Genomic DNA, 108,851 nt, shown 5'->3' with positions numbered 1-108,851 from the left:
GATAAAATGATAAATTGATTTACAAAATACATGATCTCGAAAAAAAATAATTTTGATAACAACTTAATATACAAAAAAATACAGACTTATTATTTAACATACTTTTTAGTTGAGTTTTATAAGTATCTAAAAATGATTCTGAAAACATCTCGGGAAAAAATATTTTTATATATTAGGTGTTGGAATTAATTCGTAGCGTTTTACAAGTGATGGGAAGTACTTTCATTAATGTATTTTTTAATGCTCATGTGAAATAAATAACATTCTTTCATTAAAAAACGCTACGAATTAATTCCAACACCTAATAATTAAATAAAATATGTATAAAATTATATATAATTATATATATTTATATACAATTATATTAGGTGTTGGAATTAATTCGTAGCGTTTTACAAGTGATGGGAAGTACTTTCATTAATGTATTTTTTAATGCTCATGAAATAAATAACATTCTTTCATTAAAAAACGCTACGAATTAATTCCAACACCTAATATAAAATTATATATAATTTTATATATAATTACATACAAAATATTTTTTCTCAAGATTAGTAATAAGAAAAAAATTAATAAAATTTTAACTATTAAGCATAAACAATGATTATAGAAATAAATATTTAAACGATCGTGATGATCTTTTGCTGAAATATTAATTTGAAAAGTTATTATAATACATGCAATGTTATATATTTCTTTTTTTATGTGAATAATTGCAATTGAGAACTACATGAAGCTAAGTCGAGCCATTTGACGATAAGTATGTATTCGAATATAAGTGCGGTTTTTTTGCATATGTCTTCATGCACAATAGATTTATTAGAACTATATTCACTTTCAGTAGAAATATAGATATTAACTGCGTTTAGAAGAAGTAACTTTGCAAGTGTTGTAAAATTCTTCAAGATGATTCGTTCTTGCCATTGTTTTTTATAGATCTAAATATATAAATAAATTATATTGAAAAATCTTATCTTATAAAAATTTTATAGCAGTTGCAAAGCTGTTTTCTCTGCTGAATGTAGCTATTAAGGATCCTCTTTTTGACTTTAGCAAACTGACATTATTTTAATTTGTCGTTATGTTGATGTTAAATAACAACAAATAACATTAGCTTGTTACGTGAGGATTCTTTCTTTTTTTTACTTTTAATACAACAAACTATCCAAAAAATTATAAAGTATGTTATAATCAAATTACTTTTATACATTTTTCAGATAATGTGGCAAATACAATTTAACTTGTAGAGGCCCTCCACCATCCCGATTATAATCGACGGTCCTTTTTTTTTACTTTAATAAATTCACGTTATTTCTCCTAATTTTGATATCAAAATAATATTGAAAACATCATTTAACGTCAAATGACGACAAATAACGTTAGCTTGCTACTTCTTTCATTTTCTTTTTTTCTTTAACTTTCAAACCAATATATTATACAAAAAAGTTATAAAATATGTTACACTCGAATGTCGAACTACGCATATAATATACTTTTTCATATAAGTTTTAAAAACAAATTAATTTATAGAGGCCCTCCACCACATCCCCTGCCATCCGATCGGCAGTCCTCTTTCCTTTACAATACCATAAAATGGGATAATTTTTGTTTAAAATCAGAATAAATTTAGCCCAAATTTTGACAATATAGCACGCAAAATTTGGACATATGACATTTTAAAAACGTAATTTTATAAAAATTGATCGAACTATTGTTTTAAAAAAATTTTAAGAGTCTTATGTCGTGATTTTGGACATATGCATTGCATATGTATTTTTATAATTTATGTTAAAGTTTCTGGGACGAAGGCTTTTATTCTGTAACTCTTAATGACAATATCGATTGTCGTTGCGTAGTTTTTTTCATGTATGAAATCTGACAATATATAATCAATGACAATATATAACGATATTTACAGTTACTGTTGTTAATTCTAAGAATTACAAAATAGCTAAAATTATCGCATTTTATGGTATATTTCTTTACATTTTTATTATTTACATTATTTTTTATACAATTTACTTTACATTATACATAACATATTACAAAAAAATTACATTATAAAACTGAAAATATTATATAATGTACAATATGTATACGCGCAATATTTCTTTTTATATGAAATTACAGAGAAAACATTCGGTATGCATATAATAACACAAAATTCTCACAGTCGCGTAAAATATGTAGCTATACGTCCAATCGACAAATGATTATTACTAGCATTTATTATTAATTATCAAATACAATTGCAAAATTTGTTTTGCTTTTTTTTAATTTATGCGAGCAATCGTGAGCAACCAAAAATTGTTAACAAAGATTGTTAATAAATTTATTATATATATATCTTTCAATAAAAAAGAATGTCAATTATTAACTATATATATATATATATATATATATATATATATATATAACTTTTACATTTTACAAAATACAAAAAAAATGTGCAACATGCAAAAAAGTACGCAAAACTTCGATATAAGACATATGACGAATGAAATGATCTAATCAATTCCAATACATATAATTTTTAATTCTGCAACTTATGTCTTCTTATAATTATTATTTTTTTATATGATAATAAAAATGTTATTTAATAACTATTATATATATATAAATAAATATATATATAATATATATATAAATGTGTGTTGCAATATCGCATCTATGATTCAAATAATATAATGAAATGAATCAAACAATTTAATCGCACGTAATAAATTCTATTTCTCACTTTACTTTCAACAGAGAGATAACTTTATGAATTTCTAAAAAATCGCGAGGAAACACTGCGTTATCACTGCGTTAAATAGAAAATAATTAGTTCAACAATGAGACCAGGTCTTTCCGAGAAAGACGTTGAATGGTATCCGATAGAAAAAAGAACGATCTCCATCGAGAGCAAGCTGTGTTCTGCTTCTCATCAAGTTTTACGTCATCAACGCGAAAGAAAGTTAAGTGATTTGTTAGACATTAAGAACTCCGTTGCAGGAGGAAACCAATCCCAAATTTTTTGAACTATTCTTATAATTGCGCCCATGGCTCTTGGCAACGAATTAACAATTGTTACCCTTTTCCAAATTTATACAAATAATGCAAATATTATGCAATTATCGAATATTTTAACGATAACTAATCGATATTAATCACAATTTTATAATACACAAGATCAAGATTTGCACGCAAAAATATATTTTTTATATTATTACGAAATACAGTATCTTAAAAATAAAAAAACATGGATAGAATAATGTCTTATCGAAAGATAGTTACAAATGATTATATTTCAAAGTAATAAAATACATACGTCATTATAATTTATTTATATGTGAGTACAAAAATTCTCAGGTACCAACTGTTCAAGACGAATCGAACAGATAACAATGAGATTTAAATTTTATTCGTTTTTTCATCTTATTTTGATTTTATAATTGAATATTATTAATATAAAATTTATATAAATCTTTTCTTTTTTCTGCAGCAGTTACTCAAATGTAATCAAGTAATTAAATAGGATTATCTAAATAATTAATATAATATTTAGATAACTAGAACTTTCAAAATCTTATTGATATTGGGGTACCAATCGATTCGTCTTGAATTTTTAAGTACGCACATTTTTAATTACATTTATTATATTATTATAATAAATTATTTAAATAAACATAAATTTTTTTGATAAAATTTTATCAGATAAAAGAATTTCTTGAATAATATATAGACTGCGTATGTATTTTATTATAAAAATTAATCTAAAAAATTTTTTAGTTAATGTTTTAGAATAAAGGGATGTCCAGTGCCTGAAAACAGTTTCTTAAAAGAAACTAAAGATTAAAATAAAAAAATATATTCATCTGTAACATTTTTTCTTAAAGAAATTGCAAAACCGACTACTAATAAAACTTGTAATTTTAGTTTATTTAATGTAATTCACTTATCTATAAACAATTGCTATCCATGTTCAATCCATTAAATCTTATTATTGTTAAAACAGTATTAATGTTAATTGAAAGAATATTTAATAAGAAAAATAAATTTTTGTCACAAAACATACTATATTTAATTAATTTCATGATTAGACTTAAAAAAATTATATTGCCGTAGTCGCTAACTTATTGCCAAAATCACTGCTTTTAGAGAATATAAAAAACACCCTTAATTAAGTAATCGATTAACTTTAGCCCTGCAACGGCCGAAAATCTCCAAATTCAATGAAGCATCGAAATAGGCATCTCGGATAGATGCTACGCAAACTGACGAGAAATAACTTTCCACGTTAAAAATCATTACTCTCCATCGATACGAATTACATTTATATGTTTACTACTTGAGGCTAGGAACAGCCACGATCGAGCCCCAATTATCGTACTTATGAACATGAAAATAACGCAGTATTTGCATTAACTTTTAATGACTTAAGATATTTAATACGAAATATAATCTAAGAATTCGGAAAGAATTAATATATATTTAATATTATATACTTCACGAGTACGTTTCATTGTAAAAGTGAGATAAAATAAGGCATTTTGCAAATTCTATAACAAGTTCTATTATAAAATTTGGGACTTCGCAAAAATATATTAAATTTACTTGTGACATCGTAATATCTAAGACATGAATGTTAATTTCATAAACAAAAACTGTATACACATACCGTCATTGTCTTCAATTAATTATTATAATACATGCCACATAAATTATAACTTTTAAGACGGAATTTTAAATGAAGTTTTTTCTCGAATTTTTATTAACAATCTTTTGGTAATAAAAAAATTTTTAAATCCAAAACGAATGTTTATTAAATGCACATCGATTTTTGTCTTATTAATTGCATCCGATTACATAATAAACATTATTTACAATTATTATTACATAAATCACAAATACAATACATAGTATTTTCAATTATATTATATAAATAACACAATAATATAAACGTACGATTATTACATGAATTACAAAACATTTAAGTTGTTATTATTATTAAAAATATAACAATTGCAATTATATATTATTATTATTATATTTTATATAATAATAAATAATTTAATATTTAATGTAATAATAATAAATATATCGACGTACTTATAATTATTATATATAAGTTATTATTATTTTGTCTATAATAGAATCTTTTCAACTCTATTTTTCAACTCAAATTATTAACACTCCTACCTGACTGAATCCCTACCTATCTGTATTCCAGTCTATATTCCTTACTCATTTTTTCGTGTCAATTTCCTCACCTATCTACCGCATATTTCAAGTTAATAAAAAAAATATTTAATTAAAATTGCGACGTGATATGCGAATTACTAAGGAAACCTATTTTTTGGTTAATCCAGCAAAACTTGAAATCTACTCGAGCGATAAATCTAAGAATCAGAGTTTCAAATGTACGCGCGCGATTAGAATGTAATCTTTTCAATCTCGTATATATATATATATATATGAGAAAATAGAAGAAAATATAGAAAATCAAACAAATAAATAAATAACAATTTTGTATTAGGTGTTGGAATTAATTCGTAGCGTTTTACAAGTGATGGGAAGTACTTTCATTAATGTATTTTTTAATGCTCATGTGAAATAAATAACATTCTTTCATTAAAAAACGCTACGAATTAATTCCAACACCTAATACATTACCTTATATGGTACTCCACCATCAAAATTGGCCACTTACCATCCTTCCGTCATATTCCTCCATCTTTCTTCAGATCAGATTGGACTTACCTTTCGTCACATCTAACCATAAACTGATCGCAATTCAACTAAAAATCAATAAGAGATATCCCCTTGCTGTCGGATTATTATCGCCGACAGACAATATTACGATTTATACGACAGACAATTTTCGATTCGTGTGTAGTATATACGCGAGAAGATCCCAAAAAAATTTAAATTAGTGAAAATTTATTTAAAGAGAATATTGATAATAACCGTAAAAATTGTACACTACTGAAGATATGCTCACAAATTTCATTACTTGTATGAGAATTTTGATCGAATATTTCTCTACGACACGCGTTGTTTAAACTTCGAATCTTATTTAACTCTAAAAAGACTTTACTTGTCATATGTATATTGATGCTGTCCTAAACAAAAAAACTTTTTTATTTTACGAAAAATTTATAATGTTAGTAATATTCTAATGATCAAAAAACCGTATATAATGAAGTAATAGAAAATATATAATGATGCACATAACAGTGAAGATATAATGCATGTTTATATGATAAGTATCTTCAAAGCAAAGTAAAATACATAAAACAAAATAAATGACATGAGATCCGAAAAAACTAAAGATACAGTATCTAATAATACAATATTATAATTAATTATTGTGCTGCTACGAATAACGTACATAAATAATTATAAGATTACTGATATAGATATGTTTTATTTTTTCATTTCATATTCAGATTAGTTTTAAAATAACATTTGATATAAATTGTAAAATAAGTTACATATAAAATCATAATTATGAATAAGAGAGAACTGTTGAACCGGTGAATCAAGATGTCATTCATATTTTCAGCCTTAAAATATATATATATATATATTTTTTTTTCTAGGATATAATAGCTTGAAGTTATACAGGGTGGGCCATCTATTGGTACGTTTTTAAAAATGCGATCAAATGAGCATACATTGATATTTTTTATTAATTTTTTTTTGTTGTGAAGCTAAAAGTATCCGCGTCAAGAATGAAAAACGATTTCGTTCATGTGGCTCCCTCTACTGGCCTTACAGTATGCCATTCGGTCACCCCAATTATTAATGACATTTTGGACTATTGTTTTTCAAAGCTGGAATTGTCTCACACTTTGGGCCACAGCCTCAATATTCTCGGGTGTGCGCACTGTCCGAGCTCTGGGACCACTTCTGTCATCCACTAACATCCCTTTCTCAAGAACTTTCCTCACCAATTTGCGTATAGCTCCTTCGGTGCTCCATATTTCTTTTCAAAATTCGTACAGTTTCGGCGACAGAGCACTGACTTTGAAAATAAGTTTTTAAAATTTCAAAACGCTCTTCAAGAGAAAACATGTTGTTTCGTGCCGCGGACGGTATGACTAATAAACTGTCAAAATTTCGGGTCTGTAGCTCGTTCGGTGTTGCCATACGACGAAATTCAAAAACGTACCAATAGATGGCCCACCCTATACATAAGATAAAGAAAAATGAGTCACAATTAAGTGTACAATTATACATATTATATTAATGACCAATATTCAAACAAACATACTATTATTTATTGTATGTAGTCTGCAGTTACATATAACATACTAAATTTTAAATAAATGAACAAATCATGAACAAAAGACATTCATAAAATCATTGATAGAAAAATGGAAACTTAGACAAAGTAATTTGATCATCAAATTGCTTTTTGAATCTCTTTAAAAGTAATTATCAATGCATGAAAAAAATAAAAAACACCAATATGAATAAACGAACGAATTACCACTTCCGATTCATAACAGTGACCAAGGCGAATATTAATCAAGGTGAATATTAACAATATTCGTGACATAAGACTCTAATTTAGATAACTCTGGATCTTTGAAAACAGCTAAATGCAACAATAATATTTATTATTTTTTTATTCCAGCGTTATTTATTTTTCCTTTTTCCCAATGCGTCAGGACGACTCCTTTTACAATCTCTCTCTTTGATTTTCCTTCTACAATAAATTCCATCCACCGCATATCCCAATTTCTCTTCACAGAAATCTTCTAAATGTTTCGAGGATCATTTTATGTCTCGGTTGCTGCATCTCCATGGCACATGCAAAAAGAGGTGCGGATTGCGCGAAGTGGCGAGTTGTTACGTTCGACGCGGCGGATGCGGGACCGACAGTGAGATCATTGCGAATACGACCGGCTTCTCGTATCACTTTTAACGCGCGTCTAACGTCGACGAGGTCTTCATAACCACAATACTTTGCGAACCACAGTAGTCTGTGTCACAACAAGTGTGCAAACGCCTGGCTGATAGACGTGACGTGAAGCAATCCACTTTCTGGGGCGATATTGCCCACATCTCTCGTGCGTTAATCGTGGTTAATTCGGCTTATCGACTTCCTAGACGCTAGTCTTACGAGACAAGCTCGACAGACCGATAAATGTGGCAAGAATTGGGCACGTATTGCAACGATCTTACTACCCGGACCCGATATCCCGAATTTATACAAGTTTCGAGTAAAACCCGGATACAGCTCTGAAGAAGCGCACCGTTTATTGCATGTGCCATGAGGAAGCTGTAACAGAAATGTTAAATAATAAGCGAAAAATTAATGAAAATTTACGAAAAGAATAAGATATTGGGAGAGCCGAGACGGAGGAACTATTACACAACGGAGATTAATAAAGGAACGTGTGGCAGGAAAAGAGAAGAGAATAATTCTTGAAAAATTAATGTATTGGCGTTTTACGATGTATATATTAGAATTGCTTTTTGTAATTTTTATATTTAATTTCGTTTAATATGTATTATCGTTTTCAATTTCATCTTAAACGCATGTTAAACGACATTAAAACCTATTGATTTTAAATTAAATGTAATAAATTTAATAAATTTTTATAGGAATTAATATACCTTGCTATTTTTTTGTATTTTCATCTTCATGTAATGCTATATGCAAACGCTGTTGTGACTTTGCAATCGAAGTATTTCTATATAATATTTAGGGATGTGGATAATAACGTCCCAAAAAACGTCTTTTTTATATACAAATTTTAATGGAAACGTTAATATAATTTGAAAAGTTTTTGTGTTTCGCGACGTAACTTATGGGATTTTATGTCAGTTATTTTGCTTTACTTGTTATAAATTTATTTTATCATTCGATCAAATGAATAAGTTACAAACTATTATGCTAAAATTGATGCTGTGTATGTTCAAAAATTAATTATTTATAGTCATATAATAGTATATCATTTTATATGCATATGTATATATGTAAAATAAGATTAGTCAATCGTTGTATAACATTATTATACTTTTGTTGTAAAGAAGAACAATTTTTTTATTTGTACGCATTTAAAAAATATTTCTAAAAATGAAAATATTTTTTCTTTGCTCCAATTTATATCATATTTAATCTTGGAATGGGATTAAAGAAGATAAATGTGTAACTTGTTTAATTATAGGTTTTGCTGTATCAAAATATATAATTCTTTATTTTTATGTCTTAAATATAATTCTTTATTTTTATGTCATATTGAATATATATATTGTATATGAATATCCTATACTATATTTTTTTAAAAAGAAAATCTGTGAAATCTCTGTGGAATCTTTATATTTTAAAATTCATAATATTTTGTTTACGAAAATTTATTTTTTGTTACTTCATTATTTATTTTATCAATTTTAATTTAAAAATTATTTCAATTATTTCAATTATTTCAATAATTTTTTTTATATTTATCCAACTTATTTTTATTAAAATGCAGTTTTGTGTATAAATTTTTTTTTATTTATATTGCCAGTAATGAAAGGAATTTCTGTTGGATATTTTTTTGAATTAAAAAATTTAATCATTTCTAATATATTATTATATGAATCATATAATAATTCAATAAAATTAATTCATGTTCTCTCTCTCTCTCTTACTTTAATTTTATTAATATTATATTTATAACACTAACTCATCATTGGATTCTATTTCGTTTTCTCTTTTTATGTGTATACTTGTGTGAATACCCGGGAAATGTTTATATATATATATATATATACACAGACATATTTTTATATAATTATAATTGTATTATATTTATATAATTATGTGTAACTTTATATAATACTATACAATATAAAATTGTATATAAAATATGTTAATTTTTTATATAATTTTATATAATTATATATAAAACATTTTTTTCCGGGTATAAACATAATAATCTCAAGCACAAATGCTGACCAAATGCAGACACCAAGATGCTGATCAAATTGACAAATAACGATATATAAATCCAAGATTAAATATGTATCATAATTGTTTATAGCTAATCCATTTTAAAGTAACGGATTTATAAAGCATTATATTTATTGCTAATATAATAATTGATCTGCTACATTTTTCACAGATTCGTTACCTGATAAAATCTTTGTCACTCACTGACTGATGCGCAGCAGTGGAGTTATCAGCTACGTGACTACATCTGTAACATACAAACGCAGATCCAAATTAAAATAACGTTCAAAATAATTAATAATTCAAAAAATAATGTTTATATACATTGAATTTTTCAATTATATATCCGTTAAAAAATAATTATACATTTTCTCAAAATTGTATTCATGAAAATAAATTTTCATAACATTTTAGATTAATTCTTTTTCTTCGATTATTATTTTTAGTCATTGAAATAAAATAATCTAATGGAAGAAATGACTAATTTTTTATGCAAATAATCAATAAGTTTGCTTACCGCAAAGTTGCTCCATCAAAACCCATTGCTTTTCTAAGCCTCCTCCTCCTCCTCCTCCTCCTTTTCTTCACAGAATTGTCAAGCCTGCTTCTTGTCTCTCTCTTCTCTTCCTATTGTTTACTTTGTGATAGACAGTACCTAATTGAAACAAATCATTTGTTAAAATCAAGTTCAGTTGCAAATAATTACTAAAGATGCGCTCTGTTTTTTACTTGCAATACTTGTAAGCATCATTTGTTTCACGTGTCGAAGTGATTTTCATCTCTCACATTATCAATTTCACACGCCAAGAGCGACACGGCGGCGTGCGCGTCCTTCTTATAACTTATAAGAGAGAGAATAATGAATCTGTAATTGCGCAAACATTAAGTGTTGCAATAAACGACAAATACAGATTTAATAATATAAGTTTCAATTATCATTTGATCGATGCCAATCCCGTCTCTTAATTATATTTGCGCTTCATTTACAGATGTGTAAATGAATCGCAGTTATAATTAGGATGACGAGACAGCTTCGTTTTTGCGCGGTTAACTTCGCGTATCAAAATCGACGCGAACGTAATACACTTTTCATTCTTGGCGTCGCATTCAAGAATTTTCCGTATTTTAAGATATATCTGATGCTCGAAATATAGAAATAACAATCATAAAGGACAAGTGTATATCATAATATACGCTCGTCTTTTATAATTATTATTTTCGTATTGCAGATTGATATTCGAAAATCAACAAGTTTTGCGAAATACACGTTTGAACGGATTATTAACATGCGATTACTGAATCTATAGTCGGTAGTTAAATCACGTATAAATATACATTCAGATATTATACAGGTTTTAATTACCATATTTGATCGTGCATTTCCACTCGTCTGAGAGTCAGTCCATTCCGCCGTGTCATTCCCGTCGCATTTCGCGAATGAAATGTGAATGCGATCGAAATGGGAAAGCGGCGTCGTTTTCCGTATGCGGCCAACTTCACGCGAGACGCGAGACGCAACGACACGACATGACGTCGCGTCTTGATTTTCGATCGAACGAGTATGCGAGAAATATACTTTCGACTAATTCCGAATAATCAGTATGCTATACTAGAATTTGCAATACGCGATATTTATATGTTATGCGGTATATGTTACGGGATATGTTACGGGAAGTAAGGGCAAAGTTAATTATTGATTACCTTAGTAAAGAAATCCAACGATGAACGATTCTTCGTGCCGTTGTTCGTCGTTTTATATTCTAAGAGATTCTGTCGTTTTATAATTAGCAGAGATTAAAATATGGAATAAAACTCACAATCGATTCGAAGACAGGGTTGCGAATAGTGCGAACTTTTTCAACGTTAAAATAACAGAATACACTCTCGTCCCCTGCTCGAGTCGCAAAAGCGAGAGCCTGAGAATTACGCGATATTTATACGAGTCGTCAAACGGCGAACCCCACCACTCGCATGCCAGCCAATGAGCGCGATGCCTCGCTGATTGGATGGCGCTAGCTTCCTAATGTGGTATATAAATGCTACGCGCGAACAATCTCAGTCTTTTTCAGAATTTAGAGCAGTGTGTTTTATGAGGTTAAAGAAGCTTGTATGCATTCTGCAAGCGTTTTTACGATTTTAGCATATTTTTAATACATAGTTCGCGTAACGTATACTGTAGAATTTCAAACATAAATGAATGTTTTGAATACGGACTAAAAATTAAAAACCAATTAGAATAAATAAATGAAGGTTATTAAAAAAATTATATGAAAGAAAAATCGAACTTATAAAATAATAAGCAATTATAAATCGTGAATCATTTAAACACCACGCAAGTATAAAAATATATATACTTATTACTTAAAGTTCTATAATAAAATTTTAAATCAAAATATTAATATAGCAATACTACTCTACTGAGTTTTATTTTATTGTTAGGTATTAAATATATAATATTATGATAATAATTATTATGCTCCCTTGTGTATGACATTAGGTTTTTTTGTATAATATGTGCGGCATTGGAAAATAAACTTAACAAAATTATATCGATGGCAGAGAGAAACCTGAGAGAGAACATATTGTTGTGTTAAGTTAACATTCATTTCTCAGAGGCGGTAGTACGCGGCAGCATTTTATAGTTACAGATTTTAGGCCGTCATGTTCTCTCAGGTTTCTCTCTGGTGATACAAATGATTTTAGGATTCTTTTAAATGACACGTTTCCGGTACGTCTGTGGTTTTATGGAAAGCAGCCATAATATCGTATGTGAGGCACATCTCCATTCATTTTTGAGGTTATATGAGATTACAACTCTGTTCCATGTGACATTTGATGATTTTGGGTTTATAACAGAATCAAGACTTTAAAAGTAAGATTATACAATTTTTAAAAATATATTCACAGCATATCATAAGAGTATTGATTAAAAAAAAATTTTAAAATATTTAAGACACATAATATTTATATAGATTTAATAAAATATGTTAAATTGGTACAATATACATATGATTTATGTTTGTGGCGATTGTGGACAGAGAATTACGTGGCTGCTCTCTGTGCCTAGAGCTGGGCATGTATTTGAAAGACTTTTATTTGAAAAACAGTATTGCAAGACAATTATATTTTGTTTTTCATCAGTGCACATATATATTTTGTATTTCGTATTTCATGGGAGTACATAATAGTATTTTGTATTTTAAAACTTTCATTTGTTTGATTTTAAATACAAAATATACATATAATACTTTTATGTGCTTTGCTGAAATACAAAATACTAAAATATACTTGTATTGTAAAATAAATAAAAATGAAAGTATTTAAAATATATGTTCTGAGTTCTAATATCCAGTTCTGAGCCAAAGATCTGAGTTCATATCGATTTAGAACATACATATATAAATATATCAGATTTTATTTGATGGTCATCTCGCGCATGCACGGAGAGCAGTAATAAATCACAAAGAGTACCTGATTTTTGTCTTTTCACAAAACTTAAGAAATCAAATTTGAATATTATAATAGCACGTTGTTTAATACAATAACTGTTTATTATTCCATTTATCTTTGTCATATACATCTTCTAATATAAGCTGTTTGGAACTTGTATTAAAAAAAACTAGATCTTTTATATCAGTGGATAAATATAAAAGAGATCATTGTATCTCTGACAAACTTGAAAGAGATATTTTTATATAATATAGCATTTTATTCATTATATCAATAAAATTGTGTTTTGCAGTCTACAGCAAGATGAAGGACGATGATCTTATTGGATTTGCTGATCTGAATACAGTTAGTGACAATGATGAGGATAATGAAATCGCTAGTATTAAAAAGAAGATTTTCAAGAAATCTGGAGGGTTTCAATCCATGGCTCTTAGTTTTCCAATATTAAAAGGGATCCTCAAACGTGGATACAAAATACCTACACCTATACAAAGAAAGGTTATTAAAAAAAATATGTATATTTATAAGCAAATATAGTTTACATTTTGAGATTACAACTTTTTTAAATCTTGATTAACATTAATGTAAAATTTATTCGTAGACTATACCATTGGCTCTCGAGGGAAGAGATATAGTAGCAATGGCTAGAACAGGTAGTGGAAAGACTGCTTGCTTTTTAATTCCTCTGTTCGAAAAACTCAAGGTGAGGCAAGCAAAAACGGGTGCACGTGCATTGATACTATCGCCTACACGTGAGCTGGCACTACAGACATTAAAGTTCATAAAGGAGTTAGGAAGATTTACAGGATTAAAGTCAGCAGTGATATTGGGAGGTGACAGTATGGATAATCAGTTTAGTGCAATTCATGGAAATCCTGACATCATTGTAGCTACTCCAGGTAGATTTCTGCATATATGTGTGGAGATGGATCTGCAGTTGAAAAATATTGAATACATTGTTTTTGATGAAGCTGATAGGTAATAGTTTCTTCTTTCTCATGTTATGATTTTTAATATTTGCATTTGTATAAAGTGATAATTGTATTGTAGATTATTTGAAATGGGTTTTGGGGAACAGATACAAGAAATTGTAAATAGATTACCAGAATCACGTCAGACACTATTGTTTTCTGCTACTTTGCCTAAGATTCTAGTAGATTTTACAAAAGCTGGTTTAAGTGATCCAGTTTTACTTCGTTTGGATGTTGAGAGTAAGCTGCCTGAAGGATTGACATTATCTTTTATTACGTGTCGCCCTGAAGAAAAATTAGCTGTACTTCTAAGCTTACTAAAAAGAATTATTAAGCCCGACTCGCAAATAATTATATTTGCGGAAACTATGCATCATGTAGAATATATTCATCAGGTAATCATCACCATACATACATACTCCTTTAAATATATAAATTATAAATTCTATAAATACTTTGGCAATCGAATAATAGCTTATAAAATTTTTGTAGATATTAGATAAAGCAGATATATCTAACACTTTCATTTATTCAAATCTGGATCCTTCTGCGCGTAAAATAAACGCAGCTAAATTTCAAATCGGTAAAGTGAGAGTTCTCATAGTAACAGATGTTGCCGCTAGAGGAATAGATATACCACATCTAGATTGTGTAATTAATTTTAATTTTCCCGCAAAATCTAAACTCTTCGTACACAGAGTAGGTACGTTCTTTCGTAACTGTTTCTTAATTATTATTAAAACATGCAGGCACTTTTGACTAATTATAAACATTTACTTTGCAGGGCGATGTGCTCGAGCTGGACGTGTTGGAACGGCATATAATATTGTGAGCTCGGATGAATATCCTTATCTTTTAGATTTGCATCTTTTTCTTGGTCGACCTTTAACAATAGTGCCAACTACAGAAACTGATGAAAGTATGGAATATGCTGTAGGAAAATTGCCACAAGCCATGGTAGAGGAAGAATTAGCTGAATTAATAAATTGGCACAATATCTCTACTGATCTGGTAGCATACTGAACATATTTACATTGATAAATAAATTAGTATAATTCAATCTTTTTTGTTGCATTTAATGAATATGTGTGTCTTCAGATAAATATGCGAAAAGTATGCAACAACGCCTATCAGCAATACGTTAGGTCACGACCAAATGCTTCGGCAGAAAGTGTCAAAAGAATTAAGGAGCTTCGCATAAATGAAGCCGGCATTTTACCCCAGTATACTGATGCTTCTCATATTAATACAGCGGATATAATATCCAGGATGAAAAATTATAGACCGCAGGGAGTGAGTACATGACGCCTTATATACATAATAAAATGTTATGCTTCAATTTTAATATCTAAATTTTTTTAACAGACGATATTTGAAATTGGTACGAAGACAAATTCAACTGATTATCAAGTAATGAAAACGAAACGAATATTTCACAAGGAAAATATTCTTAATTTCCGTAAAAAGATGGAAGAACATAAAATCGATAAAATCAATATGGCATCAGGTAGATGTTAGATGATAGTAATATATACTTAAATACTGTATATATGACAATATTTACGTTAATCTTTTCAATTTTTGTAGAATTATCTCAAAAGGTCAATTTACCATCCAGCAACACGGAAGAAATTAATGCTGCATTCAGGACTGTCGTAGTTCCAAAGAAAAGAACTAGTGACGATTTATACAAACTTTCAAAGAAGAAGAAACGTTTAACGAAACGGGATGAAGAATATTATATACCTTATTCTGCACCAGATAAACATACAGAGGATGGGTAAGAATCGCGAAAAAAATATATTTCAGATTTCGTAACTTTTTTTTATTACAAAAAAATTAAAATTATTATAAATATATATTTTAATTCATTAAAAAATATATTAATAATTTTAATTCTTTTTAAATATATAATTTAAAAAATATTTTTAATTATTATTTATTATTTTTCTATTATTATTTATATTCTATGTTTATTTGGCTTGCAGTTTAGCAGTTAACACGTTTGCCACTGAAGCTGATAAGGCGCAGATGGATTTAACAGCAGATAATGAAGATGGTCAACATCTTCAAATGCAACTGAAAAAGTGGGATAGAAAAAAGAAGAAGATGGTCACCGTCGAGAGGGTATATACATTAGCTTATACATCGTCTCTATTTATCGTGAAACATGAATACATATATTCTACATTGTATCAACAGGACCCGAAGGCGAAAAAAATACGCACTGAATCGGGAGCATGGATACCTGCTACATATAAAACAAATCGTTATAATGTGTGGAAAGAGAAGAGTAAAATCGATGAAAACGATAGCGCAGATGATAGTGAAGAAGAACCTTCACAATCGAAAAATTGTGAGTTAACATGATCGCATTAATGTAAAAATATATTAAATTTAAATCTAATTAATCTAAACAACATACATGTATTTAATTGATGCATCTCAAAACATTTCTTTTATAAATTTTTCTTTCCGTGCACTTAATTTGTTCTAAATATCGCTCATTAAAATAATTGACATACTTTATTTACTTGTTTCAGTACGAACTACTGCAAATACGCATTGGGCGCGGCACAACCAGAAGCTTAAAGACAAGATTAAAATAAAGAACGAGCTGAAGCGACCCGAACAAATCTTGAAAGCACGCAAACTTCTAGAAAAAAAACGCCAAAAAAATGGCAGAAAAAGAAATAAAGGTCAAAAGAACCGTAGGAAACATTAAGACATTTTCAATGTTTAAAATATATTATCATTATAATACAGTCTATTTTATGCATTAGTTTCTCTCGGTTAATTACCACTTCTCCTCTTGCGCTATTCCCATTATTCATATTTGCTATGTAATCAACACGACACGCTAGAATGGAGAAACGAGTGAAAGCCAGAAGATATTACACGTAGTAGAAATAGCAACTATAATTAAAAGTATACTTTATATCAAAGTTATAATTTTAAACGATGATCTATCTTTACGGTTAAGAATATAATCGCAATATATAATTTGATAATTTGATGATTTGAGATGTAACAGTTTTTAGAGTGCGCGTGATATAAATTTTAATATATATAATAAAGCGTGACATAATACATATTATGCATGACACAAATACGACGCATCGGCTAAAAATAATCATAAACGGTTCGATAATATCTCTCGAGAGCACAGTGACCTTATAAGCAAGTGTTATGCGATTTAGGACGTTTGGCCTTGCATCATCATCGTCATAATAACATAGTGACTGGATTGTACAATTGTGGGGCCTCTCGTAAGGCAACGTATTACGAAGACTGCTAGACGTTTGCCTTCGCGCGAAGCCTTAAGAAATTTCCGCATCATCGAGGGAGTTCGCCCGCAACTTCCCACTCTATGAGGAAGGGGAAAAAAACCTGGATCGATGCGATCGTAAATTTTGTTGAGAGTTAAATTAACCATCGGAGAAAATTTACTTCTGAGCTTTACGAGAATCACGGGACGGCCATATGACGAGGCAGAAGATCTGCATGAGCAGCTTCTACGAGAGCGTTGGCTGCTCTCCATTTGAAAGAAAAATTTTCAATGTGTTAAATACCAAATTGTAAAGATATTCGTATCGCGTAAAATGTAGAACGGAGTAACAATGTACAGCAATGTAGTTATATCGTCATTGTACCGGTAATATATTAATAATAACAAGTTGTCGCGACGGATAATCGAAAGATTATATCTTCCCGATTATCTGAAATATTGCTTTATATACGTCAATTTTTCTATCGCATCCGTCAATGTTTTCTCGATAATTAAAGATATCGATAAACACAGAATACTTCCAGTATAAAAAGGCACGGCTATCTCTTCGTGGAGATTATATATAGTAAAAAGAAAAATAATTAAGATATCGATCTCTGACGGCTAGTCTCATTGACTATTATTAACAGTTTATTAGCGCGTATGGTTGATCGGCTTTCGTATCTGTGTCATAGGCCCTTCTCCCTTTGTGCGCGTATGCTCCGTTTGTGATCTAGAAAACAACATGATAAGTATACGACGCGCATCGTAATTAGTTGGATTGCAAGCTGGAGCGTAACCAGATCCGAAGGAGACTCGAGTTGCTTCGAATTCAAATTCTCTTAAGAGAGATCATCCAACAGCGATCTTTTTTTTTTCCCCTCTCGATGGCGGATAATATGTACATATATTTGTGTTCATACATATTTCGGCTGCGTTTCTATTCAGAGCACCTATCATGGAACAAGTCGGAATAGATTCCGATCGGAATTATTCAATTATTCCCTCGATTTCTATTGTGTTTTCTAAGGAAAACGGAATAATTTCGATCGGAATTCATTCCGACGTGTTCCATGATAGATACTCAGGTCGGAATTCATAATCGCAAATAATTTTTAATCTTTGATTGAGAACATAATTAGTTACGGATTCACATTTTGGATTTCACAGATTTCTGTTTTACAAATCTCTGTGTTTGAAAAATTTGTTACTATTAAACACAATTCATTCTCTAATCTTAATTATTAACTTAAATAATTATATATTAGCTTATAAAATCAAATAAGATTTTGATAATTAATGTGCGATTTTTTTGACATTTCATTTAACATTAGATATAATTATTTTAAAAATATTTATCCAAAATCTAATTACCTACTTAATAATTTATTATGGTTAATGATGTACGTAAATGATGTACATCAAATGATTAAAAATATATATAAAAGAAGAGGACATATTAAATGTTCGTAAAATGCTTCACGTATACAGAGCTTATCATCGAAATAAATGATTATTAAAATCTACGATGTTATCAATCTGAAATTATCGAAATAACAAGTATTTCCTAAATCGTTTCATGAATTAAAGAATATTTGAGGATTATTATGAATCCTTATAAAAATCGACGAATAGTATTAAAGATTTATGAAACTATGATTATTCATCAAATAATAATCGACTACGAATACAGGCCTTTAAAATCATTTTTCATCCTTATATTATCCTTATTGTTTATCAAATATTAAACAAAAACAAATGATGTTCGAGTATTATAAGCATAAACCGCAGTCTACTTTTCACCACCTAAATACCGTAAATTGTTACTTTAGGTATTATCAGAGAAAAGAATATCAGAGAAGAAGAACACGGCTCGGATGTGCTCGTTGATTTTTTCATTTAATGGCCAGTAATCATAATATACCAGGAACGTTTCTCTCTTTTCTCTCGCATCTTAATCATTCTCTCGCCTTGTTTTTTCCTCTTTTTTTTCCTCTCTTTCTACCCGCGATGTAACAATCCCATGGCTTTTAGACGTGTCTAGCTCTATTTGCCCATTCGTCTCATTCGAGCGCGGCATGTATTCGGAGCTCGACCTTCCCCTACTCGAAGGCTTTTTAGTTCGTAGAGAATGAGGGGAACATCTGCCGCAACAACGCGACCAGCAGCCGACCCTCCGGTCCAAAATAGCGATTATTATTATGATAGAGAGCATCTGTAACGCGCGCGGAAACGTGGAGAGGGCAGAGAGACGCGGATGACTCCCTTGGCGAAGTGTCGGAAGGAAGAGAAGAGAAAAAAGAGAATATCGTACATCGCGCGGCGGATTCAATTCGTTGGCCGAAGAAAGCCGTGTACGAATATATTTTTGGACGTGCGTGTCGCGACGTGCGTATGGCCGCGCACGCTCGAGTCTTTTCGATCTTTTTGCTGCGTGCGTGTAACGTAGAACACGCAGTCATCGATCATGTACCACGATTACGCTTCGTCCGAAATCTTCATGGAAATTGGTACAAAGTCTTTAACTGTTTCTTTGTTTTCTCTCTCTCTCTCTCTCTCTCTCTCTTTCTTTTTCTCGTTTTTATTTCTGTATTATCTTAGGAAACAACCACAGAGAGAACGATTCATTCGGCGGCTCTGCCTCTGCCTCAATTATATCTGCTCGGTGCATCATTTGCAAATTACGGGTATTATCGACAAATTGCAGCGAGATTTTATCACTCGGGATTTATGTAACATAAAGACTTTTTAAACGTTATGAACGAAAAAAAAAAATGAAAAAATATCTACAAATGTATGTAGATATACAAATTAACGCATATAATATGTGTACAAAATAAGATATAGAATAAGTAATAGATATGTAGTTTTTTTTTCTACAAATATCCGTAGTGACTTTTTCTTTCCCATAATGAATAACCGCACGGTCAAGCACGGATGTATATATATATATATATATATATATATATATATATATATATATATTTCAATCAATAATTAGATTTAAACAGTCTAAGATTCAACAGTATATATTTCTTCAACAGTATATATTCTATTATCAGGGTTGGGTAGTTTCAACTAGTTGAAACGTTAAAAGTTAAAAAAAAAGTTAAAAGTTAATAAATTTTAATTTAACTTAGTTAATTTTAAATGCATTAATTTTTAACTTACTTTAGTTACTTTTAAACTTTAATTTATTGACTTTTTTTAAAATTTTTTAAAATTTTTCTATCTTTCTTCTATCTTTCTAATATTTTTTTTTCTATAAAGTCTTAAACATTAGAGAATTGATTTAGAAAAAGATTTCAATGATTTTATGATGAGAGACTCTCTAATAAGAGTCATACTATTCGGTAGCCAGTTTTTATTGATCAGATTTTGTCAATTCCCACTTATATTTCATTAATTTTAGGTATCACAAACATTATATTTCAGCAACATAAATATGAAATGAGTTTTAGATGAAGAATTATTATAAAACAGAGTTGCACATTCACCCATTTTCTAAATGTTTACATATATTTTTTGTAACAAATATCTGATCGATGTAGTCGTAAACATGCATGAACAGTCGTTTCAGAAGTTAAAGAAAATTAGATAAAGGTTAAAGAAAGAGAAATAATGTATATACCCTAATAATAACATATATCCTTTTCTCTCGCAAGATTTTGACAAAAACTTTATGGTGTGACTCTTATTACATATAAGCAAACTTACATGTGGATATAAAATTAAATTTGGCTAATAATCTATATTTATAAGGATTATTCAAAATAATCTCATTAAAAAAAAATTAGGACATTCTGATCTTAAAAATAATTTTTTTCAAAATTAACTTTTTTTTTAATAAATACTTAACTTAATTTAATCTTAACTTAACTTTTATTAAGTTAATTCTTTATTCCTTCAACTTAATTTTATTAATTTTATAAACCATTTAACTTTACCTTAATTTAGTTTAAAAAAAAACATTAACTTACCCAACCCTGTCTATTCTTCAATTTCGTCTTTTATTCTCTCTATATTGTTATTGTTATATTTACGTTTAATGACTGAGCGAATCTAAGATTTCATTGAGGCAATCAACATCGTGACGAATAAGATCGAGCTATGATAACAAGTTTAAGTTCCGTCGACCGTAACTCCGATCCACTCCAATCCTCTCACGTTCGATTGGACGTAGATGACAGTGGAAAAATAAACATATTGCTTAACGACGATCACGTTACCACGTGTTAATATATTACGTACGTTGTCGGAGACTCACGTGTCACGGGCCACCCGTTATTCGCTCTCTCTCCCGACATCGGTATGCACGACATTAATTCATGCCTGCGCGAATGCATACACACGGACGTGTTCTTATTCTTACGGCATACTCAGTCGATGACGACGTCGTCGACGACGTCGTCGACGAAAACAATCGTCGGGGAAGTGAGAGAGAAGGATGTAGCGGTGTGACGAAGCAAGTGCATCTATTCTTCCACTGCAGGCCTCGCAACGAGGATTAAGATTTTAGAATTGTACTTTCTAAATTCTTTGGAGTGGGACTCTCACTCTATAAAAAGTGAAAATTGTGTCAATCTTGAAAAGAAGTAGCTCAATGTTAATCTTATTTTATTCTACATAGTGATGGGGTTCACACTAAAAATTTTAGAGAATACGCTGCATACTTAAGTACCATGTATTCTTCAATAGAATCTTAAATTCAGTCAATCTCGTTGAACTTAAAAATAATGAAGAGATTATAAGATGGTAACAATGAAGCCCCTTATGGCATACAGAAAAATGTAAGGCAGTAAGAAATCATAAGCAGTAAAGAAATCGGCTACATTACACACACATACAAAATCATAATAAAGACCATAAAGCAAAATGTAAACAATAATAATCCAAAATATTGATTTACTTACTGCTTACATTTTTTGTGTATTATATATAATCTCAAGGAGGATAAAATTGAAGATCCGGGTATTGCCAAGGAATTTAATATCGTTCGATTTTTACATTTTGTTATATTAAAGCTGAATCTTTCGGAGAATGTTTTTTCATATGTAATTTTTAATCTGATGAAATGCATGCTTTTCGACAAATTTCTTTCTTTTTTCAGAATATCAAACATCGTAGAATACGATTATAAAATCGACATTTTCAAATTTGTTTGATAAATCGTAAGATACAAAGATTTAGTAAAAATTTTCAAGAGCTGGTGATTTATTAGGTGTTGGAATTAATTCGTAGCGTTTTTAATGAAAGAATGTTATTTATTTCACATGAGCATTAAAAAATACATTAATGAAAGTACTTCCCATCACTTGTAAAACGCTACGAATTAATTCCAACACCTAATACTTAAAACATTTTTGAGAGTTTCTATGCGGAATTATGTCAGGATTTCTTGCTAATCTCGTTTTTCCGAATTCTTCTTCTATGAAATAATTAAATATTATTTAATAGAGTAATTTATAGTATCTCTTGGTATTGTCCGCGAAATTTTGTTTTCTCTCTGCTTTCCTTTAAAGTCTTTTGTCATTCCTTCTTTTTTTTCAGCTCTCCTCCTTTCTCTTTTATCTTTGCGTTTTCTCTCTGCTGAGGCCACTCGCTCTCGTTATTTCGCTCAAGGTCCCGCAGTTCGTTATTACGCCTCTGGGAGGTAATGTCCTCCGCAATTCACGAGCCAGCTTCACTAACGAGAACAGATTTCAATGAATTCAATCTAATTCCCGAGAGAGGGAGAAGGAAAGACGGAGGGAGAACGTCAGTCGCTGATTTCGTTCTATTTTAACATGTGTTACGCTTTTTGTATCCTTCCGCTTGAGTCAGAATAATGACGTATCGCGATAATAATAGACCCTTTGTACTCAGGAATGTGCCTAAAGTCCCTGAACACATCGCAAATCGATCGAAGAACTTCGTTAACGTCGTTTTCTAAGATATTTTTCGAACGCATCCAAGGATTGGTTTCCTATTTCGAGTTTTACTTACCTAATTGAAAAACAATTGCCAATTTTTTAAAAATAAATTTGAATTACTTTTTAGTACATTGTTATTGAAGCTTAAGCCTAAAAAATAAAGTGGTAAAATTGTGAAAAATTTCTGAGACAAACAAATTTCTAACACAAACAATGCATCTCAATTTCTTTAATATTTTATAAGATAACGTGAACTTCGATAGATATTTCTGGGACAAAAGAGATATATTATTCAAAGGCGGAGCACAAGATGGCTGACTATTTGTGGATCCGTCTGAACAATGTTGCTCGAAATCAATCCTTCTTCTGTAGGAGCCGTCTGTGTCCAAAAGACGAACAAAAATGTAAGTCAAAGACTTGCCGCACAAGACAGTTCACAGACCGCCCTTGTGCCGATCCATTACTTTGTCGTTGCACTTGGCGCAGGGTCAAGTCTGACTCTCGCACAATAATTGACGATTCGAAACATTGTGTTGCAATCGTATATATCAAATTCTCGAATGTATTTAATACCACGTGGCATTCTCTTTTAGAGAGATTTTAAATTAGTAACGAGATTATATTATAATATATATTCAACAGGAAGAATTCATCGAATTCGAAGAGAATTTAGAAGAAACACACAATGAGTGAGTATATAGAAAAAACAACTTTGCAACTGTTAGATTATTTATATATTGTAAGATTCTAATCTAATTAATCATGTTCAAGAATTTTACAACAGTTACAGAGCTGTTTCTTCTGCTGAACGTAGCCATTGTCTGAACACCGTGAGAAAAAGAGAGATTTTTGCTGGAAAATCGTACAATTGGACTAATTATTCAATGTGCTTTTTATTTTTTGTTTCTTGTTGTTTGTCTCTTGTCTTAATGACCAAAAAGGCAAGAGACAAACAGCAAAAAATAGGAAACAAAGAACACTTGTAGAATTAGCCTTGACATATGAATGTCTAAACGATGTCGCATTCCTTATACATGGACATATTGAATATGTCCCAAAAACATTCACTAGACATCTTTCATACAATCCTTGGGAAAATTTACTTTAGAAAATTAAAAAATAAATATTTAAAATTTACTGTTGAGAAAATCTAAGAAGGTAAATTTGAACACTAAACTTTTCTCAAAAGTAACTTTAAAACTTACTTAAGAACAACTGAAAGAAACTAATTAACGCGCTGTGCCGATTATATTAAAGTCATCTTCGAAAAACTTTAAACATTTTACTAGATTATTTCGGTTTAACCTTTTACACACTTAAATTATACTTTAAAATTTTTTAAGAACTCTTAATTACTTTTAAAAACTTTAACTTCGTTAAAAGTAAATTTTTCCAAAAAAATGTGCTGCCCAAAGACGTCTAATAGACGTTGTTAATACGTCTAATCCTCAATGGCACAGATAATTTAAATAGGATCTTATTCGGATCTGTTAAATTGAGCAAAGTGAGCAAAGTGTTAGCAAAATATGTTCGCCAGCAGATTCGAGCAGAATAACACGACAGATTGGCATCAACTGCGTCCCGTGCATTAAACTCGTGTTCCGCCAACAGAGTTTACCGACATTGTTTGACAGCAGAAACCGACCAGAATATATCATTTCGTAACCATTCAAATGGAATATATCATTTAAATAGTTGCGAAACGAGATTCTGCTGGCAATCTGCCATTACATTCTGTTGGTAAATTTTGTTCCATTTGGCGCTTGCAGACAAAACTTGCTGCAGACACTTCGCAAAACTTCTGCTTTCGACAGATTTGGTTATCTGGGTTAATAATCCGTCGCCACAAACACAGTCTGACCGAAACGCCGACGATGCCCCGTCATCGGCATTGGCACTTCTCGAAAGTTACTTGCATGAGTTAAAGGAAAAATAAAAGAAAACAAAGAAATACAGAGAATAAAAGAAAAAAAGAAAGAAAGAAATAAATAGAAAAGATGTAAAAAAAATTTCATCTTAGAAAGGGGACGGATGTCCGTGAAAAGGGGAGAAGCTCATTACGTTTACGTGCCGTGCCGGTCGATGACGTATCACTATGTTTGCCGAGATATTTAAGCTTGGAGGTAGAAAGCGTGGAACATTCCAGGAAGTCGCCGGCACTCGGCCGGTTCTCGCATCTCTCGGGATTCACGGCCGTTATGCTGCCAGGCGAAAACAGACTTGCACGTATCTCGTAAATATACGTATACACGGATGTATCGTTTCGAAAACTCGCCAATGACGACATCAGTGATATTGCTAGAATTCGGGATATATGATGCGGCCAAAGCTGTATACTATATTGTATAAGGAACACACAAAGTCAACAAAAAATCAAAATGACTTTATTTTGATTCTTAACGTTGATAAACGGTCAAATTGTGTAATAAAAAATCATTTTGACTTTCTCTTAATTTGATGTATCTCGGGAGGGGTCTTTAATAATCTATTACAGCGTTGTTGTAATAGAGGCATTTGTTTTTTTAAGACTAAAAATATACTCTTGGCGATCCGAAATAACTTTAAATTGAAAATTAATTCCCACAGATAAACCTCCAACTTGAGGATTAATATACTTAATTTAAGTGTCATTTCGAACCGCCAAGAATGTATTTTTTCGTAAGGGAAGTTTTCCAAAGATCGGAAAAAATGCGTAATTATTAAGCTATTAGACATCGTAATCGTGCAATTTATAATAAACGCAGATGTACGTTTCTTCTTTTCCCTTTAATTTCTTCTCTTTTCTCTATTTTGGAGATCTTAATATCATAAAACAAATATATGCGATACGATACTCGTTACAGAAAATACATTGCAGTCTCTGGATTTAATTTAATGACTCGTACTCGGTGGAAGATAAGTAACAGCCATGAATATGTACAACAGAATGCAAGAAACAATTGTGAATTTGCATATATAATTACGTGATGTGCGCTTGTGAAAGAAAGCAGTTAAGTAGGTAATAGAATAGTCGAAGTAATTGAGAGCAATGAATAGACGCAACAATGTAATAAACGCGTATTAATAATGGAATTAGTAGTCTTTCATTTTTTTCTTTCCTTTCAATTTTCTCACAAGCAAGACTACAAACAGTTATAGAACAAAACAATAATACCGTTAAAATTAGGTTCGTTTTTTATTGTTACACTGGATTTTCCTGCATTAGAACTTTCCATCTCGCTTTTGCCTAGTATGAAACATATATCTGTTTCACTTTAAGTGCAAAGACATCATTATCTTTGTTAAAAATGTACACTAATTCAGCTAAAAAATAAGTTTAATCGTTATTTCATCGATCGACAGGCGATGAATGGATTTACATAATCAAAATAATGCGATTGTTTTATAATTGCATTTGTTTACAATTTACATTTCGCATGAGATTTTACAGGATAGTTTATTTTATATAACTTTATATGCCATTAATTCTTATAGAAATTTAATTAATACTAGATAATATTATTTACTGCTTTTAATACTTAAAATAAGTAATTTAATTACTAACTTTCAGTATTAAATTGGCTAATATTATTATAAATTGGATTTCTGTAAGAAATGTATTCGAATATACGTATTTTAATTTATACATGTATGTAATTTAATAACTCAAATGACGTAATATACAGGTAGAATTCTATCCTAAATCCTAAATTACAGATTATCTAAAGCAAACCTTTACTCCTCGCTCGAATTTAATATATTAGGTGTTGGAATTAATTCGTAGCGTTTTACAAGTGATGGGAAGTACTTTCATTAATGTATTTTTTAATGCTCATGTGAAATAAATAACATTCTTTCATTAAAAACGCTACGAATTAATTCCAACACCTAATAAATAAATGTATCCGATGTAAGACATTATTTTGTTTATATATTTACTCGAGTATCCATTGATACATGGTGAAATAACAATTTGTAGCAAAGAATATAAAGCTTAAAGCTGTGATCAGACTAGAGATTGAGATTGAAATTGGATTGGAATTATACTAACCAAAAGAAAAAAAATCAATCTTAAGTTTAGTGAACTATACTTTGATTGATTAAATTTCGATATCTCAATCTCAATCTCTAATGAGATCACGGCTTAAGCCGTAATCACACTAGCGATTGTGATTGACGATTGCTAAATTACTTTTTAACCAATTAGAGCAAAGTAGTCGTAAATCACGATTGTGCAATCGCTAATGCAATTACGACTTTATGCCGCTCTCAATACATGATTTGTATATGTTATATACGGATTTTAGAGCAATTACAAGCAAATGAGTCAGCGTGAGCCATATTGCGAACCCTTACGATCGAAAATCCATTAATTTCGTATTCACAGCGTACGATGCCTTAGTTGAGCATGATATCGTACATGATAGTGTTTACGTCGCACAGGCATGCATGAATGTTCCAAACAAGTTCCGTCATAATCCAAGGTGGCGAAGACGCGTCATAGCTCGCCGAATCGTGGCGATTTAAATTTATCTATTCATGGGAAGGAAGGAGCAAAACCCGTTTCTCCTATTACGATCTGTGATCTTTCTGGAAATATTTAAGTCTTTTTACGTATGTATATGCTAAACTCGGCTATTTTTGTCGCTGCGTTAATATACGATATATATTATACATTCGTACATTCACATAAAGTGAAGTGATACAATTGTAAACGAAATAAAATTTGACTCCGATTTTCGAAGTTGAAGTTTGATTTTTTCCTGTTTGATATACATCCTCTTCACACAATGAAAAGTTTATACACAGAAAAATACTGTAAGTAATATAATTACTTGTTTCAAAAATAAAATTCTAAAAAAAAATTTATATCCGCAAATCTATCATAAGTTCCATCACAAGTATTAAATTTATTTGAAATATATTTTGAATCTTAGTTAGGTAAGTTTAATGCTTCAATCAAGTTAAAACAAATTCAATTACCTATTATATATAAAGTTTGTTTCTTCAATTATTTATATATATTGTAATATTCTTTAAAAGAAAATAATTCTTGTTTTGAATACATAATTAGTTTTTGTAAAATTTATAATATAAATATATTTTAAGATTATTATCAAGAAAATATTCTGTATTGTAGATTGCTTAAAAGAAAAAAAGTAAATTCGAATTTTAAAAATTGGATTTAAATTTGATTTCGTTTAAAATTGTATCACCTCTCTCTCACCCTAATCATGCAAATTTTTATGAGTCTATGTGACAATTTGCTTGAGCTAAATCTATTTTGGTAAACAAAACGTTTCGGTTTACTTTGATCTGTATAAAAAATGGAGGCAATCAAAGAAACTGGGATTAGTGTATATTTGCTGTCACTAATAAACATCCATTCCAAATAGAATAACAAGTCAAAATGATGTTAAAATGAATCGTAACTGATTGAAAAGTGACTTTTAGTAACCACTTTGGAGCTATTTTTATATCATTTTGATGTCATGATGATTCATGTATTTTTTTCTACTCGTAATATATTTTAAATCTGCTACATATATCATAGCTGTACCTTAAACTGCTGTCAAAAAAAAAAAAAACGCACCGGAAGGAAGTCGGCCAATTTCATCATGGTGTATTATAAATGTGTTTAATTACCCGTGAAATATATACGTCGTATTTTTTGTTGAGGGGAAACTGGTTTCACGTCGACCAAAAGATCGATTTTCGCGCTACAATAACGTACTAATAAAATGCAAGATACAATCTTTATATGTATAATATATCTTCTACATTTCACGCGCGCAACGCGTATGCATTCTTTTGTGAGTCATTGATAACTTAATAATAATTTGCGATACCCGCGAGACCTCATATCGCGTGGAGTATGAAAGCATCGTCGGTCTGCCTTCTATTATGAAACATTACGAGGCACCACGAATCGAGCAACGTCGTAGCCCCGGGCTGGTGAAAAGACGGTTGGGGATGGAAGGGGGAAGGGATTGGGCGAAGAAAGCAAAAAGCCATTGTTGTTCGGAAGAGGAAAGTAGCATGCGGATTTTGCAGCCACAACGTGGCTGGATTTGGAACTGATACCTCAGCCCTTAACGCTTCTATTTGCTTGACCTCCGGCCACCCTGCTTACATGTTAAACCGGGTGCAGCTGCACTTGTGACCGCGCAACCTTTCCTTTCTACTCCGGAGTAGTATCATTCATCCGGTGCTAACCCAAGAGCAAGATGCTTATTGCTTTACGGCAAGGCCCATGGCTCATTCAGACTCCAGCACTGCGAACCGTCGGAGAAGCTCCTGATAAAGAAAAAGGTCCATTCCTTGCACCATGCTGTGCTCTCTTAAAATGAAATGAATAAATGGAACGTAATTAAACGTTGGGAAGAAAAAGAAAGAAAATTGAAAGTTTACCTGCTCGAAACAAATTATTCATATTTCTATACAAATTTCATGGGGATATTCTACGAAAATTATTTATTTATTAAGAATGGACGGCAAATACAAGAAAAAATTCTTCGAAACAGGTAGTCGAACAATTTAAAAAAACTGAAAGAGCTTTGAATCTAAGTCTGAAGAAACTGTAAATAATTTAATGAATATTCATTTAAAGTAGAAATTCTTTTGAGAAATAAAAAGGGAAAGCTTTAAACCTTCTTTAATCTTTAACTATCTTAAAAGGCAAAGATCACTTTTAAAATCTTACAGTTTTTCTTTGAATAAATTTGTCATAATTCATTATTGTATTCCTTGATTCAAAATATAAAACTGTTTCAGTATCACTATATAGTAGTGGTTTTCCCGTACTGTAAAACTTAAATATGTGAAATTAAATTCGAGAGAGAATTTGAAAAGTTTTCAAATAAATTTTTTAAAAATTAAATGTATATACGTATCAAGACATTTACGTTGAGACATTCAGATTCTCGAACGCGTATATGACACAAGAAAAAATTTGTAAAATTTCGGCTTAATCTCGAATCGATACTTCATATCGTTTATCTTTGACAATGAGTGCGATAAGAATGATCTGGGTTATTAAATGTTTATGAGATAAGCTAATTTTGAGACAGATGATCATATTTAAAAGACAATGTTCATTATTAACGTTGTTGTTTACAAATCGATGTTTTGTTTCAGGAGGCGATGTGTTCACTCTGGTAAAAATTTTTCTCAAAATTTTTTATATAATTTTTCAGAATTTCTGTATAATTTTATAACTTTCTCACATTTTTTTATACGAATTGGAACATTTCTTAGAAAATCTACATCGCTTTTCTCAGAATTTTTCATATATGTTAATTATGAAATATTGTAAGATTTTTAAAATATTTTGTAAATATATAATTTCTGATGAAATGTTATAAAACCTAAACAATTTAAAGATACTTTTTAAAAATTATGAGATAAGAACTTTCAGAATTCACTTGTATGAAAAATTCTGAGAGATGTAAATTTTCCGAATATTTCTGAGTATTCTGAAAAATGTTCCAATTCATATAAAAATTATGAGAAAAATTTTCACCAGGGTATTATTAATAGATTTATAATTTATTGTTTATTCTCTAAAATTTTTTAAGTAAATGTCATTCTGAAGAGTAAAATCTCATTTTTAACGATTGAAAATTAAGCCATTCCTTTTCACTTTTAAGAGTAAAATTTCACTCTAGAGAATTTAGAGAGTGTAACCATTACAAATCAATGTTTATGTTCGCAAACATATTTTGTAAACATAAACGATTTTCGATTTGTATTTTTTTCGTCACAAAGGCCAACACCAATTAAGCCGGAGACTCTTTAAGACGTATGACTGTACGATGGCTCGACGATTTTCTTATCTTCGATGCTGTCATCCCGTTCGGTTGATAGCGACGGCTTATATTTCAGCACCGTCAACACGGACTCTTGACGCTGAACAATGCCGGAGTAGAGTGACAATGGGATGAAACGCTGTCAATACGCGACGATGAGTAAGTATTGCCAGCGCTATGATATAATGGCCGTCGCCGCAGAATTATGTACGCCTCTCGAGAAGGCGATAAAATCACTCGTTATTGCGTAACGTAAGAGAAGCTCATAGAATCGTTACGTCTTCCTCTTTTTCTCTATCTTTCCCTCTTTAGATATGGTCATTTAAATTTACGACGATTGGGGTCCGGGTCATGAATGCGAGTGATATAATTAATTAGAGTATGGAATTTTCACGCGGTCGAAAGGGACTCTCATTGACATTAACGGTGTCAAATGACGTATGTAGATGTTAACGTACGCGTATGAATCAAGTGGAGTGTTTTAAACGAAAGAAGAATATTCATATTTCGTTGTCAATAGTTTTTAAAACTAAAGCAAATGAGTCACTTTGAAATGGATGAATTTGAAAACATGAGTCAACTTTGAAACCTTCCTTGACGTCTACATATTTATATTTTGTTTGACAAATTTATTGTAAAGCAAATTAATAAAGTCAACGGCTAAAATGAGCTGTGAAGGGTGTTATAAATCAATTTATTTTTTAGAACATTAAATAGAATGACAAAAAAGTTACAACTTTACTGAGTCTTCATTAGTTTAAAGGTAAACTTTTCTAATTAATAAATATATACCTGTCAATAAATTAAATAAGCTTAGCTAATATAAATATGAAACGCAAAAAATATGTTTTAGTAATTAAAGATTCATATCCGTGAATGAAAATTTATTTGAAAACAGTCATATAGGAAATAGTCATACAAAACTTAATTTAATTCAAAAGTAATCGATAAGAAACAATTATCTGCCTTTATCGCCAGATAATTGCTAAAAATGATAATTGCTTATCATCTTTATCTCGACGAGGTAGGTTCATAATGTGCCCGTCATTTAGATCCGAAAGCGTTTCTTGACAAGAAATGCGTATCAACGGAAATGCCATTCAACGCATGGTTTTCTTCCATCGTGATTGAAACAGGGCGTTTCTCATAGGCCGTGTTCAGCAGAAAAGCAACTTTGCAACTATTATAAAATTCTTTAATATAATATAAGTCTTGCCGTTAATTTCCTGCAACTAAACCAATCATATAAAAGAATCTTACACAAATGAATCACAAATGATTGCAAGACTGTATTTTTCTGCTAAATCCAGGATTTCAAGACGTCGTCGTGGGGTTCGTAGTCCCGCTAGGCACATCCCTGAACAGCGCGGCGCAGCCGTGATTCAGGCCGGCCAGAGTTCACATCCGCCGCGCCGCAGTTGGCAGCAATGCGCCGCGCCGAGTCAGTGCTCAATGCATCGTGCGACGGATAACAACGTTGGGGTTTGGTGTAGATAAAAAGCGGTTTCGTTGTCTCGCAGTCATCGTCAGTCATCGTCTCGCAGCGTCGATTCGGTACGATCCGAGCGAGAACGCTCCTTCCTCTACGACACGGGATAATCACAAGGCACAAGCCAGCTTAGCCAGCCGCCGATATTCGAGCCTCGAGCCTCGAGCCATCGAGCAAGCGCCGTCGCCGTCGGGTGCATCGCCGCTGTTTCCTCCGATCCGCTTCTCCGCTTGCCGCGGTCGTCACTCGTCACACGTCCCCCGCGATGCATCGCGCGCATCGTGCCCGCGACGGAGCCGCGATCGACGCGCGTTGTTGGGCGTAGCCGGCGGCAGCGAGAAACGGCACGACGGCACGGGTCTGTCTATCTTCATGCGTGCGTAAACCGTCCCGGAACGTGTCGCTGCCATTACGAAGTGCGAGCGTCGGGTGTGTGTCGCTGTGCCTAGTGCCTCGTATCCTTGTATCGGTGAACGGTATACTCGTGCTCGCTGGTGTTCAACATTTCATACGAAAGGGAGATACAAGAGATAGACGACGGGACGATACACTTCTCTCCTCCTTCTTCTCCGTCCGTCTCTTTCGCTGTTCGCACTCCGTCCCGACTCCCGGTCGCGGCGAACACGTTCCTACGCGTCGTCGCTGTGAAACTCTGAAACTCGACTCGCCTAGACGGCCAAGATCGAACGACGGCAGGCTGTGGCATGTCGGTAGCATCGTAGCTCGGGATCCCGGATTCGAGCGCGAGGTGAGTGCCAATTGACGTCGACGCCGTCTTTGACGTTTACGTTACGTTTACGTCGCGTCGCGTCGCATCGCGTCGCTGTCGCTGTCGCGCCGTAGCGTGGCGTGGCGCGGCGCGGCACGGCGAGGCGAGGGTAATTGATTCCGTCACGAAGAACGGCGCGACAGCGACCGGCGACGGGGGTGTGGATTTTCCAATGTTCTGTCAACACGCACGAGATCGACAGGAAGCTCGTTCTCGCGAACATGGCACACCCATCTCGCTGCGCGGGCGAGCGCGGAGCGAGCGAGCTGGTAACGCGAAGCGAAGCGGAGCGGAGCGGAGCGGCGGTGATGGTGCCAGGAGACGCTCGCGCGGCGCGGCGAGACGGAGAGGCGGTACAGCGCTTAGATCGAAATCGCAAAAGATCACCACCGTCGTGGATTCTGCGTTGCGAGGAAACAGCATGCGATGATTATATTGTTAACAGTGATCAATCGAATATTTGCAAGCCGCGTGTTTTTAGATTTTGATGCGACAGCACGCGAAAATTGTCCTGTGTGCGTGCATGTTGTTGATCCGTTACATATTACCGTCTTTTAGACGTTGAAGAGAGATGTTTAAGATGTAATTGTTAGGTAGCTATTATTATTATTAATGCTACGTGCACGGAAAAGAATGATCTTGTCAAAGTGTCTAAAAATTTGACTAGATATAGATTTGAAGTAATTTTATTGGACTTAGAAAATAATTACGTAGGAATCGCAAGCATGCTGAGCAATGTTGCAAAACGTTTTGACATTCTTCAGTTTCAGCGTCTTATATAATTATTTTGATGGTCTGATCAAGTTATTTTTAGAGTTGTAGCTAATCTTTTAAATTCTTCAGCAAAATTGTTCTTCTTGCTTTCTACCAGAACTATCCTGATTATGCCTATATACATGTATTGAAAAAAAATGTTCTAATTCTGATTAAACTAACGCGCGAAAGGATCTAACAAGAGGATTGCCATACAACTAGAAATCAGAGAAATGTCACGGAAATTGAAAGCAGTCTGGAGAATCAGGGAAAAGTCACGGAATTTTGCAAAACTTTCTGGAAAATAAAAATTCTTGGCTTTAAAGAAGTTTAATATGCGTACATCACACCATTATGCTGTTTTGGAATATTATTAACTTAATAATTAAATGCAAGCAATGTCAGCAACATCAGTAATATTCTATCTATATTCTAATTAATATTTTAGCTATATTGAATTGTTCTCTCAATAAAATATTTAGTTTTCAAATCAGGAGGAAAATACGAAAAATTTCAAAATGTATATAAATGTATCAGAGAAAATCGTGAAATTTTGCTTGGAAGTCAAGAAAAAAATTATGGAATTTTAAAATTTGGTAATAATCCTAAAGAAGAGGCATTTTGATAAAAACTGAACAAATAACCAGAAATTTTGATCCCATTAAAATACCATTCTTGTTAGATCTTTTTGTTGATTTAATCAGAACATTTTTCTTAGTGTATATATTTGAAATAGTTCAGACGTGCATTATTATTATTATTGAATTATTTTAATTTTAATTTTTATTTGAGTAATCTGAATTTCATTGTTGAAAATAATGATCTTTATGTTGTTTACTTGTTGCGATAACTTTACAAACATTGGCGTAGCGTCGAAAATAGAAATTGCGAAGATTATTTTCAGATAATCGACGACGATTAGATTTACTTAATACTGATTTAACACTGTTCTGTTTGTTATTATAATTATATTCAAAAGATTGGTCATACTTACTCAATGAGAACAGCAGTTAAATTATAGAATGGTCTTTAAGATAGTACGTTTTGGATATGATAAATAGTATCACGTGCGTGATGAATGGTAGTGGTAGCGATAATTTATACAGTTATACCCAACACATCAGATACTATATTTTAATATTCGTCAAAAATAAATTCTATGAATTTTAACCGCTAATATATATATATATATATATTAAAGATGACAAAAAATTTCTTCGCATGTGAGGTTTCGCGACGTTGACGTTTAAGTTTCACGGATGCCGTCAGAAATGTCACGAGGTCAGACAGACAGACTTGTCGAGATACGTATCGCGAAATTCTAACTATTGTTGAAAAGTTATTTTTAAATTCTTTGAAATGGAATCTTACTTTAAAGAGTGAAAATTAAGTCAATCTTGAAAAAGAATGCAGACTCCATTTTCAATCTTTAAGAGTGAAATTTCACTCTTCGGAATAAGATTTGCTCTAAAAGTTTTAGAGAGTTAGAACTAGCTAGAATGGCCATCGATGAGGCATTGCAAGATGTCTAATCAATGATTTCTCATGCATTTCATTTTGCGAAGAAGATATGTGTGCATTAAGCAAATGGAACTTGATCTGCTTGAATATCAAACATCTGCGAATGTTATCTCTGTCGGTTCGAAGATTTCAATTTATAAATCTCAGTTTGATGTCTAAAATGATTTGACGTGTATAAATGAGGAAGATTTCAAGTTTTTTTTTTATAGACAGGTTTGGATCAGAGGCTTTCAATCCTTTCCCTGGTTACCACCTTACCTGTGTGAGATCTTTCATTCGTTCGGAACTATCTGATTTTGCATCGTTTCACGTTCTGCTTTACGTAAATCGCACGTAGAACGTTGGTTGCGTTCAGCAGAAAAAGCAACTTTGCAAATGTTTTAAGATTCTTTAAAGCGGTTACACTGTTAGATATTATAAAGAAGCAGTGATAATCCAATCCTTTGAGTTAAATTACATTTTGTTATTTTTAACTTCCATGTGTGTCGAGAGATGTAAATTAATCCATTTCTGTGATTATTTTCAAAATAAACATTATCTATGTTATGTGTATTTAGTAGATAATAAACTAAATTTAATACATTTTCTTGAGTTAAATTGTTCAACTCCACTGTTTTAATCAAATTAGCGATATTGGTAAGAGCAGTGACGACTTATAGAAATGGACTTTAAGAATAACTCAAATTGGATATAATTTGACATTTTATGAATTTAACAATTTACAATGAGATTTTAAGACATAAAATGGAAGCTTAAGCTTCAAGCTGAAAGAAATTTACCAATTATAGTCGATTATTCTCAGATTCTGGTCAATTTCTTACAATCTTCTTAAGGTTACATCAGCTTCAGTTTTATGCCTTAAAATTTCATTGTATACGTTGTTTGAGATCTAGTTCAGAACTTTGCTCTAAGGTTGTAAGTCGTAAAGCCGTAAGAAATTGACCAATACTCATAATCGATTTTTCTTCTCACATTCGACTGTGATTGGTCAATTTCTTACGCCTTGAGCTCTTAAAGCTTTTAGACTCGATTGCACCAACGTTAGTTTGACTTTAAGCGAAACTTAACATTCTTTCTTTCTTTTTTTAAAGCCGATAGAGAGAAAGGGAGCGAGTTTTAAGTCTCGCTTAAAATTAAAATAACGTTAGTGCAATCGGGCTTCAAAACTTAAGTTTATGCCTTAAAATTACAAACATTGCTTAATACATTACAAACGTTGCTTAAGGTCTAGTCCAAAACTTTGCTTTAAGAGGCCATAAGCCGTGAAGCTGTAAGAAATTGACCAATACTCATAATCCATTATTCTCCTCACATTCGACTGTGATTGACCAATTTCTTACGGTTTATGGCCACTTAGAGCAAGGTTCCAGACTAGACCTAATATAATAGACCTGATCGATTTTTATCCTTAGTTCCTTACTAGACCTAAATGTATGAATACATAAATCAGTCATAATAAAGAATCTTACTACGTTGCAAAGTTATTTTTTTCTGAACGCAACCATTGTCTCGTTTCGCGACGATAATATAATCATCCGCGAGCTTCTTCCGCGAACGTGTTGTGTCCTTCTATAAAAGTCTTTTATAAAAGGAAATCTTCGAATCACCACCTTGCAGTTTCGCGCGACTTTCTAGCGCAAGTTTCACACCTACGTGTGTGAAAACGCCCGCGTGTTAATTCACGCTTCCAAAAGTCGTTAAAGCCACTCGGTCACCGACGCCAATTATTAGATCATCGAAGTGATTAGATCATCGTAATTCGCTTATAGCTAGTTGCGTTCATGCCCGCCTCTGCGTTCGTTGTGCCGGGATAGCCATTAAAGAAAAAAAGGCTACCTCCCTTTTTTTCTGAGTATTATACTGTTGATGTAGCACGATAATCATAAAAAGATCGAGTAATTATTGCGATAATTATTGCACCGTGATTTAGGAAATGAATCTTTCAACTGCGAGACATTAATTTCTCTTTTGACACTGCCAAGAGACAAATGATAAAGTGCTCTGTAATTACGACATATCATTTAAATTATTTCCATACGATTGACGTAGAAATAATAAAAAAAAAATTTTAATTAATCCTTTATTTATAATAATCGATCGTATAATTAGACATGATGGTTATAAAACTTAATATAATAATTACAGATACTGAAAGTCCATTAAGATATAAACTATTCGCTTCGATATATGTCGACATCCGGTATCAACAAGTGAGATTGAACGGACCAGTTCAAGTATCAACCGGAATTATATATATAAACAGAAGATACGTGTGTGTCCATTTAATGCTGAACTGGACATTTTTATTATTATTTTATTACATTGACCTTTAAAGCTGTTTACACTTTTGATATTTTTATAAGATTCGATTGGGATTGTTCCGCGATATAAATAAACGCAGGAAGACAGCCTACCTGTTAGTTGGAATCGTATATCGTCTACATCGCAATTTTGGAACTCGGGAGAAGCGAGTACATTCGTACCGTCGAGTACACCGGCACCGAAGCAGATCGGTGAAAGCACATAGTCCACGCATGTCGCGAGTTTCAAGTCGGCAGATTTTGCAATGCGCAACCGATCCGTATGTCGAGATAGAAATCACAGTTCCGCATCGAGAATCGTGCCGCAATCTTTCAAATACCACGTACAATATTTTTGTCACGTGAAGAGGTAATTCGTCGTTTTGACGTTTTTTTTTCGAAGTTTTGAAAAAGTAACATGTATAAAAAGATAGTGGGATTTACTTCCTCGGCAGTTAATGTCACTAGATGAAGAAATATCGGAATTAATAGATCAGTTAGCTTCGTTAACGGCACGTTTGCGCAATTAAGAAGGATTATTTTAAAGCTTGTCAGAATTTAGTATTTCAATGACTTTTGACTCTATTGTTTGGGCTTCTCAGGGCCTTGAGCGTCTTTTCGTTCTATATAGATTGCGAAACTCACTGGGTGAGTGTCAGCTCGTTTGGCGAGTTTTCACAAGTTTCAGGAACATACATTCACTTGAGAAATAAAGGATCGTTGAATATTAAATTATTAAAATATTTGGGATCGCGCGAGAGTTAGTTTGTGAAAAGTCATTAGAGCGTTTTAACGTAGCTTCGAGTATGCGGTATATTCACGTTCGCAGAAAAGTTCAGAGAATGAGTTTATTTTCTCATTGAAGCGCTTGTTCTCCATGTAACTACGTAACTAACCGGGAATATTGCATCGTCTTTTGTACTCGCGTTTATTTACCCGCGGGATAATTGTGCGTAGAATGGAGCGCGCCATATTGCGCCAGGAAGATCCTAGAAAGTGCTCGAATTGATAAAAAAGCCGTACTTTCTACATGTCTGTGTTACACGTCATCATCATGACTTTTTCAACTCGTTACCGTTACAACGCGGACAATTCAACAAAAATCCTTCGACTTTTCGTTGACCTTTTATTCTATTGTTGCTCGCGTATATTTAAATGCATATATACATGGAAAGTACGACGGTTTTGTTGAAATATCTCAAACTTTAAGTAGATACAAATTTGAATATAATTTTATTGGATCAAAATAATTATGTAGAAAATTCAAGCATGATAAGCACTGCTGCAAAAAGTTTTAACGTTTTAACAATCTGCTTGAGTTATGAAATTATTTTGATAGCCTAACAAAATAGCTAAGTTTTTAAATGTTTCAACAAAACTGTCCTTTTTGTGCATATATTTTTACAATTAATGATCATGTTTCGATAATCTTTACGATTAATGATCATGTTTCAATTTACTATTTATTGAAAACAATGATCTTGCAGTTATAGCAAAAATTATCTACGAAAAATTATACGGAGGAAGAACGATTTTACTAAAGAAAAATTTAGTTATAAACAGATCTGAAGATAATTTTGTCGGATTATTAAAATTATTATGTGAGATGTTTAAACTGAGAGAGACTGCTAGAATGTTAAAATCTTTTGCAGTATTGTTTATCATGCTTTAAATTATTCCTCCAAAATTATTTTGATGGTTTAACAAAGTTATTTTCAGATTTAGCTAAATTTTTAGATTCTTCAGCAGAATTGCTTCTTCCGTGTAACTAAAAAAAAAATTAATGATTAGAAAGTACTACGGTATGGGATATGTTTTATATCTAATCAATATAGATGACAAAGACAGAATTTATGTCTGAATCACTTGTCAAATTTATCAAGAAAGTCTCTTTGTAACGTTCAATCGGATGATAAAATATAAAAGTGACTGTGGTTCTTATTTAGCAATGATTGATGTTTGATTATGAGATCTAAATTTTTTTGAATCGTTAGAATATTGTGCTATAAATTCTGTGCACATGATATATAATTTTCTGCCAGATACAAAAAATAGCGATAATTCTAGCTGATACAGCAAAATATTTTTTTGTATAGTTAATGATTGCTTGACTTCTACAAAGAGATTTATTTTCCAGCTACTTTATATCCATATTCAAAGAAACGTCAGGACGCATCGTAAAGCTTTTCAAGATTGCAGATTCTTCATTTTCTCTTTTCAAACCTCTGATTTCAGAACGGTTTAAAATTTCGTCTGCATTATAAGTATCGTTTGAAGCGATTTGTACAAATGGAATTCACTTCGGCATGAATTCTTATTTCTCAAAAGGAAGTTTCAATTTCGCGTCTTATCTAGACATTAAAACGGCGCGATTGGCCTTCTAGACAGACGCGATTTCCGGTAGTTCAGTTTTGCAGCTGCTCTCGTGATTCTTTTTTTGTGATAGCGAAACGTTATATAACCAAAATATCGCGGCAAAACGGCGTTCTCTTTCTTGTATATATTAATTAAAAGATACATGCGCTTTCTCCGATTCGAGATACCGATTTCCTTATCGCAGTATTTGACAAACGCGACTGATAACGGAATTGGACGCGTGTTATCCGAGCGTGTTCTCCTTCGTGCTGAATAATCATCGTTGACATTACGATTCGTTATGCGTGGTATTCGTGTCACCTTAAAAAATGATATCATTCGTTATCAGCTTACGCTTAAAAAGAATGAGAATACCGGAAATAGTATGTCATCTCTCCGAGTTTTTCACGCGAGCAATGACAACAGTCGCGCCGAGTCGTTTTAATTTTCTTTGCACTTTTTTCATGTACTATTGGAAGTATAATACTTAACATTTAGTACACACGATTGAGTCATTCCTGCAAATTTTTTTGAAAAACTAGGAGCATTAAATAATTAATAATGTAACGAATTATTTAATGCTATTATAACATTTATATATTATATTGTTTTAAATACGCAACCTCACAGAAAAATATCATTCTATTGTTAAGAAAAGTGATTACTCAATTTATTTTCTTTCGTTTAAACAATGGTTATCTTTAACAAAGCGTATTTTCTGATTGAGAATAATAAAATATATTTATTATAAATTTTAGAAAAACTTATTATTGTGTACTCAAAAAGAATTTATTTTCTTTTGAAGAATATTATAAAATCGATCGAAGAAGCGACTTCATATAATAAGCAAATCTAATTTGTTTTAATTTAATCATTTTAATTGAAGTATTAAACTTACTAGGATTCAGAAAATATATTTTGAATAAATTTGATGCTTGTGACGAACTTATGATAGATTGCGGAACTTTTGAAACGAAACTTTTGGAACAAGTAAATATTACGTATGTAGGTATAAGTAATAAGTATTTTTCTGTGTATAAATACTTTCTAAATATGTAAAAGTATATATAAGAGTCACTGGAACACGAATAACTTATCATAATAAAGAATCGAAAAATTATCGTATTAAAGTTATAACATTAATTAGCACATTTATTATAATATCCATGCCGTGATTCTTCATCGTGTATAATTATCGAAAAATCACTTGAGAATCATAAAGAATGAGTGCGTAATAGTTCCATATAGCATAGATTATTCCAACAATATTACAATGCTTTCGTAATGTTACAGCAATATTGCTATAAGTTCTGTACTATATGAGATATATTATTAGGTGTTGGAATTAATTCGTAGCGTTTTACAAGTGATGGGAAGTACTTTCATTAATGTATTTTTTAATGCTCATGTGAAATAAATAACATTCTTTCATTAAAAAACGCTACGAATTAATTCCAACACCTAATATATTATTTTATTACACGATGCTTATATCACACACAGAAGCATCACTGCTGCAATGTTGCAATGTTGCTGTAATATTGCTGGGAAGTTGCAGTATTGCTAAAATGATCTGTGCTGTATGGAATAAAGTAATCTGGATATATATAATAAAATTATTTTTCCCATATCTTTATAGCTAATATATCAAATCTAAGAATCTTGTTTATCATATGCTGTTGACGCATACTTTCGAGAAATGTCACTGATTCAGTTTCTTATGTTTTGTAGGTGAAGCCTCAGCATGGCCAGCAGATGACTGTTAGCCGAGCCGATGCTCGTACTCGACTCTAATATGAGCGAAGTGGTGGCAGTGACGCCGACTGGTGGACCTACGCGCCAGGAAAGCGTGACACACATCAAACGGCACAAACTGGCCAGCTGTAATGTTCCTCTCGTGCACGGTCGGCCGAATTCGTCGATCAGTCCACGCAGCAGACTGACCACGCATCAACGAAATCACAGTTTGGACTTCAGGTATCTGTTTCGATCCCGTGAATACTCGACGAGGTCGTTCCGCGACACACGCGCGAGCTATTTGTGACGCGTCTGGCGCGCGCCTCCGACATTTCCTGGCACTTGTTGAATAAAAGCGATCGTAAATTTGCCTCATGTATGCGATCGACGCCACGGCGTCCACGACGTCGGAATTGACGATACGAGTGGAAGTTACGTCGCATATAAAACGGAGAAATACAAGCCGAGATGTTTAAATTGGCAGCGGCGGCGACAGCGTCATCAATATTAATAATCACCGCAACCCTGAATAATCGCAATCACACGCGACCCTGTTGTATCTATTTTCCTCATTGGTACAACCAATGCACTTTCGTAGTCGCCAACTGGAAACTGGAACTAGCCATTGTTTTGCGCAATTCTTTTTAGTTCGGAAAAATAATCCTACCGAAGAATAAATATCTCGTAATCTGTATCTGTATAAGAAAAGTTTAAATGTTACTTATAAAAAAAGTGATTTAATATTCTAATTATAGATTGATAGATCTATGGATGATAAAATATAAGCTCTTTTGTAACATAAAAAAGAAGAAAAATTATTTAAATGATAAAAAAGAAGATAAATTATTTTAAATTACAATGTTAATGTGAGTGATAGTAATATTACAATATTAAGGATATATAATAGGCTATAAGAAGAATATATATTCTTTGTGGTAGACACAAGATAGAGAAGTTAAATAAATATGTATATATTAATTATATAGGTCATCATATATATATATATAGAGAACATATTTCTCTAAAAATTTAAAACATCTGGTATTTTTATCTTCTTTTTTATTTGTATTAAAAAATCAAAAATACATTTGCAAAATTCAAAGTAATCTATACACTACTATACAGCATATTCGAGGAAATGACAATACATAGACTATTAATCATAAAGTTATACATCTTATTATTCTTAGATCAATGGGTATCCTATTACCGCCGGTGCCTCAGGCGACCGCAACAACGCTGACACACCATCATAGAAATCGGAGTTTGGACTCCGCTTTGCAACGGATCCCAGAAGTGGACGTTACTCCGAGTCCGGAATGCGAGAATCCTGCGCCTTCGTCGGTCTCTAAGACGACAACGGTATCATCGTCCTCGGGATCATGCGGAAAGAGCGCGCGCACTGCGCGGGAACGCGAAGATCTGGCCAGTCTCGGTTCCGACGACTCCGGTATTCTCTGTGGCTCTGACAGCGGTTCGAGCGACGCCACGAACGCGCCCGCTACCCGCGAATCCAGTGTGGATCATCTGCACAGCCGTGAGAGCCTCGACTCATCTGTGTCGCAGCCGGGTGACGTATATTCGGTCGATGCGGTGGACGGTATGGAGAACAGTGCCGGTGTAGTGTCAGTGTCGATGTCAGTGCCGGTGTCACCTGTAGAACTGTCCACGCGTCTCAGTGACAGTCCAGCGTCTCCTGTATCCCCCGAAAATGAGAACAACGGTGATCGTTCTCGATGCGAGGACGCGAACGATGATAAATATTGCTCGAAGGAACCGCGATCAAACGTGAGTGTGCGAGAACGTGATAGTGGCGATCAACATAACTATCAGGAATGCGTCGATATTTATCAAGGCGCTATGCAAGTGTCGTCATCGCCGTCCGTGGCCGATACGAGCCAGAACGAATTAGCCGGAGCGGCCATGACCCTCTGTTGCGGCACGACTGCAACGCAGCAGCAAGAAGTTGAGACGGTGAAAAAGCAATCGGACATCGTCCGTCGACAAAAACAAGAGACGAAGCAACCGAAACCCTCCGAAGGCTGTCTGCTGCGACTCTTTGAGAGTCAGATATTTGACATGTCCATGGCTATATCTTATCTATTCAATTCCAAAGAACCCGGCGTTCAGAGTTATCTAGGTATAGTAAACATCAGGAAAAAAATGTTTCACGTATTATATTTGAATGTTATTTTTATCACATATAACTTTTCAAATATCATTTTTGTGAAATAAAATATTTTTAATGCATCGTGTTGACGGTAAATATGACATGTGATATATTATAGGTAACAAGATGTTCAGCTTTCCGGATAACGATGTGGACTTTTATTTACCACAGTTAGTTGTAATGTACATACAACTTCACGATGTAACAGAAGTCCTTTATCCATATCTTGTCCATAGGTAAATAGGATTCTTATTAGAAGATCGTTACTTATTTTATGAATCGTGGCGTTATGATTCGGATGGGTTGAAATTAAATGAATTGCTTTGCAGATGTAGACAGTCGGCAGATTTCTCATTAAAATGTGCTTGGCTGCTAGACGCTTACAGTTCTGATGCTCATTTGCCGTCAAAGAAGAAGTCTCATGGGACCAAGTTGAAAAATCTCATCCTGTCAGATGAACTCAGGTAGGATTGATAAACAGAAAACAATGGAAAATTTTTGTATTTTGAAAATGTTGGTAGATTAATGATTCAGGAATAATTGTATATGAATTTGAAGGAAACAAATTTATTTCTATGTGTAATGTTTTAGGCCAAAGGGAAATGAGGGTCGAAAGCAGCGTGTTGCTGGATTGCAAGTTCCTGCGCCATCACCATTGCCCTCGACGCAAACTCTTACGTCGCCGAATAAGAAAACCCACCAAAGATCTCAGTCCGATGCTACTGGATTGTTCCAGACTATACGCCGTAGTCATTCCGGTAATCATTTAAATTAAGACGACTTGCATTTTAAACCAATAACTTACGTGAATTATTTTCATAATGTGTGATCATTCAATATTCTTCAAAAGGTATAATAAATAAAGTAAGTCTTGGGGACCTGAGCTCTGGTCGAGCGTTTGACAACGGCTGTACCTGCTTCTATTCCTGCCAAGGTGTGGTGAACGATTTGCGAGGCCAAAAAACTGATTGTTTTTGCAATGTGAGTTATTATCTTGTACCAAAGTATCAAGCGTTGTACTTGAAGCTTTAACGTGAATCTTGTATGTCCTACAGGCACCCCGACTCGCGCCAGAACTCGAATTTATTCAAGCTCTAATATCAATTGGTAAATTGCTCGGGACTATCCCAACAAAGGAAAGTAAAACCGTTCAATTAGTGGCAGAGCTCAATACGCTTAATTTGAATCTCCCTGCGAGGGTGTGGCTTCCTCTGCACAGTACGATACCACATCATATCGTGCGAGTTCCGCCACAATACGCCGCCGTTCTTAATAGCAAAGATAAGGTGCAGACATTTCGTTTCACTTTCTCAGCACTACTGCAAAATTTGAATATCGATTTCTATATTGATATTATTCTAGGCGCCTTATATAATATATGTGGAAGTATTAGAGGTGGAGGATTTATATACATCGCCCGTGCCGACGAAAATAATGGGCAGCTCGTTAAGGCATACTAAGTCTGAGGAGAACTTAACAGGCGGCGAACAGTCTAACATATCCACTTCAGATAGTCAACAGAACTCGGCGGTACGACAAACCCCTGTAAAAAATGTCTCGCCTTATTCTGTTAGAAATACAGATGTGGCATTTAATTTCCCCGATGACGATCCTAATGATTGTTGGAGTCAGGAAGACGATGAGATCACACAGCAGGTATATATCTTATTCGAGTGACCTTATATATCTCTTTAATTCTAATTTATATTTTAATTTTTCCATTTGTTCAGTATTTACAGCTTCGTAAACCAAAAGATCGGGATACCATATCGCAACTGAGTCAAGAATCATCCGATAGCAGGGAACCAATCTTTGTACCGGGCGACATCAAAAGAAGATTAAGCGAAATGGCAGCTACGCCGAGCGCAACTTTCAGTCATGATCCCGAAGATCCATCGGCAGCAGTTCTCAAGGAGCCATGGGAGCAGAAGCAACGACGCATAAGAGCTTCCAGCCCATACGGGCATTTGGCATCTTGGAGATTACTCGCGGTTATCGTAAAATGCGGTGATGATCTCAGACAAGAACTTCTCGCCTCACAGTTGCTCTCAATGTTGCAAAAGATTTGGCAAGACGAACAAGTGCCCCTTTGGGTACGACCATACAAGTAAGCGCGAGTTACTATTGAAAATTTTCGTTTTGTAAAAAAAGTTAATTATTCTTCTCTCTTATTAAAGAAATAATTATTAACTGACATATAATTTGCTAATATATTGAATTTGTTATATAATATTCGATGATTCTGCTCTTGAATGACAATTTGATTTTTTGTCACAGAATACTATGTCTGTCGAACGACAGTGGTCTGATTGAACCTATCCTGAACACCGTCTCACTCCACCAAGTAAAGAAGCAGTGCCAATTAACACTTTTCCAATATTTCGAACGAGAGTTCGGCCCTTTTACCTCAGAGACGTTCCGTATGGCGCAGAGAAATTTTATTCAGAGCTGTGCGGCTTATTGCCTCGTCAGCTATCTTATTCAAGTAAAAGACCGTCATAATGGCAATATTTTGCTGCACAGCGATGGTCATCTAATCCACATAGATTTCGGATTCATTTTGTCAACTTCGCCGCGAAATCTCGGCTTTGAAACTAGCCCATTTAAACTGACGCCGGAATTTGTCGAGGTGATGGGTGGCAATCAGTCCAAGCTCTTCGAGGAATTTAAAAGCCTCATTCTTCAAGGCTTAATTGCGGCGCGGAAGCACATGGAGAAGATAGTTAACCTTGTTGAGATTATGTTGTCGGGTAAGTAATAGAAACCGTTCGTACTGATCGTTCACATATTTGTTCGCGTGCACTTTCAACCCGCATATTTCAATGGGTTTTATTGATTTTTTCTTGCAGGCTCTCAGCTTCCGTGTTTCCGCAGTGGTGGAGCGGCAACTGTTCAAGGTCTCAAGAATAGATTCCACCTCACGTTAACGGAGGATCAATTGCGTCGACATGTTGAAGATTTAGTCGAAGGCAGCATTCATTCGTGGTCCACTAAACTTTATGATCGATATCAATATTTCGCAAACGGTACTCTTTAATATCAAGATTAACCAATCTTTTTATTTTTCGTGTTTCGGTTAAAACTCTTTCGTGAGATAAAAAGAAAGGACATCAATATGTGTTGTGGTACTTCTTCCACAATTTTTACATCTATTTAATAACTCTGTTGACCAATCGATAGTTGCGTGCCGGCTAGGAAGCATATAGTCAATCTATCGTGTCGGGTAATTTGTTCCGTATATTCACAAATTATGATAAAAATACGGTAATGTAAAAAAGACTTGGTTTAATTGTGTATTGCTATTTATTGTAATTGGCGTTAAGAGATATTTTCTCAATTTTTCAGTAAACGTATTTGCTTAAATTATGCTATATTTTGAGAAGCTTCTATTAGTTTCATTATGTAAATTAAGACTTGTAATTTTGCGTATATAATAATTGCACGATAGCGGGGGAAAAGGCAGAAAGCTTTTTCTAGTCACGTGAGCTGAAATTTCGGTTGGACAACGCTGTTTTCTAGCATTCCACAAGCACAAATGACGTTTTAGAGTGGAAAAACCGCTTTCCTCTTGAACATATAGATAGCCTCGATTAGGCTAAACGTATAGAATTCGAATGGATTGCTATTCTTTGAGTTCGACGTTATTCCTTGCTTTCGTGGTGGGCAAGAACGATACGAAATATTTTTAGCAGAATTCAAAGCGATCTCGATGTTTGATAAATTAAGAAACTTCGCTAGATGAATGGAATATATGAATATCTTAAAAGAACATGAACTTAGTTGAAGGGTGTGAGCGCGCTTCGTTGAAAGTTAAAAATATTTATCGTCGTTTGAGAAATTAAGTGATGAAAGAAGGAAATGATCTATCAGAATTTTGGTATCCAGTTGATTACATATATCCACTATATATAACGTTTTTTGTTCGATACATTAAGACTGCTGTTATTTACGTATGCCTCGATTGACAAATTGCGAATTAGCTATCGCTGCAGTGCAGACGTGATTGACTGAGGGCGTTGGACTGCTAAATCGAGTATAGCTTATATAAAGCGTAATTTGTTAAAGGTGCCTTATTTGTGTAGAGGAACGTGGAGACGATCAAATCTAGACACAGTGAAGTGACGTGTTAACGTGGCAATCTTAGCGTGGAGCTGATTGAGCGTGAAGCGGACAATCTATAATTTGTATATATAGTAAAGAAAAAAAAATGGAGAGAAACATTGCGTGGACTTTCGTAGATAATTCGCGGCAATAAAAAGAGCCTACTAAACGGTAGGATAAAATCAGCGAATTTCCATCCCCGGGAATTCTAATGTAATTTTTAGCAAGTGCGCGAGAAGGCTACGTACAAAATATAGGCTCGGACATTAGCGGGAGGCGAATACTCAAAATATTTCCTATTTCGTAGATTAGTAATTCTTCGATAAATACTTCTAATTGTACGCGGTATGAAATTAAGGACTAAGCATTATACTACAGCGAATCTTAAGGATCACATTTGAAAGTTTTTACATGTTCTTATATTACGTAAACATTCATTCCCCCTTCCCTCTCCCTTCCTTTCCCATAGCTGTGAATGCGAGAAGCGCAGTAGCTGTGTATGGAGGATAATTATTTAATCGTAATTCCTCGCGTGACGTTTTACGTACATATGTCCGTTTAAGTAAATTATATAGATATATATAGATAAAGTATAAAGAGATATTGTACATATATATGAAATGACAAATTTTATCTCACCTTATTATACTATATCAGTTAAGAATTTAATCGAGAATGAATGTTTTCGAAACAAAATCAAAGTTGCGGCTGGAGCCAGCCCGGAGTACCAGAGAGACCTGGGCCCTCTGACTTCCAAGTGTCTTATATCTTTCTCTCTCGCTCCCGCTGTCTCTTCTTCTCTATCATAACCGTCTCACAATAGACAGGCAGACCAGAAATCGGATACGATTATAGGATGATTGAGAGAATGCGAAACTAATCCGTCGGTACTTGTGACACGTTAGTGGTCTTTTATTTTTGCTTTCGGCGGGCTCTCGTAAAAATTGTATATTATACGTGTAATTACGTGAAGGATATTAACATTCTCGTTGTTATATGCTGTGTAAGAATGATTGCGGAGGGATACGCGAAAGGATTATTAATCCTTCCATCCTTGGTCGATTGAATGTGGCCGAACTTACTTCCTGTTCTATCGACACGTGAAATATCAAGATCTCTGATTTGCCTTGATCTTTCACCTCATTACAAGCTATTGGTAATATCCATCATTGAATAAATATGAATGCGATAAAACAAAGACAATTTATTTAGCACCTAACTGCCATTTCGCATAAATTTGTATAACCGCATATCAGTACTAGTGATGTAATGATTGATCGATGATACATCTTTCCTCATATTTTATATAATAATATATTATATAATATATATATATCTACGCATATATTATACAATATATCGATATTATACATAGTCTATATAATTATTTCGTATTTTATACATACATATATATTACTAATTTATATATATATTATATATACGCGTAACGAAAACGTTACTGCCTAAAATTCTTATTACTGTTATACTCATTGTCCGTTGTTTCGAGTTCAGATTCGAACTTAACGGTACATAAACATATAATCATCGTTACAAGATATCAGTACGGTATCAGTCACGACAAAAATTGTAAATTGGAACTTTTACACATTTACGTACCTCATAAAGACGCCTACAGTAGAAATAAAGCAATAAGTATGTCGCAAGTATCACAATAAGTCCTTACATTAATGGAGATCATATAGAAATACAGCCTTATATTCTAGAGAGCTGCTGCAATAAGTTAGAGGGCAAGATAGCTAGTTTGTCAAGAAGATAATAAAACGGATGGGAGAACCAGGCAAGCATCGAACGAGCGACTACGCCCATGGTGTCTGGATATTGATGAGTCAACAGAGCCAACAGTGCAGTGAACGAGCACAGACCGGCAGTAAAAAGAATGAAGAAGGGCAGTTCCTTCTTCGGGTAGACACTGACATCGTGGAACGATGGCAAGAGTTCCCGATCGGCGCATTCAGTACACGTTGGATATGGATAAAACAGATGCCCACGTTCAAGTGGATAAGGTAACATCCTGAACGTGCCCTCCCAAGTACAGTGGAGTAAATTTAGGGCACCCTCTATCTGCTTCCAATGTGCCAGATGGAAGAACGCATACGCAATCGCTTCGGAGTCACCACGTTTCAGCACATGCTCGGGAGGCAAGATGAGCGGCTTCATTTCCAGGAGATACTTGGGTACATGAGGATTGAATTCTACGGCCCGATGGATCGCCTCCACCGCCGACATCTCGGCGGTGGTCAGACCGCGTTTGCTAGCAATATCGGGTGAAAACTTGTCCGCCACCAGGCGGGCCTTCAGCAACGCCGCTGTGTAGCAAATGGTTGCCGATTTGGGCAGGCTGATGTCGTCATACTTGGCTAGAACAGCTTGCACGTCCGCATATGCCTGCATCTCCAATAGAGTCTCGATCAAATTCTCGTGGATATTCAATACATTCATGATGGGTGGTACCTCCTTTGTGAGATCACGAAACATCTTCACCGCTTCCTTAAGTTTTCCTAACTTCCTCGCGCACATTGCTAATCTTCTTTTGATGTAGATTAATACATTCGTATCCCTTCTGTGTATTGCCTCAGCTATGGATCCCTGGTGTTGGGTATTCTGCGATTTCCTATAATTGTTTTCAGCCACTTTCAAAGCTTGTTTCAGGATCTTCTCCGCCTCGATGATAGTAGTGGCCTCTTCTTCCGCGAGAAGAATATAAGCTGGTGCACAATCGGGATTACGATCGAGAGCACTGTGTGCCGCTTGTATCCTCACTACTGGATTGCGCTCTCTCCAAGCTGTTTGCATGATCTCGTACTCTGCTTTACCTATAAGAGAAAAATTTATTAGCTCAGTATCTCTCAAAATATCTTATATCTAAGATCAAAAGGACAGAATTAATCTCTAATTGACCAAACATCTTGAAATTAACAATAAACATTTTTAATTTATGGCGCTTTCCAACAGAAAACCTATTTTTTTTAGCTGAATTCTTTTAATGTTGTTCTCATCTATTCTCTTTTTTCTTCAATACAAAAAAAAAGGAAGAATCTTCGAAAAAGTTCAGCTAAAAAAAATGTACCTAGTAAGATCTTTGTGATTACATTTCATCTTTGTTTAACATTGGCATACACAAGGATGTAATAGGTTGTATTATACTGTTGATCCTTTTACATGGTTCATCTTTACTCTTTTCTTTTTCTTCAATGTAGAAGGAAGAAAAATAAACAATGCAAAAAGTTCAGCTAAAAAAAACAGACCTTAAATTTGTTTTTTTGTTGAAAACCATCCCTACTAACAGATATTTAAATTTTTCATACAGATATATTATGATTAAAATAATTATCTCACATTTAACACAGAATATCAATAACCGATATTTCTAAATTGTTTGTGTGTTTTTTATAAACAAATAAGATATGTACATTCGAATCGTACCAGTATCACCTTCGCAGGTAAAGAATGTCTGATGATCCTGTGCAGACAAATTCATGTCATAATATGTGAGAGGCTCTTTGTTAGTGGCCCAGTAAAATCTTTGATACTCTGCACCTCTGAAGAGATTAATCGGATTGCGCCAGACCTTACACTCGGGCACGTTCTGATGATTGGAAGAGCCTCCTGAGTTGCTGAGGCTTGTACCATTGCCATCGTTAGCGTTGTCACCTCCACCGATCCACGGTGAGATGTGATTCAGTGACACTTGCTCGATGAACGAAGTACCATACTTCCTGAAGTACCACCATTCAAAGATGAGAATCAGACCGGAGATGAGGGACGACGTACCGGTGAGGGCGACGTAGAATTTTGGGGTTAGAGTATTCAGGAGCAATGTCGAGTCCCACATGCTGGTGAATAGCAGTGCCATTTGTACTCGCTCGAGAAAAAGGGCTCCGCGCGTTTGTTATGATTTAGCGATGACCAGTCGTCGCTTTCCCGCCACGATCGTCGCGAGACACCAGTGTTCACCGCTGTTTACCACACGGCGCGCGACATCCGGAACACGACTAACAGCAAGACTCTACGCGAACTCTCCTGTCGTGCCGCTAACCCGCTAACGTATCCAAAACTCTCGTCCGCAAAACTCGTATCGTATGCTGAAGAGAAAATTTCTAGACGATTATTCGGTTATTTGACTCGGCACGCGTGCATCGTCACGCGTCTCCTCTTAGTCCTCCACAGTCCTCCTGGCGTCTCCCGGCGCGTAGTAAATATTTTCGACCGATGCTGATGTCAATGCTGACAACATCCCACGATCTCATACGAAATGGTTAAATTCTTCCTCGGTCGATAAGGGAGAAAATCGAAAGAAAAAGTCGCGCGCTACAAGGTATCGAATCACGTCGATTGATAAAGGAGAAATTATCAAGTTTCTTATTATTGTTGTTGACTATTTAATTGCATCCAATGGCGATAGATGGCAACGCATTTTTATTGTATTCGCTTTACATTTGTTTATTCGTCACTAGATGGAGTTAGATGGTCAATCAACTAGTGCTCACTTTTTATATCTTTTTTTTTCATGGGCAGTAAAAGTGAATTTTTCATATAATTTAATATAACAGTTTTTATAAGAAAATTTTTTTTAATTAAAAAAATAAAAATTAAATTAAATGAATTAAATTGATTAATTAATTATTTATTTAATTAATTTAATTTAATTAATTGAAAAATATTTTTAATTTTTTTTAAAGAAATATAAAAAGCAATAATAACAAAAAACTCTCTCTTAATTATTTTTATTCTAAAATTAAAAAAAACTAACACCTCCTCTTTCAGTACAGAACTTTCTAACAGAATAAATTATGGAAGATTTTGCTTCTTAAAAATTTTTAGAATCGTTAAAGTAAATTCGATTTTGATCTTGAAATTCTAAAATTCCAATTTCAAAGAAATAATTTGATTATTGTGAAGGTATTTAGTACCTCCGAATTTTTGCCTGTATTCTGAAAATATCAAATTTAAAAGAAAAGTAACCATAAAAAACGGTCTATCACAGAGTTATAACCAAAGCTTGAAAGTTAATTTGGAAATAATTGTTTGTAATAATTGTAATCAGAATTTGAAGGTCAGTAATAATGTTTAAATATGTAGCACTGATAAGCTTCAAATAAAACAAAATCAATTATTATTTTTTATATAATTTCTGTTCGCCATATTAAATTCACTAATCTGAATCTTTTATGAGAGAGAGAGATTACTCAGATTCGAATAAAGCATTATGAAAAAATTACCTCATAGATTAAATTTCATAAAAGTTTTGAGCGAGTAATTTATAATTAAAATAAAAGAGGGTTATCTGAAATGAAATCATTGGTTCACAAAGGATTAATATTTCATCAATATTTGGATATTAAAATTAATAAATAATAATATAATAAATAATAATATATTAAATAATAATAAATCAATTTTAAACTTTGTCTCTACCTCGGCGTTTAGTTATAGTATATGTATTTCAATATTATTTTATCTAATAATCATGAGACTATAATCTCTCTCTTCTCTCTCTCTCTCTCTCTCTCTCTCTCTCTCTCTCTCTTCTCTGGACTAAAGAGTTTTTAACGATAACAGATCAATTAAAATAATTATTAATTACGTTAAAAATAAAATTGAATTAAGAATGTATACCAAATTGCTTTTGAAAATGATGATAATTTTTTAAAGTAAAATATCACAATAGATTAGAATATCACATTGCAAGAATATAAATAATCAATAATTTTTCATTTGATTTTAATTTATGTAATAAATATTATAATTTTAAAGAGTAATTAATGCAACATACATAATAATATTATAATTAATATCATATTAGATACATATAAATATAATAATAAATGTTAATATTTAATCCATAAATAAAGAGAATATTTCAAAATATGAATATCATAAGACCCAATTTTCTTTCTATTAATTCCTATTCAAGAACGAGCACATCTGTCTATCTCTCTCTGTACCGAATAATATAGAAATGCTCAAGCTTATGAGGATACGTGTTACGTAAGTATGAGGAAGCAGACAACCGGAATAATGGAAGCATATGGTGGACAGATAATAGTTTACTATACGGACGTGGTTATCTTACATGACGCTTCGAACGTCAGCAGATCTTCGGCGCATTCGAAGGTCTTTCCTTTTATCTTTCTTCTTTCCCCGGAGCGCTAGCACTTTGCTCGTCCCAATAACCCACTTATCGAAGAAACGTCTTCAAGACATTTGCCACGTGTCTTGCAGGACATCTTGCAATCTTGTAGCATTTTCGACTGCAGTGGATTTGAACGGATCTCGGGTTGAATTGATGCATTGCATGCTTTATTAGTAGTTTATTGGTAGATGCGAATAGTATAGCATGTCGTTATTAATCCAACCAAGTTGGTTCAAGTCCACTGTAGTAAAAAAACGTTAATAATTTGATAAGATTAAACGATCCTTGAATTCTAATTGTTTAGCAAAAATGTTGAAGCATTAATGGTTATTAATTTGTAAACGATTGAAAAAGATCATTAACCATCAAGAAAACTTCAGGAAAGCTTATAAGGATAATAAATTCGTTCCTTAGACAATGTCAAGCGAATTTTAATAGAATTTCAAGTTAAAGCTAAGTGACAAAAACAGATATGATAAATGATGATTCCTTTTCATTCTGCATAAGAAGAGTCTTCTTAGAAGATTTATTTGCTAGTTGATCGAAAAATCTCTGATTAAATTTAAAACTGTCTGTGAAACACTTTATATAACACTTTAATTTATTCAAATAGAATGTAGTCGATTTCTTTTTCTGATCGTTTCATCATTTCTACGAAATTTCTCGTAGAAGACCTCGATAATATCAATGCTTTTGTCGTTCGGGATTATTTCGCATCATTGTTATTTCAAATTTGTGAAAATTCTCAGCCACTCCAGTGAGATGCGAATGTATTAATCGATTCCAGAATTTTTCACAATTATTTTTTTCTACGGGATATATTGAGAGATTTTTAAATTCAAATATTTACTGTATATTTTTTAATCCTAAAATATAGATGATTGATTCATCCCTTTTCAATGTGAAAAGCTATTTTTCTTTGTCGTACGCTGCAGTAATATTTTTCTTAGCCGTACGATCAGATGGAAAGGATTGAATTATTCGGCTAAACCGATATAAAGGCGGATAAAAGCGAGGCACGTGATAGTAAATAGCGATAAATGAGAAAGCGCGATAAAATGATTTTCGACAAAATTATTTGTGTAATTAAAAGTAGACGAGTTTAAAGCTGCTCCTACATAATTTTGTAACAATAAAGGAATGATTCGTTTTACAAGTGAATCTCTTTTCAGCAATTTAATACTTTTAAGATCATTCGTCTTTGACTTTAATTGACTGCGGAAAATAGATCACTGACATATATTCAGATAACTCGCTTGCGTCGAGACGTCATCTTCCGCGACGTCTTTAACATGATAAGTGCATCTGCATTTAAATGCGTTTGACTATGACTCTGAGCGTTTTCCTATCTTCTTCCGCGCTTTCGAGAGACATTTTTCTGCGTGTCGTCGATGAAAAGATGATTTTCACAGACGATCTCACTTGTCGCCAATATTTCCGCCGCCGTTGTACGCATCGTCAAAGGAAAGAAAAAAGAAAGTCTGGATCGGTTGTGTCGCCTCGTTTATCCCTCGAGAATGAAACGCAATACTCGGAAGTATGTGTCGGGATAAAACAGAGAAGGAAATCGCGCAATTTATTCAGTGAAAAAAGGAATGTGATCCGAAAGATCGCGTAGCTTCATGTGTGTGTGTGTGTGTGTGTGTGTGTGTGTGTGTGTGTGTGTGTGTGTGTAGCTATTGTATATCGGAGAGAAAACGTAAAAACGTTTCCAAATCCTTGAATACAATAAGAATAACATAGGCATACAAATGTAAAATTCTCATGTTCTTTACCTCGAAAACGCTCGAACAAATTGTTTGAGCTGTAATATCTATCTATTTATTTTTATGCTATATACACATGTTCATATATATATGTGTGTACTTTTGAGTAATCTTGATTATTTCTTCTCCATCTAATGTCTGTTTTTATCAATATAATTTAATTTTGATCTCAGTTCATGTTCAATTAACTCTTCATTTTTCTCTAATTCTTTTCTAAGAATTAAAAAAAAGATGGAAAGTGTTAAATCGAGATTAAAGTTAATTTACATTGATAGGAAGTACCATTGGACATAATGTTCAGAATGCAAATTTTGCACGTAAAAATAGATTATTATATAAATATCTCTCTATTTACATACTACTCTATTTCGATTTTTATGGATTTTCGGATTTATAATCAGTAATAAGCGCTAATAATTAAAAAAAGATAAAGTCCAAGATTAAAGTTATTATTAATCTACACCCAGAGAAATGTCATTTCTTGGATTTGAATATAATTTCTTTAAATCAAATAAATTGATTTGAAAAAATAATGTTTAAATCAAAGAAATGACATTCACAAATTGAAGAAATTTTTTCTTTAGCCGTATAGCAAAGAAACATTTTTTTAAATCGAAGAAACCTTTTCTCTAAGTGTATTGGTAGAAACATTAACTTACTTTTTCACGTATCTTTGTAATTATTTATGTTCAGAATAGCTAGTGATATAAATATTATTATTAAAAGAGAATGATTGCGTCCAGAAAGTAGCTTATAATTATTATAAGATTTTCTGATATGATATTGATATTAATACATTTAGACTCAATAAGGGGAACTAGAGACAAGAACCAATTAAAATTTGAGATAATATATGCAGTTGTAAAGATGCTTTTTCTGCTAAACGCAGCAAAAAAAAAACAATAGATTTGGACCCGTATTCAAAATTCACTTTTATCGATAAATATAATATTTTTATATCTGAAATTCTATACTATAGAATCTATATACAACATACTTAATTATATACCCTAAATATATATCATAAAAACTACATGCTAAATATAACGTTATCGCGAAAGCACGTTCTGAATAGCTCGAATATATGGATTACTATTCGACTTACGATCAATTCACGGCGATTTACGAGGTCTAGGAACGTAATTCCGTCGTAAGTAGAGGGATACCTGTAATCACCATTATATATATATATATATTACAATCGGTAATAATAATAGAAAACACGATATCTTCTCGAAAAAAAGGGAAATTTCTTTGTGTATACACGCCGCCATCCTTCTCCTCTTCCCCGCATCCATGCATCCTCTTTCTCCAGCTCCATACCTCCGTATAGTGGTACAGTCGATCGGTGGGTCGGTCACTGAACCGCCGCCTCCTGTAACCGCCGCCGTCTCGTCCCATTCCGTCCCATCCCACCGCGCCGCGCCGCGCCGCGCCGCGCCGCGCCGCGCGATCGAGCTGGTACCGTTAGGATTTCGCCGCGATTCGCCTGGAAGCAGACAACGTGGAAAAGCGAGCCGGAACTACGCGTACATCAGCCCTTCTCACTTCCTCCCGGATTCTCGAGGATTCGGTGTGTGTGTGTCGTGGAAATTTTCCAACTGAACCCTGACCCTGAGAATCAGAATTTCGATTAGAGCGCGTGGTTAAAAGATTCGGATTGAGATCGCAGATATGAGGCCGAACACGAGGAAGTTTCGAGAACCCGCCTCTCCACTCTAAAATAATCTAAAAAATCTCTCTCTCTCTCTCTCTCTCTTTTTCTCTCGGGGTGGATTTAATACCACGCAGTGTCTATATGATTCTAACTGTGTTGGTGTTAATATTAGCACCAACATAATATGGATTTGATACCATTGCTTTTAAATTCGCACTATGATAATGTTGATATAAACACCACGACACAATTAGAATTATATCTAAAGAAGCTCGCACACTTTCCTTAAGTCCGTATCAACAATAGATGTTACAAGCCTTAAGCCATGAGAAATGGACGAATTCAGTCAATTATTCTCCTCGCATTCGACTGTAATTGGTCAATTTCTTAAGGCTTAAAACTATTGTAGATCCGCGCTAATAGTAATCGTAGCGTAAGTTCGCCAATCAGAGCTGAAAGTTTTTGAAAATTAACTGTGATTCTAATTACAACCTAGTTCTTATGGTATTTATTGGTACGTCTTACGATTACTGTTATATTATGGAAAGAGTGTGCGGGCCACCTAATAGCGTTTTTTATTGACAGAACTAATGCACACTCAGTGCACATTAAAGCTGTTGTACATACTATTCTAATCTAAATGTAAAAGTGAGATTATCTCAATTGATAAAATGCCCAATGTGTATTTTATTACAGCGCACAATAAAATGTATTGAATATTTTGCAGTTTAATCCGTTTCTATATTTTTATTAAACGTACATCTTTATGTCGGTTTGTATACAACGGCTTTAAAGTGCGCATTGTTCTGCCAATGAAAAAGCGCTATAATAGTCGTGGCATACAAAAAATTAACGCAATAAAATGTAAGCAATAAGCGAATTGACCAATCAGCAGAAACTGTAAGATAATGTAAGCATGAGTAACAAATTCAACATGTTGATTTCCTTACTGTTTATGTTTTACTGCTTAAGTTTTTTTTATGCGCCATGACTCTTAAGTCTGATTGCACCAATGCTACTTTGATTTTAAATAAAGCTTAAAAACTCTCTTTTTTCTTTTTAAAGCCGAGAGAGAGAGAGAGAGAGAGAATTTATGCCTAGCTTTAAATTAAAGTAGTATTGGTGCAATCGGGCCTTAAGGTTATAAATCTACACCATGTTGGTGTTAACATCACACACACACACACACACACACACACACACACACACACACAATAGGTGAGAATTATATAGATACTGTGTTAAATCCACATCGGTATTTTTTAAAATGTTGTCAATTTTTCGGCGAGACAAAAGCAAAACGTGTTTCACTTCGCACGTTTCAATTCTTCAGTTATTCTTTGTACTTGTAACTGTTTCAGATACCAAATGTGAAATCAAAGTGTTTCACTTTCGATTTAACAAAAGAAAATAAACAAAAATCGGTCTCTTTGAAGTTTAGTATTTCATTTCATCCCGACCGAGCAATCGCGGAATTGATAACGCAATTAAAAATTCGCTACTCTATTCGTTAATTAAATCTCTCAGCTGTTCGGTCGAGTTCGTAATTACGTGCTCGAAGTTCGCCGCGCATTCGTGCACACTTTTGCCGCGATGTATTGCTGTAATGTAATCCTCTCTTTCTCTCGTTCTCTCCCTCTCTCTCTCTCTCTCTCTCTCTCTCTCTCTCTCTCTCTCTCTCGCGGTTTCTCGTATTACCCCGCGACCACGCCTCCTGTCTTTACGTTCTCGTGTCTCCCTTTTCCGGCGGTTTCCACGGGCTTGCCGAAGACGGATGCCAACTTCGCCAAGTTTCGGCGTAACCATATAACGAGGTATATATGACGCCACACGGCAGTCAATCTCGTATCGCTAACCGTACTATGTGCATGCGCGCGTGCATTCGAAATGCAGCGATGCCAGACATTTTAATGGCATGCCGATAGGTATATTCGCGTTCGACTCGAACCGTTCCGATAATTTCGGGCGCGAATGCGATTCTGAGAGAAGGCTGGGGAAAGAGGACCGATTTTCCCAGCGTTACATTAAACTTTTTTCAGATACTCATCATTCATACCGTCCTTCCAATCAAACTTTTCAAATGCGATCGAGCACCTCACGAGTCGCCCGGAAGCGAGTTTCATAACTACGTCAATGTGGCTAATGCAGTGATGAATCGGTATTTTAGTTTGAAGGAAGACTTTGAGTTCTTAGGAAAAAGAAGGCCGAACTCTGCGTAGAAACGTGGTGGTAATAACTTTATTGTTACAGAATTCTTTTCTACTGATGCTTAGATGCAACACTGAAAAAAAATGTCTGGTTGAATTAATTGGAATTCTGGTTGAAAATAGACGAATCAGAATTTTCTGGTTAAATCCTATTAAATTCTAGGTGTGACAATTGGAATTTTGATCGATATTCAAAATCTTCTGGTTTGTTTAATTTCAACCATTTATTTTCAAATTTATGTTTATTACAACAGATTTAGCTATAAATGAACAAAGCAAAATGATTTAATATTTTGTAATCTTGGCAATTTTATAATATCTCACCTCTCCTTTATAAAATATAAATTTCCTTATAAAATCCGAATTTTCATATTTCTTAAAAGTTTGTAATAATTATTAGATATATAATATCGCGATATCGATTTCTGTATCATGCAGCAAAGAGTTGACGTAAAGTAATATTATCCAAAGAAAAACGCGAATTCCATCTTGTTTCAATAAAGCTCTTATCGAGAAAGGAGTCAGAAAGTCAAGTTGTATTTTTTGCGGTATCTGTCTCTATATAGATATATATACGTACGTATTACTCTTCGCTCTGACCTCCCTCTGCGAGTGCAGTTAACGTCTCCATCGTTACATTGACCTAGATAAACGATGCCGTCGCGCCCTAAAATGCTGTGCAATGTTGAACATACCAACGCGAAAAGAGAGATGCGTGGGTGAGGTCGGAAAGTTACAGGGGTACATTTTATTCCTTTACCTCGTGCCATTTTTTCTACAAGTTCTCGAAAAAAAATTTTTAATAAAAAAAAACATGACGCTTTTTTTTTGTTAAAAAGACAAACATTGAGTTTTTTTGCTTCACACAGCATTCGATGAGAAAATAACATCCCGAATGAGTCTACAATACAATATATAATTAAAAATTTCGTCTTACGTATGTAGAAAGGATATTTAAAAAAAAAAAAACATTTATACCTTAGTAAAAATTTAATTGTGTAAAATATACATATTCTTAAATAACTGATCTTATTCTTTAAAAAAAATATCATTTTTGTTGAAACACAAGTAGATATATGAAATAAGATACAAGTTCATAAATCAATGTACAATACAATATTTTATTAGGATATTTTAGAGATTGATTAGAATTAAAAAATTTTACTACAGATTATAATGGCATTAATATAATGATTTAATATGTTAAATAATTATTTAATCTGCTTAAAATGAATAAATATTAAATCGTTTAATTCGAACAAAGATAAAAGTTTCTCTTTGTATTAATTAAAAATATTATTTTATCATTATTTTTTTCCAAATTTATTAGTTGTTCGAGAAGAATTATTATTACGTTGTTGTTGTATAATTTTTCAAGGGAAAATAATTCAAGGGAAAAAATATATATATAATACTATATGTGTGTATATATACATATATATATATATATATATATATATATATATAAAATTATAAATATATATATATATTATTAAATTATATATATATAATTTAATAATTCAACGATAAAGCCTCACATTTTTATCGTTTCTTTAATTTAATGTCTGCCAAGATCTATTAAATAATCTGATCATTTACACAATTTTTTACTTCTCGGAGCACAACAATTTTTTCAGTGTATTAATAAAACAATAAATATATAAATTTATACAAAAAATATTTAACATCTTTATATGTTTAACACATAAATATGGATTTTATTGCCTATATATTAGAGATTTAATATGCAATAATAGCCTATTCATTGAAATTAATTTGAAATTGGTAGAATGGAATATTTATTGCGCGTTTACTTCATATTGTGTTAAATATTTTGTGGCAGTTACGAATTGGCTGGTACACCGTGCTCGACTACGGTGCTCATTTTTTTTGTATATAGTGCACGGTTATTTGCACAAGGTTACCTTGCTGTTATTCATGCGGTGAAACTAAACCAAGTAGTGATATTCCACTGTGTCATATTATCTTCTGAAATACGTTGATTTTCTGTAAATAATGATAAGCGATTCAGCAACCATGCGATTAATCACTTCCCACGATTAACGTCTCGTAAATGAATCGAGGCGACGATTATTTAATACCGAGACAGACATTTTATGTGATTTATTCATTTAAAGCAGAAATCAACATGATGACGGATGCAAATTATGAGTTATTGTTTTATTGTGCTATTTATTACTCTTCCTGATGATAATTATTTCTTTTTAACATTTCGATTCGAATAGGTTTCTGATCGAGTTTTAAATTTTACAATTTTATTGCAAATTACCCATCATTTTCAGATTGAAAACACGAATGATACACGAATTACCAGAACGAATGATTCAAGTAATGGAAAGCCATGATATAAATCAGTGTTGTTTATAAATAATACTGTGTATTTCGTAGGATTAACGCATTCGAAATGTATTGTGGGAGTGCAATGCATTTGAATTTCAATTGTATAATTTGGAACGGTTCATTGCGTTTTAATTAGTCATTAACTCAACTCACGTTGTACCGCAGGGCACCAGAGTAGTTGTCGTTTTTTAAATTTTTCGCTTATTGATAAAATATTGCGTTCACAGAACAGGTCAACTGAGCTAAGCAGTGTTGCGATGAGTTTAATTAATAAGTATAAATGTAATTAAGTTCATACTTTAAAGTTTATCAAACACCATACATCATAAATCCGATGTTTGTGTAATTTTTTTTCTTCTTCCTTTTAATGGCTCTTATAATTTAATTTGGACAGTAATAATCAATAGTCGAATTAAGTAAATATAAAATCGTGAAAAAATATATGGATAGAAAATATTTATTAAATGTAAATACGAAATATAATTAGTGTCGTTAGAAATGTCAAAAAATTTTAAGTCCGTATCGACTCTTCTAATATAATTTATATTTGTGTATCTATGATTTGTTACATGGAAAGGATGATTTTGCTAAAAGTATATAAAAATTTAGCTACAGATTTGAAAATAGATACGGATCTGAAAATAAAGTCATTAAATTCACCAAAACAATTACGTAGGAAATTCAAGCATGCTGAGCAATGCTGCAAAAAGTTTTGACATTCTAGCAGGGAGAGCGTCCTACATAATTATTTTGATGGTCCAACAAAATTATTTTCAGATCTATATTTAGCGAGATTTTTAAATATTTCAACTGTTAAATAGTTCAACTGTTCTTTTTATGTTGAAATATTTCTGTCACGATTAAAGCTATGACATATAAAAAACTTAAGCAGTAAGACATAAGCAAATCAACATTTTGGATTTGTTATTGCTTACATTATTATTGTACGTTTCTATTGGGATTGATCGATTCACTTATATTTTTTATGTCTCATTGCTTTACGTTTTTTATGCTCTATAGTCTTTATTTAGATTGAAGTTTATCGAGAATAATGTTGACAGCGACTATTTTCTATAATCTATTCCGTTACTCCTAATATAGATATGTATATATTTATTATATATATTCATAATTAATACTCTTAACTCATATTTTTATTTATTACGTTATAACATGAGATAACTGCCTTAAAATGTGTGTGAACATAAATTATTTATTATTTCAAGGTATGGAAATACGTATACGAAAGTGTAACGTTGCGATGTCGACTACGTGATTTTCAATTCCATCTACTGCTCGAAATTCCGATTCCGTTCGTCGCACGAGACGTCACGTCGCAACGTTTCGAGCGGGTAATTTCGTATACAATCGTATTGTTTTCATATTATTCTTCCGCTACGATTATAATAAAGTGTACGTCGCATACGATTAACATTGTAGACGTCGTAGAAGAGTCGCACAAAGTGTCGCGCTGTTGTCATATTCTCTTCTTCTTTCTTTGAGTGACGTGCGCGCGATCGTAACCTTATTTTCTAGAGTGTATGTCGTGTGAAAGTGCTACAAGGAAACAGCAGTGAAAGAAGTTGAAAGGAGAAGCAGACCTAGAATCGCATTGGGCGACAGTGGATTCAATCTTGGAGTAATTTATTATTTACATATTATTTATTATTTATTGAATTAAACCTTTTCTTTATTTGTATTATTTATTTGATGATTATAAAATTTATAGAAGATTTTACATAAGATGATTTGTGCATATAATTTCATTTTAGTGTAAAAAATTTTATTTATAAATTTCTTTTATGAAAATTTATACATATATAAGATGAGAATATAAGAGAGACATTTTTTTTTTAAAGGAAAGTACAGCTTTCACTTTTTCGCGATCGTAGACCGTTTTATTTTTACTGTATTTTCTTACGTATTTTTCTTTATAGGAACCGAAAATGATCATAATAATAACACTATATTCAAGCAAAAATTGATACATTGAAATAAAGAATAAAATCCTTATTCACAGTGAATCGCTTTCAGTTATGCCTTAATAATTTAAAAACTAATTCAGAGTTGTTAATCCAACTTTGAATTAGTTTTTAAATGTTTAAAGCATAACTCTTTGAGATAATAATTTCGTAACAATGTGAATAAAAGTTTTATTAACTTTATTTCACAATGTACCAATTTTTCCTTGAACGTAGCGTAATTATTATGATAATTTTCAATTTCTACGAAGAAACATACATTAAAAAATGTAGGATTAAAATAATCTTTGAACGATTGTGAAAAAGTTGTACCCTCTTTATATAAAGATTTTATTAGACATCGCAAGTTATTTACTAGCTTTTGATATTATATTAATATAGAAAATAAGTATACATGTAAGCAAATTGATCACGCAATTGTCTAACTTTTGTGAACTATCAAAATACGACCCATTGCACTGACAATTACTCTCGCAATACAAAATGAGCAAAAAAAAGAACTAATCAATATTGTATGAGAAATGAGAATAATAATCAATTCAGTTCGATTGTTAACATTATTTCTTTAAAAGTAAACGCTACTTGAAAGACAAATATAAAATTCGTATGCAAATTTATTTTTTGGAATAATTAAGTATTTTGAATACTATTAATTTGGCTATATTTTATATAATTCTGTGCATTGTATCGATAAGTTAAATTATTTTTTTCTTTTAACTCAAGTAATGGATTCATGAATATTTCAAATAAATATAACATTTTTCATAGAACTATTACCTTGAAATAGATAGATAGATTAGAGTGATTCGAATGTTTAATCTATATAATTTCAATATAACTGTCTATTGCAGACCTATTATACATACAAAAATGCTCATACAAAGCTCGTAATATAAAGCATCATTGGTTTGACATGTTTCATCATTTCTGCTCTTTATATGGGCAATATTTTCAAAAAACGTGATTGATAACAACATGGAAATATAACATCAATTATCGAGTATGTTATACTTCAGCAAATTTACAAAGGACAAACAAAAAATAATAATAAAAAAAAATAAAGACTAAAACTGTAAAATAAGTGATATTATTTTTAAAGGACTTTTGTATAAATCTGTAATAAATTATTCTGCAGTATCATACAAAGAATTTATTTTCAAATAAAAGAGATTCTGTTAATCCAAAATAAATATGGGAGTGACATTAGGCTGGACTTTTCGTGTATCGTGTGCCAAATTACCGTGCGACGATTGTCACGGATAAGTCGATGCGAACGCGTGTGAACACGAACGTTTACCTCCCGCACGTACATATCGCGTCGCAATATTCACTCCGTCAACCGACAAACTGCATAAAACACGTGCTCCGACCCGTAAATTCATCGCCGGGCTTCGTGCGGTAGTTTGCCGTCGTGGTAATTGATATCGCAGTTTGATATCGGCTGACGTTGTGCCGGGAAAGAGGAGGAAGGGGCTCGGTATGGAATAGGGGCTGCTGCAGTGAGGAGAGAGAAGCGACGAGGAGTGCAAGGGGATGTCGGTGAAGGATAGTGATGCAGAGGTTGAGGGAAAGAGGGTGAGGAATAGTGAGGATGAAGGTGAATAAGGGGAAAAGGGAGGATGGCCATGGGGGGGAAGAGAAAGAGAAGAGGTAGGAAGGGGAGTTATGGGGGATGGAGTACGAGTAGGGGAGGATGGACGCGGTCACTATGGCAACCATGCCTGGGTTTCAGGGCTCCGCATCGGTGAGATGGTTTGGGTAATGTTCCAACGCGCCTTGGAATGGATTTCTCTCGCTTTGCTACCAAATGGGGTTAGTCAGTGCTAAACGCATGCTTGTTTTCTTCGCGCCTTTTCCATCCTACTTCTTCCTCCCTTCTTTTTCTCTTTCGTTATCCGTTTTAATGTTTTTTTAATATCATTAAACAGGAAAACTTTGAAAACAGTGAATTGCCATGTTTCATTGCGTTTTAATCTATAAATTATAGCAAAGAGGGACAATTTTTTAATTTGTTGTGTTGCTATACAAAGCATAATTATTCTTATAGATGAGAAAATAATTGTTGTAACGTATTTAAAATTTCTGCTGTGACGATAATGACAAGATGCGAGTTTACTCTAATATCTTTCAATAGTTTCCGTCCTATCTTTATTTTGTGTCTAGTATATTATAATCTAATAATTATAGAAATATTATTAAAATCACCAAAGTATCGTAATGTTATAAATAATTTTTACCAAAGGTTATATATATATATCCTTTGAAACTTATTCTTAAGAATAAGATTGGAAAAAAAAAATAATGTTATTCTTATTATAAGAATAAATGTAAATTTATCTATTGATCTATAATCTTAAAATATCAAAAGGATAAAATCGCTCAAATTCGTAATTCAATTGACGTGGCTTTGAAAGACAAAATAAACGTTGACATTCACTATGAATTCATAAGAATTTCAGGCAAGATTATTAATAGATTTGTTCTCTCTCTCTCTCTCTCTCTCTCTCTCTCTCTCTCTCTCTCTCTCTTTGTCTCCTATCTCGGTTTTGCAGTTGCAAAAAGCCTGATAACCAGTATCTTACGATGTACACATCGTGACGGACGAAAAATCGCGAGTCGCGAGCTTATTGCGTATCGTATGTTATCCCTCGTGTAACGTGTCCGCTACGACGCGATTCTCACACTGTAAGAATGATGACAGAGAAAGGAAGGACGGGGACATGGTGCTGGCTAGATGAGAAAGTGGTTAGACTTCGGATCGCTGCGGGAACGAAAAAGAGAGAGTAGAATATAGGAAAGAGTATAGTGATATTTATTACGTATCTTATTAGAGGATTCTAAACGTAAAAAAGTAGTATTATATAGTAGTGTAAATACTATAATAAAATACCATAATAAAGTAGTGTTCTGTATAGAATAGTATATGATTCAAGTTGAATCAAAAGAATAAAAAAATTCGGATTATATGAATTCTGAGAAAAAGAAAATTAATGTTAATTTAAATTTACTAAACGTGGCTTAAATTATACAATATATGAATGAAAGAGTAAAACAGACACACGCAGGATGTCGTTAGTGAAAGTCATATATTTAAAACTTAATCAAAACCTAATAATAAATATAAACGTTTCGACCAAGATGTGGGCGTCATCAGTATGTAAAATATGCAAAATAATGAGATCAATACAAATTTGAGTCAACGTGTTACAAATAATGAAAGCAGATCATATAATGACAGATTTTTTAGCAAGAGTTGAAGCCAATGTCGATAGATTTATCAAGTTAATCCTCGTGTATTTGTTCTAGCAAAATTTCCAAGTTGTGATACACGGCAATCGTTACTAGAATAAATACACGAGGATTAACTTGACGAATTAATCTATCGACATTGGCTTCAACTCTTGCTAAAAAATCTGTCATTGTATGATCTACATTCATTATTGTAATTATTTGTAACACGTTGACTCAAATTTATATTGACCTCATTATTTTACATACTGAAGATGATCACATCTTGATCCACCTTAGTGGATTCAAAATTCATACAGGAGGACAACAAGAAGAAGAATAATTGCATTTATATTATTTAGATATAAGATTCTTTAAAACAATTTTTATATACTATACGATTTCTGTAATAATCGTGATGGTTACTTTCAAAATTTCAATGATATCCTTCTTTCTTTATAATTAAAATTTCAAAAAATAACAAAGTTGCTTGAAAAAGAGAAAAAAGAGAGATTTTTACCGAAATTTAGTCACGAATAAATCAGAAGAGTTTTAGTTATTCAAAACTTTAAACTTTCACATTCCGATCGCGATTTGAAAATAGCGAATAAGAAGAAAAGATTATAAAGGATTAAACGTATTCTTGAATCTCAATCATAATTCTAATCTCTTTTTTGAAAAAAAAACGTACGTCGTTACGCTTGATTCTATTCTTACTGACCATATATCATTATTTATTCCATTATTCATAATTATTCCATTATTTATTATCTAATATCTCTTTTTTTAATTGACTATAAAGAATTGATAACAATATTTTTTATAAAATAAATTCCTAAAATAAATTTTTTTTAAATTATGTCTCTGTTGTATTAATTATCTAGTTTTTTCTTGAATAGTGATCTTATATACTTCATGATACGAGTTATAATAATAATGTATTCTGTTTTTTTCATACAGGCAGATACATAAAAATAGTTTGTATAATCACATTTTTATTACAAGTATGGAAAAGATAAAAGACAAAAAAAGCAAAAATATTTCCCTTGAATTCGTCGAAATTGTGATTTACATATATTTCTCGATACAAAATAATGAAATATAAAAAGAAGCAGAAATTTATTGATTCAATTATATACAGGTAATTAATGTACTTATTGTTTATATTAAAGGAGAGAGAAATCTAAATTTTAAATATCTCGAAGTTATAACAAGTTTTAATTCTCAATCAAACACAAATCATATAAATATATTCTCTTTCTGTATAAATCGCACATACATACGTATTCAGCTTCATAAATTTATTTATTATCGATCGTACAAAAACGTTGTATTTTTACGTCATGAATATAAAATTATTTACACTGTATCTACATTTGTCTGATAAACAAAATGAAATCATTCTTTCGCCAATAATTAAAATCTTGAAAAATAAAAGAATAACTTTTCTTTTAGATATAGAAACGTTTCAAACATTTTTTTATTTAAATTAATCTCTTCACACACACACACACACACACACACACACACACACACACAAATCTTCATTTCTGTCTTGATAGACTCAAGTTTGATGATAATGATTCTATATAAATATCATTTTATATTATAAACTAATTCACAAAATTTTCGATACATATAGGTATGTATATACATTATAATGTCATAAATTATTTTTTTTATTAAAAAATACAATAAAATATATGGATAATAAAAGCACAGCGCGGAAATTGGTGCGCAAATTTCTATATAATTAACAAATATATCATCTTATGTATCATCTTATTTGAACGTTTCGGTTTTTCTTTAAACCATTAGCAAAATCCATAGGTGTCTTGACAAAAATCTCGTAATAATGTTGGAATTCAAACTCTGTGTGAGACTGAGGATGAGTATTTCCCTATTCCGCTATTTTTTGGTTGAAAATAGCCGTAATTTGTCTTTTCGTTAAAAAGCCAAGTGACTGTCCTCATTCTCCACGGATCACAAATTCGTTATTTCAAATGTAAGAAATTCATTTTTGTAAAGAAACAATAACAAGAATAAGACTTAAGTTTACGATATACATTTATAACATATGTTCTTCCAACGGGAGTCAGATAAGTAATCTTGTTTATTCTTGTTATTGTTCCTTTACAAAAATTGATTTACGACGAATGAATTACTTTATTTATGTAAGGCAATTGGAAGTTCCTTATCGGCATGATGAAAAAGCGGTCAAAGAGACAGTCTTCAGAGAAAGAAAAGAAGAAGGACACACGAGTAAAAGTACAAAGATCGTTGGTATCGAGGTTAAATGCTTTGCAAAATAGACAAACCGCTAGTTTGCATTTATTTCCTCGTATTTTAGCATATCAGGACTCGCTAAGCTACTCACACGTATCGATAACTAAACGATCGATATTTGTATTACTTTGACAAACCATGAAGCCACATTGACTCATTAACGATACGTATTGCAAATTTGCCGCGCAATTATGACGGTTTTATTTTCTTTGATAACATCCGATGAAATCTTAATATGTTGTATCGTTTAATTCCATTCGCGGAAATTTTTTTTTTTATTTTAGGATGTATGTAAGCTGTTGCATACTGTGTATATTGTTATATATTAGGTGTTGGAATTAATTCGTAGCGTTTTACAAGTCATGGGAAGTACTTTCATTAATGTATTTTTTAATGCTCATGTGAAATAAATAACATTCTTTCATTAAAAACGCTACGAATTAATTCCAACACCTAATATTTAAATTTGTCATTGAAATTAAAATCAGAAGTATCAGACTGAACTAAATACATATTAAAATTTATGTTGATATAGGTATATTCTCGCATTTGTCTTAGTTTCGTCGATTGAGAAATCGGTACAGTATTGGCGTAATTACTGCAATTCAATTATAGTCTGCGACAAGTCATTAATGAAATGGAGTACTTGAATATATTATGCGATTATAGATTAAACTGCCATTACAGAATCGTAATTACGATGTAGTATGCGTCCCATTTCAAGAGATATCGATTAACATTTCGCGCTCGTTAGACAGACGTGCCGATTGTCTGATCATCGATTATGTGCATAATTATGATGTTATGTATTTGTACGTTCATTTATACATATATTGGAGAATTATGCGTTTCCGCATAAACAGAGATATTTTCAGAGTGGAGGCCACGTTTTCCCAGAGTTAATTCCAATTTTAAATAATGTCATACACAGCATTTTGTATTTGTGATAAAACCGCTCTTTTGTTAAAATTTTTATATCTAAATGTTAATTTAATATAATGTGATTATGTTGTTTGAATATTTGTGTGAAACTGACATTTCTTAGTGAGAGAATATTTATTAGAATTTATTTTACTTCAACATATATCGCCAAGAAGGGAACTTGGTTTACGATAGGGTCTTTAACTCATTCATGTCTTTTAAAACTCTATTTAAATCGCTATAGCCTATTACTACCACTTTCTTTTCATATTCTCTCTTTATAATAATAATAATAATAAATTATTATCTTACTGTACTCTCTTCGCAATAATTACTGACAATATCATTTCTTATCCTAGATCACAGCTCATTTCATAGCCCTACGCACTTACGTATTTACTTCTATCTTCGCAGTTCCTATTTAGTTTTTATTTTTCTACTTGCCCTTATAGTATCCTAACCTTTATTCTATTCTTACGTTCTTTCAGCCTCTTTTATCTCTGTCACTTTTTCCTTCCCCTCTTTCCTGTAGCCTTCTCTCTCTATTCCTCCACAATTTTCTTAACATCTCTCCTTTAGTCTTGTCTAAATCTTCCATAATCTCCCTAATACTTTACCTCCTTCTTCGCCTAATTCAATAAATCTACTTTTGGCTTTCTCACATTCTCTCACATAATATTCCAAATTGTCCCTCCCTCTACCACACTATACACAACTCCTTCTATTTTCTTCTAGTCAATTCTTGTTGTCCTCTTCTAAATTTCCGCACCTTAAGTTTATCAAGATCCTCACTTGATCTCCATTCCTTCAGATTTTCTTGTTTAAGGTATGCTGAATCCCGCAGTCTAAACTTATTTCTTTGTATTTCTTATTATATTTAGCTCTCATATTCTACTATCTTCCCACTGTCTTTGTGTTTCTCTTTCTTTATTAATTAATCCTTCTTACTATCCTTCGAAACTATCCTATCTCATTTTCATTTTCTTTGCTTCTATCCTCCACCCATTTCTATTATAGTAACTTTCTCTTTCTCCGCCGTATGTATCGTCCCATCTGTCTTGTAGATCAGGGAGACAACATTAATATCTCCACTGGTGTTCCGTATCTCATTAACGTTTATTAATTACAGTATACGTGTCCATATAACGTGTAAGCGCGCGGGTGATCCTTTGATTTTGTCCGACCACGATTTCATATTGTCGTGCACGACGATTTCTCGAGCTCTACGCAACACCACTCATAACGCTTTTTCTCTTTTCAGCATATCCTTCCCTAATCTTTTCCTCATGCCTCCTTATCCTAATATCCTATCCTATCCTTAACTTATCCATAGCAAATTCCTTCATTATACCTTGTAGTGCTAAAGTCTAGAAAAAATCCATCTGATATAATCCATTGTTACCTTTTCTAGTCCCTCCATTTTCTTTCATCCTTATATCTCAACCCTGTAAGCCATTACACTCTGTATCAAGTATCTGAATAATATCCATCTTCTTTTAAAATCATTTCTGTACATTCCTTCTTCTAACTCCCACACTTTTCTTGTTATCATTTTCCATTTTCTGCATAGCTCCTTAATCTGATCCTTGTGATTTTCTCCCGCCTATTTATGACAAATATTTAAAATTCTGCACCTCCTTGATATTTCTTCTAATGTTAAACCAACAAAATTTCGAATAAATGAATAAAGAGCATAAAAATAATATATTTTAAATAAAAATTCTAAGATAAACAAATAATGAAATATATTTAACATATTATAAATATTAATTTTATTAAAAAATATGCTATCACACGCATACAGCATAACTTGCTTAAATAAATAATAATAAATTGTCAATCAATGTTATATTTATTGTATTCACTTTTTACATAACATTTATATATTACTTTCTGGCATATTTATTTTATGTTAAATTAACTAAAAAAATGTGAATGAATCATTTGGGACTTGTAAAATGTATTAAATTTGACATAAATTTTCTAACTAGTAAGTTGATGATTTAATCAATGATTTTTTCGCTTTTCAAAAAGATTTAACTTTTTTTTATTAAAATAATAAGAGTAATAAAATATTTATGGCTTTTTGACATAATTAAAAAAATCGTAATTTCTAAAGCTTTTTAATCAACACTTGAAAAATAATTATTATAAAAAATATGAGATAAATAGACTATGCGTATTTTATACATATGTAACAATAGCAAATCGATAATAAAAAATAAATCGAAGATAACTGTTATAGATACACATTTTTAATAAAAAAAAAAAACGAAAATAGTATTAAACAAAATGCAATATATAATAAATACAGTATACTTTTAATGTGAACTTAAAACGTTTTTGATTACATGTTTGCAGGTATGTAATAAATTAATGACTTAAATAAACTTTACAATGAATATAATTATAATTGTAAGTAGTGCAGGGAAAAACCTTTGGCAAAAAAAGATGTCTAAAAATATGTTATGAAATAATATAAACCTGACCTCTGTTATGAAATAGTTGATTTTGACCTCTAATTTTTATTATGTGAACTAATTCCCGTAAAATGTGAAAGGATAATATCTAGCTTACCCTATATGGAAATTTTATTATCATTGACCTTTAACTCTTCCACGGTCAACTAATTTGACTTATATTTTACCTCGGTTAAGATTCTTGGCGAAAATGAAGTTTAAAAAAGTTAAGTCGTTTCTAAGAAACCTGACGGACAATCGGATGGCTAAACTAACGTAGTGAAGTTATAAAAGAGTTTTTACGCGCTACACATTTAATAATTATTATCCGAGTATAAGAATCAGATCGGCTCTATTTTATTAAACAATGAATGCTTGAATTTATATATTATTTAAATAATTTTTAATAAAAGTTAAATATAAAAATAACATAAATGAGTTGCGCTTTTTTATTTCAGAATATTTTTAGAGTAGTAAACAATTAAATATATTAAACAATTAATATTAAAATTTTTTTTAATAATCTAGAAATGTGTGATAAGTAATTTTCACAATAATTTTTAGAACTCGTACAGACTATAAAAATGTATAATTGTTTTAAATATTTTATAAGTATATTTTAAATAATGTAATGTATATGCGCAAATAAAAATTATGCTATTCAGACCATTGCAAACGGCGAGATGTAAAAAATTTACATGAAAAATTTTTTACTCAAGTTGTTTTAATTAGAATTTAAATTTGAGAACAAATCATAACATTTTTTTTAAGTTAAAGTTGAAGTTTCGTTTTAATGCTGTTTGTGAAAGAGTCATAAAATCATTAGGGAACTTAAATATAATTTCTTTCCTTTAATAATTTACTTTTCTTTTGTAGAATTATCTAACTTAAAAGAATTTTATCTTGACAGGGTTATAAATAACTTTCTCTTAACCAATATAAATACGGACCAAAGTTCGTAGAAAAGCCTAACGGAACTTAATAGTATTACCGTAACTAATAAAGCTATAAAAGAAATAATTCTTTCGAAAAGTTTTTCTGTAAAGAGTAATTTTTCTTTCTGAATTAGGTATATTGTACCTAATTAAAAAAGAAAAATTTCAATTGATTTTATACAATTTTGAAAATATTATTGTAGATAAAATTCATTTCGTTGGATTATGTCTATTTTAGAATTTTTTAATACACATTTTCAGACGTTCGTTGGACTAAAATATTTTTACTTTCTTTAGAACGCACAATATTATGTACACAAAAGTCTTACAGACAACAAGTATGGGTATAGTCTCGCAACACAAGGTGAGTTCAAGAATCTCGATGGAATTTTGTAACGTTTCTCGGTAGACCGATGAATTTCGGGCAACCGGGAATAGCAGGTAGGCGAATCCGGTTGGATGAAGCCGCTGGAGTCGAGTCGTGAGCAGGGAAATTCGAGATATCCGTATCTCAGTCTGTCTCGCACAAACGATCTTGTGTATACATGGGAACGATGCGGTCGATAGGATACATATGATGGTCATTCAACTTTGCGATCGCATTTCATGTAGACAAAATTTTATGTACACTAATTAACACAGCCAATTTTATCTCAAGAAAATCGACAACTTCTATTGTAAATGATTAGAAATGATGAAATTTTTGCATACAAAATTAATAGTTTAATAAATTATTGAAATACAACATATTAAAGAAATGAAAAAATATGTGTGTATTCAACAGCAAATGAAAGTAACTCGTTACTTGTAACAAAGTTACAGTTACAAGTCACTCTTTCGATAACGTTACTGTTAACTGCGTTATTAATTTTTTTAGTAACTATAATGGTAACGTAGTTACATTTTTTTAAGCAATGGTAACAAATTTTACAGTTACTTTTATCGTTGCTTTGCACACGATTGAACACAGTTCGATTGGACACAAGTCACTCAGCTTGAGACTAGAAAGCTCCTAAATACCCGTCCGCTGTGTTTGATGGTCATCGATTTTAAAAAAGTAATGAAAAGTTACTTTTTCAAGTAACTATAACGAGTTACTTTTAAAAATTGATAACTAGTAACGGTAACTTATTACTTTTTTTACTCAATAACGAGTAACTTTAACTTGTTATTTTTAAAAAGGTCCATTCCCTGGTATTTAATGTTTAAGAGATCATACAAAAATGATTAAAGGATATTGACAAAATTTCTAAGTATTTTTTAATTTTAAAAATCTTTTTTAAATATTTTATAACAAGATTTCGTATTTCGAAATCTATAAATATAATATTTAACTAACAATTAATTTTAATTCAAGATATATTATGAAGGTTAATATTGAAGATTAGAAAATTAGAAAATTATAAAATAATCTCTGATGTTTGAATAATTGACATTAATCGAAAAATTCATTGAGTGTGAATTTTAATACGAAATGTAATTAGATTAGACATAGAATATTGAAGATTGTAAGAAATAATTAATTTTCGTATAATCGACGAAATTAATGAAAGGATTTTATTGAATACAGGTTTGAGGACACCCTATATATGTGCCAGGTGCGCACGAAGGCTCGATCGTGATGCCCGTTTGATGGGGCACGAATGCATTGCCGACGCGTTACTGACCTATCCTCACTGAGTGCCGCACAAGTAGGGTTCATTTGCGGTGGTCACGTGCGGTGCCGTGGATCTCGTTATGAGAATAGCTTAAGCATGGCGAGCGCCTACGTAATTAGCACAAACTACTACTAGGCGGATTCCCCGATATACTAATGAAATAGGATTATCCGCCGTTTAATATACCGATGTTTAATACAATGTTATTATTATAAAAATTGATTGACATTAAATATGTCGTGTAATACATGTACATCGGATTATTCCTAACAATTTATACGTTTTACGCGCGGATATTATTTATATCCGTTATAGTAATAATATATATAGATATTATTTGTTTATAAAAGTTATTTCCCAGCAAACAAGGAATACATAAAAATCAACAAGAAATTAAAACGATTTTAGTTTGATTCTTAACGTCGAGGAACAGTTAACAGTTTTGTAACAGAAATCATCATTTTGATTTTACTGGAGCTAACGTTGACGTCAAAGTTATTTTGACCTTTCCTTGATGTGTTCCTTGAAGAGCTGACGTTACTTGTCGTCATTTTTAAATCATTTTGATGTTCAAGATGTCGTTTTGACGTCAACGTTAGCTTGTTTGATCTTAATCAATCTTTTCGGAATCTTTCGAAAGTTATAATACATAAACCAGATAATACCACGTAGTTTTACGATAATCTTGTAAGATTCAGATCCGATTTTCCATTTTCTGGTTAACTTATGATTAGACTTGAATGATGTTTTATCTATGATGATGTCATGGTGAAGCCCATTAGATGAAACATCAGCTTAATCACAAATTAATCAGATAATGAAAAATTCGGCCTCAGTAAAGATATCACATGTCGAAATATTGATGTGAAATATTCAATGTGATAATCCAGTACGTCAATTAACATGCACGAATTTTCATTTCGTTCATCCATTAATAGAAAGTTCATCGCGATGTGGTATTTTTTCAGCTTGACGTATGAGCTACTTGTTGCGCATTTATCTCCAATATCCCATTAGCTTAATGATTTTTCAATTAATTGTTCAATTTAGATCGATGGCAGATTTTTCTATTCCGTAGGAAATATTTACCGCATCGAAAATCATAATTTACTACTTCCGTTCGACTCTCGAGAGGATTCAGGAGTTCAGTCAATTAATTAAGGACAATATGAACTTTAAATACAGAATGCAGCATTTGGAGCACACCAATACTCGTCCAATACTCCAATATCGCGGCCGCGCCAATATCGGGAAAATTCATTATCTTACTTGGTACATACGATTCGCGAGCTATCGAGTAGAGTCAGTAGAGTATGAGAGAAGGTACCTGCGTTTGATGCTTTATTGCGAGAACGATAAACGTCCATCGTGATTCGGAGCTGATATGTCGGGTGCGCTATTATAAAATAACCGCATCGTTGCGCGCCGAGCTTGCGCGCCAATGGCGAGGGGAAGAGAAAACGGCTTAATGGAAGAAACAAAGCGCGGCGCGCCGTTATAGGAAGTTATTATACCTCCTCCCCTCCGCTCTCCCTCTCTCCCTCTAACCCATCTCCTCTCGCTCTCATTCTCCTTTCTCTTCTCTCTCTCTCTCTCTCTCTCTCTCTCACATTGTATATTTAGCATGGCCAACTGGCGCAACCCAGGCCGTCGGCGATACACTCGATTTGGCATCTAGCCACCATTCCCACGCGCGCGATGACGTCGCAAGGCTGCGTTATCTAACGCAATGCCGTCCGTACCGCGTGCTACCTTTTGTTCCTGTTTCATCGCGCTTTACGTTCAACATTGTTCGCGAAACGACCCGAGGCATCATACGTCAACGGAGAGCAGTAGCGTGGTACTTTAGTAGTTCGAGTAGTTCCTAACTCCGATCGGCGATATTGTGATGTTAATTTTTATGCGATAATTGACCGACGGATTTACAAAGCGCATTAACAATAAGAAATAATTGAAGAAATAGCAGTTGTTAAGTTGGTTAATATTAAGAGCACAAGACTAATAAAATTATACTTTTTTTTATGGGAACGATATTTTTTTCGCAAAACTTTAATTGCGCTCTATTTAATTTTATGCTCTCCAGCATAAAATAAGAAATGGTGGTGGAAATTTTAAACCTCGTAGGACGAAAGAAAAATAAAAGGAAACAAAAGGAAGGTGAGATAGATTCGTGATGATTTTAGCAATAGTAAATATAGAAAAAAATAATTAATTAAAATATAGACAGCAATTACTAGTGGAATAATTTAAAGTTGAAAGCTCAAGATTGATCAATAATTATTATACTTCTTTTTACGAACAATGTTCCTTTTGTGCAAAACTTGGATTGCACTATATTTAATTCTCCAGCATAAAACAAGTTCTTATCTCGTAAAATGAAAGAAAAATAAAAGAAAACAAAAGAAAGACGAGATATACGAGATAGAGAGAAACTCGTGATGGTTTCGGCCAGTAAATAGTAAATATAGTGATGCGGGAAACGTGCACGCACGAAGATTTCCGCGAGAGAATAGCGACAGCAGAATAACGACGGAAAATCGCGTGCTTCCGCGGGAAAGCGACTGCTGATCGTGTGTAGCATCGCAGCTTGGCAACAACGCGCTTCACGATCTCGTCTCTGCGACCTGTACATCCCAGGCAACGTCGCAACGCCTGTCCGTCCGTCGCGAACGGTGCACAGTGCACGCGTTGATCGTTGCGTGTACGTGAACGTGAACGTGTCGTCGCGCCGCTCCGTTACAGGACTCCGCGGTGGGAGAAGAGAGAGAGAGAGAGAGAGAGTGGGGCCTTCGGCGGCGACGGGAACGGAAGGGACAGGAGGGATACACGGGGGGGAAGGTCGGTTGGGAGGAGAAAAGGGGAAAACGTCTGCGAACGCACGTAGCGGAATGAGCGAGACTGGATCCTTATGCACGACGACCGCTCGCAGGGATGAAAGGACGACTTCTCTCTTCCCTCCCGAGTCCCGTCTAGCTCGCCAGTTTGCGAATCAGGTGCTCTCGCGCCGCGCCGTCAAGGCTACCCGGCTGCCGAGAAACTCCTCGCGGCGTTTTCGGGCCGGGAAACTTGCCGAGCCGCACGTGCTTTCGATCCAATTAGCTGCGCCGCCATCAGTTTTTCCCTGGTATGGGTTTTTTTTTTTAATAACGATAACAATTTACAGGCCATTTGATGAATTATATTATATGATTAGCGTGTAGCTTCCGACGTTGACCGGAGTTAAAGTTATTCTCTGCATTGAGAAAAATTTCTGGCTGGAAATGAACGAACCAGAAGATTCCGGATCGTATCAGAATTCTATTTCAACTAAAATTATAATAGATTCAGCCAGGAAATTCTGAGATTTGTCCATTTTCGACTTGAATTGCAATTAATGCAACCAGATCTTTTGTCCAAGATCAATTTACGTTACGTTAAGTAGGAAAATGATAAGGATTCTTTACTACAGATATCATTATGTTGTTCACACACACAATCAAAATTAGAACATGCTAATATTTATTGAAATTCGAAAATAGTGTTTAGTACAAAAATGTTTAGTACATATTTTATTATTAGATTTCAAACATGTTTCAAACATGTTTCAATTAAATGTTTTTTTTTTAATAACATAATTGTTTCTATAAGGAATGAGTAAAATGTATATTTTTACTGATTTTTAGCCTTGTTAACAAATTTAATAGTTTATAATTAATGAATTCTACTTGCTCATTAAATACAAAATTTTTTATTGCATATTTTAACATCGGTGATTGTTGCATAAAAAGATGATGGAAAATATTAATCGATTAGACTATTAGAATACTTAATTATACAAACATGTAGAATACTTAATTGTATAAACATTTAATTAATTTACTGAATAAGGAAATCGTAATACATATGTATATATATATATATATATATATATATATATATATATATATATATATATAGGAAGTATTAGAAGGTTTTATTTTCTCTCTCTCTTGCTTGCGCCAAGAAACATAAAATTAACTAGATACATAGATAAACAGATATTCAAGCACGATTTTCAGTGATATTCATGCGGAGAAAAATACTAGTTGTTTTTAAAATTATACTTCATATTTAAAATTCTTACTATATATTTTCAAATACAATACATGTAATTGTGAGAATTTCGTTACGTTTCTTTTTCAAGATTGTAGGATTAATAGCAAAAGAAAATTTATTCATTTACTGTGTAGCAATTCTTTTTAACTCCGAATGTTTTTCGAAACTCGTTGGACACTTTCGCGAATTGTGAAAGATCCGAATAGAGGACGAGGAATGCGATTTGGGTCATGACCTACATTATGTACTCCTTCTCTACCTATGTCGTCCTTTCTCGTTTCTCTTCCTTTCTCCCGCTCTCTCTCTCTCTCTCTCTCTCTCTCCTTATCTCGATCTATCTGTCTCCGTTTGACTCTTCATTTATAATGTCTGTCCATGTTAACCTGACGTCATATGTCGTAGTGATCGCGTACGAATATCTAACATACGTTCCGAGCTTAACAACCGCCACACATACCAGAATGTAAATGATCATTAATTCGATTTATGACATTTATCTTTGGTCGTTATCAACTTGTAGCTGAATTAAATATCTTTTCGTAACATCTTGCCGAGATATGAAAATTCACGAGGTAATATGGCTTTAGAAACTTGAAGATCGTGCTATTACATTATTTGAATTATTATTATAGATACATACGTATATAAATGTGATTATTCCAGAAATGCGATATAGATTTTTCTCCTTACGGTCTGACAATGTTATACTTTTTATCTTCAGATTTTAATTTCGTTCAACACAGACGCGTAGCTGTGGAAAAAATTTCTACAGATAACATTTTGAACAGTTTAAACAATGAGACGAATTTTTCTTACAACACGTATTTACTGTGCAGAAAAGAATATCTTATTTCAATTTTTCAAAATATTTTTCTTTTCAAGAAAGCTTTAATGATTTGTATGACACTTTTATTACGTAAAACGACAATTCGTATCGTCCTGTGCATCAACTTGTCTTTCCAATTTTGAACGCTTTCAAGAAATAGCAAAATCGAAATAGCAAATCGATGCTACGTTACATGTTCGGAGAGAAAAATACATATGTACCACTCCGTGTGTTACACGCATCAAACTGATCTAGATAGAGATTGTTTTATCGCGAGAGGAATATTGCGAATACCGAGTATTGCCGGTACGTGGCATTCGTGGCAAATTACGCTTTTCACGACAGTCAACGGACGTTTGTCATCTTCGCGGAAAATCAATTTCGGAGCGCAGAAATGAGTTTACCGTGCGAGGAGTACCTGAGAGGACGTTATCGTGTCGTTCTTGCGTGAGCGAAAGATACGGTGCCGCGAACCGGCGACACGACGGCACTGATATTTTATTCCGCTCTCTTATACATCGTCGTCTCTACGACATCGTATATCGTCTCGGAAATGGCGCCGTGAAAATCTCGAAATTGCTCACTTCCCTTCCTGCCTCTTCTACAGGGGCGCGCGTGCGACGGTCGCTTTAAAATTATAAAGCACCATAAGTAAAGTTTCTGCTTGGGCGGATGTTGACTCGGTTAACATTGCGTTACATTGCGGGACAAAAATGACGCGAGCGATGGTAACTCACGGACTATATTTCGACCTGCGGTGAATTCTGCGGTTAACGGTGCGTTTAACTCGACAGTCGACGATATCACGAGATCGCGCCCATTCATTGAGTTTTGTCTCAGTCATTGTGATAATATTACCATCATGTATTAGTGACATGTATACATGATAATTTCCCAGTCCTTTACTTTACTATACATATGATAAGTTATGTTATATTCGCGTCTGAGGTAATTTTCATCACTTTTATAAGTATATAAAAATTATTGAGTGACTCTTATATATAGTAAATTTTGATCACTTTACGCTACATTAGATTAGTGCATACTAAAAGCTACTATACATAAAGTTGGCGAAGTTAAATGTAAAAACACGTAAATGATTTTAAACGATAAGTATCCAATAATAATATCGTCACGTTACTTACTTGACTGAATATAAATACATATATTATATCATTATTCAAGTTGATTACATTATGCCTATTTAGATATCCTCACAGAAATCTTACACTAGCTGATTTAATATTGAAAGACTGTAAATAATTATTTAAAAGCACTGTTGTTCAATACTTTTTGTACACCGTACAAGTTATTAATTGCTGTCTTTCAATAATATATTGACTATTACAGTATTAAATTTCTATAAGAATATTTTAAATATAAATTTTAAATAAAAATTTTGTATAAAACCTTTAATGTGCGCTAATCTTGCAGTGTAGTGCGGTGATGGAATTCACCAATATACTTTTATATCTTTAAACAGATTTTAGATTATTTGCAAGATTGTGTATTTAAAAAAAAATGAAAGGATAGAGATCATTATTTAATTAGATGTTCTTAATAGTACTTCAAAGAAAAAAAATATGCAGGATACAAATATTACTATTGCAGAACCGGAAATAGGTGAATAAGAACTTTACTTATGTAAAGAGGTTGAAGGGCGCAAAAATGATAATATAAATTTCTATAAGTTTTAATTTATTCGATACTGGCTATCACTCGCCGTTGAATGCTCATTGTGTATTAAATGAAAAATATACATATATAAAAAAATATAAAAAATATAAAAATATAAAATAATTAACAATTTTGCGGTTATTAAAGTACAAAAAGTATTATTATAGTAAAAAAATAAATTTTCTCTGAATTTTTAAAAGTTTGTATTATCGATATAAATATAAAAATGTATTGTGCATATATTCTGATTTTAGTAAGCATGTTTCGTTCGTTTGTAACATACATATTATACATATACATCACATAATCTGTATATTTAATGTATATCTCTGCACATGTGATTTATATGCGTAGATTTCTATTAAATTAATATTAATATATTAAATACTACTAACTAATATTATTTTTTATTAAATTTCACGTGTAAAAACTATTTTTTTGTTTAAGTAATGCATTTTTGTCTCGGGCACCAAAATGTCTAGACCCATCTCTGACTCATTGTGTGTACTGACAATGAGAGTTAAAGATCGCGTATGACATATGATAACGTCGACGATGACGCGTGACTTAATGTGCGAAGTGCGGTCGATTAGTCGTCGGTGGATCCCAGCCTTCATCCTATATAATATGCCTCGTAAAGAGCTTATTGTACGAGTATATTGTTAATCAAGGAATGAGAATTTTAGATTAACAATTCAACAGCTCAACGGTTTATGTGTTACGTAAACAATATTAAGTGAAAATCGATCGAGAAGTGTTTAAAACACGTATAAAAGAACTGAATAGTCATTTTTCAAAGCGAGGTTTGGTACTTATTGTTAGTAATATTTAATATTAATATTCAATATGTGAATATATGTATAATACAATTACCAATTCTATAGATTCTGTGCCGATTCGATTTGTCGGACTTGAACACAATCTTAAAATAATAATCTCACAATTAAATTAATTGATCGTCGATTTAATGAAAATGCCATTAGCACCTATAAATATATAAATATAAAAATCTATAAATATAGATATATAAATCTGTTAAATGTATTAGCGTTCTCGAATGAGCGAACTGATCTAGGTTGGCTTAATGATGTTACATGCTCTACCAACAATAAAACATGTAACGGTATTAATCTAACACAGATCGATTCAGACCACACTAGTCGAGAACGCTAGAAGCATATATATATATATATATATATATATATATATATATATATATATATGTACATATACACACACGATTCTGTATTTACTTATTCGATTATTTATTCTTAGTGTTCTTACTGATTGCATCGATTAATTTCGGGATTGCGTGATACATTAAAGAGGAAAAAGAAGATACAAAATATTCCATTATTATTAAATGTTAAAGTGTAATTTGTTTTTTCCTTAAATTACTTCGATTAATATAAACTGAGACAGTTTGCAAAACAAATCATATACTTAATAATGGAGGAAAGATTTCTTTCTTTTCATCGTTGTTGCCTTTTTTATTCCTCTTTTTAAAAAGAATTATTCACGATTAACTGAAAAGTAAAATTAGAGTACCAAATTATATCTTTCTTTTATCGATAATCTAGTATTTAAATACTGAAGCAATGAGGTACTTGATGAAATTTAAAACGCTTGAAAATTTCAAATGAAATAAACAGATGTATAAACACAAGCATCTTGCATTGAACTTATATAACTCAATTTGACTTATCTGTTTTTATAATCATTTTTACAGATCGTCATTGCTCTTATTCAACATGTCTTATTCAACATTAATTTAACTATTGTAAAACAAAAGAGTTAAACAATTAATTAACTCAAGAAATGCATCAATTTGATTTAAACTTAGTTTATTATTTATCAAGTGGTATACGTTAATATAAATATTTTTTACTTTGAAACTAAGCAAAAATGAATGACTAATTTACATTTTGACATAAAAAGAAATTAAAAACAATAAAATATGTTATTTAGGAAGATGTTATTTAACAAGAGATTGGTTGTTCCTTTGATATTTAGCATTGCATAATCATTAGGACCGTTGATATTTCGAATTGGATTATAAGGTCTCTTTTTCTTCGCTTCTCTTTTTTTTTCTTTCTTTTTTATTTCCTCTTTTTCTAAAAAGTTAAATAATCATCTACTTATAGCTCACGCGTGTTCATAAATATTAAACACATATATATGCATAAGAATTTTACTTTGCTTCGTAAAATCGCATGATAAATTGTAGATCGTCGAAATTAATCATTCACTTTTATACTGCACGGTCCTGTCCGACCGTTTTGACGTCCGTCGTTTCCCCGTTACAGCAAGGTCGCGTGTAGATTTGGTGGTAACGAGTAAATACCGATAACCTAGCAATACACGCGAGAAACTTTCTCGTAGCTGCGAGCGTCGGAGGTAGAGAAGAACGAGAAGGAGAGGGGGAAGATTCGCAATGTGAGCGGGGATAGACGTAGACTATAGAGCAGCAGCACGGCAAAGCACGGGGAGGTTGAGCGCTACATCGAGTCGTGTCGGTTGTGTAGCAGTGTAGGGATGCGTGGGCTGCCCCGCCGAGGGGTAGAGACGTAGAGTGGAAGAGGAAGCGACGCGGGAAGGGTGACGGCAGGGTGGGGGAGAATGTGCTATCGGCCGCAATCAGCAGCTCGGCGGCTCTCAGTTTGTGTCGGATCTCCGTCGCAGTCGTTTCGTGACAACGAGTCTAGTCGTGCTGCGCTCCGTTTTTCTCATTCTCTCCTTCTCTCTCTTTCTCTCTCTCCACCTTTCTCTCTCCGTTTCTTCCCTGGTCCCTCCCTCCCTCCCCCTGCAGTTCGTTCGCAACTCGCTCATCCCTCTGACCCTCCCTCCCCCCTCCTCCCTCCCCCGTCAACGACACCGAGTTCCGCCCAGCGGGAAGCAGCCACGATTTTCTTCTTCGAACGAGGCGACGCGACGCGTCCTCGATTCTCGTCGTCCGCGCTTCGTTTTGTGGCGCGTGCATGTGTATGTGTGTGTGTGTATACATGTGAAGTATATTTCGGCGATAGAAAAGTACAATCGAAAATACAGAGGAAAATCTGGAAGGTGTGTGTCTCCTTTTTCTTGTATCGTCGTGACGTGCGCGCGTGTGTGTGCGAGACGAAATGTGCGTGACGTACTGCCGTTTCATCGCCGCGCGGTCGGAGTGTTGAGGAGGATCATGCGAAAACGCGCGAGGATTTACGAGGACGTAAGAGGGAAGGCGATTCCTCGATGTCTCGTCTTTGTCCGCGGCGACAAACGCGTTATCGATATATATATATATATATACACACTCGCATATGTACGAGTTAATTACAGATGCGCGAATATTCCGCTTAACGGCACAGTTAGCGAGTATGACTAAATACCGAGGTGCACTAAATGCACGCGTCGAGTCCGGCTGGCCGTTGATGAATCTGCGATTCGTGCGAAAACAGACGTCTCGCGCGATAAGCGATGCTGAAGCTGTTTCGCGACGGCGCGTACTTAAGCCCGTGTCACATTACGCATTGAAGACTGAGGATTGCGAATTAGACCTGGTTTCACAATTCGCGATTAACTTCTTTAATCGAGGTCCAATCTTTTCATCTTTTTCTAATTCTAGAATCGATTAAAGAATAGACCGTGAATTGTGAATTGTAGACCGGGCCGGTATTCATAGTCCGTTCTTATTTCAAGATCGTCTCAAGTAATGTAAAGATGCTAATACGACCCTCTGATTGGTTCGTGACATTTTAAGAACTGTACTTAAGACGGCCTTGAATATATGAATCGACTATGAATATCGTCCTTAGAGATTAGAATTCAATTAGTCAGATAATTGTAGAAATAAAAGTTAAAAAAGAAAAGACTCTTCTACATAAAGTAATAATAGAATTGTAAAATGAGCATTAAAAGTCAAAACGCAGTTTTCGGTGTGCAAATATATAATAACAACGCTAATCGTTTATTCATTAAAATCTTTAAAATTCGAATGAGAATACCTTAAAAAATGAACATTTCAATTTTAATCCGTTTCACTCTGATTAGCTGAATTTTAATCTTCAATGTGCAACTTTTAATTTCCAGTGCCTAGTGTAACACGGGCTTTATTCTGTACGAAAGATTGATTAGCGACTCGCCGTGACTCTGCTTGTTCGACGAAAAACGCACGAAAATGCGGATTCTTATGTCGCGCGCGAGTGTACTGTTATAACGGGAAAAATTCCTGGTTGAAAATGAACGAACCAGAAAATTCTTACATCAATCAGAATTCTGATTATCACAACTAGAATTTAATAGAAAATTCTTATTTATCCATTTTTCAATCAGAATTCCAATTAATGCAATCAGACTTTTTTCTGAGTACAGATATTTGAGGAACAGTGTTACTTGAGTTAAATAACATTTTGTTTTTTTTTTATTTTTGTATATATCGAAACGTAAATCAATTTATTTTTGTGGCTATTTTCAAAGTAAACAATGTCCTGCACTTAGTAAATAATAAACTAAATTTCGATAAAATTTAATACATTTTCTCGAGTAAAATTTTATTTAATCCCATTGTTTTAATTAAATTAACAACATAATAATAAGTAGGTGCAATAAGTACGTTTATAGAAATAACTCAAATTGGATCTTAAAAATAACTCAAATGGAATATAATTATACATTGTGAATTTACAAGCGTGCAGTGCAAGCCATTTACACGCGTATTCACATTGTCGTTTTTTATCTTTCAGTACACGATGGATCATTTATGTTCTGCGCATCTCTTTTCTTTGAAATACTGGAAGCACTTGGCTGCTTAATGCACTGTTAAATTTATAATAATGTCAAATTATTCCCAGTTTGAGTTATTTTTAATCGTTCCTATATGTCGCCATCGTTCCGATTCAATAATATGTCGTCAATTTAATTAAAATAATGAAGTTAAACAATATAACTCAAGCAAATGTATTAAATTTTATTTTTTAATTTCTTTACGGTTATTTACTAAGTGCATACGTTAATACAAACATTGCTTTGAAACTAAACACAGAATGAATTGATTTATATTTTGACATATATATAGAAGTCAAAAGTAACGAAATGTTATTTGACTTAAGACATTTGTTAGCATTGTTCCTTTGGTACCTAATTTGTATCCTTTCCTTTTTTTTTAATACACACCTTTACAAATACTTTCTAAAGATATTAAAGTATCCTGTACAATTCATGATGTCAAGTTATATCTAAATTGAATTGTTTTTAATCATTTTTATAAATTGCCATAACTCTTACTCATATTATCATCAATTTAACTGAAGTAATGAAGTTAAATAATTCAACTAAAGAAAAAATGTATTAAATTTGACTTAAATTTAATTTATCACTGAGTGCATACTTGAATGGACATTATTTACTTTAGAATTAACCACAGAAATGAATTGATTTACATTTTGTCACACATGGAAGTTAAAAATAACAAAATGTTATTTAACTCAAGGAATTGGATTGCCATTTTGCTCCTTTGACATTTAATGTGTAATTTCTTTTTTTTATCTAATTTTATTAATACTTTCTAAAGATGTTAAAATATATGTAAGACTTACTTGATTTTTATATTCTTGTAAAAGTGTGAAAATTAAGACACGAACCATGTGTTAAGTAAAGGATTAAAAAATCATCATTAAGGGCTATTCTTTATTCTTTGTGTGAGTCGTCCATCGGTCGAGGCTTTACGCGACGGGAAATGTCACGGATGTTATCTTGATGAATCATCGGCTGAGGATTTTGTCGATCATTATCGAGAGTTTAACACGCTCATCAACGGGAATTATTTGAGTTAACTGATGTGATACGACCGTATTAAGGACTACTCGTGCATTTTCAAAGAACCCACATCCACCTAAGTAAAGCGTTCCATCGCGTCTGAATCATCGATAATTCCCGATAAGGTCATTCGCGTTGCTCCAGTACGGAAAGTTTGATTTAATCGCAAATGTATCGCATTCCATTCTCAAGATACACTCATTGGCACTTCTCGAATAAACGTTATTAAACTGATTCCCTATAAAGTGCAATCGTATACTCGCGAAAATGATCGAGGAAGGAATCGAGACGATGAGCAATAAAGATCATAATTTTGGAGGTTCGACGACAGATTGATTTGCAGAATCGTGGTTTTTTTCCCGATGACGAATGGATCAAGAGCGTGCGCGAAGTTCAAGCGACGCACACTTGTTTTACGTAATGAAAACGCGTTCGCGTCGCAGGGAGAGAGCGAGTGGACGATCGTCCGCTACTCCGCTCGCTCGCTCGCTCGCTCGCGCGTGCGCCGCGTGTAATCTATCCGTCGTCGAGCCCCGCGTCGCTCCGCGACCCGCGTTGAGCGTTTCGGCCGGCGAGGCGCGGTGGGGAGAAGGGGGGGGGGATCGGTCGGCGCGAAAGGTGGAGGGGAGCTCTTCGATCATCGGCATTACTGGCCTCCCTCGTGCGTCCTCGTGCCTCGTCGGAACGGTGCGGCGGCGATCGGCTAGTTCCGTGCGCGGTCGCCACTCTTGTACAGTCTCGCACCAGCTCGCGCGCGTTACGGGTCTGTGTTGCGCTCCGACCGCTTCGGCCTCCTCTCCACGATTCGATCATTTGACGGAATTCGGCAGTGGTAGCGCGAAACAGACGGTAGACTATCAGTGTCTACCTGTTCGATCTGACCATCTATCTAAACACTTGTATAACGTGTCACTCTTTGTGTTTTTCCAGCAGCGTGTGAGGAGTTTAAACGTCACATCGTCGTTGAACGGCCGTCTGTTGTTATTCTCGTTCCCCGGTCGCATTATTTATCGAGTTGTCGAGGTATCTCTCTCATCAGTCTCGTCGAGGTAGTGCGCGGCGCTTCTTGGATACGCGGTCACGTATGCACGCATGGACAAGCAACGGCGACGCGGCACTGCCCAATGATGGCCGTGCCGGGCATTACCGTTGACGTAGTGATGTATTATTAGTGGTGCGCGTCGCGGGAAAGTGCTGTGTGCCGCTCGCTGTCTCTCTCTTTCTTTCTTTCTCTGTCTCTCTCTCTCTCTGCTTCGCCGCTCACTTCAGTCCGTATCTCGGCGTGGCGTTACTCGATAATAACGCGGAGTGTGCTCCTCGTCGTCGCGGAAATCAGTGATCGCGGCAAAGGGAAGGCAGGCAAACGCGGTTTACAAAATACGCGTATTTTCGCTCCTCCCTCTCGCCTTCCCGCCCACGAGTTTCACGCAGTGAGAGTTTCATATCAGTGCACGACGATAACGACGACGACAGTTTCGTTCGCTCTCTGTGTCTCTGTGTGGATTATCATATTTGGATATACTCGTATTATCGTATTTGGATACTGCGATCAGCGATCCCCGTCGCGGCTCACGTCCAGCCAGCCAACCCATCGCCAGACTACGGCCCGAGATCGCGATTCCGGTGAGTGTGCTTGACTTATCCATCATATTGCATTATCGTTCGCTCCGTTCGTATCGGCGTTCACCCGCGGCGATCGATGCGCGATCCTGAAACGCGTGACGGGCAAGTCGCGCGCCGTCGCGCTTATCGCTCTCGATCGGCTGCCATCTTGTTATTTGTACCCGTCGCGTCGCGTACGCGAGCGTGTCCGCGCCGTGGAATCGGCAGAATCGCGCAGTCAGGATCGGTTATTAAAAGTTTATCGGAGATCGCGCGGACGAGGCGCGGAAACTCCGGGCGGAGACGTCCGCTCCGAAAATCATCATCGCCGCGATCGGGTCTACTCCGAGCGGCGTCATCTTTCCTCGATTGTTTTCCTCGATTGTTTCCGCGACCCGATATCATCACGCATAGAGATCCTATAAATCCTTGTGTTCACCATGTTAGAAATCGGCTCGAGATCTCGGTTAGAGAAAGAATTAACAAATTGCATTTGAATGTGATCGGTTAATACTTTTTTCATCCGAGATCTAGTATTCGATTTCTAGTATCGTGGATATAAGGTTTAACAGAATTCGGCCATGAACGATGAAGATTTTGTCAAAATCCTACACTTAAATATATAATGTGAAATTATACCCAATTTTAATTGTTTTTAATCATTTCTGTAGATTATCACTGTTTCTAATCAATGTGTCGTTAATTTAACTGAAATAATGGAGTTAAACAATTTAACTCAAGAAAATGTATTAAATTTGACTCAAATGAAGTTTATTACTAAGTGTATACATTAATATGAATGTTGTTTATTTTAGAACTAACCACAGAAATTGATTGGTTTACATTTTGACATATATGGGAGTTAAAAATAATAAAATGTTTTTTTAATTCAAGGGATTGGGTTTCTATTGCTTTTGTGATATCTTAATAGTACGCAGGAAAAATGTATACATATCTTTCTCTCTTGGAGAGGATTTTGACAACATCGTTCGTAGCCAGACTCTGATATAGAGTACGTTCCATTTGGTGTTTGCTAACGACACTTGTGAATATTATTTAACTTTCTTTGTTTAACTTTTTCCACTTAATAAACAACAGGGATAAATTATTCCAATGCATTCCGAAGGTCAAGTGAAACGCAGCTGTAGGTTCGATTTTTTATTTTCTGGTTAATTAGACTTAAGTTAATAACATAAAAATTGTATTTTTCACCACTAAACTGATAACTTTATAGTGAGCGCGACTTTTAAAGTTACCGCTACAAAAGTTCAATCATCAGTTTAATCATAAAAAACCACTAAAAAACAATTCTTACATTATCATCGAGTTAAGTGAAGTTAAATTTAAACCGCAGGTTTAAACCAGAAAATAAAAAGAAAATGAAAAATCAGGCCATAGGATTTCTAGTCACGTAGGGGAAATGGCAGATCGATTAGAAATCAAGCTGATAAAACGTCTCGGAGTCGGACACGACACGATTGACCGTTTTCTATCGACTCGGCGGAGTGGATGTGACGTCTCGTTTACTTACGGCAATTCCAGATTCCAGAACGGGCCGAGGCGCTTTTTTAATCTTCGCGAACGAGATGGAAAACTTGGCGACGCGACGCGGCCGGGTAAATACTTAGGTACTTGATCGTGAAAGTGCCCTGCGTTGGAATACGAGCGGAGCATCGCGTCGCTCTTTTAGCGGAATTGCATCTCGTTAACGCGAACGGCATCGCGATAAAGTTGCGCACGATGACGATTCCGCTATTTCGTCATCGTTCCGCTGATAATTTTACCTGAAGAACGTCGGCATTCAATGTAAATACTACCGTTTAATAACGAGACTGGGAATTCGCAACGCAACGAATTCGAACGTTGTAATCGTGATTTCCGTCTTATCTGTGCGCGGTGAGTTGTTTGACGATGAAACTCGAATCTCACTCTCGATCGCAGCAACTTTCATCGCACGACGACGACGACGACGACGACGCTGTTTCAAGATCGCGCGAATGAATTATTTTTTAAAGAAAAAATTCGTTGAACTCTCTCTCTCGGAGTAGAGATTCGTGAGCAATAAAACTGTCGGCAATCGAGCGATAAGCGAGATTGTGAAAACAGTTGGCGGTGATCACGGTCACGAAAAATATTTGCGCTTGTCGAATTAAGTTTTATTTGAAAGCGGCTGATAGGGAAAAGTTAACGACTGTACGCGGAATTTATTTCTATACTTTGATTTCGGCGAACTTGCGTAGTTTCTACGTAGGAGTTTGGCTTACGCGCAGCTGCTGATCGAAGAGTGACGTCACAAAACGATTCCCTTAACCATCTGACGTTAGAATCTGTCACACGTTTACTGACTAATGGATATGTGAGATCCATTTAATTTACATTGACTAAAAGGCATTAATTATTTTTAATCATCCAAAGTATCATAGGTACATAATTTGTTATATATTAAATAAAAAAGAACGAATACTGATAATAATTGTGATAGTATTTGTATTGACTAAAAGGCACTAATTAATTTCAATCATTCAAAATAACATACATAACTGTTATGTATATTAAATAAAAGAGAATGAATATTGATAATAATAGTAAATTTGATCACTCATGTTACACTGGATTAATACTCATTAAGGACTATATAAAGTATCTAACTGCAGTGGCATAATCAACTTTGACAGTGAAATAATGTAATATTCTGTTACATAACGTGACAATATCATTATTGAGTATTTAGTTGTTTAAAATATTTATATGCTTTTACATTTAACCTTGCTAATGTATATCAGCTTTTAGTATGCACTAATTTAATGTAATGCAAGTGATAGAATTCGCTACAAGTTTATTCAAATAAGCGAGGAAAGTCATATTCGATCAAAGTAAATTTTAATGTCTTTTAATAACAATAATTTAAAGGAGATTATTATAATTTTTTTCAAGACCGTTTTCGAGGATCGTTTTATTTTTCCATTTTTTAAATGTATTTTCCTTCGTGGAAACTGAAAATTAGGACGCTGCACTCAAAGAGAAATTGGTACATTGTGAAATAAAGTTAATAAAAATCCTTATTTGTGTTATTTTTTATGAAATCGCTGTCAGTTCCAAGATCCAACTCTGTTGATTCAATTCTGAATTAGGTTTTAAATGATCAAAGAATAGCTGACACTGATTTAATGCAATGATATAAATAAGGATTTATTAACTTGATTTCGCTCAATTTTTTCTTGATAACGTTGATTATTATGACAATTTTCAATTTCCGTGAAGAAAAATACATTGAAATAAAACGATCTTCAAACGGTCCCTTGCAAAAAAGTGAAAGTTGTATTTCATTGTTTTCCTTTGCAGATGTAAAGAATATAATTGAGTCCTTTAAACCTACCGTCAGCTCCGGAAGGTTAACCATTCGTAATTTCACAGCTGAATGCGACATACCTAATGCTTTGCGATAATCTTTTACAGTTTCTTTTTTAATTCTTCAAGTATTCGAATTGATATACGTTTATAATCAGCAAACTGTATTTTTGCACCTGTGTGTTTTTAATGCATGAAATGGGGAAACGCCAGAGATCCATTTTGTATGCGATCGTAGTTTCCGAACATTATTATCTTATTATCGTGTAAACCAACTTTTAGACAACTATCATGAGAGTTAATACAAACTACAGGAAGTGTGATATAGCTTTTTAACTTTCAGACACATAATTAAAATGTAAGTGCATATCGTTTTTTTCAGTTCATAGAAAAAAAAAAATTATAAATACGTTTTTTATTACGCGAGAATTCGTAACATATTTGTATGCGGTACCTAAAATTGAAAAGGTTTATCGAATACAGCTTTATATACTCTCTTATAAAATTGAATTAAACAATAAATGCAGGAAACAAATGAAACTTTTTATTCTTTCTGAGAATTGAGGAAGAAATTGATAGAAACATAAATATATGTGACATCGCTCGGAATGAAGATATTTTATAATCGTACGTTTCGAATGTGATTCGTGACTCTGATTTCAATTCCCCTGAATTATTCAAGAATTCACTGTAAAAACCGGCAAATTGGCGACGGACGCAATCTTGGCGAAGTCGAGAGCGGCGTATTTCACCGCGCGGGAAAAACGGAGTAATCCGTGGAATCATATTCTACAAAAGCGCGCGTGCGTGTGTGTTCGGGGAAATGGAAATATTTCAGACGCGTCCGAGGAGAAAGCGATTCGAAGCCGAGACTTGGATGTCGTTCGGTCACGGTATAGTTCGCGTTCTCTTCGCTGCGAACGATATTATTTCTGGCACGACACACCAGCCGGCGGCGCCGATCGATCTCGTCCTCGAACGGGCGATCGCGAACGTCCATGTTACATATACACACACACACACACACACACACATATATATATATACACATATACGTATATACGCTCCGTGTCTGTGCGTGTATGCGTCGCGATCGATCGCGAGCGAGTCCTTTCGGCGTGAAGGGAGGAGGTAAGCGCGAAACACGTTTACCGAGACCCCGGAAATAATTACCGCTAAGCAGACCCGAGTTGTCGGCAAATTGAATTGGCTTCGAGTGCCGGCACACACAGTTCTCTCTCTCTCTCTCTCTCCCTCCCTCCTCTCTCTTGGCAACCATCATCGTCGGCTGGTCTCAAATACATCCGAGAGACGATCTCTCTGTAAATTCTCTGTCCGCGGCTCGCCAATGTTTGCAAACAAACTCGCGTGTCAGCGTCACATTGCTCTCCGCGATTTTATATTCCGACCCGCTTTCTCAGCATCGTCGGCTTATCCTCGCGTTGCTTCATTTATACGCACGTTCCCTCGAATCGCAAAAAAAAAAGGTAACATGTGTAGTCGCTCGCGAGTATCGACAGCGAGATTGGACTTCGATATATATGATGTAGTTTTCATAAAAGAAAAATTGCACGAAATTTTTTATTCTGCCATACGGTTGAAGATTCATACGATGTTTTTTTTATTATACATACATTAATGGCTGTTTCCAGCAGTAAAATTAACTTTAGTCCCAGTTCTATTGACTCTTTATCTTTTTCTAGTTTTTAGAACTAGAAGAAGATGAAGAGTAAGTTGATTCGAGATGGAAGTTAGCCTACACATTGGAGGAAACCATCCATTAATGTGATTTTTGTATTAATATTCTTTTATGTTGTAGATGTATATTATGGTTATTTATATGTTAAATAAAGGATATATTATTTTTATTGCAACAAATGGTAATTTCAATTAAAATCATTAACGTGTGTATACGTGTGTAACAATTGGTACGCAAAGGGATATATGAATAATCACGCTCATTAAATCACTGTTACCGCTTTAATAACAATCGCAAATGAGAGGAATACGCCGCATAAGCGCATGCTTTAGAGTAAATAAGTCACATACGGCATATGCAATAACAAGATGAATATTTAATTAGCGCAAAATAGTCTCTGAAAATGAAATAATAACGGATAGCGAACACGGGGAAACAATATACGGATGGCGAACTTAATTCTGACGATATATTTTGCCATCGTTCGAGTACGTTCGGTGACTACGTAGCGTAAAGCGTAACCCCGAGTGATTCGATTACTATCAAGTAATTTATGCAAAGCAGCTCGCTAAACGAAGCGGATAGCGAACTTTTCGACGGCAGAATTATTTCTCCCTTTCAAAGACCGTTTTATTGCTCGCCGGCTGTCCCGTCGCGTCGACTGGTCGACATCTTCGGAACTTTGTCGAGTTGTTCGGCAAAACTTTTTCTCGGTCTGTCAGAATTATTATTATCTCGAGAATTATCTTTATCTTCTGAAAAACGTGCTTTCACTGCACGTCCACTTCTCATGGCTTATCGAAGTTATATTAGTTAGTTGATAAAAAGTTGAAAGAGAAGGTTGCGTGTATTATTGTCTACTATTTGCTAGTTGCTATAGCCCGGTCATATCAATGTTAAATTAAAGATTAACTTTAATCTCAGGTCAATTTACTTTTTATCTTTCTTGGATTCTAAGAATTGAAAAAAGATAAACAGTAAATTAAACCAAGATTAAAGTTAATCTACATCGGTATTGACGAGCTTTAGTCTGTTACAGAGAGTTGTTACAAAACTCTGGAAATCAGGGAAATTAAGTAAATATCAGGGAAAGGTGTCAGGAAAATCAGGAAGAAGTCAGAGAATTTTGCAAAATTTTCTAGAAAATTAAAATTTTTGGCTTTAAAGAAGTTTAACAATTGAATGAAAGTAATGTCAGTAACATTGATATTAGTAATTTATCGTTTTGTATTAAATTGCTCTCTCAACAGAATATCCCATGATTTCTAAATAGGACTAAATAGGAAAAATACAAAAAAATTTCAATATATCATTGAAAGAGAGAAAATTATGTAATTTTGTCACAGAAAAGTTGTGCAATTTTAGGAAATTTGTGACAATCCTGCGTTAATAATTAGTGCTGCTGCATTACATAGTCGATTAAATGGCGCGTATAGTGTTACATATCATTTCTCTATTACCCAATTAGTTTCAGCTTTACGGCGCAATAATAAATCTTTCGTACATAAGAAACGTTGATTTATCAATGTGCTGTTACATAATTACATTACATTATTAGGTGTTTATTATTGTTATACATGATTACATGACGTTACTAGAAATTTATTATTGTTTCTGAAGTGCCCTACCAGTGGATCCGCCCGGTTATCGTAGAACACGATGCTTCGTGCCGTTTCACGTGAAAGCGACCGCGAGTGCGATTTCTCTTTGCTACACGCGCATTCTTTCACGATCCATCGGCTGTTGGTCAACAATTAACAATTTTTGGTTATATATTTCGGACGCTCGAATCATCGGTATAAAGCCCGATCTACATAAAATGCAGAACGCGGGTCGCAGATCGCAAAATTAGAAACTAACCTAATGTATTTTAATTATACTCGTAATATGGTTGTAGGACGCAGAAAGTTGGGTGAACTGTGTTTTGCGTCCTACATATTACGGTCTACGTATGTATTACAATCTGAAATACAATTTCATTTGCAACCTACGTCTTACGTAGATCGGGTTTAATAACGGAAATCTTTACGCAGTCTTTTTTTTTATCCTATTGTAAGAAAGAAGATCTTACATAAAAATAGCGAATTATCGTGAGTAAAATATCAAAATATTAGTCTTTTTTTTAGACATTAAAGGTAAAAAAATCAAAAGATGTATGATATAATTGAACATGAAATGTTTTTGATTTATTTTTCCTATAAATAATATTTCGCTGCGAAAGAAATAAGATATACGTCGGTGGAATATACAATATCGTGTCGGTCTAGCGATTTTCTGATCCGCCGGTATGTTTCCAATAAGTTTTATGGGCCAACCCCGTTCCTGACCGCGATTTTCTAGTTTTGCTTGGTGAGCATACTCACCAGCTTGTACCGAAATTTCTCCGGCTTGATATTTCCGCCGGTGCTCGCCGGTCCGTTAAATGCGTTAATGAGATACGCGGGGATAAGCTGCGACCCAAATAGACAGTGTGAGACTTTGAGAGAAGGGAAAGTTGTCTGTCAGCCGTTTAATTCGCGATCGATCGTAGGCGAGGGATCGATTATCAATAACTATTGTCCGCATATGCAGCTAAACAATTCACGGTGAGCGATAACTTACGATTAGAAACACGAGAAATGTCATGATTTAAAAGAATGCATTGATGTGTGAAATGCACGTGAATAATACGGATTATGCTCCAATTATATTATATTTTTATTAGTTAATGTGATTTAATGTGATGTGAGTCAACGAGAGCGACAATTGTTATGACAATATTAATTCTGTTACTAAAAAATATTATGAAAATTTGATTGTAGTGTAATTTATTGATATTGATACTCTAGTTTTTATGCACTGAAGGTGCTTTGTAATTGCTAATCAAGAGCTTTACAATTTTATTTTGTTTCTAATTAATATTTTGGACTTGCAAATCCGTCAAAGAAATGGACGGGGATCATTGTTTAATAATGTGCACGAAATCTTTGAAGTACCGGTGAGATGGTTGAAACGTTTACTTTCTCTTTCCTCTTTTTTTCCTCTCGGTAACCTTGAAGTCGTCGGGTTCTTGAAGATTAGGTTACTTGATTGGTTCGGTGTAAGTGAATCCAAGCTAATCTGTCTGAAGCCAATATAAGGCGTTAGCTTTACAATCGGTATGAAAAAAATATTTTATTTGAACGTCAGATCGTATCATGGAAATGTTTGTAACATGTCCGACGCTTTTCGAGTTATTTTCCGATAACAAATGACATAAATACTTTTGGAGAGAATCGTATCGATTTTTTTGAATATATATATATATTTTTTTTAAATATCAGATACATGTAGAGATTTTTACATTGTTTCAGCATGATATTTTGTGAGTTTAATTAAACATATAAAATGTCGATATATTATATTAGAATACACAAAGGTATCTTAATATTATTTCTAAAAATAACACTTGCAGTTTTTTTATATCGAGGGAAAACACTGACTTGAAGAATAAGTTTTGTAAAAAGCTAACAACGTTTCTGTTAAAAGCTGGATTTATGACATGATCCGCTTCGTCCTCCGTTTCTCGTTTCCGGTTATTACGTGAGAAAGTCGGGCAAGAAAAGTCCTACTTCGCAGTGATCTCGTAAGAGGAACGGTAGAAAGAGAGAGAGAGAGAGAGAGAGAGGGGGGGGGGAGGAGAGAGTGGTGGATTCGCCTCCTAGTGAACGGATCCAGTTCAGAATTCGCTTCGTGTGTCGCGTACAAATCTCTTGACGTTTCTAATTCGTTAACGTACGATTTAATCTTAGTAATTTAAAATAATTGACGACATGTCCGCGTTGTTGTAACATCCTGACATGATTGCGTAGAACGAACAAAATGAAATTGCTATAAGAATAGAGAGAGAATTTTCAAAAATAATTTAATTAGAGTTTATTAATCAATTACAGAGCGATCCTATCAATTACGTTTTATCATGAGATTATTAATTTTTTTTCTTTCTATGTTGAACTTTTTTATATTCAGAAATAATTACGTAACATTTCAAGAAAGTCAATTCTTTTTTATATTTTATGAAAGTAAATATTAGAAATGTTTTTATTTCATTAAAAATTTATCCGTTTGAATTTTTAACATACTTTAAATTTTTATGCTTTAATGTTTTTTTTTTTCGGCATAAAACGCGATAATTTATGAGTTGACAGGCAGATACGTTGCAGTTCAATTTCACAGTCGCTCGGAGCAATGGAAGTTCGGATTACTGCGTGGTTATATCGTATGAAACGCGATCCAACTTGCAAGCAGCAGAACCAGCACGCTCTATTCGCTCCTAAAATACCGCGGCTTTGTCACGACAGCATTCTTCAAAGTGTTTTTGCGGCGAGACCAAGAAATATTTTACGAAGCAGCGCGCGATTAATTCGATACAGATGTATTGTAGCTCGCTAGTATCTAGGTGAATCTTTGCAATATCGGATTCACATGTGGTATATGACAGGAATATTGACGTTGTACGATATTTTCCGGCTTCGCCTGTGCGCACTAGACGATAAATACTCACCAAACGTGGTATAAATATCGATACGCAGGAGGACAACGTAACGATCGTTCACGTTACAAAATAATAAAATTCATAATATTAATTTAATTTATTCTTATTAATTACAGTTTTTATTTTATTAATTTTGCGACTGGTAGATTCTTTATTTTTTACTGTTTATTGTAAATTGCAGGATTTGCATATTTCGTGTATAGTTAATATATATAAAATGTAATATATAAAATCTAACTAAATGAAAAGAAAGAAATAGAAATTACATCGCGTAAGATGTCTCTGATTCTTCATAAGAGGCTCGTTGTATGCGTCGCATCATATTTGTGCATCGACTTGGAAAGTGTAACGCAAATCGGAACGACAGTTCCGGATGATTCCAAGATAATAGCGGAATAAAACGTTCGGAATCCGAGCGATTCGAGATGGAGACGTCGAAGCTCGAGATTTATCGGCGTGCGGATACGCGCACGAATTTAACGTGTGCATATCTTTCGCTTCCCAGACTCGTTTGGATGTTTGACGTTGAACAATGTTCTCGATTAGAAGCCATCATGATATATTCGTGTAGTCTATCGTCAGGTTGAAGAATCTCTTCATTCTGTCGTGAAATCAGTTAAGAAATGAAAAAAAGTTCGATATATATATAGTTTTATATATATATATATATATATATCATCTGTATATTTTTAAATGTTTAGACATTTTTATATTATAGTGTATATGATAGATTACGTATGTTATATATTTATATCATACTTTATATAGATATTTGTACAATTTAATAGTCGTGAAGCTTATATTTTTATTTCCTGATATAATTTTACGTTCAGCAGAAAAAGCAATTTTGTAACTGTTGTACAATTCTTTAATATGATTGATCTTGCTCTTAGTTCCTCACTGAATCTATATGTATATGTATATAAATGTTTAATCATATTAAATAAATTAAAACAGTTGCAAAGTTGCTTTTTCAGTTGAATGCAGCCGTTGTTTTCATGCAACAAATGCAGAAACATTCTATAATGACAAAATCAAATTGTGAAACTAAATATATGATTATACTACATACATATCATTAGATTTGTTGATTTTTCGAACTTATCTGAAATTAAATCATTTCTACGCAGGAAATTTCTATATCGCAAAACAGTTGTAAGATTATGAATGCCAGATTATAGATTAACGTAAATCTATGTTTAACACTTTTTTCGTTGTTATTCTGAGACGTATAATACTTTTGCATTCAACAATATCTTCTGAAGGAACGCCAAGATTGGAAAGTAGGTAACTTCGCTTCAAGGCAAACCATTTTCGTGAATGCTCCGGCGAACGAGAAGTAGATATTCTTATCTTAGATTTATGTCTATCGTTATCGAAAGTCGAATTGTAGATATTTCGAAATAGAAACAAGGCATTTAGATATTTCTGGCGTACATAATCTCACGTGTTAGAGGGTGCTTGTCTACATCGGATTGGACGTCAGCGGCAGGTTGGTGTCGAGGGCGGAGGTAGGGGATTGCCATCGTAATAAAGGATTCGACGACCCCGAATAATCTCCCCGTCGTCGCGTCGAAAAAGGATCTCGCATCGACCAGGGGTGTAACGTCGCATTCTTGCACAAGTTTGAGCCGCGCTTTCTTCATGGAAAAAAATGAAGAAAGTGAGAAAAACGTTTGATTAATTGAAGCCAATTCTAATAGCATTTCTTTATAATTATTACTTGCAGATTGTAATATTAGTATTATTTAAACAGTGAATTTTATTTTAAAGTAGTTATTTGGAGTCTTTGAAATATTCAAATGATAGATTTCGCTTCAGTATAATTATCTGATATTTGAGAGATCCTTAAACATTTAAATGATAGTTTTTCCTAGTCCGAGATAATAAAATTATCTCGGAATAGTCCGCGAATAACGAAATGTCTGAATGTATTATTTAAATTATTTTGCTTTGAAATTGTAATAGACAATATATACGAATGTAGTGCAGGATTGAAAAGTGTTAATTATAGTTGAAAGGTTATTGTGCTTTACGATGTATAGCTGGAGCAATATCATTGCTACGCGTCGTCGTGAATATGAATGCGACTATTCTTGGTCACGCATAGCGACGCCTTTGGCTTCGAGTTATTTCTAGTCGTACGGTGACGCGAAACGCGCTCTCTTCTACGGCGGCGAGAGCGAATAGTTGCGTCGTGACCGCTTTACGAATTTTGTAACATGGATTCTCATGCAGTCTACGTGAGCTAGAATGTCACGTTTGACAAGTATTGACAAGTCGCTTGCAATGAAAGTTTCACGCGATCTTTCTTCTGTCGTAAACCAATCGACCGAAATATCTGGCAATTTTTCATCGTGATTGTTTATAAATTGTCGCACGTTGAATCCAGAAATTTCTTAGAAGGGAGAGAATATTGACTATCCAAGCAAAATTTTTTTTAAGATCATATATGAGAAGATATTATTTATATCATTATATTGAGAAAGTATTATTTATAAATAAGTATAATTTATAAAATATTCTATTTAAAATTATATTGACGCAGAAAAAGAATAATATAATAAAATCTACATATAAAATCTTTTATATCTTTTTTAAATTAAAAAATATTTTTGCAATATTAAAATTAAATAATAAAAAATAAAAAATATGGATATTAACAAGGAATCACAGGTTTTCGGAAGATTGATTTCACGAATAAATATTGGGAACAGAGAAAAGCACGTTTGCGAGAAAGATGGAATTTGTTTATCTGCGAAAGAATATTTAGTAGAAACTGGGACATCTTCGTTTAATAAAATAATAATCCGAGTAAATCCGGTATCTCTGGAGAGGTTGTATGCTTACTAAGAAAATTACAGTGTCGTCTTAATGGATAAAGCATAACAAAGTACATTAAAAATGTCATTACTCATTCTGTTACCATAATCGCTTTGTTTGTTATATCTCTAATCGATAGCAATTATCTGCGGAATGATATTACACAGCTAAGTATAGAACACACGAAATTAGAAAACAACGCGACGTGTCGTAATTTTATCTCGCTAATGATCCCTCAGCTAAATGAAATATTTTGTATAAATATATGCGTGTTCTTGAACTTTGAAGTAATATCTTTTCGAATATACGTATACACGCGTAGAGTCTCTAGAATAAGGATCCGGCTAATCTTTTAGTTTGATTAAAAATGGTGTACGATATGCACACATACGTACACGTGAACATGCAACTGTAGGAGTCACATATCTGCTTTATAATTTTTTTCACGTGCTTAGTCATCACCTGATTGGTTCCGCCAAGTCAATCTGATTTTATCAAGTCAATAAAAAATAGGTCAAGATTGGCCGGACTAAAGTCTTCTAGGGACACTAACACGCGCAACACGCATACGCAATCGCGCGATTCTCGCTTGTAGAGGATCACTGTATTTCATAGCGTGAACCTCGTTGTTTTTACTCGACCATAGTTTGTTTTCCGGTTTTACAAACAGTCCTTGCCACACGATCGTGTCCTTTGAGCCCTCTCGCGTTTCCTCCCTCGCCTCTTCGCCCTCTTTTTTTCTGAGCGCGATTCTACGTTTATCTGCATGCTTTCTCCATTCACGTGCAATTGCTTTATGGACTACAGAGTGCGCCTGACGTTTTTTTCTTTCGAGTAGTTTTTCCCAGAGGAAAACCTTAAGTAGCGGCGTACTATTGATTTACCGTTATTCTCCGTAAACAGCGTAGAATATTGAAATGTCGCTGTAAATTATCCGCAGATAAACGTATTCAAAGATGAATTAATAGATTTATGCACTTTCTTTATAGGATTGAATTGTCTCCAAATTATACGGAAATCATAGAAAACAATTGATATTTAAAAAATGATTTATTATCAAAATATCTCACTGCAAGAATGAGTATTGAATTATTGCATGTATATACAACTGCAATTCCATCTCTAGATTTATATAAAAAGTATACAAATTAATAACGATCTTGACGTTAGATTAAAATTACTCAGACATAGAACGAAAATATTTTTGGGCCTATTTTGGTTAGAAACATTTTTCACATTTTATCTCTTTACATAATCTCTTTTAATTTAATTTACGTTAAAAAACATCGAGGTTAATCCTGCAGGATATTCCATTGTGCATATGCGAGGATTTACGGATAGTCGATCGAGATTAGTTATCTATGACCCGAATAATTGTGTTTCATTTTTTGGCGATGTTTTTGCATTATTGGTATTCAGCCGTTCTCTCGTGTAATGCAATATATAATGCTAGCAGGCGCGCTTTAATTAGTATCGTAACTTCGCCGTATTCATTTGCATTAACTCTTTTTTCCCCCCCCCCCCTCTCTCTTTGCTCTGATTTCCTGTTTCGACCCGCGATATCTTTTGTCGCCAGCCGGCGCTTAAACTTCACGTGGAATTATAACACGATGCGATAAAATCGCATCAATTTTAATTAGTTTTTTTAACGAATAAATTTATTTGGATTACTCTTTTGTTATAGTTTTCATTAGTTTTTTTTTTTTACGAATAAATTTATTTGGACTAATACTACTTTTTTTTTTTATTATAGTTTCGATTGCGAAAGATATACGGTTGTCACGTAATTTTCTCAACAAGAGAATAAAGTGTAATATAAAATAAAACTTATTTTTACAATTACACTTTATAAGCCACGTACAAAAATTCGATCATAATTGTGTATGGAAACAGTTTAAATTGGATTTTATTACATTAATTGCTGCTATACACGATGTATCACGTTGCTTTCATGCGTACATGGTTTTAAATGCGATTTACGTGCAATTAGAAATGCGGGAACGTCGCGTGCGTCTCGCCGTTCTTATGAGTCTGCTTGGCAACAGTACAACTTTGTTTTTCTTGTTTTTTTCTCTTTACCGAATGCTTAACCTCTCTTTTTCTTTCTCTTTTTTTTCTTTCGGCTTGTTCTACACGAGCCTCTACCTCGCCATGACTTCTCTCTTGCTGTTTCGTACTCTTTATTTTTTGCCTATCCTTTATGCACCAAGTGATTTGCTTCTTTTATTCCGTCCTTTTGATTTCTCTTTCCGGAAAGCACGGATTATTCCGGCTCTACCGATCACTTCGTCGTTAAATTGCTGTACTACTGACATACCGTGTGTTATTTCGTTTTGTAGAAATCTTTTCTCGTTAAAAAAAACTACCGTCTTATACTTATGTAAACGTTGCCGATGTTTTTTTAAATATTTTTTTCTTATTTGGTTTTTTTTTATATTTTTAACAAATTGGAGATAAAAAAGCAAGTTATGATAAAATCGAATGTATTATTTATTACGAATTATAAAAATTATTGATTTATTATAAAAATTGACGAATTATAAAAATTATATAATATTATCAATTTACAGAGAGTGAGAAAAATTTTTTCACGGAGATGTTTTTGATTAATTCAATGGAATTAATAATAAATTACATTCTTTCGAGTCTTCATTACGTATTTCAAGCGTTTTGATATATTTTATAGCAGACTAAACATTCGTCTCGAATTTTTCTCAAAGTGGTTTGAGAATGACATTCGAGAGTTTACCTGTTCGAAATTCATTTGGTTCATTAACGATCATAGTCGTATATAAATAGACATGTGTGTGCACGCACGCGTTGCCATACTTTCAATGTCACGATTTCTGCATAGCTCCGTCTGACATGAGTAGATTACTTCACCGACATTATTTCCTATTTCCTTAATCGCGTTATCTTTTATATCTCGATACATTAGACTACGCTAGAAATTATTTATTTGAAATGGAAATGCATGAAATCGTCGTCATAATTTAATAAAAATATTAAGAGGATTGCAAATTTTTTTTAATTTATTTAAATTATATAAGGCAGTTATTTATGAGAAACAGAATTATTAACGGAAAAATACTTTTTTAATAAGATTTACGTACAAAGTAACAAATAACAAGGGACAAATAATATATAAGATTTTGCATGTGTTTTTGGTGAGTTGGTTATGGTTTGATTGGTGAGATTCTGATTCGAGTGCCTTTAAGGAGCAGTGAAAACTCGCGAGAACGAGTATCTGTCAGCGCGTGTTTGTTTTCTTCCGACGAAATCATTCGACCAAAGTGCACAGGTCGTCGAGATATCCCGACGAAGTCGAGAGGATTTTAGTCGCTGACTCGCAGTAAAGCGGTATGCTAGAGGGCTGTGGAGGGGGTAACAGGGGAGGGGGAGGGGGAAGGGGGAATTAAGCGAACAGAAACGGCGATAGAAAAGAGGAAGGAGGAAGAAGCGTAGGATGGAAGAGAAGGGAGGCAGAGGTAACAGCGGGAAGGAAATACCGAGGATCTTCGAGTCTATATCTCACGCACGCATACGTGCGTTCGCACGTGCGCTTGCATGCGATATTTTAAGCGATTCTCACGGCGCAATACGTCGATGACGCCTACGGCGACTGTGGTGTTACGTCGTTAATTATCGATTGCGGTCGATTGGCGATTTACGGGTGAGAATTAGCGAAGAGTACTAATACCAAGAGAGTCGTTCGCAGCAATCGGTGAATCGGTGAAACGTTTTCTCGGTCGTTACGTAGGAAGTTGCGAAGTTCGTTTGCGATTACGTTCACGTGACGCGCAAAAGCGCTCGTCGAGATCTCGACGAGAAGTTTACAAGGAGAATCAACGTCGTTGCTTCTCATTATTCTCGGCAGACGATTAACTTGCCGTACTTCACCTCGCTATCATTCTCAATTCAGGATCACCGTGATTATAAACGTCGTACGTTTTGTTACTTCCTCTATCGAAACTTCGTGAAGATTTTTAAGTTACATTTATTTCGCGTTGATGTAAATACGTTTACATTTTTTTCTAATTTCAAAGCTGCTCGAACTATTATTAACAAGAAATATGTTGCGTATGTAGTAAGTTAAATATTTATATATTATTTAATATTTAAATGATAAACATTATATATACATAATATAAACTACATTCTAATAGCGACGTAAAACGTATAGCGTTCCATGGGAAGTTGTTGAAATTAATCATTTGTCATTTTTAAACGCACATGAGAAATAGGAAAAATAAAATATTTTAAAGAGAGGGCATTTGGTGTTTTATTTACGTATAAAGTAAAGTCGATCGGAAATATTTGTATTATTTAATAAATGTTTCTAAAAATGTCAAACATCACCGGTGTTTTATTTACATATAGTAAAGTCAATTGGAAATATTTATCATTTAATTAATGTTTACGAAAATGTCAAATACCACTTATCTTGATATATGATACTTTCATTTATTTCTTTTTTATTCTATTTCCTGTGTTTAAAAATGATAGCCGATTAGTTTCAATAACTTTCCATGGCAGACTTTGTGTCATCCTCGTATTTGCGATCATCATGCTTTATTAATCTGTACAATTTTTCATTTTCCATCATTTTTCTACCACACATACATTTGTCACTCGTCACCTTGCGTCTTCGTAAGCTATAGATTTCGATAAACGGCATTGAATCGTGATGTTTCTCTTTTGCACTATTTATATCCGACGACACGTTATATATCTCCGTCTTCTCTCTCTCTCTCTCTCTCTCTCTCTCTCTCTCTCTCTCTCTCTATCCTTCTGTCTTTCGCAATCGAAGATTACGTCGAGAAGAGCTTTATCGTACGCAAGAGAGAGCTCCATCCGGGTTTGTCTTCCGGATATTCCGATCAAAGGATCGATCGTCCTTGCCATTCGTGAGCTCTGGCGACCGCGCGAGAGATCGTGTGCGTTTCCACGAAATTGGACGGGTTCAATCTTGAGAAGGCATCCCTGCGTCTCTCTCTCTACTGCTATTCTTGAGACTGCTGCATCGGGCATCGTATGTACATACATATATACATAAACCGTTCTTCGTCGGGCGGACCACCCATCGGGATCGAAAGATCCTTTCCCTTTGGACATCAGACCTCAAGAATGTAGGGTCTTAAGTGAATATCTTATTATCATTTGGTATTTATTGCTCATCTCTATAAACCTACTCTAGAGATAAGGTCTTATCCCAATGTCACGGTGATATCGCATGTTATATGTTTAGGCTGATTGAATGTTTCCATTTCTGAGAACATAATTATTTCTTATATGAAGTATGCTTGGATGTTTTCTCTTATATGTACTTTCAAAAGTTTGCTTTTGTATGGTTTTTATTTATAACGTGATTAACCTTCCGCGTAAATCTTTTTTTCACTATTTTTCTAATCCAACCTTTTCTAATCCACTGATATCTGATGTGTTTTTCAAAGCGTTTTTGGACTCTAAAAAAATCTAAGAAAATTCTGATACACTCTTTCAACATTCAAGAATGTGATTTTACAATGATATGACCTGAATGTTTTTCATTGTTTTTTTACGTGCCCGAATTTGAGACAGAATAATTAAAAGTTGAAATTTCGCCTGAGTCTTCAAAGCTCCGGTTAGACCTCGTAGCTTAATAATGTCTTATTTTTTTTCTGTCATTGTATACGTTATCCAGAGTTTTAATTTGTTTATGTATGAACGACAGACGCAGATGCAAATTAAGCAGAAAATTAAGTCGTTCATATCGATTATCGTAATTTGTAAAGACACGTGCTATTTATATATGTATGACGTGACAAGAGGTTGATCAAGTGTGAATGAGTTCTTGTTATCTGTCGGACACATTAGTCGGTCACGAAGATACATAAAGACGCGTCATTAGATAACCGTCTTCAATTATTCGCGATTCGTATCATCTGGTAAATAAGTAGAAATAATTGAATTGTCGATCTATCTTTCCTTGACAACGAGGGACGACGAAAGGGAAACAAAGCGAGGGTGGTGCTATTAAGGATAACGAATTAAGTCGAGAAATGCGAAGTGGGACTAAACTGAGGGGCAATATAAATTTACAATGGAAAACAATATATAAATCATTTCGTAATCGATAAAGCGCGGCGTCGCACGACAGAAGCGGTAAATAATAATGGGCTAAACAAGCGATTATTAATGTCGCGAGAGCGAGTAGGGGGGGGGGGGAGAGGGTGGGTTAGTTGCAGAAGGAGGTAGGCAGAGACGGATGAGAGAAATCTGGCGAAAAAGGGAGCACCGAAGAGATACATCGGAGCGCGCGAGTCCGTGTTGAGGAACAAGAGGCGGAGATAGTCGTGTAACGGTTAACGGCCGACGGCAGGAGACGT

General features: G+C 33.6%; 4 protein-coding genes and 3 long non-coding RNA genes across 13 annotated transcripts in view; 4 read left to right on the top strand and 3 right to left on the bottom strand.

The window, feature by feature from the left end:
• Positions 1-6,391: 6,391 nt before the first annotated feature.
• Positions 6,392-11,912, bottom strand: LOC147910179 (uncharacterized). Of its 2 annotated transcripts, none has more exons than XR_015544380.1 (5): positions 11,633-11,912; positions 10,661-10,796; positions 10,449-10,586; positions 10,113-10,178; positions 6,392-8,272 (listed from the first exon to the last, which is right to left on the bottom strand). It is a non-coding gene; the product is annotated as an uncharacterized LOC147910179 (long non-coding RNA). The 2 variants fall into 2 exon arrangements; XR_015544381.1 differs by having other exon boundaries at positions 6,651-7,172; positions 11,633-11,908.
• Positions 11,913-11,977: 65 nt separating this feature from the next.
• Positions 11,978-17,131, top strand: LOC105146400 (ATP-dependent RNA helicase DDX54). 2 transcript variants are annotated; one of them, XM_087403931.1, is made up of 12 exons: positions 11,978-12,803; positions 13,674-13,879; positions 13,983-14,359; positions 14,432-14,747; positions 14,845-15,055; positions 15,137-15,363; positions 15,451-15,645; positions 15,718-15,859; positions 15,940-16,132; positions 16,341-16,479; positions 16,555-16,708; positions 16,896-17,131. In XM_087403931.1, exons 2-12 carry the CDS (start codon positions 13,685-13,687, stop codon positions 17,075-17,077), a joined length of 2,331 nt encoding a protein of 776 aa, XP_087260057.1. In that variant the 5' UTR covers positions 11,978-12,803; positions 13,674-13,684; the 3' UTR covers positions 17,078-17,131. The 2 variants fall into 2 exon arrangements, with proteins under 2 accessions (XP_087260057.1, XP_087260058.1); XM_087403932.1 differs by lacking the exons at positions 11,978-12,803; positions 13,674-13,879 and having other exon boundaries at positions 13,983-14,084; positions 14,176-14,359.
• A 3,824-nt stretch (positions 17,132-20,955) lies between these two features.
• LOC147910178 (uncharacterized) lies at positions 20,956-28,255 on the top strand. Its single transcript, XR_015544589.1, has 2 exons — positions 20,956-23,936; positions 24,126-28,255. It is a non-coding gene; the product is annotated as an uncharacterized LOC147910178 (long non-coding RNA).
• Positions 28,256-32,188: 3,933 nt separating this feature from the next.
• Positions 32,189-32,778, bottom strand: LOC105146402 (uncharacterized). Its single transcript, XR_846186.2, has 2 exons — positions 32,580-32,778; positions 32,189-32,499 (listed from the first exon to the last, which is right to left on the bottom strand). It is a non-coding gene; the product is annotated as an uncharacterized LOC105146402 (long non-coding RNA).
• Positions 32,764-49,717, top strand: fwd (phosphatidylinositol 4-kinase beta fwd). Of its 2 annotated transcripts, none has more exons than XM_011056619.2 (12): positions 32,764-32,873; positions 42,238-42,483; positions 43,434-44,383; positions 44,532-44,649; positions 44,743-44,877; positions 45,005-45,171; positions 45,264-45,394; positions 45,469-45,699; positions 45,776-46,069; positions 46,144-46,520; positions 46,691-47,163; positions 47,263-49,717. In XM_011056619.2, exons 2-12 carry the CDS (start codon positions 42,281-42,283, stop codon positions 47,448-47,450), a joined length of 3,267 nt encoding a protein of 1,088 aa, XP_011054921.2. In that variant the 5' UTR covers positions 32,764-32,873; positions 42,238-42,280; the 3' UTR covers positions 47,451-49,717. The 2 variants fall into 2 exon arrangements, with proteins under 2 accessions (XP_011054921.2, XP_011054920.2); XM_011056618.2 differs by having other exon boundaries at positions 32,785-33,556.
• Positions 49,699-52,793, bottom strand: LOC105146403 (protein ST7 homolog). Its single transcript, XM_011056621.2, has 2 exons — positions 51,959-52,793; positions 49,699-51,348 (listed from the first exon to the last, which is right to left on the bottom strand). The coding sequence occupies exons 1-2, from the start codon at positions 52,386-52,388 to the stop codon at positions 50,228-50,230; spliced, it is 1,551 nt and encodes a 516-aa protein (XP_011054923.1). The 5' UTR covers positions 52,389-52,793; the 3' UTR covers positions 49,699-50,227.
• A 32,549-nt stretch (positions 52,794-85,342) lies between these two features.
• Positions 85,343-108,851, top strand: part of LOC105146404 (uncharacterized) — a 207,480-nt gene continuing 183,971 nt past the window's right edge. For 2 of the 4 annotated variants that reach the window (XM_087404044.1, XM_087404041.1), the window contains exon 1: positions 85,781-90,121. The gene's annotated coding sequence lies outside the window, so the exon portion shown is untranslated. The other 2 variants (XM_087404043.1, XM_087404042.1) reach the window with 2 other exon arrangements.

This window comes from Acromyrmex echinatior, chromosome 3, assembly GCF_024713525.1.
Source record: "Acromyrmex echinatior isolate Ae372 chromosome 3, ASM2471352v2, whole genome shotgun sequence".
NCBI lineage: Eukaryota > Metazoa > Arthropoda > Insecta > Hymenoptera > Formicidae > Acromyrmex > Acromyrmex echinatior.
This window is presented reverse-complemented; position numbering and strand designations above follow the sequence as displayed.

Coding starts and splice junctions, on each gene's coding strand:
- fwd (XM_011056619.2), top strand. CDS start 42,281: ATGCTCGTACTCGACTCTAATATGAGCGAAGTGGTGGCAGTGACGCCG. Junction 44,384..44,531: donor CGGCGTTCAGAGTTATCTAG/GTATAGTAAACA, acceptor GATATATTATAG/GTAACAAGATGTTCAGCTTT. Junction 45,172..45,263: donor TATACGCCGTAGTCATTCCG/GTAATCATTTAA, acceptor ATTCTTCAAAAG/GTATAATAAATAAAGTAAGT.
- LOC105146400 (XM_087403931.1), top strand. CDS start 13,685: ATGAAGGACGATGATCTTATTGGATTTGCTGATCTGAATACAGTTAGT. Junction 13,880..13,982: donor CTACACCTATACAAAGAAAG/GTTATTAAAAAA, acceptor ATTTATTCGTAG/ACTATACCATTGGCTCTCGA. Junction 14,748..14,844: donor ATGTAGAATATATTCATCAG/GTAATCATCACC, acceptor AAATTTTTGTAG/ATATTAGATAAAGCAGATAT.
- LOC105146403 (XM_011056621.2), bottom strand. CDS start 52,388: ATGGCACTGCTATTCACCAGCATGTGGGACTCGACATTGCTCCTGAAT. Junction 51,349..51,958: donor TACCTGCGAAGGTGATACTG/GTACGATTCGAA, acceptor TTTCTCTTATAG/GTAAAGCAGAGTACGAGATC.